The sequence below is a fragment of the Mchenga conophoros genome, linkage group LG4 (assembly GCF_057382185.1).
Source record: "Mchenga conophoros isolate Kocher_MC1m ecotype Shallow Benthic linkage group LG4, M_conophoros_male_GT1.1, whole genome shotgun sequence".
NCBI lineage: Eukaryota > Metazoa > Chordata > Actinopteri > Cichliformes > Cichlidae > Mchenga > Mchenga conophoros.
In genome coordinates this window covers 39109143-39247015 of record NC_140529.1, presented here as the reverse complement: position 1 = coordinate 39247015, position 137873 = coordinate 39109143, and the positions used below count along the sequence as shown (strand labels likewise).

Genomic DNA, 137873 nt, shown 5'->3' with positions numbered 1-137873 from the left:
TCAGAGTGACGTCGTTACAGTGAAGTAATCAGCTGATTTCCAGCTGTTTGGGTCAGCAGGATTCCTGCATCAGAGATGCTGAGATGAGAAACTCGCTCTGCCTGCTGATCCAGGTTAGAGCAGCTGCAGTGACACCTGGTGGTGGTGGGAGGTCATGACCTCTGTGTCTTGACATGACTCTTATGTCAACCTGAGCTGTGCTTGCAGAGGTGCTATGAACCAAAGACATACAAATTTTTTACTAATGAAGCAGACCCACAGACCTGCAAATCATTTACAGCTGTTCCAAAATAATAAATGATACAATAATAAAAAGGAGCCAGCTGAGGTGGTTCGGGCATCTGACAAGGATGCCCCCTGGGCGCCTCCTGGGTGAGGTGTTCGGGGCATATCCCACCAGGAGGAGGCCCCGGGGCAGACCCAGGACACGCTGGAGAGATTATATCTCTCGGCTGGCCTGGGAACGCCTTGGTGTTCCCCCGATAAGCTGGAGGAGGTGGCTGGGGAGAGGGAGGTCTGGGCTCTTCTGCTTAGGCTGCTGCCCCCGCGACCCGGCCCCGGATAAAGCAGATGAAGAAGATGGATGGATGGAATATAATAATAAAAATGAATAAATACAAAGGTCAGGCTTGAGGGCGACGTCTCACCTTTTTTTATTGCTCCTCATAAAACAGGACATGGAGACGATAGCTGATTGCTTCATGTTTTTTAAAACCTTTTAAAAACAGAAATGAAAAGAAAGAATAAAGATGTAATTCAGTTTTATTTATACAGCATCAAATCACAACAACAGTTGCCTCAAAGTGCTTTATACTATGAGGTAGATCCTACAATAATACATACAGAGAAAAATCCAACAATCATATGACCCCCTATGAGCAGCACTTTGGCGACAGCAGGAAGGAAAAACTCCCTTTTAACAGGAAGAAACCTCCGGCAGAACCAGGCTCAGGGAGGGGCGGGGCCATCTGCTGAGCCAGTGGTTGTTGTAAACAAACTTATAGCAGCATCTGTACATCATGTTTTTAAATCCATAACAGAAGTCTGTATTTCTCACAGCCAAAGCAGAAAACAAAGAACCACATGAAACAGAAATAAGATGGAGCAAACAGGTGTGGGTTCATCAGAACGGTGTGGGCCCAAGGTTGGAGCCACTGACACCTGTGGCTGTGGGAGGGGCTATTAAATGATGGGCAGATGTAACCCATAAGGTCACGTTGGTGTAGAGGCCCGACTTCGTGTTCATGAATGTGACGGCAGCTCTGAGGTCCTGCTGATCTCATCGTGTTAAAACTCTGAGTCATGTTTTTACTTTTGGTATCACATTTGGGGATTCCCCACTCAGTTTTTACTTTCATTTGGTACCTGTCCAGGTACTTTACCATACTTCAGCCAATCAGAGACCTGCAGCATAGTGGCGTGCCTTGACCAAAGGTCTATTCTATTCTATTCTATTCTATTCTATTCTACAGACTGCACAGGGTCAGAGCAGACGTTTTGGAGCAGGTAAGCAGATATTTTGTCTTTCTGAAAAGTTCCTTTGTTAGTTTGTCCACATGATGAGCAGGCTGGTCCATCACTGGACATTCATACATTATGGTGTAAATGTCATCAACATTTTTACCAGCCGTTGAGAGCAGGTGATGCACATGAAGTATGAATACAAACAGCAGCTAGTTGTTGTTGGGATTTTATTGAGGTTTGAATCAGACAAACAAACGACGTCTATGACGCAGCAACGTTCTTCGGTCAGTTTGAGGACACCGGTGTGCAAAGAGTGTTTGTTGCCTAGCAACGAAATTATCTTTAACTGAACTCTGATCATTTTCACTGCAAACTTTTTAAAATACTGAAGATAAACCAAGAGTCTATATTTATTTAGCTGAGATCTGACCAACATGATGTCGATTTTTAACCACAGCAAGCGCCTGAAGGACAACGCTAAAGACAGTCAAGCTTCTGAGGAGATGGACAGAGACGAGGAACTGGAGTAAGTCTGGAAGCAAAGAGTGAAATGAAACGAGGAGATTTTGGCTTTATTTTGTTTCAGGATCCATCTGTGGACAGATTAAATGTTTGTTGTGCTTAAAATGTTTTTTCCATAATTCCTGTTTCAGAAGATTGTTTCAGAGGTTACGCGTATTTAAACACTACAGAGCAGACAGACTGAGCAGCTGTGATGAAAGGCAAAGGCTGACAAAGCTGGCAATGAGAAGCTGCACAGATGAAGTCGTCCTGCAGTGGCTGAGAAAAAACTCAGAGTCTGACGCCTTCAGCAAACTCACAGACGTGTTTGACTTCCTGAAGAAACGCATTGATGAGGAGGAGAAGAAGAACCACAGCGATGATGTTCACATCACCTTTATGGCTCATGGATCAATCGGAGACTTCATGATCCCAGCCAGCTGTTACCTGCCTCTGCCCACCATCACTGACGTGCTCCTGTATTCTCCCTGGAACTGCGTCACTTCTGGTTTAGCGTACGGTATCGCTACAGGAAAACTGAGGCCTCAGCACAGAGTTTTTTACTGTAACGATAAAGAAAGCTGTACAGTTTCTGATGACAAACATCGACCTGTGAACCTGCCAGATCACTGGAACTCACTGAAGAAAGCTGGAGCACAGATGGTCCCAAACATCACGGTTAGCCCTCTTCGAGATGATGATGGAGTGTGGAAACGCTTTGAGTCTCTCTCAGCTAAACACGGCCCACCAGGAAGGAACCGCATCGTCATCCCGTTCATCCTCCCAGGACGGGAATATGAAAGCGTCCCGTTCTCTGTGGTGACCTTGGCTCTGTCCCTGGTGCTCCTCTCCTCCAGGTTTAAAGCCACTCTTCACTTCTCTGGTTGTCTCAGTGATCGCTCTACTGGAGCGAAATTTGACAGGAAGTATCTTCAGGAGCAGTACGCCTGCACCATCGACAACAGCTGGATGAAATGTTCAGCTGAAGCTTTCAGATGATGATACGTGCTGCTTGTGTTAGACATGTTTGTGGACATTTTAGTGTAAAGATGAAGATGAAATGATAAAAGTAATTTTTCTATATTTGAGGCTCAGCTTCATGATGAAGGGACTTGAATCATCATTTAGAAATGTTCCAGCACCAGGTTTAAACTGACGTCTTCATTCAGTGTATCAGAAGCATATTTGGGTTTAAAGTGGTTCAGACACCTGTTCATAATCTGCTAACTTCTGTGGAGGTTATTAATATAAACAGACTCACCTGTTCTCGCTGCTCACAGGTGACGTGATACTGATTTATGTACATCAGGTTACATTGCACTGCGTGTTATACTTGTATAACTATGCATGTGACGAATAGAGAATCTTGAATCTTGTATTATGTAATATTTGGGTCTTTTATTGCTTCATGTGAGGGTTTAAATTCTGTACCAGAACAAAAAGTTCTGAGCCACAGCTTTCTAACTCTGAACCGTCTGTCACGTACCAAACATAGAAGTAACACAAGTCTACAAGTTGTACGTCTGTATTTTCATGCCTGCAGACTTGGTAATTATTTCTGATCTTTTGTTATTGTAAACCATGAAAATGTGAAGATGATGTTGTTTAAATGAAGAAGAACAGGATGAAAACCTGAAGCTGCTCATTAAAAACAATATCGTTTATATAAAATGTGCCTCGATCACTGGAAGAACATGTTGATGGCAGATACATGGAGCTCCACATGTGGCGGCTTTAAGAAATCCCAGCAGTGTTTGAAACAAAGACTCTACAGATCAAACCCATGAAGTTTATAGTAGTTACATGTCAATAAATGCTGAGTGAACAACACACACGTGCATACACACAAAAACAGAGTTGCAATGCCACCAGGAGCAGGTTGTGCTTCAGTATCTTCCTCAAAGACATCTCCACTTGAGGAGTGATAGAGGACTGCAAACCCTACTGACGGCCCGGCCTGAGCCTCGTCTGATGCATTCAGATGTGAAGATGTGGTTACGCATCAGTAAAGAAGCATTATGTAGGAATCATTAAATCAGGTGACTTACAGGAATCGGGATCTGTGTCATGGTCCAAACAGACACGTGACATGAACGTGATAAACTCACACAGCTGCTGTTGCTGAAGGCGTTCCTGTGAATGGTTTGGAAATCACCCCTGTGACTCCAGCAGTGCATGCCGTAGTTTCTCTTTCACTTGGTGACGCTCCAGGTGTTTCCCTCGTGCTACGTCAGACTGAGCCGGCCAATCAGATGAAGGATGCAGTTCATAAAGATCCTCCAAAGCTAGTACGATGAGGTCTTCTGTTTAGTGGCCTCTCTGACTCTGCATTCTCTAAATCGTTATGATGATGATGATGTCATCATTAAGATGTAATGGCCCTTTCCCATTGGTATCTACTTGGAAAGACTCGGTGCGGTTTTCAGTGTTTTCCATTAGGTCATAGTACCGGGTACCAGGTACTTTTTAGCACCTTCTCGGCCAGGCTTCCAAGCGATCCGAGCAGGTACTAAAATGTGACGTTGTCATACTGCATGAAACCGATTGGCTGGTCAGTAGTGCCACTCGATGAGTCATGAGACCATCTCATTTACAAAAATCAAAACTATGTTCGCTTTGATGTCCACCTTTGTTATCGTTGCATAATAATCACGTCCCGGGACATGTTGCTATGACAACTAGCTCACACACTGGGTTGTAACGGAAAACTAGTCGTGGCCAGTTGATCCAAGTAGCCCCCTAAATAGAAAGGGGGCTTAGTCACTGAGCTCATTCCTGAATGATGGCCTCATCAGTGGACTGAGCTCTACTGTCAGCAGGTTATTGATGTGCTGATGTCAACTTGACGAGCCACAGAAGAGTAACGAATTACAGAATCATGTTTTCATTTCATTCCTAAATTAATTTTTCATCATTTTCACAAATATTAATTATGCACCAATTTTCTGAATGTTGTCCTTGTCAAGAGACGTGGGACAGAGAGAGATCGTCCCCCGGCCACCCCCGTCATCACATTTAGCAGGAAAAAGGTCTAAACATCCAACTTTATGCATTAAAAAGGATCAGAACCAGCAACAGAACCACATCATCCGCGAAAAGCAGAGACCACCCAACTGAAAGCCTTCCACACTTGGCTACACCTAGAAATTCTGTCCATAAAAAGTTATGAACAGAAACGGTGACAAAGGGCAGCCCTGGTAGAGCCCACCCACCGGGAACGCGTTCAACTTATTGCCGGCTGTGCGGACCAAGCTCTTGCAACGGTTGTATAAGGATTGAATGTCCTGTTGCAATGGGCCAGACAGCCCATACTCCTGAAGCACACTGTATCCGATGTTCGACTAATGGACGGACTCTCCTCTCCAGCACCCTGTCATAGACCTTCCCAGGGAGGCGGAGGAGTGTGATTCCCCTGTACTTGGAACACACCCTTCGTAAAGATGGGGACCACCACCCCGGTCTGCTAATACAGAGGTAACGCCCCTGATCTCCACGCAGCATTGTAGAGGCGTGTCAACCAAGAAAGCTCTTCAACATCCAGAGCCTTCAGAAACTCAGGGCAAACCTCATCCACCCCAGGGGCTCTGCCACCAAGGCCTCGTTTAACTGCCTCAGTGACAACAATGTATCAATGAAATCTAATTAAAGTAAAGTTGCATAAACTGAATGAAACATGAGGTTGAGTATGTGACTGAATGCCATGGTCCAGGGTGTTTCCCAGTGTTTTGTGTTTGACTTATGTTTTCTGATTATTGGTACCCCTCAACAAATATAAATACAGATACAAATACCGGCTGCTTTGCACATCTCTACCTTCAACTGATTCGATTTTACATTATTGATCTTGACGTATTGTGACAGCTTGTGTACACTGCATGAGGAGGGTGTTAAAGTGTCTTGTGCTGTAGCGAGGCCAGAAGGATCAGGACATGAGAATGTGCTAACGAGTCCTGTCTCAGTCACTTAACGACAGTGTTGGTCAAGTTACTAGAAAAAAGTAATCAGTAACTAATTACTGATTACTTCCCCAAAAAAGTAATCCCTTTACTTTACTGATTACTTATTTTCAAAAGTAATTAATTACTTAGTTACTTAGTCACTTAGTTACTTTTAAAAACACGATTTACAACCTGAGTAGGTGATAAAGTGATAGATCTTTCAGCCCAATTCTACTTTTTCTGCATAATCCATCATACAAAATGTAATCAAATGGAAAAGTCTCTTTTTAAAACTTGTTTTATTAGTTTTAATCTTTTAACTTTATGCATCAAACAAAAATGTAATTATCTGCAACATTCTCTGACTGGAAGAAATTAGTTTAATATTTAAACCTATTTTCTGCACATTCCAGCACATAAAATAAAATATTTTTTGTGTTTACACTCAGTCTTTCAAATAGATGCAAGTAAAACACAGCAGAAAATAAATAAAGTCAAAGACTCAGCGGTCCTGTTGCTCTATTTTCACCTGTAAAGCAGGAGTGGGGTAGGCGGAGGTTTACCCTGGTGCAGGTGTGCCGCGGTCAGTGGAAGAATCCGTGAGTTTCTCTGTGAGTTTCCCATTACGTCGTAGCTACTCGGTGCTTGTTGGAAGTTTAGGGGTTTTTTTCGCTGTAAAAAGAAGTTTTCTTCCCACGCACAGCGGACACTAATGTTTTTGTCACTTTTTATGGAATCAAACTCAAAGTAAGGTCAGTACTTCCACGCTTTAAACGCTGCACGCTCATACTCTCTCTGCACTCGATATATGATCCATTGTTGATCTGCACACAGCTGTTGTCACAAACGTCGCACTCGCTTACGTCACTGTCGTGAGACATTCTCGCAAAAAATCACTGTTTTAGTAACGCAGTAATGCAGCGTTCCTACGGGAAAGTAACGGTAATCTAATGACCGTTTTTGCAATAGTAATCCCTTACTGTACTCGTTACTTGAAAAAAGTAATCAGATTACAGTAACGCGTAATCGGATTACAGTAACGCTACTGCCCATCTCTGCTTAACGATGATGGGGGGGGGGGCTGATTCAACACACGAATGGCCCGAGGATAAAAACTCCTCTTGAGCCTCTCTGTTCTTGTTCGGATGGTGTGGAACCTTCTGCCTGATCTCAGAAGCTGGAACAGCGCGTTGCTGGGATGGGACGGGTCCTTCAAAATCGGAGTGCTCTAGTCCAGCATCTCCTGACGTAAATGTCCTGTAGGGACGGGAGAGCAGTCCTGCGGCAGCGTTTTGCCGTACGGATCACTCTCTGAAGAGCTTTTTTATTCTTGACACAGCTGTTCCCATACCAGGATGTGATGTTCTGTGTGAGGATGCTCTCCACAGCGCCTGCATAGAAAGTCCTGAGGATCACTGGAGAGACCCTGAACTTCCTATATAGCATGATCAATTGTATCAAACGCCTTTTTACAGTCTATAAAAACTAGAGATGGACCGATCCGATATTACGTATCGGTATCGGTCCGATACTGACCTAAATTACTGGATCGGATATCGGAGAAAAATAAAAAATGTAATCCGATCCATTAAATATCACGAAAGCACCTCACAAAACTTGCAACACGCTGTAACTCACCTCAGAACGTTAGCACGTCGGAGCAGTATGCATCACGTGATAGAGCGGCTGTGGCATGCGGGACCTGTCGGTGGTCTGGATAGCATGTGGAGCTTCGCTAGCAACCCGGCATTTCATCTCCGACAAAGTTATCCCCGAGAGAAGTAAAGCAAGTGTGTAAGTCCATCTCTGAATGTTTGTAAAGCATTCCTGCGTTAAGCTTAACATGCGACTGCCTCTCGCTCTCCGGCTGCTACTTCAATCATGAAACTGCTTAACGATCAGCTGATCGGCTTTTCTGTGCGAGTCCGTGTCTCTTGTTTGTTTTTGGCCCACTTTGCACCAGAAAGAGGAAACCAGCGGCTGAACAACAGCAGCACGTTTAAGCTTGATCAGCTGTTGTTAGAATGTATTTAATATTACTTTCTACTCGAGGATCTTTTTCTACGTAGCTGACGCTGGTAACTGTGCAGGGGCGGATCTAGCAAAGTTTAGCCAGGGGGGCCGATAAGGCATGAACAGGGAAAAGGGGGCACAAAGACATACTTTTCTTTCTTATTCTCATTTAAAATGTCGAGCTTTTAATAAATAATTATCTGACACCCAAAGTTTTAATTTGATGTAAAATGAATAGAAGTCAATTACTGTATATAGTGACTATTAAGTCTAATATATATACCCTAGTAAGCTATAGTACTTTTTCCTTTGGGAAGGTACCATCTGTGCAGTCTGCAATTCTGTTGAAGAAAGATGTTGAATCTATTTAATATTTCTTGAAAAATAATTGATTTCTGTGCATTTTTTTCACACTGCATCAAATTAAGGTTGATTACGTCGATTAAGCATCATGAGGTGGAGCGTGAGGGGTGGTTCCCTATTTTTTATTTATTTATTTTTGTTGTTGCTGGGAGTTGGAACCCTATTAGTTAGGTTGCTTAATATTTATGCTAAGTACTCTTTAAAATACCAGAATAGGGAGGATGGTGTAGGTTTAAGTTTATTAGATTGATCAGTATTGCTGAACTATGAAATATTTTTTTGCATACAGGTATAACAGAATAGCTTTAGTGTAGTTGTTGTTTTAAACTTGAGTATGAACTTATACAAAATGCAGCAAGATATTTAAAAAACAGTTTTGTTGATTAAAAAACACTATATCGGATTCATATCGGTATCGGCAGATATCCAAATTTATGATATCGGTATCGGTATCGGACATAAAAAAGTGGTATCGTGCCATCTCTAATAAAAACACCAACAGTACATTCCTTGTTATCTATTGCAGTAGATATCCCTTCTAGATATCCCATCACTGCCATCAACGTGGGCCTTTTCGCTCTAAAGCCATATTGGTTATCACATAGGAGATTATGCTTCTCAATATATTTATCAAGTCTATTAACAAATAACTTCTCTAAAATGCGAAAGGTTGCGCTATATATTCTATAGCATTTTTAACTAATATCATGTCAATGCCCAAACAGTCAGTGGACTTTTTATTTTTAAATGTTTTAACAATGTTAATTATTTCTCTATGGCTCACAGCACCAGTAAACGTGGAGGACACTTTCTGATGTTTATTTACATCGTTTTTATTTCTTGACTCTGGAATTTAATTGCTAAATTAAAGCCAACATGTACAAAGAAATCATTAAATTCATTCATGGCATGCTTTAAGCTTTAAGCTGTAATGAAAGAAAGTACTGAAACCATTTTACAAAAAGCCTCCTTGCTCATAAAACACACCTTTGTAATTGGGCGACCGTGGCTCAGGGGGTTGGGAATCGCATCTGTAACTGGAAGGTCACCGGTTCGATCCCTGGGCTCTCTGTCCTGGTCGTTGTGTCCTTGGGCAAGACACTTTACCCTACTTGCCTACTGGTGCTGGCCAAAGGGGCCGATGGCGCGATATGGCAGCCTCGCCTCTGTCAGTCTGCCCCAGGACAGCTGTGGCTACAACTGTAGCTGCCTCCACCAGTGTGTGAATGTGAGAGTGAATGAATAGTGGCATTGTAAAGCGCTTTGGGTGCCTTGAAAAGCGCTATATAAATCCAATCCATCCATTATTACAGTACTGGGTGAGTTACACCAATTAAAGTCCTACTTACTGTGTTTTCAAGTTAAATCTATATTTGAATAAGCTGCTGAACAACATTGTATCCATCCATCCACCTTCTTCCGCTTATCCAGGGCCGTATTGTGTTAATACAGTATGTCAAAATAAAAAAAACCCTGTAAATTCAGGCAGGTGAGGTTGTGCTGAAAAGAATGACACAAACAAGGCAAAGATAAACAGTTTTTAAAGGTGAAACATAGAGTAAAATTAAAAGTAGTCGAAAACGGCCAATCATTCCCCAGACGGTTAAATCCTATGGATTCAGAATGGGATGTGATATCTGTGTGAAGGCAGATGAACAAATGTACTTTACTGAAGGACATATCCAGGTGAAAAAAGACCCCTCTCAGTGTTCCTGGACACCAACATAACACCATCCACAGTGAGCATCGTCTTCAGCTCTCCAGACTGACCTTGCTGTGGGTGGAATAATTTTAGCAGCACAGAATACAAGCACAGAAAAACTCAACGTCAGCAGTTTTACTTCTGCTGGACTTGTGAGGCTCTCTAAAGAAAGCAGAAGTCATACTGCAGAGACACGGCACACAGAGCAGCACTGAAACAACAGAAATCAGTTTCTATGACCAAAGAAAGTTTTTGATGTGAAATCTTTGTTGCCTTTGCTGTGAGTTTAATTGTGAGTCACCCTGCACCGTGTCGCGGAGGTGGCTGCTCCTCCCTGATCCTGATTCTGATGAGGTCCTTAAAAGTAAACTGGAACAAGTGTGGACCCAGCAGGACCTTCAGTGGAGAACCTGGGCAACCAACCAAGATCCTTACCAAGGACCAGACTGTCAGCTGCTAGCACCAATAATAGAGCACACTCATAATCTCACATATTTGTGGTACATTAGTGATCTGATGGCTGTGTATAGAACAAAGCAGCATCTACAGGTTTGGGCATCATGAACATTGATTCAAATACTTTTCTTGTGGAGTGCCGATGCTTTCCTGGTGTCTGCCCCTCTCTCTGGGTGAGTGTGGGAAAATGATTTGTTATTTCTGGTTTGAATTTGAACGTTAGCTTTCTTCACTCCCTCTGGTTTTATGAATGAAACCCAGTCAGTGAGAAACGTCTGCAGCCAGCGAGGCAGCACTGAACTGCTCGCTACGACGTCACACACACTCCTGCAGGTGTGTGTGGAAGCAGGAAGGCTCGGTGTTTAAAAGGACAAAACGGTGAATGTCTGTATAACTGTTGGGTTATTTTGACACGAAGCACTCACACAGCAGCTCATGATGCTGAATAATTGCAGCTGCTTCTCAGAAACAACCACAGCAGCACGATCAGTGTCCTAATAACTGATCATTGAATGCAGTATAAACAAACTCAGCATCTTTGGAATCAGAAAGGATTCATCCAGGAGTGAGCAGCAAAATTTAAAGACACCAAGAAGGTTCCAAAAGAAACGCAAGAGAAAGGACGACGTGGAGGGAAGGTGTAAGGCTTACCGCATTCATTACAGTGTTGGAGTTACTGCACGTGTTTCTGGTGCTTTAGTTTTATCTGAGAAAATGAAAGTTTTCACAGGAATTAAAGAAAACTTAAATTGACTTTCAGTGAAGTTTTAATATGAAGCAGTTTGCGTGTCTACAACTTTTTATCAAAGTGTAACGGAGCGGAAAGGCTGATTTTTATTTCCACAGTATCGTTTGTTTAAAGGAAGGAAACCTTCCTCCAAACGGACAGAGCAGTGGAGCCGCCAAGGGAAAGCACACGATTAAAAAACTGTATATAATTAAAATATAATTTATTATATTTAAATAGTTAAAAATGCAAAATGAATTAAAACAACCTTGGCCAAGGGGTAACACAATAAAAAGCAATAAAACACAACATTAAAAGTCCAGTGGCATCCGCCACGATATAAAAGTCCAAACGGTGCAGAAACCAACAGGATTGTCGCCGTCCTGTCGGCCTCTTCATTCTGATGCCAACTAGAAAAAGGAGAGAGGGCCAGCGGCAGTCACCATTCTTAAATTCCACTGGAGGTTCGTCTTAGACGGGATGAATCGGGACTTACCCCAGATGGGCAGAGCTCCTAACTCCGCCCACCACTGTGTTGTGCTTCACACGCGTAGCCATAGACTCGCCGTCCCGGGGACATAAGGCGCCATCCCGCTGCCTCTCTATCCCCTGCCGTGGGCCTCTCTCGGCGAGGAGCTACCTCCCGTCAACACCAGCACAGACCTCTCCGCTCAGCTCCGATCACTCCCTCCAGTGCGCGGTCGTCCGCGATCTCTGGTCTCGTTCTCCTTTGCCGCACGCCTTGGCCAGCTGCCTATAGCCGGGCCTCTGTGCCGCTCTGCGCGGCCGTCGCCCACACCGGTTACCATGCCATGTCTCTCCTCCTCTCAAGCCTTCTCTCAAGCTTTTTCTCCCCCTCTGCTCTATGGTCTGCCAGGCCCTCTTATTGGCCTCTCTGGGATCTCTCGCAGGTGTGATCAGTTTACTATCAGGTAGGGGCGGAGTCTTTACAGGACAGGTGTTCAATTTAAATAAGATAAAAACATGCAATAAAGCTCATACAAACAAACCCAATATACAATATTAAAATATTAAAACAGATAAAACATTGCAAAACATGCACAATAAAACTCTAAATAACTTGTCCCGTTTCACCCCGTGACAAAAGTATAAAAAAGATGATCGATGATTTCAAATCTTCTGCTGTTTGCAGACAAAGTTGATAAATCAAGTCTAACACATCGACTGTGCAGCGAGTGGATCAGGACCACGAGGGGAACCTCACCCTCTGCATCCAGGCTGTGTACCTGCAGAACCTGTGTTGCCCCAGCACAAACTGGCTTTGGGTGTAAAAGAAAAAGTACTGTTGGTATTTAGAAAGTGCACATTGGTAAGATTGCATGTGGGAGGTGGGAACTTCTGTGACTCTCTGAGGATCTCTTCTCCAGGCTTCTTGAAGGACGTTCAGAGCTCTTCTTTGGATGTTTCTGCCTCAGGATGTCCCTACCAATGTTCCCTCTAATGTTTCATGTGTCTGAACACACAAACTCCCTGAGCGGACACTTGGACCACAGTGAGCAACAGCAGACGTGAGCACACGGTCACGCCAGCATCGAATCCATGCATGGTTCATTAAAGTAATCAAATTACAGCATTTACATTTATGTTAGACTACTTTTAGTTAACTGCTTTAGCCCACTTACAATGAAAATGTAAAACGTCTTGCTTATGACCTGTGCAGCATGTTAACAATATTGGAAGTAAAAGTAACTTGAACTCCAATTTTGAAAACACAACTTTCTTTTTTTTTTTCATATAAAGCTCTGACTTCTGAGTCTGTGGTCTGTTAGAGAGTCTGTAACTCTGCAAAATACAGTAAATAATGACCAATGTTGGGCAGGTAATGATATAGTTACTTCTTCAAAAAAGTAACTGAGTAATGCAAACAACAAGGTTTTTTGCAGCTGTTTACCTAAAAATACAGCCAAGGCGTTTTTTAAACAAACATTTCAAACTATTTACAGAACAATCAGCTGTTCTGCATCAAATCTGATGCCACGCAAATTATTTGTGCCGCTCCAAAAAATAATTTCTGTCCACTATGAGATGAAGGAGAACAACAGCCTGATACCTGCAGGCCTGACAGCAGCAGATGTGTCACTGCTGTAACACCTGTAACACTCAGCAGGCGCCTCATTGTTCTGACACACAACAAAACTACACTACACACTAACTACACACTAACTACACACTAACTACACACTAACTACACACTAACTACACACTCACTACACACTAACTACACACTAACTACACACTAACTACACACTAACTACACAAGATTTGTGCTAAACGTCGCAGATCTCTCACATCTCAAACACGCCGTCACTCCTAAAACTTCCCCCGTCCTAAACAACTAAATGTCATGTTGCCATATCATTTTTTGATTCGTCCACATGGTACATTTTTCCACCAATAGGAAAGGCTGGGGGTGTTTTTGGTGTTTTTGCTCACAGGCTTTCGAGCGTTTTCCTTATAAAACGCCGTTTTTACCGTTTCTTCCCGCAGTAAATATAAACAACGACAGTATTCAGGAAGAAAAACAAACATTGCATATTTTTATCATAACTCTGGTTTTACGCGGCCGATCAACACAATTTAAAAACTGGTATAAAGTCCACACTTTTTTTCGCAGAGGCCGTGCCAGCAGTGCGCAATCATGCACGCGCGCAGCTTAGAGGGAACATTGGTGGTGAATGTTTTAGGGACGGATGGGTTTGGTTTCACATGGTTCACTTCTCTGCTACAAAAGCAACCAATAAAAACTCCAGTTACTGACAATACTGTCAAATTCACCTCAATGTCTTCAAAATGACCGTTTCCAGGGGTATGCACAGTTTTTTAAAAGTCAAATGATCATTTATACTTAATGTAATAACACTTTGGTTAAAATGCTTAGAGTTGTATTTTATAATCAGCATTGGAAACATTCTGTAGAACTTTATTCTCATATTCAGATGAGATTGTAGGAGATTCAGCAGGCACCAATGTTTCAGATGTGGAAATCTTCTCTTCTCTCCAGTAAACACAAGTTGCTGCAATGATGTAACTTGAAGGATCCTGAGAAATGGAAGATCTGTCAGAATGATTAGTCTGGTTTGGTGTTTACAGCCTTTTAAAGCCGACTGCACAAACTACATTTAGCTTCTTACATTTCGATATTTAATATAATACTGAGGTGCAGGTGATAGAGGACGTATTACTTGGACATGGGCTGAACCTCTGACACTGATCTCTGCTGCCATCTGCTGTTTCCGCAGCAGATGGCAGTATATACATACATACATACATACATACATACATATATATATATATATATATATATATATATATATATTTATTAGGGGTGCAACGATACTCGTATCGATATTGAACCGTTCGATACAGTGCTTTCGGTTCGGTACGCATATGTATGGAACAATACAAAATTTTTAATTTGTTTTATCAACTTTCCTTCTGACGATGCTGTCTGTGTTGAGAGCTCAGTGGATCTGCGCTCGACTACTCCGCCCGCCTAGGCTGCACTGTCGAGCGCAGATCCACTGAGCGCAGTGCAAGCTAGCAAGACAGAAGCTAAGCTCGTTGCAACATGGCAAATTGAACCTCCCCCACCCTCATTCAGATCTGGCGTTTGGAATTATTTTGGTTTTCATGTGACGTATGACCCTGAAGGTAAGCGAGTCATGGACTAAAGTAAAACAGTATGTTGGATGTGCCATGCAATGCTCAATTACATGGGTGGGAACTAGTGCGTTAGCGCAGTTAGCTCGTTAACGTGTTGACGCCGTCCAGCCCCACGCACGGGGCGATCCGCGGTAGCTCGTTAACGGAGATTTGCCCTGTTGTGGCGTTAACGTCATTTCAGATTAACGCTGATAGCACTAGTGGGAACACAACGAATATGACTGCACATTTACACCGACATCATCCTCGTGCAAAGACAAGTGGAAGCAGACAAGCAAGCATGCTACAAACTTTACCCGAGTCATTTAGACCAGCGGTCCCCAACCCCCGGGCCTCGGACTCGTACCGGTCCGTGAGTCGTTTGGTACCGGGCCGCGAGAGTTGAGGCTCAGGTGTGAAATGTTTGGTTTTCAGGGTTTTTATCGGTTTTCAGCTTGTTGTATTTATCCGCGACACCTTAAAGGCCGGTCTTTGAAAATATTGTCGGGCATAAACCGGTCCGTGGCGCAAAAAAGGTTGGAGACCGCTGATTTAGACAGCCGTTAGCACAGGATTCTCCTTATGGGGACCTGATATGTTTAATATGCTGCTGAGAATATAGCCCAGAAGAAGCGTATAGTATAGCTTTTATTTCGAAAGAGCCATTTCTCTGTAATAAACTCTGTTTTCCAAAGATGAGGGATTTCTCCATCAGGTAGATTTATTATTAAATGGTAAATGGTAAATGGCCTGCATTTGTATAGCGCTTTTCTAGTCCATAGGACCCCAAAGCGCTTCACACTACATTCAGTCATCCACCCATTCACACACACATTCACACACTGGCGATGGCAAGCTACATTGTAGCCACAGCTGCCCTGGGGCGCACTGACAGAGGCGAGGCTGCCGGACACAGGCGCCACCGGGCCCTCTGACCACCACCAGTAGGCAAACATGGGGTTAGTATCTTGCCCAAGGATATTTGACATGCAGCCCGGAGGCAGCCTGGGATCGAACCACCGACCTTCTGATTAGTGGCTGACCTGCTCTGCCACCTGAGCTACAGCCACCCTGTTATTATTATTATTTCTTTGTTATTTCAGCAACTTAAAAACTGTACTTTTGCGTTAAAATATATATTTATAATTTTCCATAAATGACAAATTAAAAAAGCATGAACATTTTTTTTGTATCGAAAAAATATCGAACCATGTATATATGTATATTAGGGGTGCAACGATATTTGTATCGATATTGAACCGTTCGATACAGTGCTCTCGGTTCGGTACGCATATGTATCGAACAATACAACATTTGTAATTTATTTTATCAATTTTCCTTCTGACGATGCTGTCTGTGTGGAGCGCTCAGTGAATCTGTGTTCGACTACTCCGCCTAGGGTCGACAGTGCAGCCTAGGCGGAGTAGTCGAACACAGATTCACTGAGCGCTCAACACAGACAGCATCGTCAGAAGGAAGAGCGCAGGGCAAGCTAGCGAGACAGAAGTTAAGCTCTCCTTACAACATGGACCTCCCCCACCCTCATTCAGATCTGGCGTTTGGAATTATTTTGGTTTTCATGTGACGTATGACCCTGAAGGTAAGCGAGTCATGGACTAAAGTAAAACAGTATGTTGGATGTGCCATGCAATGCTCAATTACATGGGTGGGAACTAGTGTGTTAGCGCAGTTAGCTCGTTAACGTGTTGGCCGTCTAGCCCCATGCACGGGGCGATCGGCGGTAGCTCGTTAACGGAGATTTGCCGTGTTGTGGCGTTAAGGTCATTTCAACGAGATTAACTTGAAAGCACTAGTGGGAACACAACGAATATGACTGCACATTTACGCCGACATCATCCTAGTGCAAAGACAAATACAACAAGCATGCTACTAACTTTAGCCGAGTCATTTAGACAGCTGTTTAATATGCTGCTGAGAATATAGCCCAGAAGAAGCGGATAGTATAGCTTTTATTTTGGAAAGAGACATTTCTCTGTAATAAACTCTCTTTTCCAAAGATGAGTGATTCCTCAATCAGATACAGGGCTCGCAATATCGCTAGCCCGACGTCCTGGTGCTAGCGATTTTTTTCAGTCGGGCTACAAAATCTATCTCTGCCCTGCCCGTCGGGCTATTGTAGGAAAAATATATGTCAATGCTTTTGCATTCTTTCAGAAATGTAGCTGGGTAATTATGTCATTGGCATCGGTGAGCCACTGTCAATATGTGACATATTGAAGTCGCGTTTGAATTTGCGCTTGTTTTTTTGCTTTCACTTTATAATCGTGCGAACTGTGTATAGAGAGCGACAGTACTAATCTGTGAGTGATGATAATTTGTGCACCAATTCCTCTGACATCGTCTTATTAATCGTTAGCTTACTATGCAAACATGACAAGTGAAATCTCCCGCAGCTTAAACATGTGAGAGGTTGATCGCAGAGAATCGTTGAGCTTATGTGAGTCCGTGTGTAAAAGTAGCAGGATTTATATTTGACTACGATGACCTGGATGACTGAGAACCTTCACAGACAGATATATATTTTAGTTCTGCTGAGCCAAATAAGACAGGTCAGGGTGAAGAAGTGACAGCCAAAGAAAAGCTTACCACAAAACGGAGAAGTTATGACAAATCAGACTATAAGGCAAAAAGAAAGTGCAGCTTTATGGTTTCATGGACAAAATAATTTCTGTGGCTGCAATATGATGAGCTAAATAACCAGGGCTGCACATAAGTGGTCCGCAGGTGCGCATTCGCTGTCAAAATAAAAAACACGCACAAGGGTTAGGGTTAAATTTAAAAACTGTACTTTTGAGTTAAAATATATATTTATAATTTTAATAAATGACAAATTAAAAAGGCATGAACATTTTTTTGTATCGAAAAAATATCGAACCGTGACACCAAAGTACCGAACCGAACCGTGAATTTTGTGTATCGTTGCACCCCTAATGTATATATATATATATGATTAATAAGGGTATGGTTTAACCAAGCACAGGTGGATCTTGAAAAAGTTACAAAAAAGTCTGATCTAAACACTTTGCATGAAGGCTAAAGACACACAACCTTTAACAAATGTCAGAATAAGAAACATTAAAGATGATTAATGAAGGCCGATGACCTTTTTATTTTATTCTTTTTGACACGACACGGTTTGCTTTCAGCTGTTCGGCTCTGCTGATATATCGTGGCAGCACAGTTTCACACCGATCAAAGATCAAACAGTGAGCTTCTGTATAGAAATAAAGGTTAAAACTCAGAAGTGGTTCTGTCTGATTTCAGGCCTTTCAATCTTGAGAGCCTAAAGAATGATTAGCAGGTATGGAAACCTTGAGCACCCTCCTCAGGTGGACTCTCCATGGATTGATCTTTGTTCTCTGCAGATGTGAAGATGTCAGCAGCACAACCTCCATAGCCTGAGCTGCGCTTCCCATTGGCTGCGTGTTAACTGTTGTCAGAGGTAGATGTGCATTAATATTATGATATATGTTTGAATTAATTTGCAGTGAAAAACACAAAATGGCAAAATCCCATGCAGCACTTTGGTGCAAAGTGGTAAACAGACTGGTTCTTCTATAACGCTTTTCTACTCTCAACACTCAAAGCACTTTACACAACTTGTACATTCACCCATTCACACACGCACTTCCATCAATGCTGTTTCTAGATGGTTCCAATCCAACATTCACACACGTTCACACGCCGATGGATGCGTCACAGAGCAACATGGGGTTCATATCTTGGATATGTGGCATGCAGACTGGAGCAGACTGGGATCGAATCGCCAACCCTTCGGTTAGTAGGTACCTGCTGTCTGTGCAGTCAAAGATTTATTAATGTTCATTTTTATTATCTATAATAAAAATTCCCACGATGACACAGGCTGCAGTTTAAGCTGCAGTAAGAGGATGTGGTTACACCAAACCACTTCATCTGTTAACTTCCTGAAACTAAGTACCCCTCACAGAGCAGCGAGCATCAGTCCAGACTTCCAGCGAATAAACAGGTAAAGTCTTTTTCACATTTCTTTTAACAATAAAACTGGAGCTACAGATGTTTCTAAACCTGAATCCAACTGAAGTGACCTTGGATTCAACATGGGTGTGAAATCTGCAGTCAGTAGGGAAACTGTTGCTGCTTCCTGGAAGTTGCGTGTTTCTTTCTTTCTTTTTTATGAAGCCGTTCAGTGTAATGAAAGTGTCAGCTGATAAAAGAATGTCTTTCTTTCTTTCTCTCACAAAATCTTCAATCACACAGTAAACTGCTGCAGTGCAGGCTCGCTGTGAAAACCACAGTGTACAGGAAACCACTCATGCAAGCTGTTGTGCGACGCGGAGTTATTTCATGTGAATGAGCAACAATTTGGGACTTCAAAGGGATCCCTGGGGTGCGCCACAGGTGTAGATGTATTATTACACTGGAGTAACATTGGAGCGAACGTTGACAAAAAATGTAACAGTTTTTATCAAATGGACAGAGACGTTCCGACTATTTTCAGGAAGTATGACTGCATGCGTTTTAAAAATAGCTTTGTGTCTGCAGTAGACCTAAAAAGGCTGAACAGGTCTGGTCAGATTCAACAGTCAAGTATTTATCAAAGCGGTTACTGATTAATGGTCTGTCAACATAAAATATATTACTGTCATCTGCAAACATAAATCATTTTTAAACATTACGACGTCTTTACATTAGAGAAACATTAATGCACATCAGGCACACTGTGTAACACGTGCACGGAGGTAAGAACACAATAAACCAGCAGCACAACAACTAATATCAATTACAACATCATATATGATGAGTATACCTGCCTGGTCGTTTCCACGTGTATCAGTGCCTGTCAGGTTTTTTGCTGCAGTGCTGTGGACACAGAGTGACTAACACTCACTGTCTAACACAGAGCTGCGTGTCATTATCTGCAGGCCAAGAGATGTTTTTGTTCTTATGTAGGTATAAAGTTGCTCTCAGTAGAATGCAACACCGGGAAGACCTCAGCACTGACATGTGAGATCCAAATAATCATACCTCCTCTTAAACACTTTTCTTTGACTTTGGTAGAAAATGTCATGAGATGAAGGAAGGGTGTGCCAGAGAGTCTGACTGTTCTGATGTTAGACTGTGTGACAGGATTGAAATTCAACAACATGGACTACAAATTCACATGTTATGTCGCCTCAGTGCAGTCTTACATTGGTGATTCGTGCATATTATATAAAGGAGTGGTGTTAAAAATCTACACAATTCAGTTTTAAATCACAACAACAGTCACCTCTGCTCACGTTTTATTGTAAAATCCTACAATAACCCCAACCAAACGCAGAGGGATGTGTAAACGCACAGTGAATGTTATTACCACTCAGTTACATGTGGCAGTTTCTGTGTAATAAGCAGGAAACAGCGCAGCAGTGCTCAGCACCAGTGCTGAGCCTCAACTCTCGCGGCCCCGTACCAAACGACTCACGGACCGGTACGAGTCCGAGGCCCGGGGCTTGGGGACCGCTGCCTTAGTTCCCTTACATTTGCAGTGTGTTCCCAGTCTCATCTCTGTGGGACGTCCTCAGCTTCTGGGCTCAGTCCTGTGTCCTGCGTTCATGTTTTGTTATCCTCTCTATCTCCCCAGCCACGCCACCATGTCTGTCTGGTTTGCCTGTCTTCTCTTGTGTATGTATTTAATACTTATTATACTTATAACAGGTGCACTTATTGTAGTTATTGTAATGACATCTTTGCCCTGTGTCTGTCACTTCTCGTAATCATCCCTGTGTCCTGTTTCATGTGTCTTAGTCTGGGTTTCGGTGTGTGCTCTATGTTGTCTCCTTGTGAATGAGCTGCCTGTGGCTGGATGCTGGCTGTGGTTCAAATCAACATTTCAATTAATTCCAACAACTGACTGATGCAGACTGAATTGTAAAGAAGCTTAGACTCCCTTTGATTTAAGATCATTTGGGTTTGGAGACCTTACAGGTTACTGTCATTTCTTACAGCGATGTTCACATTCAGTGACTCAACAACAGGTCACAGCATGAAACACAGTGTTTGTGTCCTGGTCCTGGGTTGCTTACCCAGTGCTTCTGTGTTGTTCTTTATCAGTTTTAGTCTCCTGGTTTCTGTTTTGTGCTCCTCCTTTCCTCTGTGTTTCCTGTGTTCAGTGTTTTGCTTTCCCACCATCTCATTAACCGGCTCTGATTAGTCCCAGCTGTGTTTCCAGCTGTTCCCTCTGTGCTGGATGTTCCCTCCATGCTGTCGGTCTGTTTGTTTTCTCGTCAGTTCCTAGTTTTCTAGTTTCTTTGTTTTCTAGTTTCTGTTCTCTTGAGTTCCTGGTTTCCCAGCTCTCGGTCATTATGTTTTGTTTCTTATATCCTGCATTCAAGTGTTCGCAGCAAATAAAGCTGCAGCTTTAAGAGACCTTTGCGTGCTCGAGTCCTGCATTTGGGTCCTACGTCCTGCCTGCCGCACAGCGTAACATTGTTATTGAACATTTATATGATTAACATCACTTTGTCTGTTATGTTAAAAAAAAAAATTTTGTACAAATGATGAAATATCAAATTGTGTCACAACATTGGGGCAGCAGTGTATCCTTACTAAAGGAGGTAATGAAGGAAGAACCTTTCCTGTTATTATCATGACTCCCACGCAGCTGCCTCAGGTTATTTCTCAGGTGCAATAGTCTATTTCATCATATCCTCGATATAAACCAGAAACACGGGCAGGTAATGAAAGTTCAGATTTTGCGACTGCTTCAACGAACTTATTAAACTGATGTTCAACTGGCAACAAATGAATGCAAACGATTTGATGCAATGTGGCATTGATCTGTCTGGATTACTAAGCGTCTGAAGAAGACGTCGACAGAGGTGAAACTTTTCATTTCTTCTGTGAAACTGACACTAAAACCACATGTGAGACACACGAGTGGTTTGGAAGGATTGTTCATTATTACACTGAACAGTCTAGTTTAAAAACCGTAAAGCCGTAAAGTAAAAGCCGTCTGAAGTGGGCTGTGTCTAACGCATGGGTTTATTTTATTCTCATTGATCCAAATGTACAGATGTGTTACATGTGAAGACAAACAGACATCTCCTGATTCCTGACAGGACCAAGGATGGCAACACCAACAGAGTTGGTGGAAGCGCTGGAGGAGCTGGGAGACAGCGAGCTCAAAGATTTTAAGGAGATGGAAACAAAGGATCAGGTGGAAAGTTTATCCAGCACTGACTTAGGACCTGAAGGTGAGTCATGGAAGCAGGTCAGTCAGCTGACACGGCTTCTGAAGCAGTTGAGGCAAACTGAACTCCACATTAAAATATCTCATACACTCACACACACCTACATACTTAGTCTAGAGCTATTGCAGCATAACTAAGAGAGGATTCAGGGTCACCTGATCCAGCCCCAACTATGTGCTGTGGAACCAGAAGAGGAGCTTCAGGTTTGGAAAGCTGAAGACTCTGGAACCAGAGAGACTGCAGTCTGAGGGAGAAGTGCCCTGTTGGTACAGTATAGTACTGTGAGATCTTTACAATATGAAACAACCCTCTGAACCATCAGGGGGGAGACAGCATACAGACAGCAAGCTGTGCCCTGCAGCTCTCACAGAGTCCAACCCGTCTTCAGGAGACTCGTTCTAGAGTATCTTTCAGCTCAGACTCCCATCTCACCACAGAGATGATGCTGTTACAGGGAAATATCTGAATCAGAACTCTTTAATGAGCCCAAGAGGAAATCATGGGGTCTCCGTTGCTCTGAGACAGTAAGAAGAGTAGCTATCTGAGCTAAATAAACAATACTATTTATTACAAAGTTACAAAATATAACTAAATAACGCAAACAAAGAAGTAAAAAGCTACGCTTAACAAAGTTTAAAGGATGACTGTAAACTGTAGGAGGCTGCATGCGCACAAACAGGTTGTTGTGTTGGTATTTCCCACAGCAGACTTTTCATGGGTGTGTCTTTGCTCCCCACAGATGTGAGATGCATGCCAGCAGCTCCGCCTCCACAACCTGAAACATCGTACCAAGTCGCGCTGCAGTCTGAGCTCCAGAACATCTTCAGGTGTGCTCAGGAGGCCCTCGAGAAGCAGAATGAGGAACGTTTGTATGACGTGACCCCAGAGCTGTTTATTACAGAGAGACGGACCACAGACTCACAACAAGAGGTCAGACTGGCTGACCTCGAGTCAGAGAGGGCGGTTAAACCCAGTGACCTCTTCCAACTGTTTTCTAGTGAGGGCACGGCTGTGAGGACAGTGCTGACCAGCGGGATAGCAGGAATTGGCAAATCATCCCTTGTTAAGAAGTTTTTGTTGGACTGGGCTGAAAAGAGAACCAATCAAGACTTACATCTGATCTTCCCCTTTGACTGTCAGCAGATGGGTTTATGGCAAGGAGAAACATTTAGCCTGGCAGAGCTCATCCATACATGTATCCCATATTTTTCAGCCAGTGGTATCAAAGAAGAGACTTTAAATGACATTTTCACAAGTTCACAGAACTCCAGAGACACAAGTGAGTTCAGACTTCTGTTTGTGTTTGATGGACTGGATCAAAGCCGCCTTCAGCTCGACTTCACAGGAAAAACAGAGAAGTCTACTGACGTGACAAAGTCAGCCGGAGTAGAAGTGCTTCTGACCAACCTCATCAGGGGCAAACTGCTTCCCTCTGCTCGCCTCTGGATAACCACACGACCTGCAGCAGCCAATCGAATTCCCCCTCAGTACGTTCACAGAGTGACGGAGGTCAGAGGGTTCACTGACCCTCAGAAGGAGGACTACTTCAGAAAGAGATTCCAAGATGCGGAGCAGGCCAACAGGATGGTGGCCCACATCAACACATCCCAAGGACTACACATCATGTGCCACATCCCAGTCTTCTGCTGGATCACAGCTGCAGTTCTGGAGGATGTGCTGAAAACCAGCGAGGGACGAGAGCTGCCCAACACCCTGACTGAGATGTACATCCACTTCCTGATGGTTGAGATTAACCACACAAAGCAGAAGCATGTCCCAGAAAAGTGCATTCGGTACATTATGTCATTGGCTGAACTGGCTTTTCACCAGCTGCTGAGAGGAAACGCCATCTTTACTGAGGAGGAGCTGCGCTGCAGTGGCATTCATGTCAGAGCAGCGTCAAAGTACGCAGGACTGTTCACAAAGATCTTCAAGCAGGTTTGTGGACAAAGGAAGGAACAGGCCCAGAAGAATATCTTCAGCTTTACTCACCAAAGCATTCATCAGTTTCTAGCTGCAGTTTACGTGACCATATCACTGTTCAGCCACAACAGAAATGTGATGCCTGTCCCCCGACTCACCGTGCAAAGTCTGTTCACGTGTTTCAGTAAATCAAACTCTTCTACGGCTCTGAATATCCAAAAAAATGCAGTCAAGACAGCGTTAAAGAGCCCAAACGGTCACCTGGATTTGTTTGCTCGCTTTCTCCTCGGTCTGTCACTGCAGACCAATCAGACTCTCCTACAAGACCTGCTGACACAAACTAGAAGTAGCTCACATAACAATCAAAAAGCAATCCTGTATGTGAAGAAGAGGATCAGGAAGAATCCTGGTCCAGAACAATGCATCCTCCTGTTCCACTGCCTGAATGAACTGAACGATCGTTCTCTGGTGGAGGAGATCCAACGATACCTGAGCTCAGGAAGTCTCTGCAAAGATAAACTGTCTCCCACTCAGTGGTCGACACTTCTCTTCATCTTACTGTCCTCAGAAAAAGATCTGGATGTGTTTGACCTGCAGAAATACTGTGCTTCGGAGGAGGCTCTTCTGAGGCTGCTGCCAGTGATCAGAACCTCTAGAAAACTTCTGTAAGTTCATGGATAAGTGAGTCACCCACGAAACCAAATATAATGTTACTTCTCCCAAACAAATCAGCTTACAGGCCTTACAGAGTTGACATTATAAGTCACAGCAAGCAAGATGATGTTATTTACTAGTCCAATAACAAAAAGGCCTACAGATATGTTTCTGCCTCTCTATCATCATGCTTTTGGTATCTTTGCGCTGCTGTAAATACAGAATATGTCAGTTTTATAGCTTGCTGAAAACCTACAGTGGGTGTTCGCTCACATAAAGTAAGATGATGAACACATGCTGTGGAAGAGAGCCAGAGATTAATAACAAGTACGATTCAGTGCAGAGAGTAAATGGCCTGTATTTGTATAGCGCTTTACACATCCAGTCATCCACCCTCACGTGATGGCACAGCCACCCTGGGGCGCACTGACAAAGGCGAGGCTGACGGACACTCTGACCACCACCAGTAGGCAACGGATGAAGTGTCTTGCCCAAGGACACAACGACGAGACTGTCCAAGCCGGGGCTCGAACCGGCAACCTTCCAATTACAAGGCGAACTCCCAACTCTGAGCCACGATCCCCAGAGGTCTATTAACACATAGTGAGTCAAGAAGAAACACTCACTGAATCATGGGAATCTTTAACATTTTAAAGATTTTGAATTCAGTTCTGGATTTAACAGGAAGCCAAAACAGGAGAAATCTGCTCTCTCTTTCTAGTCCCTGTCAGGACTCTTGCTGCAGCATTTTGGATCAGCTGAAGGCTTTTCAGGGAGTTTTTAGGACTTCCTGATAATAATGAATTACAGTCGTCCAGCCTGGAAGTAATAAATGCATGAACTAGTTTTTCAGCGTCACTCTGAGACAGGATATTTCTAACTTTAGAGATGTTGCACAAATGGAAGAAAGCAGTCTTACATATTTGTTTAATATGTGCGTTGAAGGACATGTCCTGGTCAAACATGACTCCAAGGTTCCTCACAGCGTTACTGGAGGCCAAGGTAATGCCATCCAGAGTAAGAATCTGGTTAGATACCATATTTCTAAGATTTTCAGGGCCGAGTACAATAACCTCAGTTTGATCTGAATTAAGAAGCAGAAAGTTAGCAGCCATCCAGGTCTCTAAATGTATGCTATGTCTTCTAATGATGCTGCCTAAGGGAAGCATGTATAATGTAAACAGAATTGGTCCTAGCACTGAACCCTGTGGAACTCCATAATTAACCTCAGTGTGTGAAGAGGACTCTCCATTTACATGCACAAACTGGAGTCTATTAGATAGCTATGATACAAACCACTGCAGTGCAGTACCTGTAATACCTACAGCATGTTCTAATCGCTCTAATAGGATATTATGGTCGACAGTATCGAACGCTGCACTGAGGTCTAGCAGGACAAGCACAGAGATGAGTCCACTGTCAGAGGCCATAAGAAGATCATTTGTAACCTTCACTAAAGCTGTTTCTGTGCTGTGATGAGCTCTGAAACCTGACTGAAACTCTTCAAATAAACCTCTGCAGATGATCTGTTCGCTGTTTGACAACTACTCTTTCAAGGATGTTTGATATAAAGGAAGGTTGGAGATATGTGGGTCAGACCTACATGTTTGATTTGGCACAGATTTTATATTGAAGGTTCTTCCAGATTGAACGTTCCCATTTGGGAACAGAGTAACACTATGAGTGTGCGAGCTTGTGACCCAGTGAGGCTGGATTTGTGTATTGAACCATCAACAGTGCAGATATCCATTTCTTAAAAATGCATATGCAGCTACTCCTAGTCGGACTATTTTAAAATGAAGCAGTGTGACTTGTGGTCACAAAAGCAGAAATTCTTTGCATGTTTTAAGTGTTTAAGTTTTGTCTGTTTGTCATCAGGCTGAGTGGCTGCAAGCTGTCATGGAGAAGCTGTGAAGCTTTGTCTTCAGCTCTCAGCTGCCAGTCCTCTAGTTTGAGAGAGCTGGATATGAGTAACAACGATCTTCAGGATTCAGGAGTGACATTACTGTCCACTGGACTGCGGAGTCCACACTGTGTACTTGAGATTCTCAAGTTAGTCATTATCATTAAAAAACAAAACATAGTATTCTTTGCAGATTTTTGATAATACATTTGTTTTAATTCTTCAGCTTAAAAATGAAATGTTATTCATGATTTTCAGGCTGTCAGGCTGCATGGTCACAGAGGAAGGCTGTGCTTCTCTGGCCTCGGCTCTGAGCACCAACCCTTCACATATGAGAGAGCTGGACCTGAGCTACAATCATCCAGGTGACACGGCAGCAGATGTGCTGTCTGCTCGACTGAATGATCCAAACTGGAGACTGGACACTCTCAGGTATGCTCGGAAAGAACGAGAAGCAGACGTGTCCTGATGTAATCTTTACATACGTTGGATGCCAAAGGTCCCTAGTATAACAAATGTCAGTGACAAAGCTGCTATTAATGAATTCATGTTACTGTGTTAGATTTAATATTGCAATATGCAAGTCCTGGCCAAGTCCGAACAGCAATCTGCGCATTTACAATTGTGGTACCATAACAGTAACGGGACTGCAGTCTTTTCTTCTTCTGCACATCATGCAGGTCAGCTGTTTGACACAGAGTTTGCACTAATGCAGCTCTCCTCTGAATAATCTCTGAGCTCCACCTGAGTCTCAGTCCTCAGGACCCTCTGCACATGCCCGGAGAGTTCTGCCAGAAGAACTTGCTTAAAAGCGTGCTGACTCTCCTTCGGCTTCCTCTCATTTATCTAAATTGCTGCACTGTTTTTGAGAGAAACACATGTGTACAACCTGAGTTATTCTTTTGATTAATGGGCCCAACACTCTCCCTGTTCTGGTTTGTGGATTTATGAGCCATTAAATTGCGGAGAAATTCAGGAGAAAGTTAGTAGATCACCTGTGGCATCACAATAATTTGCCCTGCTTAATAAATCTGCCGCAGCCAATAAAATTAAATGCGTCTTGTTTTCTTATAATTAGCTGCTGTCATCCCGTAGAACGATTCCTGTGACTGCAGTGAAATTTGCTCTATTCCACGTTTATCCCAGCCAACCCGAAGTAAACATGAATCCGTGATAATCTTAAAGGCTGCAATACTGCAAAAGACATTAACAATGCAAACTGACCCCACAGAAGCGTAAACGTTTATCAGTTAATATAATCTGGAGAACTTTGTTCTTCATGCAGCAACAGCTCAAAGAAAAGTAATTTTTATTCCAGCAGTGTGATGTTCAGCTGTGAGTTTAACAAAATTCAAAATTTTTCATCAAGTTATGGCATGGACATCCAACTACAGTTAATATACATACGAGCTGCGCCACTCTTTTAAATTGTTTCTTTCATGAATGGTCAGATGGCCCATTGCAAAGGATGGACCAGCGTATCCTCTGCTAAAGGAAGCAAGTAAGGTAGCATTGAAACTCCTTTCCTTAGTGCTTGGAGAACTGGAAACACTGATTTTTACTTTCATCTAGTAAAAGTAAAAATGTACTCAGACTGAGAAATGAAGAGTAGTGTCTTTAGAGGACATTTCTGTTTTCTTGTGCAAAGCTCACTGAACCCTGTGTAGTGTTAACATAAAGATAAAGTAATATTAGTTGAGGGGAATACAAACTTTAGTCTGACTTTAGTTTAAAGAAGGAAAAACAATCTTTATTTTATATATTGACAGGAAAATGCGCACAGTCAGGGGTCAAAGTGGATTCAGCAGGAACCTAAAATCAGCTGCAAGGTTCAGCGAAAATAGAGCTGGAGTAGATTTTCTTACTGTACAGGCTGTGATCACATGACCTGCTTCTGACCTCCAGTTTGTTTAGCAGCAGGTTTATGAACAAACAAGTAAAGAACAGATAGCTGAAAATTGTACTTGGGTACAATAAATTACTTGTACTTCGTGCCTGTCTCGTTTGGCAGCAATCAGAATTATTATTGCCCAGCGGATTTATGTTTCCAAGTGGATCATTGCAGCTTCGCCATACTGGTCTACGTGATTGATCTTTATTATTATTGGTTAATTATATTATTATTTTTTTAGTTCGTTGTTTAGTTATTTAGTTATTACAATCGGAACAGACATGATGGGGGATAATAGGAAAAGGAAAGATGCAAGGCAAGTTCGAGAAAAGGCGAGAGGAAGAGGGGCAGAGAGAAAAGACTAAAAATCAGCTGGAAGAAAAAAAGAAAACAAGCAAGAAGAGAACAACACAACAGGGAGACCACAGCAACATCTAGATAAGTATAAGTAACAATAACTAATAACTATTGAATGTTACTGACCAGCACACAAGACCAACCACGCATGGTATGCTTAGAGGCAGCAGCCAAGGAAGATAGTGTGTCTGAACACCTGTGTGCACACCTGTGTGCGTCATTGCGCTTGCATTCAAAAGGTTTCTCCATTTAACAGTCTGGTGGTGGGTGTGGAGAGTTTACTTCTCCCCTTTGAAACCCAGAGACAGTCTTTAGAGAGAAAGAAAGAGGAAAAAGGTTCCCAAGAACAGCAGCCTGCCCACATGTTACCCAGCATGCACTAAAAACCCGGTGATGAGATAATGTTACATTTGGCTTTTAATTAGATTTGTGCTGAACGTTTGATGGTGCTGTTTTATGTATATCTGTTTTTATATCACTGTGAAGCACTTTGTGGTTTCTATCCTGTGAAGAGTGATATATAAATAACTTGAAATTGAAACCAAGAGTTCTGATATGTTATCATCAAGTAGACAATGCAGTCAATGAATCTGACAAACATGGAACATTACACTGCATAATGATGCGTTTTGCATTTGATGGTAAATTTTCATTTTCAGTTACACGATTGCATGTTGTGATAGCATTATTTTGTGAGCTATTCTATGATTCCCAGCCTGAATCATTTCAAATGATTAAAGTGTGAAGCAGTTCATAACTGCATCCGTAAATGGCTGTTTTGTTATGCAGATTGGACCATGGTGGAGAGCAGAGGCTGAAACCGGGCTTAAAGAAGTGTAAGTGATTTTACTCAGCTTATTCTGACATGTCACAGAAAAAATATAAAAAACAATTGAATTCAATTTTATTTATCTACCAGGAAATGCCCAAGGTGCTTTATACTGTAATGTTAAAAAAAACCCTACAATAATACAAAGAAAACAGAGAAAACCCAACTATCACAGAGTGCCCTGTGAGCAGCACTTTGGCAACAGTGGGAAGGAAAAACTCCCTTTTAACAGGAAGAAACCTCCGGCAGAACCAGGCTCAGGGAGGGGCGGGGCCATCTGCTGTGATTGGTTGGTGTGAGAGAAGGAAGACAGGATAAAGACATGCTGTGGAAGAGAGACAGAGGTTAATAACAGATATGATTCAGTGCAGAGAGGTCTGTTAACACATAGTGGTCGTGTCCAGATTCATGGGCTCCATCCTCCTGAGGACCCGGCCTTCGCGGTCTACGTGGGCCGGGTCCTCAGGAGGTCGGGTAGGCCGGAAGTAAACAGCTGTGAAATGTGACGGTCTAGCCTTCAGATTAGCGTCACCGCTGTCTGGGTGGAGTTAATAAACTCGGCCGTCTGCTCCTTGCTAGCTAAAATATAACAGGACACTGGAGGAAACTCTCGACCATCTCACACGTCTGTTTAATCAGTTTTCTGTTTGATGTTCAGCTGTGTGGAAACCATAACTTTGATCTCAGCCAAACCGATTTACTCACAAACAAAAGAAACACTGAAAAAAGCCAAACAATAACATGTTTAAGTTATCTAAGTGACTCATATATCATGCTTAACCTGAGTAGCCAAAGACCGCGGTGATCTGAAAATGATGTGCCGGGGGTTTGCCATTCTCGGCGGCTCTAGTGACCATTGACCATCCCAGCTAGCTATCGAGCTGGTGGGTAACAGACGTCTCCGAAAACCTCGGAGCACTTTTGCAAATATGCGACATCTTGATAAACAGAACAGATATTTGATGTTTACACAGCTACTTTCTGCCTGAAAATATGTTAAACGTTTATTTTGTGACCCAGAAAGAATAATAAGAGTAATTTTAAAACTTAGTAGCGGCCGCCATTGTCGGAAACTTGAATCGGCTGGGCCACGCTATGGATTCTGGGATATGGTGGGCCACGAAGGACACACCCGACCCATCCTTCAAATTCGGGGAAAAGGAGGACGCATTTGTTGGCTGCATTCGGAAGAGTCCAACAATTTGGACAGCCTTCGTCACGTTGCTGTGACGCAATCGGCCCACAAATGCGGCCTCAGGAGGATGCAGCCCGTGAATCTGGACACCCCCAGTGAGTGAAGATGAAACACCCAGTGCATCATGGGAATCCCCCAGCAGCCTACACCTGTTACAGGAAAAGGATCCATTCATATGAATCTGCACTTGTGGGTGTGTTTGAGAACTCCCTAATAACACTGCAATGACGTTTTGATTCAACGGTACTTTGTTCCTGGCACACCAGTTTTTTTGATGCACATTTCTGAAGCCACCGTCTCCAGCAGCTCCATTAGGTTTTTATTTGTGCCATCTGCAAATAAAACTAATTTTGATATATCGATACCTAATGAGTAGTTTTGGACCCAGTACAGAACCTGGTGGAATACCTGATGTCCAAGCATAATGAGGAACATTCTCCTAACCTCACAAACCGTTTGCTGTCACTTGAATACTTGAATTTTTACCCGGTGCGGTACAACCTCCGTGGGATCCCGTGCCACTCAGGTTCATGAATTAACAGTTCATGATCAACTGTATGTTTTTTAAAGATCTTGGAATATTTGCCCGCACACTGTTAACAGAAACGAAACCAGTTAATGTGATTTGCTGTGTTCTTTGTCTCCATCAGATGCCTGCGAGCTGCAGATAGACCCAAACACAGTAAGCCGAGCCCTCAGATTGTCCCACAACAACATGACGGTGACAGCGTCAGACTTTCAGTTATATCCGAATCATCCAGACAGGTTCGACAGTTGGCCCCAGCTTCTGTGTGAAAATGAACTGAGCGGTCGCTGTTACTGGGAGGTGGAGTGGAGGGGACTAGTGGACATATGTGTGAGTTACAGAGGAATCAAAAGAAAAGGCAACAGCCCTCGAAGCAGGTTTGGAGGAAATGATCAGTCTTGGAGTCTGAGCTGCTTTCTTGACCGCTACGCTGTCTGCCACAACAACCAAGGCAAAGAGATGTACTTCCCTTCCTCATCCTCATCCTCATCTTCTTTCTCTAAGAGAATAGCAGTGTATGTAGACTATCCTGCCGGCATTGTGTCCTTCTACAGAGTCTCCTGTGACAGTCTGATCCACCTTCACACCTTCAACACCACCTTCACCGAGCCTTTGTATGCAGGCTTTGGCTGTGACTCCAGGCTGGGCTTTAACCTGATGTTTAACATCCAGTCCTCAGTGTCTCTGTGCAAGCTGTAGGAGGATGAGTGTAAATGATGAGTGTGAATCAGTCAAGTTCGTGCACTTTAAACACAACAAATAACACCTTATCATAGTAATGCATTTTTGTTTTTTTACTGATTAACAAGAGTTGGAAAAACTGCCAGTTCTTCTCAGAGTAATGCACAATATTGGGAATAGAGAGTATACAGCTGTGTTATAAGCCCTTTGCCCATCCTTGACCAAGGGCTTATAACACAGCTGTATAAAGCCAAGGAAACATCCTAAGAACACAGGAAACAGCAAAATCCATTAAAATCTGTGGAAACAAACTGAAGACTGAATGTGGGGAAAAGGGTTTGTTTGTATGGTAATAAAACGTAGAGGTCCATCACGCATAGAAATAATCATCCTGCAGTCCTCACAGCATTGATCACGTGTTGTTACCTCTCCTGCGAAGTACACACAAGCATGCAAGCAGGTGTCATGGACTTCATATTTTTGTGTATTGACTGTAAAAACTGTATTTCAGCTTCTGTTGTGTTTCATAATCTTCAGTAAGTATGGATCCATGACTACGCTCCGCCCAGGAAACTTTCAGACCAGGTCACAACCTATGCATGTATGGTTTTTTTTTTAAATGTAGTTATATATACACATATATATATATATATATATATATATATATATATATATATATATATATATATATATATATATATATATATATATGAAACCAAGAGTGAGAAGGGGTTGCCTCGCTAGCAGAACAAGAAAGCTTTGGGGTGAGATCTTGGCCTTGATTTCTTTGACCTTATCAACAAAAAATTCTTAATTCATTATGCCTCTGTGAGATTTAATATGAAGAGTATTTATTTAGAGCTAGACTTAAGTACAGGTACGTCCTCGACAAACACAAGGTCCAAGGTACGGCCTTTCAGATGTTTTGGTCCAGAAACACGTTCAACAAAGTAAAAGGAATCAGATACAGATCAAAGTTCAGCTGTTGAGTTTGATGCTTCCCTCATCAACATGTTAAAAATCCCCAAGAATCAGAACGTTCTCAAAATAATAATAGAAGATAAAAAATCTGTAAAATCCTTTAAGAAGACAGCAGCAGGGCCAGCAGGGGGAGAAACACAATAAAACATGTTCACAGAGCCAATCTTAATCGTTCGCACACTGCCAGATTCTCCCAGGTGTGCAGTCGGCCTTGGCAAGTGATGAAAGTAATATGTGGAGCGCAGACAAAAATGGTGTGCTAAGAAAACAATCATTCAAACCACCACTGCCCAGCATGCTTCTGATCATCCCACAGGTCTGGCTACATCGTTTTATCCTGATGCTACAGTGTAGCTAGTGGGCCCCACAACTCCCCGCCATGATTGAAATGAAGACTTGGGTTGGAGCAGGTGGGGTGGACTGTGTATCGATATTCACAACAACTGGTGCGAATATAGATAATATAGATATAGGTAATAGTAAGACCGCAGACAATTTTCCATCAGAGGAAACACACTGGATGGAGTCTATTCCTACTTGAGTCCCCCTCCCACAGCCGGGAACATCTGACCACCACTTATCCTCATCCCAGCCTATACTCCCCTGAGAAGAAGAATCAACCTAATCAGGTCAAATAGACCCAGTTTAAAAACTGGAGAGATAAAGGAATTACATCGATGTGTGGTATTGTAAAGGAAGATGAAATTATGAGTTTCCAAACTTCAAAGCAAACGTTTCATTTAGAAAACCGAGACCACGATAGATACTTGCAGTTAAGAAACTTCTATACTCGAAGCATTAAAAACCAAACAGCCACTACAGCGAGGCCACTTATCCAACTCTTTGTAAATGCTTATAAGAAAGGTGTAATCTCATAAATATACAATCGTCTTCATGATCTCAGCGATTATTCAACAAAGTATATAAAAGAACGATGGAAGAAAGAGGAATGGCAGAACATTTGTTCTTTTCATTGGAAAAGTACAAAATCACACATATGGAAGCTCTGCTGGAAAAGTTTTTCATCAGCCCAGCTATAAAGGCACATTATGATGATGGAAGTTGTGAATGTTGGAGGAACTGTGGCTACGAAACAGCACACCACTACCACATATTTTGTAAGAATATTAAGAACTACTGGAGAGGAGTCCACAAAGTGATGCAAAACATATTTGGTACATATTTTGATTTCAAACCCATATTTTTAGGATACAAACCCTCAGGCATGAAGTATAGATAAATACTTACTTGGTGTGCAGCTGGCTGCAAGTAAAAAGGCACTGACCAAAAGATGGCCAACACAGGATCCACCAACATTAAACAGCTGGATTGATGTAACGTTTGAGATTTATAAGAAAAGAAAAAAAACTTTTTTTGTGAACTTTGAGTGTGAGAAATTTGTAAAACACTGGGGAAACTGCTCTGTGAGTCCTGTAAGGCCTGATATCGCTGATATTCATCATCGAAGGAACGGTTGTTTCAGTTTTTGTTTGCTTTTTATAATAACATGTACTAATGCTCTGTCACCATCTGCTACTGAGTGTGTTGGCTTTTCAGCTGCCCTCTCTCTGCATGGATATAGTTACAAACTGTATCTGTCTCTACATGTGTTTGTTTTGTTGTTTGTTTTGTTTTTTCCTTCTCTTTCTCTTTTTTTTCATACCTGCGTGAAGGAAAAGCACTTGAAGTGATCCAGACTACTGTACATATGAGTCTTAGAACAAAGGAAGCCGTCAAATACTGTACGTTTTATTTTATGCATAACTTCAATAAACACTTAAATTTAAAAAACAAAAACTAATCAGATCAAACTCAAGAGCGTTGAAGCCTGCACAGAAAGATCAGTCACTCGTTTGCAGGACTGCTTCAGTGCCACAGAGTACAGAATACCTAAGAATCCAGGACCTGCAGTTATGTATGGACAACGTCACAGCTGATAAACACATCTATGTTTTATCCAAACAAGAAACCATGGATGATATGTGAAGTTCAGCCAGCAACTCTGCCTTCAGGGCAGAAGACGAAACACACATTCCTTGTGACTTTGATCCCATCAGTTTGCACAGATCCACTCACGGTGCCATTTCATTCAAGTAGTGTGACTGTTAGTTTGTCTTTATACACACAAGCTCAGCAGTTCTTCCAGTTTCATTATGTGTTTGGTATGATTACAATAACAGAGCTTATGTTATTTTATCATATTTTTATGTTTAAGTTGTTTGTTGCTGGTTTTTAGTTTGTTTTTGTCTGTTTGGGAGCTGACACAGTCTCTATGGAGATGGGTTTTTGGGGGGTAGCAGGAGGAGAGAAGCTGCAGAGAGGCGTGTAAGACTGCAGCTCTGCTTCCTGGTCCCAACTCTGGATACTCATATTTTGGGAGGTGGTGAAAATTTGAAAATGTTTGTTTTCAGTATAAATAAAGCTGGTTTAATCATTTTTGTATACACACTGCAAATGTGCTCATACGAGCTGGCACTCCTTTGAAGGTCGAAAGCTTCGTTCGGCGTGACGGTCCAGATTGATATATTGTAGGAGTGACACAGAGTGCAGGCGGTTGGTGGCAAACACGCTGACACACGGATAATGGTTAGAATGAGTCTTTGGGTTAGAGAGTCCGAGCAAGATATTCTGAACCAGAACGTAGAATCAGTACAAGAACAATGGAGAATAAAATGAGATTATCAAGGCTAGGCGGGAGGTGTTTTCCTCTTCTACCTCTTGCAGAGGAGCGAGCAGATACCGGACGAGGTCAGACGTGGACGGGGAGGGAGACAGCCGGACTGCCATATCCGTGCAGGAGCCAGAAAGCCATGATAATCTTTGTTTTTGTTTCACTATATAAAGTTATACGGCCCGTTTGAGGGTCATCCTTTTTGTGAACCAAATGCCTGATTTCACACAGACGTCCAGAGCTGTGGAAACTTGTAATTTCAACTGCCAACGCAAATTAAATCTTTTTAACAGACAGAACTTTCTCCTGTAATTCCTTCTGAAAATATTGAACACGACAGAGGTTTGATACATTTGTCCATATTTCTAGAAATGAGAGCTGCTCCATCCAAAGAGGGATGGATGCCGTCTCTCCTAACAAGACCAGATTTCCTCCAGAAGCTTTCCAAATTTTCTATGAAGCCCACATTGTTTCTGGGACACCACTCAGACAGCCAGCAATTTAAGGAGAACATGCGGCTAAACATGTCACTCCTGGTCTGATTGGGGAGGGGACCAGAGAAAACTACAGAGTCCCACATTGTTTTGGCAAAGTTGCACACCGATTCAATATTGATCACCTGTTGAGAGAAAAAGAAGAGAAAACAAGCAAAAAAAACAGAGCAACATACTAAACACAACACCATCACGTTAATCTAGCTAAGTGTAAACTGCAGTAAATACTAAATATTGAATGTTGTTGTGCAGCAAGCAGGACCGACAGCGCACAATGTGCTTTGAGGTAGCAGCCAAGAAAGGTGTAGTTTATGTCTATGAACAGTGAACACCTGTGTGGATCAGCGCGCTTGTATTCAAAAGGTTTCCCCATGTAATGGTCTGCTAGAGGATGCAGAGAGCCATAGCCCCGCCCCCAGGGCATGAAGCTGGCATGGAGGAGATCCAGACATGTAGAGGCCCCAGAGTGCGAGAGCCCAAGGAGGAGCACCAGGGGGGCATCCGTGCCACCCTCCTGGGAAGAGCTGAGGAGAGCCCCAGACAAGGGGTCACCCAGTAGCCACGGAGCAGAAGCCAGAGAGGGCTGCACTGGCGTGCCCGCCAGCTGTGCCAGAGTGAGCCGAGCCGCAGGCCCAGAGGCCGGAGGCCCGAGGGCCCCCTACGCCCCGGAATAGGCACCAGGACCCGCCAAGTAGCCATCGGGAGTGAGCTGGTACATACCTGAGCGCCCAGCCCTGGACACCAAGAACCACCAACGCACCGACCCCTGAGGGCATCAGTCACCAGCAGGGAGTGTGGAGAGATAGGCCTCCACACTTTGGAGGGCCTGGGAGTTCCCAGAGAGGTGGAGTCTAAGACCCGACCTGACATATAGACAGACACAAAAATGCATTCCCACCCTCATGCACACATATACAAATACTCAACACTCACCCAACATAAAGATAGACACAAATGTTCACACAATCACACTCCCCAAACACACTCTATACCCCGGGTCCAGGTACCCTCACCCCCAGAGGGGGAAACGGCACCTAGACCCAGGAGATGTTACCCTTTCCCCCGGGGTGGAGGCAAGCAGTCTGCCCCGACTCCGCAGCAGCAGAGAGGCCCGCATCCCAGATCCCAATCGGATGGCCAACACCTCCTCTGAGCCCCCCCGCCCCGATGGCCAGCAGAGAACGGGGGTGTGTGAAGACCCCATACCTCCCTACAGGCTACATTTATTAAAAGAACCATTAATGCTAAAAGAAGCATAGGCCATGTTGCTTGGTTAGAGATATTAGCTGCTATGTAAAAGTTTGTAATCAATTAAGCGCTACACAAACCCCACTGTGTGTAACAGGAAGTGGCACAATGAGATAAAGAAGTGAAACAGCAGTAATGACAGCGCACACAGAAGCCTTTAAAGAGTCCTCTTTCTGCTCATGACGAAAGTGAAACCGCTCGACTGCTGATAAATGAACCCTTGGTGTGCGGGCATGACGAAACAGAAGGACAGAAGAAAACGGAAATGGACATTTAAAAAAATATGGAAGCATTTCACAGAAAACCAAGTTAAATGAAAACTCTGCAACGCACAACAGCACTGCTGCTGTGCACGAGCATTTACAAGAGAAAGAAGTCCAGGTCAGGCACAGTCTCAAACTCACAGGTTCAGGTTCAGGGGAACTGACGCTGATGGCTCGACGATCCAGCGAAGGATGACACGGGTCCGCCGTCATAAATAGTGCTTTCAGTGCACGCTCTGAACACTTAGATGGCACACTTGTTCTTGGAGGCGACCTCAGCCTTGGATTAAATGAAGACATGGATACAGCATACAGTTCAGCAGGAACTCAGCGTAACTGGCAGTCCACAAATATAATCAAACAGTATATGAGCGACTTTGGTCTTTGCGATGCATGGCGCTCCCTTCACCCCACCAGTAAGGAATATACTTTTTTCTCACATGTCCATCACTCTTACTCTCGTCTGGATTATTTTCTGGTCAGCAGCTCACTGCTGAACGACATTTCAGACACTGAGATTCATCCTATAGCTGTCAGCGATCATGGTCCTGTATCTTTAACACTAATGCACAAGAATAATACTACGCCAAGAAAAAACTGGAGATTTAATATATCACTACTTAAAGATGAAGACTTTATTAAATATTTTAAAAAGGAATGGACTTCATATTTGGACTATAATGACACTCCCGAAACATCAGCTTCTGTTCTATGGGAAGCAGGGAAAGCTGTGATGAGAGGTAAAATAATTTCTTTCTCATCACATAAAAAGAAAAAAGAAAACAAAAATATTCAGGAATTAGAAAAAAACATCAAATCACTAGAAGAAGCCTACGCATCACACCAAGATCAGGAAACATTGAACAAAATACGCAAAACAAAACTAGAATTAAATGAGATAATTGATAAAAAACAAAATTCTTAGTACAAAGACTACGCCTACAAAATTATGAACATGGTAATAAATCCGGTCAATTTCTAGCAAACCAGCTAAAAATAAATAAAGAAAAAACAACTATATGTGCTGTTCAAGATTCATCTGGGAACACAATATATGAACCGATACAAATAAACAACATTTTCAGGGATTTCTATAAAACGTTGTATTCACCACAAATAAACCATCTAAAAAAGAAATTGATCAGTTTTTGGACAACATAACTCTTCCAAAATTATTGGACACTCAAGCAATGGCACTGGATTCACCACTGACACCAGGTGAACTCCAGGAAGCCCTGATAAGTATGCCCAATAATAAGGCTCCAGGTCCAGACGGCTTTCCTGCAGAATTCTACAAAGAATTCTGGTCGATTCTGGCACCAGTTTTCTACAGAACGTTGTTGGAAATTAAAGAATAAGAAAACAGAAGCTACCAAAGACTTCTGGACAAATGGTTTAAATAACCTGGAGTAAATTGCGCTTAAGTTTGCTCACACACTTAAACTAAGTTGAGAGGGATCACGAGTAGATCCTTATTTTATTGTCATTGCTGGCACACACTGAGCTGAGGGGAAATCCCCTTCACTGCACCATTTCTTTTGAAACTTTGGGAATTATAACACTCCAAAAGGATTGCATATCTTTGAACTGAAGTATTTCTGTCTCTGAAAGAACTTATTTCAACCTTAATTACTTTAGTAAGCCCCAGACTAATCTAATCTAATGCAGACTGTCTGAGAAAGGAGTGAACCGCCTAAAAAAAGAACACATATAGCTCATATCCCCAAAGATGACAAGTCTGTAATGCATCAACTGTATTTAATAACTGCATGACTAATCACCCACTGCAACAAAGGAAAGAAAGTCCTGCTGAATCTTGCCGCATGCCAGGAGAACTTCCCACCTGGGAATCATTCAGAGATCACGGAAATACAGCTCATCCTTGACTGAGCATATTCTTACACTTACGTCTCTCATTTCCATCAAATAGCAATGAGCGCAATGAGTAAAATCTTTTGTCTTTGATTTATGTGTCAACGAGCTGACCACAGAGTCAGCACTCGGGCTGTTCAATGAAACATTGAAATTGTTGAGATGACATCATACAAACTAGTAAGACTGGCTGGATCCAGGCAACTAACCGCTCTTACTAGTTTGTATGATGTCATCTCAACAAGAACAAATTAAGTTGCTGAATTTCATGCAGATGCTACATGATTTAATTACTTTTAGAGAGTCTCAGCTCACACGTGTGTTTGTTTCATATTTTCAGTTGTTTCCCTCCACGGCTAAACAAACTCTCATCCGGTTTCAGTAAAGTACTGATGAACACAACACTGGACATAAGGAGCTTCTTTCAAAGAAGAAACTCAGGTAGATGTTATTTTATATATTATGCTTTGTATGTTGTTCAGTATATTTCTCTGCAAAACAAGAGGAACTTCAATACACAGCAGGATATTCACAGATACATATATATTCATATTAAACCAGATATTTACACTTTAGGGAAAACATAAAAACATTTTACTGTTAAACCTAAATTTAGTGTAAACTTGTTTTGTTTTAGATAAATAAATATTGAAATATATTTTGAATTAGTTAAACGTCAGAATAAAGAGAGAGAGGGCAGGGGCGATTTCAGCCCATTTGAATCAAAGCACCCCAAAGAGTTCTTACTTTGACAATATTTGCTGTTTGTGGGACACACTACTAAAAATACAAAAAGCATACAGTACTTAATTGAGATGGACAACAAAAGTATAGATACCCCCCCTCCCAAAATGGTTTGTTCCAGCTCTCCCCTGCTCTGGCTCTGGCGCCGTTGCTGCTAGAGCGATGGCGGCTGAGACGCAGCAGAGGGAGGTGGAAGAGCCTGGCTTAAAACAGGACATATTAGCTGCCTTTAACCTTGCGTTACTCTTTGTACAGTTGGTAGGAGTCAGACCATGTTTCTTTTAGCTGAAAAACATGACACCAGGTAACCTGCAGTGTGGGAAACGTGTTTCCCCACGATGTTTGCTGCCCTACAATCAGTCCTGCTCTGTAGTGAAATCAGTGATATTTGACCGCCCTGTTGCTCCCATTGAAATGTATACAGCCTATTTAAAATCTAAAACGTAACATTGTCTGTAGCCTGCTGTTGTTACCACTGTCCTGTTTGAAAAGGAATGAGAGAAGCTGCTTATTTTGTCATATGTGCCGATATTAAACCCAAGGTACTAACTAGCTAACTGACTGGATTCCCATTAACCTTATAACTGCTGTTGTTTGTGTCTGTGTGTGTGTGTGTACAGAGACAGCCAGGTTCATAATGGATATGAGGAAGTTTTTTCAAAAAAAGGAGCCACGTCAGGTAAAAGTGTAAAAACAAATCATCCGTCAATAAAGATTAATGTTGGATCAGTTTCAATATTTATATCTTTTATTAGATGTTCATGTGGTTTGGTTATTTGCCTTTTGGTTGAAAGTACACTGAGAGGACTCTTTGTTGGTGATCTTAATAGTATTTTTTAATCTAATTGAATCCAATCTATTTGTGTATGATTGTCAGTCCAAAGAGGGAACGTGAGGAGAAAGTACAAGGTCAGGAAGAACCAGGTGAGGACACAGACAGGGAGCAGTGACAGGCAGAAACTGTTAAACTGCTTGAGAGAGTTGATCACCAACAAGTGAGAGACAGATTTGCCAACCTCAAGGTGAGGCCACATAGGTTAAAATAAAAGGAAAAGTCTATAGAGCCATAGTAGCAATAAGATCTTTTTTTGGTGTACCACAGGCAAAGTTGCCTCCATTTTTATAATTTTTCTAATCAATATTTTGTACATTTCAAGGACTCTGTTTTTGGAGTGTATTTTTATATATTTTAAAATGGTAACTGGCCTGTATCTGTATAGCGCTTTACACAACCAGTCATCCACCCATTCACACACACATTCACACACTGGTGCTGGACACTGGCGTCACCGGGCCCTCTGACCACCACATTCACAAATGTGAATCTCTGTCCAAAAAATCCACTCAGTTTACTTCTTACTCACTATGAGCATCATTCATTATTCTCCCCAGTAATTAAGGTTAGGATATGTACCAACATAAGCATCAATAACAGTAAATAATAAATATTGAATGTTTCTGAGCAGCACACAGGACTGATACTACACGGTATGCTTAGGTGCACACAGGTGTGCGTGAGCACGGTACTATTCAAAAGGTTTCTCCACCTAAGTGTGTAATAGTAGGTGTGGGGAGCCCCGCCCTCGAGGTTAGAAGCAGGTATGGAGGCGATCCAGGGCCCAGGCATCTAGAGGCCCCTCAGAGACAAGAGCCCAAAAAGGACCACCCGAGGTCCCCATGATTTCCACAACATGTATTTTTTCATGTAGTAACTTTATGTGTGTGGGCTGCAGCGCCTCACTGTGGAACGATGAAAGAACTGCAGTTACTGTTTCACAGCACTGTAGAAGTCGACTGTATTTTAACGTCAGTTATTCAGCCTTTCATCTGAGTGACAAAAAGAAAGTTAAATGATCCCATCTGACTGTTTTCAAAGAGCAATAACACCGACGATGAACAAAGTACTTCATCGGCACCACTAATGTTTCTGGTGCTTGCTCTCATTTCAAATGTCAGTTTCTTTGTTGCAGATGTTTGTTGGATGAAATCAGCTCAGATCTGCTGCGCTGCTCTGGCTGAGTGTGAACCACTGCTTTCACACAGGGAGTCGGTCCTCCCCTCACGACCTCTGACCCGGCTGGTGTTTACATCAAAGACACACATTTGTGTGTCTGTGTGCTGCAGTCGTGGACATTTGAAATACATTTGATATACTATAAAATTCTATAGATCACTTTTATCTACATTTTTATACATAAATTTGGCTTCACTGAACAGGTTTGAAAGGTCTGTTGAGGGTTTTAGGTTTTCAGTGACCAACACCAACATGGGTGGGGGTGGGTGGTGTGGGTGGTGTCATCAGATAAGCAGTTGCCTCATGTCAAGTTTCTTTTTTAGGTTGGTGAAGAGAAAATCTGTATTTACTCACGCACACATGCACACACGCACACGTTTTTGTCCTTTGCGAGGACGTTACACTGACTTTTGACTGACATCTTGAAGACCCTGAAACACTTGAGTACCCATTAACCAGCGCTGATGTCACCGCCTGCAGCTGTGACGGTTCATCGTACGGCGCCCTGCAGTTCCAGTCAGAGGAGGGTCAGAGGGAGGACCCGAGCTGGAAGCAGTCACATGGGCACAGTTAGAGTTAAGTGTCACTTCTGTGCTGCAGAAGAAGGACGATGGAGGGTCTGAGGGGTCTGCTGGTTCTGGTTCTGGTGCTGCTCTCTGTGCCGCGTTCAGGTGAGTCCAGATGTGGAGCTTTCCCTTTAAACCTGCTCAGCAGATGTGAGTCTGCGTCACTCTGTGATGCTTTTGTATCATTTTAACTGACAGTGAATCATATTTGACAACATGGAGGTGATAATGGTAATAATATTAATACATTTTATTTAGAAATACCTTTAAAGATCCTCAAGGTTTCCTCACATTAGTGTAACAAAATAAAAACAACTATGGAATCACGATGAAGGGCATGAAATTCTAGATGGTTTTAAGATGTGATTTAAAATTTATTGAGAGAGCTGGTGGTCTGGAGATCTGGTGGAGGTGCATCCAAAGTATGGGCTCTGAGTTTCGTGGTAGTCAGGGGAGCAGGTGGAGCAGACAGAAGGGAAGCTGAAGAAGAGCGGAGCGTACGATGGAGTGAGTATGTATGAAGATCAGGTAAATATGGAGGAACGAGGTTATGAAGCGCTTTGAAAGTGAGAAGCAGGATCTTGAAATTGACACGGAGGTGAACTGGGAGCCAGTGGAGCTGTTTAAGAACTGGTGTTATATGTTCAGTGGATCTAGTTCTGGAAATAAAGCAGCTGTGTTTTGAACCAACTGCAGTTTATGGAGGGATTTATGAGGCAGAGCACAGAGAAGAGAATTACAGTAATCTAAACGAGATGTGACGAGCGTGGCGGTACTGTTTGAGGTGAGTGAGGGACGAAGGCGGTTAATATTAGTGATATTATTTATCTGTGCTGTGAAGGACAGAGGGCTGTCGAGGATGACACCAAGACTCTTAACCTGCGCCATCACCTCACAGTAACGGGGTCCTGGGTTCATGTGCACCTGCAGGTCAAGTGATGATTCGGATTTAGGCGTCTACCTGGGAACTGGATAGACTCCCAATCCTGTGGTGCCAAAGCAGATGATGGACGAGCTACATGCACTGAATAAATCTGTTTAAGCTCACATAGCCTAGGTGGCTACTGTGGCACATCATGGGTTCCACTTTGTTATAGTCTGTGTGAACGTGGTTAATACAGACAGTAACGATATCATAGATCAGTATCGTCCCTTCTGTGTTAAGATAGAACTTTATTAATCCCTCGGGTGGGTTCCTCTGGGAAATTCGATACAATTAACGCGACTGTTGCTTACGCCTTCGTTACGTGTCAGCCAGTGTAGCGTAACCCCCCCCCTCCACACACACACACACACACAGTGGACGCAGCTCCTCCACAGAAGGTAGAAGAAATGAAACTGTCAGACCTGAACTCTGCCCCCTCACAAAGATTTGCGCTGCAAACAGACATGAATGACGAGTAAAGACGTTAAAGTGAGCAGCACGTGAATCGCACAACGCTGTGAGGTGCTCGTAGAGAAGCTGCGGGACTAAAAACCTGAAAGCTGTAATAACAGAATCACGTTCTTAACATTGTGTTTTATACCTTTCATCCCACATTTTTATTTTATCATAAAAACTTGAAACAATCACGACCGTGAAGCCCGTGTTCATTCACAGCAGAGTCATGGTAAAAGTTGGTGTGACAATTTCAGTGTTGTACTACAACACACGTGTGACGTTTGTTCCAGCCTGGCCACAGGACGTTCTCCTGGGTCTGGAAGCTGTCGAGAGGACTTCTTGGATCTGCTGAAAACAGAACAGGCCTGAGATGGTTTTAAGTGAAATAAACAGAAAAAACATTCAACTTTCACCAAAAACGGCCTTCAGTGCTCAGTGACTGCTCTTACTGCTTCACACTTCTACTGAATCAAGTTTTTAAGTGCAGAACTTTACTCTGTAGTGAAGTACTTTTACTCCACTACAGAGTAAAAGTACTTTAAGTGGAAGTACTTCACAAAAGGACCACAGCGGCTTGTAGCGTGACGGGTTCGGGTGTTTTCTGTGGAAAACACTCAAAGTGTAGAGTTGTTGGTTCAGGAGATCAGATCTAAATCTGTAAATAATCAACCTGAACAAACACACACACACACACACACACACACACACACACACACACACACACACACACACACACTGTGTTTTAATTGTCACTTTGTCGGATTTTCACTCAGCAACAATCCTCCAGGTTAGCAGTTAGACGGACATCAATGATTCTGACTGTGAGACGAACATTAAACTGTCTTTGTGCTTCGTTTGCTTCTGTTTTTGGAAGTGAGCCTGAAAATTGTGCAACTTTCACTAGAAGCAAAAACGAACTTTCCCCTATGTCGACATCCCCCCCCCCCCCCACACACACACACACACACACACACACACACACAAAGACAAACAAAGACTGATTAATCAAATAAAGCATGAAATGAAGCAGACGGCTCGAGCGGAGATGCTGCCTGCACGTGTGCACAGCAGCATGTGCAGCAGTCTCCCAGGCTTTCCTTACTAATGTTGTCTAACATTGCACTCTTCTACATCACAGGTTGGTTATTAGGAGAAAATGTATCTGATGATAAACACTGATGCTGGATTGTTTTTTTGTTATTATTATTAGTCCTTTATTTATCCAGGTAAAAGTCTCATTTCCATGAGAGCATGTACCACATAAGTATATAACATTTAAAACAAATACAGTATCCCGTACAAACATGTGAGAAATATACAATAACAGATCAGTTAATTAATCAGATTATAACTGATCTCAGAGCAGTGAAAGCAGAGCAGAAGTTAATCACGTATGTTTAAACGATCAGAAAAAGCTGCTCAGCTTGACCAGCTGCAGACACCGTTTACACCAGCACGCCAGTGAAATCATCAACCAGTCAAGCAGAGTCGTGCCTGTTTCCAACTGACGCCACAAGAGGGCAGTAAGCTAAAGGATGGCTGCAAACAGGCAGTGAGAGAAGCTTTAAGGGCCTGAGGTCGCGTTCACTTTGGCAGGGTGTGAGCACAAGCACTGCTTGCATTGCTTTCAATCTCCCTTAACCTTGATTCCAAAATGAAGCCAAAAATGTGATCTGAATAAATCACAAAACCCTTTGTTGAAGGGTTGAGGACAAAATGTCCCCGTAAACCATAAAGACCATCCATCCATCCATCCATCCATCCATCTTCACCCGCTTTATCCGAGGCTGGGTTGCGGGGGCAGCAGCCTAAGCAGAGAGGCCCAGACCTCCCTCTCCCCAGCCACCTCCTCCAGCTTATCCGGGGGAACACCAAGGCGTTCCCAGGCCAGCCGAGAGATATAATCTCTCCAGCGTGTCCTGGGTCTGCCCCGGGGCCTCCTCCCGGTGGGACATGCCCGGAACACCTCACCCAGGAGGCGGCCAGGGGGTGTCAGATGCCCGAACCACCTCAGCTGGCTCCTTTCGATGTGGAGCAGCAGCTGCTCTACTCTGAGCCCCTCCCGGATGGCCGAACTTCTCACCCTATCTCTAAGGGAGAGGCCAGCCACCCTTCGGAGGAAGCTCATTTCTGCCGCTTGTATCCGCGATCTCTTCTTTCGGTCACTACCCACAGCTCGTGGCCATAGGTGAGGGTAGGGACGTAGATCGACCGGTAAATTGAGAGCTTCGCTTTTACACTCAGCTCCCTCTTCACCACGACGGACCGGTGCAGCGTCCGCATTACTGCAGCTGCAGCCCCAATCCGTCTGTCGATCTCCGGCTCCCTTCTCCCATCACTCGCGAACAAGACCCCAAGATACTTGAACTCCTCCACTTGGGGCAGGAACTCGTCTCTGACCCGGAGTGGGCACTCCACCCTTTTCCGGCTGAGAACCATGGCCTCAGATTTGGAGGTGCTGATCCTCATTCCCGCTGCTTCACACTCGGCTGCGAACCGTTCCAGTGCGAGCTGGAGGCCCTCACCCGATGAAGCCAACAGAACCACAACATCCGCAAAAAGCAGAGATGAGATTCTGAGGCCACCAAAGTGAAAGCCCTCCGCCACTTGGCTGCACCTAGAAATCCTGTCCATAAAAATTTTGAACAGAACCGGAGACAAAGGGCAGCTACAAAGGTAGCGATTCCTCTCCATGAATCGCTACCTTATCGTCGTGGAGGGGTTTGTGTGTCCCTGAGATCCCAGGGGCTATGTTGTCTGGGGGCTTTTGCCCCCTGGTAGGGTCTCCCATGGCAAATTGGTCCTGGGTGAGGGACCAGACAAAGAGCGATTCAGAAGACCCTTATGAAAATACCATCGAGGGAACAGTTTACCCTGCCCGGGATAGGGTTACCGGGGCCCCGCCCTGGAGCCAGGCCCGGGGAGGATGCCCGAGGGCGAGCGTCTGGTGGCCGGGCCTTGGTCCGTGGGGCCCGGCCGGGCACAGCCCAAAGAGGAGACATGGGCCCATCCTCCCGCAGGCCCACCACCCGCAGGAGGCGCCATAGGGGTTGGGTGCATTGTGTGCCAGGTGGCGGCCAGGAGCGGAGGCCCTGGCGGACTGACCCCCGGCTGCCAAGACTGGCAATAGGGACATGAAATGTCACCTCTCTGGTGGGGAAGGAGCCTGAGTTAGTCCGTGAGATTGAGAGGTACCGGCTAGATATAGTCGGGCTCACCTCTACACATGGCTTGGGCTCTGGAACCAGCCTCCTGGAGAGGGGCTGGACTCTGTCCCAGTCTGGAGTTGCCCCTGGTGAGAGGCGGCGGGCTGGGGTGGGTATTCTAATATCCCCTCAGCTTGCTGCCGGTACGTTGGGGTTCTTCCCGGTGGATGAGAGGGTTTGTTCCCTGCGCCTTAGGGTCGGGGAACGGGTCCTGACTGTCATCTGCGCTTATGCGCCGAGTGGCAGTTCACAGTACCCAGCCTTCTTAGAGTCCCTGGGGGGGGTGCTGGAGGGTGCTCCACCTGGAGACTCTGTTGTCCTGCTGGGAGACTTCAATGCTCACGTGGGTAACGACATCAAGACCTGGAGGGGCGTGATTGGGAGGAACGGCCTCCCTGATCTGAACCCGAGCGGTGCTCTGTTATTGGACTTCTGTGCAAATCACAGTTTGGCCATAACGAACACCCTGTTCGAACATAAGAGTGTCCATAAGTGCACGTGGCACCAGGACGCTCTAGGCCGTAGGTCGATGATCGATTTTGTAATCGTATCACCAGACCTGCGACCATATGTTCTGGACACTCGGGTAAAGAGAGGGGCTGAGCTGTCAACTGATCACCACCTGGTGGTGAGTTGGATCAGGTGGTGGGGGAGGACGCTGGACAGACCTGGTGCACCTAAACGCGTAGTGAGGGTGTGCTGGGAACATCTAGCAGAGGCCCCAGTCCGTAAGATCCAAATATAACTGAGTCTGAGTGACTCTTATAAGACGTAATGCTAGTGTTGGATTGTTATGTGTTCTGAATGGACACAAAGTTTCTCCTGTTTTCTCTGATTCGTGGTTGATTTTAAAATATTTAAAAAATATATTTTCTACACAATAATAATGGAGCATGAGGCAAAAATGCTCTTATAAAGATGGCTAAGAACTCAAAGGTGTGTCCGTCATTCATCTTTCCTGTCACCCTTGTGTGTGTGTGATTCTGCAGACTGTGTGAGGTGTTTCACACGCTTCGACCTGAACACAGGTGAGTGTAATGAGGAGATCGGTGAGGTGGACGAAGACGACTGCTGTCAGAACCCAAACTATGGTTACATGGAAACAGACGGACAGTGTGAGTCCTGTGGGTGAGTACACACACACACACACACACACACACACACACACACACACACACAGTAAAAACTGCTGATAACTGCTCCTCCACCAACACTGTGTTGTGTGTCTGTTGTGTTTTCAGTCTCCTCAAGTGGTCTTCTTGGTCGTCATGGTCACTGTGCAACGTGCTGTGTGGGCAGGGAGTGAGGCAGAGAAGCAGGAAGTGTTTCGGTATCGACCAGTCAGAGTGCGAGAATGCTCCACTTTCTGAAAAACTGCAGACTGAACCCTGCAATGGCGTCTGCTGCGACGGTACACACAGAAACACACAGAGACGTACACGTTGTGTTTGAATGTGCTAATTACCTGTGTGTGTGTGTGTGTGTGTGTAGATAAGGGGTGGAGCTCGTGGCTCGGCTGGTCTCCATGCTCAGTCACCTGTGAAGGCGTCGGAGTCAGGAAGCGAAAGCGAGAATGCTCCAGTCCTCCTCAGTGTCGCATGGCTTGCAGCGGTCCTTCAGAGGAAACAGAGAGATGTGCAGCTGAAAACACCTGTCCAGGTAACATTGATGTCATTCATGCTCTCAGGGTTCACAGGCTTATTTGTGTTGAGAGTTTTGGGGGGACAGGTGTGTTTCTGATAAAGGTCAAAGGTAAGTGGTGTGTGTTACTTTTAAAGCGGTTCAGTAAAGTCTTTCCGATACTCAGTTCCCACCTGTCACCTGTCTCTCTGTCTCACCTGTGCGTTTCAGTCCACGGTGGTTGGTCCAGCTGGTTTAGCTGGTCTCATTGTTCTGCTACGTGCATCGCTAAATCAGATGGCGATGTCATCGTTCCCTCCAGGGTGCGACATCGCGCCTGCTCTAACCCCATCCCGTCAGACAACACATCGCCACCTGGCAACAGTTGCCCTGGAGACGCCTTACAGGTGCAGCACTGTAGCGAGCTTCCCAACTGTGCAGGTGAGAGAGGAACCAACTCATGATGTGATCCGAAAAAGGTCAAAATTATCAAATTATCTGAGCTCTTATTGGCTGTCTCTGCAGAGGACGGCAGCTGGGGCGCGTGGTCTCCATTCAGGCCATGCTCAGTCTCCTGTGGGGAGGGGCTGCAGCTGTCAGAAAGGAAATGTGATAGCCCCGCCCCTCGATATGGAGGCAAAGTCTGCGAAGGGCCGAGCACTCAGAGCAAGATTTGTGAGAGTCCATGTCCAGGTAACACACACACTGACAAACACCTGGAGCCTTGGACTGCAACACACTCAGTGACGTTACTGCTGAAAGCCTCCCTGCTGCGTCTCGTCCACGCTTCCTGGACGTCTGAGCAGGATCCCTGTTTGCTGATGTTGTGATGCTGTGGTTTAATGCTCCTTATCGATCTTTTAAAACACAAAAGCTGACGCTGTGTAAAATGTAAATAACAACAGAAGGATTTACAAAAATCATTAACACACATTTTATTTACAACAGAAAACATTCAAAATTAGGTCATTTTCTTTTTATTAAAGTTATTTTATTAAAGTTTTACTCCGCATGCCGCCTCTCCTGGAGTTTGTACGCATGTCAGGTGACATGACAGTTAGTGTTAGCGGGATCTCTGCGTCTCTAACAGTTGACGGGTTCTGGTCTGGTTGGTCGAGTTGGGGCGAGTGTTCAGGTTCCTGCATCCCACAAGGCAGAGCCATTAGAAGGACTCGCCAGCGCGCCTGTTCTAACCCCGCCCCTTCATCCAACCCACCTGGTCAAAATTGTCAAGGTGACAGGCACCAGACAGAGAGCTGCAACCACCTGCCCTTCTGCCCAGGTACACCTGTGTGTTTCCCTACCTGTACAAGTCCTTTATGACTCCCCAGTAAATAAAAGGAGTCAGTAGCGCCCCCTGGAGTCAACACAAAGACAATAACCGGTTTTCCCAACTTTTTTTAAAAAAAAATCTCTCCATCAGTGAATGGAAGTTGGGGGTCATGGTCGCCCTTCAGTTCCTGTCCTGTTACTTGCGGGCTGGGACTTCATGTATCAGCCAGGAGATGTGACAGCCCCTCCCCTCAACATGGTGGTAGCCCATGTCTGGGAGAAGCACGTCAAACAAAGATCTGCTCAACCAGACGCCACTGTCCAGGTTTGGTACCTCAGCGCAGGTGAAAGGAAAAGACTGCGGCACAAGCTTCTGATTCATGTCCAACTTCTGTGTTTTCAGTGGACGGCGTGTGGTCCGAGTGGTCCGAGTGGAGTGACTGTAAGTACCCGGGCGGGCGAGACATCCGCTGTAGGAAGACTTACGGCAGCCATTCACGAGTGCGCGAGTGTCTCCATCGGGCTCATAACGGGTCCCTCTGCGAAGGTGAAAACCTGACTGAGAGACGAGTGTGCTACCACATCAAAGGCTGCAACAGTGAGTCTGTCCTCAACTTTCAACACATTATGTTGACTTTCTAAAGAAAGGCTGAATGAGCTACACCTCGTGTTTGGAAAGGCGAACGGAACCTGTTAGAGTAACATGGGAGACCGGTGTGGCCTCACTGCTGGAGCCTCTGCTGGCCAGTAGAGGAACTGCAGGTCCTGGTGGCTCACCGGCTTCGTTTTCAGGAGTTTTTGGAGGTTGCCGCTTTCTCATCACATTTTTGTGTTACAGTGAACGGCCGCTGGGAGGCCTGGACACCGTGGAGTCTCTGTGATCCACCCTGTGGCGAAAACTCGGTCCGGTCCAGGAAGAGAATCTGCAAACCTGATTACACCGGCTACAAGTCAGTTTACAGACTGGAAAACAAAGACACAGCAAACCAAATCAAATCTGTTGTGCAGTTAAAAATCCAGTCGGGAGCTAAGATTCTAACATCACAGTGAGAACCTTAAAGTCTGAAGCCTTGTTTCATAGTCGCAGCCACAGTTTAACCAGCTGTGAGCTCCAGGGCATCTTGGATGTTAGGTAATAGATGCTACCTGGGCTAATATCACCTGTGCACAGGCCGCTGTTAAAACGCAGATTTTAAAAAAGAGCAATAACAAAAAGCCAAAGCGTCACGGATGGTAGCTGGCTGTGGTTGAAGTACACGTGAGCTGGTCAGACTAACTCACTTTCACCGCTTCAGTGTTCACTGGGCTCTGTTAAAAACAGGTGAGGGCAGAAGAAGCAGGTTTACACACTTTGGTCATCTTTTGATTCCAACCGCGGTTCGACTTCACTGTGTGAAGGAAGAACATGAGATCCAAACCCAAACAATGCTCACGGCAGAACACAAAACTTACCACAAACCTTTTAAAATTTCATGACAAATATTAATGTCAGCAAAATATCCCAGAAAAAAGTTTCTGCAAAAAACTGAATGTCTCGTCTGCAGTACATTTCTGCAAACTCCGCTAATCTGGAGGAATAACCTGTGATCTGCAGGCCGTCAGGCAGCAGCGCATTAAAATAGGATGATTCGAACATTTGACATGTTTTCTGCACGTTACTGTGAATAAAATACAGGTTTGCCCCTGCAGCCGTGGTCTCCGGCTTATCCGGGTTCAGGTCGTCAGTTGCTTTGAAAGTGAAATAAATCCAAGTACGACGGTTTTTTAGTGAAACTAGTGTCAAACTGCCGTTCTGCGAATACTACAACGTGTGTTTGTGTGTTTGCAGCCTTTTCCCTCCTCGTTCGTCGGAGAAAGCTTCATTTTATGGGACACCAAATGTCAACTGCGGCCCGTTGCCCGACGGCGAGCAGCAGGACCAGAGCGAGTCCTGCATCAACATCCCCGCCTGTGCCTAACCTCGTACATTACCAACAGTCCAGACGTCTGACTGCAGGCGGAGCTTGTGCTGCTGTTATTAGAATGATGTCGTAGATTACATTTGACCTGTGAAGTCAAAACTTCAGCGGCGTGTTTGTAATGATGATAGTTATTGTAATGGTTTCCAGCCTGGGGCCCAGGTGGCTGATGGGAGCAAAGACGCACACATCCAGCCACACAAATCTAACTTTTGTTGTGAAATGTTGGCTCATTCTACCTGTGCTGAAAGTTTTGGTTCATTAAATGATTTCAAGTCTATTTTGGTCATTTTGAGTCATGACGGAGGATCGAATCCTCTGATGAGCTGCAAATGGATCCAGCTCATTGATACTGTAACCACGACAACAGAGAAGGGCACTTTCATCACAGCAGACTCGAAAACACCAATAACTGCACGATCACTGATGGCAACACAGATTAATTTACTCAAACTGTTGATTCTGTTCATCTGGTGACTCCTTCAGTCTCAGCTGACTGCAGGTTTCCAACCTTATAAGCAGTAGTGACTGAAACCCGCCCACTGAATGAAGCTGGGAGGTCCGTTTATGATCAATATCCAAATTGTCATCACCTCTGATCATTTTGGGATTTCCTTACCTGGATGCCTGAGCATGCATCAGCACATCAATTCACTTTGTTTGCATCAAGGTAATAATAGGTAAGACCTCGGGGGAGGAAGCAAACACTGAAGCTGGTTCAGAGGAAGAGTCGAATGAACAGCAGCTGTTGGTGAAGCTGCTCTGCTTCTCAGATCTGTGCGAAGCAGCACTGTCAGCCTGGAGCTGAAACACAGCTGGAAGTTCTTGCTGTGATCTCGGACTTCTTTGTGCAGGAGGAGCGTTTTCAGGGCCGGACGAAGGTCCTTTAAAATATGCTTTTATAAATCCATCAGCTCTCTGCCAGAGCTTGTTTTCTCTCATCCTCCCTCTCTGAGCCCGTTTCTGTTAAAAGGGAGTTTTTCCTTCCTACTTTCACCGAGTGCTGCAATCATCCGACCGCTCGGTCTCCTAACGCTGTATCATCTCTCAGTTCTATATAAAGCACCTCGAGGGGCTGTTATGAATTAATAAAACACCGAACACACACATGTACTTTTACTTCCGTCACTTCCACAGACTTTTTACTGTGCAAAAGTCTCGAGCCTCCCTCACTTTTTCATATTTTGCAGTGATTTTGTGAACCGTGTTCATGAAATACAGAATATCAGTGAGGAAGAGTTTGAATCACACGAACGAGCTGGTGTGAGCACAGTCTCAACTCCGCTTTCTCATAGCTCATCAGTTTATCAAAGAACAGCACTGACGTGCAGCTGAAACCATGACCCCGCCTCCACCATGCGTCACAGACGGCTGCAGACTCACTGTTGGACCTCCTCGGAGCCTCATGACGCTTGAAAGGTTCAAAGGTCAGAGTTCAGCGTAACAAAAACATTGGTCTGAAAACAGTCAGGGCCAAGGACTGGACTGAAAGCCTTCAGCAGCTAAAGAAGTATTGGTCAACTTAAACAATCACCGAGTCGGCTCTTTGCAAACAGAAAGACATGAGCTGAGGCTCAAGACTTTTGCACAGCAGATTCTGGTTTTCAGGATTGCCTTTGGAATTAATAACAATAACAATAATAATAATAACAATAATAATAATAATAATAATAATAATGACGATGATGGATTGGATTTATAAAGCGCTTTACAATGCCACTATTCATTCACACACTGAGCCACAGCTGCAGCCACAGCTGCAGCCACAGCTGCCCTGGGGCAGACTGACAGAAGCCAGGCTGCCGTATCATGTCATTCCTGGAAGCATGTGTACAGATCAAAGAAGGAGAGCGCCTTGGTCCCGCCCACACTGTTTTATTAACAGGTGACAAGCACAGATTACTGCCCCCCACACCACAGACAAGCACACCTGCAGGTGCAGGTTCACCCCCACGTTCACCGTTTGACATCATGGAAGTGCCCGCAGGGCACTCACATCCCAGCTCCAGCGTTCCAGTCTTCCCAGTGTCTGAATGCACTCAAGTCCAGTTCATCTGAACGCCAGCTTGTTCCAGTGCAGCTTGGGGAAGCTGTAGTTCAGTAGTCGTCACAGTAGTCGTCCTGTTTCTTCTTCTTTTCTTATTTTTTGGTAATGACGCCCCGACAGGCGGAGCGGTGGTCGCCTCCAGGATCCCGGCCGCCGTACTGAGCGCGCCGCCTCACACACCGACGCGTTACAGGCCAGATGCATGAAGGAAACACTCGCTTTGTGCTGTTCGTATTCAACTCCGATATTCAAACTGAGCTTCAAACACCGCCCGACCCCTCCACCTCACACCACACTTTTAATGGAGTCGGGTCGTTTCTGTCCGTTTCTCTGTAACTTTGAACGATTCTGTTTTGTGCGGTGGTTGGTCAGGTGTGCAAAGGTGTGCGAGTGGGCGGGGTTTGATCTCATTGGGACGTGTTATAGGTGAATGAATCACTTTCAGAGTTTCTGCCTTCAACGTCCAAGTCTGCTCATATCTGAGCGAGCTGAAGGAAGAAAACGAGCGTCCACGATCACCTGTCGCTCTCTGAAGGGTCAGCTGACTCCCCGCGGCTCGAGACCGTGGAGAAAACGCCGCTGCGGGAACTAAAGGACGGCCAAGTACCACTAGCTCAATGATAAAACCCCGAAGCTGACCTAGGCTCATACTCAGGAAATATTTCAGTGACATTCACAGCGCGCTCCTCTTCCTGGAGCTCCACACCTACATTCAGACTCCGCCTTTCCTCACCTGCAGTGCAAAAATCGTACCAAAGGTTTCAGCGTACACGAGATCGACGAACGGGGAGCGGTTTGCGAGGACTCATCTTCAGGATCGGGCCAAACTCACAAAAGTCGCTCAGTGCAAATATGAAAGTAAACAACTTTACACGACGGCGCAGCAGACGGCGGACGTCTCCGAGCCAATCAGACGAGAGCTGCTCACGCTTCAGCGGCAGCGCGAACATCACAAGGACGTCATCCTCAACCCAGAAAGGTCTCCCACATTCTTACAGATGGCAGACGTTTGAGGATCTATGGATCAGACTCCCAGCTCACAGCTGACCGCTCTGCATGTTAGAGCCGATCAAATCTTAATGATCAATCAAGCTACGAATCAGCTGATCCGACGAATCAAAGCTGCTTAAATTTAGCTTTAAAAGGTTCAATCATACGGAGCCCCGCAGGGGACATGGGAGAAAAAAAATTAAGACGTGCTTTTGTGAGATCGCGCAAAAGTTGAATTCCAACAATGGCAGCAGCTGCTTAGTTGTAATATTCCTCTTTCTGGGTCACAAAATACACTTAAGATATTTTGAGGCATGAATGTAGTTGTGTAAACGTCAGATACCTGCTCGGTTTACAAGACATCACATATTTGCAAAAGTGCTCCGACGTTTTCGGAGATCTGACACCCGCCATCTCGAAGCTGACGGGAGGTCGAGACCTACTACGGCCGGGAGGAACACCGCTTTCCCGGCACATCGTGCCTCGACCTCCTGGTCGGCTTCGAGCCGGCGGCCTCCGAAGAATGCGGCTAAAACTTTTGCGAGGTCCCGCAAAAGTCCGTCTTAATTTTTTTCTTCCTCCATGTCCCCTGCGGGGCTCCGTACAATCATTCGTTTATTTCTGTGATGTTTTATTCATTTAAAGACCTTTTGGTGCATTCAGGGGACGCTCTCACACTTTGTGCTGCGCCGAGCTCTGAGCTGGGATAAATCTGTACCGCCTTCTGCTCTCGGGATCAGAGACCCTCTCGTATCGTCAGAGGACCCCAGAGGCGACCGACACTTTCTCAGCTCCTTTCTCTTTTACTGATTTTAGCTAACATCGCCGTCTGGCTGCTCAGCGATGACATCAAAAGAGAGGCGGAGTCTCCACATCCCCGGCCCCTCCCCTGTCGACTCCCCGTGAGCCGATCAGAGAGCTCAAAGGAGGGTGGATCATCTGAAACCCGCCCGGATGCGGGACTGAGCGGAGGGAGCCGATTGGCTGAAGTCTGAGAGTTCAGCTTGATTTTTGAACATCCTTCAGTGTTCGAGTCCGAGAAACAAAGAAAAGGAAAGAACTGCAGAGAGAGAAGAAGAGGAGACGCCGTCATCACTACAGTGCACACTTATCTGTGTTAGCTTAGCATCAACAGTCTAACACAAAAACCTAATCATGAATGTAATCTCATTACTTCTGTCTGTAAGGAAATCAGTTGTTTAAGGTGAAAAAATAATAAAATTCTGTGACAAACTAAAAGAAACAAACCGTCATGCTAACAGAGCATCTGCGTCCTGTTAGCAGTTATTAATAAAGCACAGTGATCATCACTGGGAACTGACACTTTCAAGTTGCTCTGAAACAGCTAAAAAATAAATAAAAATAAAAGCTTTGATCTGAGCGCGTGTCTGAAACGTGAAGATGACTCACGCCGGCTCCGGGCTCCGGTGCTACGTTTGTGACTCGACCCCCGGCTGGCCGCCGCCCTCCGTCCCCCGCTCCTTCTGCTCCTTGTCCTCCTTCAGCGTGGGGCTGATCTCCTCTTCGGGGTCGTAGTAATAAAACTTCCTCAGGTAGGCGATCAGAGGCCTGAGGGGAGCCAGGACAGATGTTAGCGGCTCGCTTACACTCTCCGACATTCAGGCGCGTTTTTACAACATGGACCTCGACGCAGACACGCACCGACTGATTTTTTTAGTAACAGCAATTCAGCAGATCACAGGACGCCGCTCTGGATCGTCTCCATCACAGCGACGGCGTTAGATCACCTTCGATCCGTTACTCATACCGAGGCTCTCAGCTAGCTTTAGCTTTTTGTCATGTTCTGGTGTGCTCGCTAACAGCAGGTCACCGTGAGAGCGCATGAAACGGGCTGTAATGAGTCACAGGTGAGACTCTACCTGCAGTTACATCACATGATCAAACCAAACATGTGAAACTGACATGAAGGATCAAATAAACAAAAGCTGCACAAGGAAACTAAACCAAATGATGCTTTAAAGAGAAACCCGCCACTGGTCTCAGTCACGCTGCAGCCCTTCATGCGTTTTGTTTTGGGTCAATATGATTATTTTCAACATTGTTTTAAATCCTCGCCCGGCGTCCTTCGAGGACCGCGGGATCTCGTGTCATGAAAAAGATCCACGGGACAGATAAACGTCAGCTTTGCGTCTCTAAGGTCAGGAGGACCGTGTCTGACGTGGGAGCGCTCAGGCGGGTACGTACGTGGGCAGCGGCAGCTCCTGGATGTGGTCGATCCGGACCAGCTGTCTGATGCAGAAGCGACAGAGATGCTGCAGAGACTTAACACTGCTGAACCTGGAGACCGGGTACAGGAGCTGGACTGGGGTCGGCGGCAGACCTGAACACACAAGGACACGAAACTCAAAATATATTAAATAAAGATTTTATATCAAGGAAAGTGAACCGGACAAAAGGCGAATCAATTCAAAGTCCAGTAATTATTATAGGAACATATTTGTGGACAGCCAGCCTTTGTAACTAACGCTGATGTGTCCAGATACTTACTGAGTGTACTTGTAAAATGTCCTGTCTGTGAAGGTAATGTAGATGAACTAATGTCTTCATTGGATCCTATAAACCTATCAACCCCCCCCCCCATATATAATATAATACACGGAGCATCACTGACAGCACGAAACATGGACGCAGCTTCAGGGTTGGACAAACATCGAGGTCACACTGGCTGCGTAGTTGAGTAGTGTGGCTGTGACCCACGAGGCTCCCTGTTAGAATCTAATGACGAGCGGCTGCAGCCAAATCAAATCAAAATCAAATCACTTTTTATTGTCACATCACATGTGCAGGCACACTGGCACAGCACATGCGAGTGAAATTCTTGTGTGCGAGCCCCACAAGCAACAGAGATGTGCAAACACAACAACACAAACGAGCAAAATACAAGAATGGCCAACCTGAAACTAATAAATATATGTACAATATATAATAGAGTATGCATTTCTGGATGTGTATACTAAATATTTTCCTACGTGTGTGTGTGTGTGTGTGTGTGTGTGTGTGTGTGTATACACATTTTTACAAATTAAATAGTAAAAAAATAAAATAAAATAAAATAATAATAATAAAATATATAAAATATACAGAGTTGAATATGTGCAAAACAAGTGGCATTTATATGCCACTTGTTTGTGGTGTTTGTGGTGCGTCCGAGGCTATGTCACGCGCTTGTGCAGCCACAGATATCCTGGAGCTGATTGGATGCTGGTACCTGGGACTCGCGAGCGCAGGAAGTACAGGAACTTTCCGTTCTTGGAGTGCATGATGGCTCGCTCGATGAACTCCACCACCGAGTGACAGCGGTCCTCAAACTTTGGGTGACACCACAGGCTGAACGTCCCTGCAGGACGAGAAACCGTGAGACGGGGACGCAGGCTCACAGGCGAGGCGTGGCGCTGCACAGGTGTGTGTGCGTTACCTCTGTAGTGCTCCATGCGTGTGTGGTGTGTGATTCCCTGCGACCTGAAGCTCAGACTCAGGATGTAGCGCGGGTCTGAGCTGTCCCGCACCAGAAACGAGCCGTCCGGTTTCCCCTTCAGCTTCATCTCAGCGTCCTCCCAGTTCATCGGCCCCCAGTACCAGCCGCACTGAAAGCAGATGCACAGGTTAGCTCCGCCCACTCGCACAGCAGGCTACAAAAGCAGGCGATAGTAGCTCCACCTTCTCCAGCTCCCTGAGGCTGGTGGCGAAGTTGCCGGCATCGGGTCGACTGAGCGGGCAGCGAGGGGCGAGCCGGGGGGGCGGGTGCTGCCCGTCGGGCCGCAGGGGGACGGGTCGAGGTAAACCTCGCAGGAAGGTGTCTGAAGGAGATGGGGGGGGCATGAGTTTACATAAACAAATACAGCTACAGAACAAAGATAAAAACGAAAATCAGGACGTAAAAACAAACTGTCACAACTGATGTTTGAAGTTTAATTATTGAAAAGCAAAACAATGACAAATGTGCTCATGAGTCAAAGCTAAAAATCAACACAGTAAAAAACAGAAAATAAACCTGAACAGGAAACGCATCAGCAAATAAACACACATGCCATTAATGACGTGTGTGTGTGTGTGTGTGTGTGTGCGCGCGCGCTACCGTTGAGGCTCAGGCTGTGCTGGATGGTGTTGAGGGAGGGGGGCAGGGCCATCGGTCGGGGGGGCAGCGACTGCATGGAGGCCCCGGCGCTGCGCTCCATGAAGGGGCCGTGCTGCTGAGGAGGACCCCCAAAATCATCTGCAAAAAAACATTTAAAATAATAAAAGAGCCAAAAAAATGCAACTTTATACGAAGTAACAATTCTAAAACAGAATAACTGCCTCTGATTGGTCCTCAGAGGACTAAAATCCTTCAATGAGACGATTAAAACAATTCCACGAAAACCCGTGAGAGCAGAAACTCACCTAAGAGTCACGGCGCGCACACACACACACACACACACACACACACACAGAAGGAGGAAGTGCAAACAGGAAGCAGAAAGAAGGAGGAAGTACCAAGCAGACTGAGGCTCCGTCTGGGAGGGGGAGGAGGAGTGGGGGGGTGGAGAGAGTTCCCCCCCCTCCGAGAAATATCCACATCGACCAGAGAGACCGTCTCACCTGGACACAGGTGAAAGCAGAGAGAGGGAGGGGTTAGAGGAGAGAGGGAAAGATTAGTGAGCAGAGTGATCAGCTGACCTGATGAGTCATGTGATCAGACAGAAGCAGAGCTGAGAGGAGAGGGGGGCGTGTCAGGAGCAAAACAGGAAAAAAGTTTCGTTTTTCGGAATAAAACATAAATAATAATCGATGAAGAGCCGATTGGTCCCCGGGCCGCATGTTTGACACCGCGAAGCAGAGGAGTCTCTGACCCGGCCCGACTGTGACCGCGGGCAGGTCTGCACAGACCCACACCGCCCCGCCCCCAGCACCTGGCTCCACCCACACACACACAAGTTTGGGAGGACCACAACTGTCAAATTCAGAAATAAATTAAATATTAAAAATATTTTTTAAAAACATACTTGATGTATTTAATGTGACATTTTTGGGTTGCTGATCAGAGGCAGGTCACATGAGTTTCACCTGCCCTCTGCTCACCTGGTCTCGCACATTAAAGAGCGTTTAACGTTCTCGCGGCTGCAGAGCACGCGTGAACGAGCTTATAGAGGAGTTCCTAATAAACTGGCCACTCAGAGCTGCTGAAAACACTCAGTCACACAAACTCAGGTAAAAACATCTCACCTGTTCACCTCTCACACACTCACAGCTGTGTGGACTCACCGGTGAAAGCCGGAGTGAAGGGCACCGGAGAGAAGGCACTGTGAGGTCTGGATACCTGCAGCCTGAAGACACAAACAACACCATCAGCACCATCACCTTCATCCTGACTGCAGAGCGAGGCACAAAGGTTTTAACGCTGCAACTCGTCAACATGTTCGTATCCACGGGAGCGATCTTGAGTGAGAATCAGCAACCACCCGACTCCACTCAGAATAAACATTTCAGCTCAAAGAAAAGCTTCAGGACACTTTGATGCTTTAAAGCAGGGGTGTCGAACTCCAGGCCTCGAGGGCCGGCGTCCTGCAGGTTTAGGATCTCACCTTGGGTCAACACACCTGAATCACATGATTAGTTCATTACCAGGCCTCTGGAGAACTTTACGGCATGCTGAGGAGGTCATTTAAAGCAGCTGTGTTGGCTCAAGAACACATCTAAAACCTGCAGGACACCGGCCCTCGACGCCTGGAGTTCGTTCAGATCCAAAGTGACCCCTTCAAACACCAGCATGACACAAAAACACGCCCTACACCTGCCGACAGAGGCACAGCCGCTCGCTGTGGTCTGAGTCTGGTGGACAGCGACTGCTTTGTTTCACACTACAGTCAGTGTGACTGTGGGGGTGAAATGTCACGTGTACACCGTCACACTGACTGCAGGTGAGCAGGTTAGTTGTGTCAACACAAACTAACCTGCTGCTCGAGGAAGCATCCTGAGGAGAGGGCAGTTTCACTTCCTGTGTGCCGACAGGTAAAGTCAGTGTTTATCTGGCAATAAAAACTGATCCAATCTAACACCTGGTGTCACCTGCCCAGGTGCTTTCAGTATCCATGGTTACAACAATACACCCCACTAATCAGTGTCACATGATCAGAGACACTTTCACTGTGAGCTGCACAGGAATACGAAACATGAAGTCTACTCGATCAGCCGCAAGAAAAATGAGACTGTCAGGAAATCCCCCGCTTCGAGGAAACAGGAAGTGAGTCGCCCCTGAACAAAAACAAGGTCACCGATTCGCTCTGATCCGTTCTGTGATGTCAGAGAAACTAAGCAGCTGATTAATCAATACTACCTGATCAGTTTGGGACCTCACCTGCCATCCTGGTCTGGGTTGCTGCAGGTGGACCCCCACACGTCCAACAGGCTGCCCCCCGACGACGTGGACGACGCTAGGGACGGCCTCTTGTCCAGCAGCCCCCCCGAGCCGCCACTCGAGCTCTTGGTTCTGAATAGCTTGCTGAGCCGGACCTTCAGTGACCCCCCCTTCCTCGACTTCCCCCGGGGCATCTTCTCCCCCTCCCTTCCTCCTGCACCCCCTTCCCCCTCCAGGACCACCAGAGGGGAGGCTGACCGACCCGCTGCCCCAGAAGCCACACCCAGTTTGGGGGTAGCGGCACGGCTCTGGGGCTGGGAGCGCGACTGGTGCTGATGCTGTGGGCGAGAGCGAGGGTCAGAGGATGGGAGGGGGTCGGGGAGCACCGCAGCAGCCTGGGACAGTGGCGGGCGGACAGGCAGGTACGGGCAGGGGGTGGCGGTGCTGCCGATGAGGGGCTGGGGGTCCACGCAGGAGGGGAGGGACACGGTGGCGCCGAGAACGGCGAGTGAGGACCGGCAGCTCTGATCTGTGCACACTCCCGCCTCCTCTGCCAGTCTGTGCACCTGCCGCATCAGCCCGCTGAGAGTCCCACTGGAGAACACAGTCCCCGCCCCCCCAGGCATCCCTGCACCCACCACCCGCTCTGTTTTCTCTGTGTCCTCCGCATCCCTGGACTCTGCCGCGAGTCCCCCCACCTCCTCTGACCCCAGACCCTCCAGGACCAGCAGGGCGTCGCTCGTCTCGCTGGGGTCCTCGCCAGGCCCGATGCCCCCGGACCCCGAGGCCAGGACGCCATGGCAGGAACAGCGAGGAAGCGAGAGCACCAGTTCCTGCCCGCCACTTCCTTCCCTCACCTCGCCCAGGTGTACTGGCCTCTGGGCCGGAGCCAGGACCGGGTCTTGACACCTGGGGGGGCAGGTCTTCCTGGGCTCCAGCAGCCCCGCCCGCAGGGCTTGGTCCAGCAGGCCCGGGGGCCACTTAGCCAGCCGGTCTGTCAGCAGGTGGTGTGTGTGGCACAGGACTGACCCGGACTCCGAGTCCAGAGCCGGGACGCCCCGCTGGGGGGCCTGGGAGCCCAGCCTCAGGACCGGGTGCCATTGCAACAGCTGCTGCGGCTGCAGGTTTTCCTGTGCAGGGGGGTTCTGGTCCTTTCCTCCCCCAGGACCAGCTGTCGCGCTGCCAGGACCCGTGCCCGGCACCGGGTCCAGCTGCTGTCTCTGTCGCTCTGCCTCCTCCTGCAGGAAGCCAGGGGGCGGCTGCTCCAGCCCGCACTCCAGGATCCGGTCTCCGGACCGCAGCAAGTTCTGGAGCACCATTAGCTGCGCTCCGTGCCCCGCAGAGCCGTGCCCACGCGGCACCGGGAAGTCCACAAAGTCTTCGGACGGAGGGGGCGACAACGGCGCCTCGGAGCCCGACGGGGCGTGCGTCAGCCCCAGCCCGCCGCTCAGCTCTCCTTTCCCGGGCAGCGGGGAGCTGTAATGCGGGGAAGCCGAGCCGAGGCCTGCCGAAGGGCCGCCAGAGTCCACATCGAACCCGCCGCCGCGGCGGCCCAGCACGGCTTTGACGGGGCCGAACCCGCCGCCCCCGGACATCAGCTCGTCGGGGTCGTCCAGCCGGTCGTACTCCGCGGCGGACACGAGCCGCATGAGCACGAAGTCCGGAGACATTTCTTGCTGCGCGTCATTCATGGCGGCGGCTAACGTTAGCTGCGCGGCTAGTCGCTCCGCTCTTACATAACAGCTGCGGGGCTAACGGCTAGCTGCTGCCGCATCTCCCGGCAGAGCTACCCGGGCCGCCGGCAGCGCACAGCCGCGGACATGTGAAGTCCGGTCCGGTTCGTGACGGCGAAGGCTCCGCTGGACGACGTCAGAACATGAAGGAACGAGAGAAACGATCCCGGTGCCGCCGCTCCGTGACGTTAGCTGTTAGCCTCCTAAAGACTCCTCATCCTCCGGTCAGACAACACGGCGGGAGGCGGGGCTGCGCACGCAGGATCGATCGCCGATCATAGCTAAACGATTAACGGAGGGAACCGAACACCTGCCGGGATCTGACAGCCTCATGATGATGATGACGATTGTTGTCGTTTATTGAGGGAAAATGAAGATTTATGGAAAAAAAATAATTCGCTTTTAGTGGATCACTTTAAAATTTTAATGTTACGAACAGTAGTAAAGTTTTATTTCATTTAATTATTATGCAGTAATATACAGGTATTATTTTTAATTATTGTTTTTCAGTTGGTTGGATTTTTTTTAATGATTTCTTTTATTGTTTCTGTTTTTTATATTTCTTCTTTGAGTTTACAAAACATTATTAATATACTTATTTTACTTATCGGTGTTGTGTGTTTTAATCAATGACTGGTTTCTACAGTCATTGGTTTTAATTCATCCTCATACAGTTCCTTTTTTATTTTGGTGTGACGCGTACTCTCTGGGCTGTTTCCGGCTCGTGCAGCTTTTTCAGGGGAGTGTTTGAACTTTATTAAAAAGTCGCTGCGAGCAGGGTTCGAACCTGCGCGGGGAGACCCCATTGGATTTCAAGTCCAACGCCTTAACCTCTCGGCCATCGCAGCAGCCGGAGAGCAAGTGAGTTGACCGGGAAACTGAAGCTAAGAGTGACGTCAGAGGCCTCTCCAATAGTCAGTAACTTGTATGTGAAACGCAGACTGAGAGGCTGACGAGTCGACAACTGATGTCCGATGACCACGTAAAGAAAAACAAAAAGTGAATCATTGATTCTCGAGGTCTCAAAGGTGGTTCATCAGGAACAACCTATGGGCCAATCAGATCAATGGAAAACATCATCATTCCCGAAAATCCCTCTGAGGTCTGAAGGAGAAAGTCAGGTTCTCAAAGTAAGGCCCGTGGGTGGTCATCATTGTATTATTAGTGTATGGCTCATCGACAGGAGGTGGCCCTGCTGCTCTCACCTGTGCTCGTAGCAGGAACACCTGACCTGAGCTACAGCGGAGAGCAGGGAAACTCAAAGCTCAACAGGTGAGCCTCTAGAGCCCACAGGTGCTGCTTTGGCGAGCGAAACAGAAAACCTTTCCATTATTGTGCATTTCTCATTTTTCAGCTGTTTCCACAGCAACAGAGAGCTGGTTTATCATTTCCATTGTGTGTATATGCAGGACAGGGTGTCCAACATGTGGCCCGGGGTCCAGTCCGGTGCTCTGTGACAGCCAAAACCAGTTTTTTTTTTTTTTTTAACCCTGCAGTGCAAGGACGCGCTGCAGGAAACACTGAACCATCCAGAACACATTTAGAAAGATTTAAAGGATATTCCGTAATGCTGAGCGCATAACGAGCTGCTCAGAAACCGTGGAGGCGACACGTGACGCATGCTGAGCCAGCCCGTCACCCCTTACCTGCAGATTCTTATGAATAACCCGTTTCCACACACACAGGCCCGACGAGCTTTACAATACTCTAGCTTTTCATGTCGATTTTATAGCGGTGCTGCAGAGCTTGCGCCAGCCTTTAGCAGCACGTCTGAGCACCGCTGGGACCTGAATCCTCAGTGTTGTACTTTAATGTTTTAAACTGAAGTCCCAACTGTCGCAGCTCACCTGTACTCAGGTAAAATCAGGAGTTTTGTGAATGCAGTCTGGTGCAGAGGAAGAGCGTTTGTTTTGAGGCAAAGCAGATAAAATAAAACACTCATGAGGTCACGTGACACCACACACTGCTTCACCCATCGCATCAGGATTTGACTGAGCCCCGATGTAGAGCAGTGAGAGGCTTTTATTTTGTCAGACTCCAGCAGGAAGCAGTAGCGTTGTGAAGAAGCAGCAGACGGTCAGTACAATATAGACTTTATTAGTTCACTAAAGTTGAATATGAAAGAAAAAGCAGATCGGCTTCAAATGATTCACAATTCAGAAATAAAACTTTCAGGTTCATGTCAACACAGGAAGTGCTTCCTCCCTACAGCTGCCGCGCCTCTACAAAATAAAAGCCTCCGAGGCCAGAGCCACTTGGCTTTCAGTGACCATCATATTTACCAACTGAAAGCAAAGCTCTCCGGCCGTAGAGGCGGCAATGAGCGCGCTCTGCAGCGTTTAAGCTTCGTGTCAGTGTTGGGGTTTTTTGTTGTTTTTCTTGAAACCGTCCCAACAGGAAGTCACCCAGTAGCGAGGAGCGACCGCCTTACTGCTAGTGAGTTCCAAAAAACAAAAATCATGGTTCTTTGTAGCGTCGAATAAACAAGCCAACAGTGGGAGACAGCCAGAGCTCAGCGTCCAATCAGCAGAGTCCAAAACGTTTGAGTCCAGGAGTCCGAGAAGAAGAAGAGCGAAAGCACAGAAGAGCTCGGGGAATGTTTTGTATCACTTTAACTTTATTTTCATCATAGCAATGGAAAAATAGAACCTCATACAAACGTCTTCAATCATCTGAAATCTTAACAAGCAAAAAGGTGAGTGACCCGTTCCCAAAGCAGGCGCGGCGGCGAGGAAACCCGAGGCAGCTCGCAGCACTCGCTCACGCCCGGGCTAAACTATTCCCATTTGGCACTCGCTCCTCTCAGCATCGTTTCGGCTTTTATTTTGAAGGAATTTAGTGCTGCCGTTGTTTGGAGGAGACCGAGCGGGCGGAGGCATCCGTCCCTCACAGCTCCGCCGCCATGTTTAGTGCTCAGAAGAAGAAACGTAAGAGCAACAAAAATCCAGTTTTCCACAGAAGAAGTAGTCCACGCAGTCACTCGATCAGCTGATTCCACACAGTTCCCCTCCTCCTCCCCCTCCCCCTGAGCAGGGGGGGTGGCGGCGGCAGGTCGGTGACATCATCACGATGTCATAGGAGAGCCCAGCTACAGCGAAAGAGGCGGATCGCGGGCAGAGGCGGGGGAGGAGTGGAAGGAGAGGGGGTTTCTTTAAGGGGGAGGAGTCACAGTCCAGTCCACAGGCCATCCAAGAGGGGAGGGGGAGGGGGCGGGGTCATCGCCTGCAGGAACTGAAGGTGGTGTGATGTCATCATCTCTCGCTCGCTCACACGTCTCTCTCTCGCGCTCACACACAGACACTCATCTCTTCTTCTGCTGCTTCGAGCGAAACGCCGACAAACACAGAAGATTTAATCCAGCGGCCGATTTGTCCTCAGTGATGTCATCCGAAGTCTCATCTCGCCCTGACACGACACCCGCCATCTGCAGGAGACACAGAGAGAGAGGAGGGGTTAGAGAGGAAGTGACGCAGAAAAGCCACGAGAAGCATGCCTCCACCCTCACCAGGCCTGGCTCTTCAGCTTGCGGAGCTCCTTGGTGGCCCAGGTGGCGAGCGTCTTGGTCTTGGTGGTTTTGGAGCGCCGGCCTTCCGTCAGCAGGTCGTTGATGAGCGGGCGAACCTCCACCAGCTTCATCACATCTTTCCCAAATGCTGTGCACAGGTCACTACGGAACACACACGTCAAACAAACTGAGGCTTTTAATGTGAAAAGAATCTGAGCTCTCAAGCTGGACACTGGAGCATCGCCAGGGTAACCGTGCTGGTCTCAGAGGATGCGGTTTGTTTTCCATCACGCCATCAGCGTGGTGCATGATTTCTCTTCACCGACCACAACGCCTTAGACTTTGAACCATGTGACCCTCGCTGATCAGCTGTGGTGCAGACCACAGGAAGTTTAGCTCCTTCAAAATAAAACCATAAAAGCTGCTCTGTGATATCTGATCTGAGCATGAAGTGTTCTGGGGTAAAGGAACCCTCTGATTGGCTGTGACCTCCTGATAAGATCTCCATGTTGGACCAACATGGTCGAGCTTCAGCTCCACCCCCTGCTTACCCGATGAGTCCGGCAGCGTTGGCCACCACGCCGTCAGAGTGGTCCTCGTCTTCGGCGATGTGGTGGATGAAGGAGAGGATGAACTCCACCCGAGGCTGCACCAGCATCACGTCGGCTGCAGGGGTGGAGAGGAGATGAGGGTGAGAGAGCAAGTAAAGCAAACAGGAGGTTTTTTTTATTTGTTGGGTCCCGCAAAACCAGGAAGCTGTGAGTTCGGCGGCAGCCTAAAGCTTCCCGGGTGAAAAGGACCCACGTCTGTCTGCGACATCACTAAAGCCTCCTGCTGACTGCAAGCAGGAAGAGGAACTGACGTCGCTGGAGCTGTGGTCATGCGATCACAGCGATAACCGTTAGCACTTAGACAACCAGGTAGCCCCAGACACCTGAGGACAGACGCTGCCAGAGAGACCGTCTGTCCGTGTGTGTGTGTGTCCTTACGGTGGACGTTCTCCTGGTCTCCCTTCAGGCCCTGGATGATGCCGGTGTAAGCCTCCAGGCAGCCCTCCCTCAGCTCGTTCAGGTAGTCCACCATGTCGTAGTCCGTCTGAAACACAGGTTCAGATGTGTCAGGTGAACTCGGACAGACAGGAAGTAAATCTGTGAGGTCAGAGGTCTCAGATACACGTGGTTGGTTTTACATCACGGTCAGCGTGGTGCATGAGTTTTCATCACAGACGTCCGAATCTAAGCTGAGCATTTCTACACTCGAAGCCCAAGTTCAAGATTCAGTGTGTGTTCAGACATCTGAAGGGGCGGGGCTTTACCTTGTCCACCTGAGCCTGCGATGCCTGCTGCAGGGTGTCCAGGACGATGTCCAGGTACTTCTTGAACTCGCCCCCGATGGCCAAAGCGATGTCGCCAAACGCAGAGAGGATCTGAGGCTTCACCGACCGGTGCACATTCTCGTTCTGTAAACAGACCAACGTTTAACATCTGCACACCTGTGAGAGGGTCAGACAGGTGAGCGGCACAAAGACTGCTTTGGAACACGGCAGCTGTTAAATGTCCATCAGGTGATCAAACAGCACCAGAGGAAGGCGAAGTCTGGGATCAATAATCCACACCTGTGAACAGGTGGCTGCTCGCTACACCTGGATCATCATGTGACTGTGGGTCGGAATATCTGGACCGACCCTGTGAGGGGCAGACGGGAGCTAATGTGGAAACTGAACCAGCTGACTGTGTGGGGGTCAAAGGTTGACTGGAATGGAACTGAATTTCTACAGCTTCACTGATGTCAGAGCAGCCAGCTAACGGCGCTGTGGCCCAAATCTGTGCCACACAGGAAGTGCTCCTGCCACTGAGCATGTGCAGAAAAACTCGAGGAAGTGATGAGAGAGGAAGTCTCAGATAAACGTGGTTTTCACATCACGGTCAGTGTGGTGCATGTCAATAAAGACGAAGGAGCTCCTCCCCCTCCTCACCCCGAGGTTCTCCAGCAGCAGCTGCATGATCTCGTCACAGTACGGCAGGATGTTGGACATCAGCGCTCTGCACAGGTCGCACACGAGACCCACGGCCGCCAGACACACCTGCAGCAACACGTCAATGACATCATCAACACTGTGACGTCTGAGTCAGTGATGACATCAGAGCTCCTCCTCCATAAACAGCAAACTTGCCTCTCAGCTCCGAGGTCAGACCGCGACTGTGAAACAGGAAGTGGTGATCAGCTGTGCGAGTCCTACCTGATACTCTGCGTAGTTCTTCAGTCCGATGGCAAGGAACGGCTTAAAGGCCTCCATGTATTTCTGGAAGTCGCTGCCCAGAACTGCAAGAGAAATGTGCAGAGTGAGACACGTGGAGAGCCGCGCCCTCTGAACACAACACGTCACTGCCCTCGCCGTGTAGTCACTCAAGTAACTGTGGCGTACCTTCGACGAGCGTGGACACGGCCATCAGCGCGTCCTCCTGCACGCCTCCGGAGCCGGCAGTGCTCTGAAACATCCTCAGCAGGGACGCCATCACCACGTCTGAGATCTGCAGGGCATCCTGATGCTGCACTTTACGCAGGACGTTCTGCACACACACAGGAAACACTCAGAACCGCCATAATAAGAGCATGAGCACAGAAAGGCTCAGGTGTCCCGTCTCACCTGCAGAGTGGCGCACAGCAGCGACTGCAGGTCGTTGAACTGGATCCGATCTGAGGTGCTCTGGATGTGAGACTGGAAGACAGGAAGTTAAGAGACGTGAAGCCAGTGCCTTTTCAAATTAAAAGCTGCCTGGTCTGCTCAAACCAGTTTATTTCAGCTCTATGTTTTTTCTCTTGAATGACTTTGAGATCCAAGCGATGCTCACAACGGCATCGATGTCGCTCTGCCCCTAAGACGGCGCCCTCACCTCCATTTGCAGGACCTGCTGCAGCCGCTCCATGATGACCAGCGTGGTTTTCTGCACGGCGGGGTAGCAGTCCTTGGCGCTGTTCTTCACGATCTCCATCAGAGCCTCGTACGCCGCAGAGCGCAGGTTGTTCTGGTGACCATCGGGCCTGAGAGACAGGAACAGACCAATCAAAGACGAGTACGCAGAGCGCTGTCAAGGAGGCACGACGGCTGCCCGATGACTGAGCGCATTCAGCTGTCGAGCCCCGCCCACAAACGTCGACACGATCACAGAAACCTCTGTGATGACATCATCATTTAAGCGGTTAACTCGAAGTGTTAAAGTGAAGGAAACAGCAGCTGTGACACGATCGGCGAGCCGACAGGAAGCCGTCTGCCAGCTCTTTATGCAGTTCACTCTGCGCTCTGAAACCAGGAAGTGGTCACACCGCCATCAGGCTGCGGTCGTCAGAGGCACAGACGCATGTGTGAGCATCGTCATACCTGTCTGTGGTCTCCAGAAGCTTCTGCACGATGATCTCGAAGGACGAGGACAGGCAGTAGGTGTTCGGCTCCTCCTGGTCCTCGGCGGCATCCGTGGCTTCGTACGCCGCCTCTGCGAGAGACGAAAAGGCCTGAGGGAGGAGACGACAGGTTAAGGTTTCCACCGAAGAAGAACGAAATCTGAGGTCGGGTTCGTTTTGACAGAGCTCTCTCAAAGGCCACATGACGCCCAGCGCGGACCGGCGACTCACCCAGCAGACGTTGGAGGCCACTCTGGGCTCCGCCCCCAGGCCCTCGATCAGGCACTGCAGCAGGGGAGCCAGGTAGACCTCGTTGATGGCAGCTTCGGGCAGCAGCTCGCAGATCCTGCCCACCGTCCACGCCGTGGTGTCCCTCACCACCACGCTGGGGTCCTTCATCAGCTCGATCAGGGTGGGCATCGCCTGCAGGAGGAGGGGGCGGAGTTTAGTACACAGAGGGATTTGTGTGACAGACAGAAGACTGGGCGAGCTGGGCGAGCTGCTCGAGCGTCTCACCTGTATGACGAGCGGCTTGAGCTGGTTTAGCTCGGGTCCCTCCAAGATGGAGCCGAAGGCCATGACGGAGGCGTCGCGGTAACGCCAGTCGGGATGTTTGATGTTCTCTTTGATGAAGGGCAGCACGTGGGGAACCACGTCGTCCTCGCAACAGGTGGCGAGCAGCATCAGGCACACGCCGGCCGCCTTACACGGGTTCCAGTCGTCGTCGTCATCATTCTCGTCCTGCAGGAAGAGGAGAAGGCGGAGCTAAACAGGTAGACTCAAAGCCACAGACAGGTAAACGGGATGAGGCTCCGACAGCTGAGCTACCTGTTTGGTGAGGGTCTGGGTGAGGATGGGGACCAGGTACTGCAGCGCACCTTTGGCATAGAACTTACTGGTGTGCTCGGGGGGGCGTCCCTGCTCCGAGGCCTGCGATTGGACGAGACAGAAAGAGCGAACCGTGAACAAACAGGAAGTAAAAAACAACTTCCTGTTGGTTAAAGGAAGCGTCACACTGACCTCTGAGGCCTCGATGGCCAGATCCATCTCCTCATCACAGACGTTGGACCAGAACTCGATGCCCTGCAGCGCCACCTCATCAATGTCGCTCTTCATCGCCTCGATGGTGATCTGAAACAGGAAGTGACAAGAGTAGCGGCGCTGCTGAGACGACTCCGACTGACTCTCGGGTTTAAATAAAGGTTTGTGGTGTCTTACCGCGAACAGGGCGGGGCCCATGTACGTCTCCATGTACTGATAATACAGAGACATGATCTTCACCAGGTTCTGCAGGGCCGCCACGCGCACCTGAAAGAGCAGTAGGTGAGTGCATTTGAGGGGTCAAAGGTCACGGGCATTACGCTGGCGTTACTCACTCTGGTGTCGGGACACTGCGTGGCTTCACAGACGACCTGCATGATGAAGTGTCGCTCCGTCTGAAACAGGAAGTACACATTTGTCAGCGTGATTCCCTGCAAATAAAGTTACATTAAAAGGGGGAGGAGTTAGGAGAAAGCAACGTACGTCCTTGTCGAAATTGGCTTTAGTGAACTCGAGCGAGTTGAGCAGCGCATTGGTGGCGGCCAGCTTCACGTTGTTGCTGGGCTCCTCCTTCCTCATGCCCTGGATGATGGCCGTCAGGATCTGGTTGGCGTTCTCCTGCAGCTGCTCCGGATCCTGCGGAAAACAGCTGGGTGAGCGAACACTTGGGTAACAACAGGCGGCGTGCTTTAACGTGCTCGCCGTGACTCACGATGTCCTGGCAGATGTAGCCGATGGCCTCCAGCGTGGACTCCTTCATGTGTTCCGTGCTCGACGGATCGGTGACGTTGGCGACGAGCTGCGGGATCAGCTCGGGCCACTGGTTCACGGGAATCTCGGCGCAGGCGATGCCGGCGACGCACTGCGAGGCCGAGCTGGGCCGGTACGTCTCCGTGCCCAGAGTCTGTAGAACCTGCCGGAGACACGGGAACCGTTAGACAGGTGGAGGCGGTGGCGGACGGTGAGCGGGGTTTGCTCGGCCCTTACGTAGTTCTTGATCTCGCGGCGAGCGTTGATGTCGATGGCCAGCCATCTCTGCTGGTACTGCGCCTTGACATCGGGGTCTTTGGATGTCAGCGAGTTCTTCACCTGCAGACCGGCAGCAACTCGAGCCACCTGAGTGTTCCCCGGGTTCGCCAACACTTTGGACAACTCCACCAGGAATGTGGGCTGAAGGAGGAGGAGCAAAGGTCACATGATGAGCGTCACTGATTACGTCAAACATCTGGTTTGAGTTACGGTGAAACAGTGAGAGTGAAGGAAGCTTTGTGCAGAAGCGACGACGCTGGGATTTTTACTGGAGCTGAAACACAGCTTCTCGTTACAACAGCTGCTCTGCGTCTCTGGTTTCAGGTGTAAACGTGTGAACAAGAAGGCAGCAGGTACGATCACAGACAGGAAGCACTAACAGGAACCAGAGATCGGTCGCCGACCTGGAACCAAGTCTTACTTTAGCTTGTCAACATTAAGTCGCTGTCAGTTTGCTGGGCGGAGCATTAAACAGACTTAGTGATTTGATTGCTCGCTCTGCTTCCATTCATTCTGTCTGCACAGGTGAGGCACACCTGACCCCGTCGCTCTGCTTCAGGCTGAAGGACGGCGAGCTACAACTGACGTCAGACCAGAGAAGAAAGCTGACCGAAGATATTTTTGGACTGAAATACTTTTCCCCTCACACCTGACAAGACGCAGCGTGCTCCTCCTGCCAGAAGGTGGCAGTAGCACACGCAGACAGAGGCAAACAGCAAAGAACTGCCAACTACGTTTCTTCTGTTTGCAGGACGCCATCAGCATCACGCCTCCTGCAGGTGTCCAGGTGCTCTCAATCAGCTCCAACCAGAACTTTTATTTTTCTCTGGACAGACAACTAACTGTTTCTCTGCAGTGAGCAGACGACCACAGCAGCACTGTGTGTGTGTGTGTGTGTGTGTGTGTGTGTGTGTGTGCAGATATTCTTTAGCATGCAGAAACCACAATCCAGCAGAAACATCTGGATTTGAACAGTCAGTTTTAAATATCAGATCAGTGGACTTTCTGGCCACGATGGCGGCGTCTGGCAGGAGTTATTGACTCGGTCGGGTTACACTCTGCCGAGTTTACAGTTTTATTGTCAACACACTGTAAAGCGAAGGGGTGGGGCTTAATTTATAACTGCGAGATAAACGGTAACTGTTCTTACCTTTGTCTCTAACACAGAGACCATTTGACCACAGAGTCTGATATTTATCTTCCTGACACAGCAAAAACTACAAAATAAGAAACTACAGAAAGTCATCTTTGATTTTATTGGTTCCCGCCGACGATGACATCACCTCACACAGCTGACGATCGTATGGAGTGTCTGTGTGTATAAACAGGAAGAAACATTTCCTCAGGTGAACCTGCTGCTCAGGATGGCTCACCTGGTCTCCCAGTGACGCGTGACAACAGCGCCCACATGGTCACAAACTACACCGCCACAGCCCCATGGCGGCTTTACTGCAAACCCCACCGGCCCTACCCCGACTCCCCCACCACCTGCACCTTTTAGTTGGAGTTCTACATGCCAGTCACCACATCTGACAACACATTTAAACATTTCCCTGAGTAACAAGTAAGCCACGTAACCGCAACACCCTGACTCATCAAGCCCCACCCTCACTACAGAATATCAGTCAAACCTGACCACACAGTCAAGAAGGGCGACCCGTGGAGACGGCATCCAACCCTCACAGAAACCCTGGAACAGCTGTGACCCTCACACTGATGTTTCACAGAGACCCACCTGCTCGCACTTGCCGGTCACACCTGGTCACAGAAAGCTGCAGTCATGTGACCAGCAGAGACAGCCCGTTTACAGAGATATACTCGCTCAACATACATATTTATACTCGCTATGAACCTTCACAGACACTCGCTATGAACCACTTCCTGTTCTGGTTGAAGTTAGCATGTGTACTTAAATAGTATATGAGGGCAAGGTCAAAGGTCAGGACCACACAAAGGGTATGTAGAAATGTGGGAGCATCAGCTTCGCCCTCTGATGAAGACCTTGAAGTGGCTGAAGCATGCAGACCCTGGCACGGTCATATCAGGAGCCAATGGAGGCTTTCACTGTGACACATATGTGAAGAGTGTGCGTGCGTGTGTGCCAATGCAGAGGGAGGAAGGGGAGGAGGAAGGAGGAAAAGCCGGCGGGATCCAGCAGTCCTCGGTCCCTGTCCGCTCCTCTCCTGCAGCAGCCTGAGTTCCAGCTGCTCTCCCTCCATACTCACCAGGTTCTCTATGGCCGCCTGCTCCAGAAACTTCTGCGCCGCCTCCAGCTCATTCCGGTCTGCGGACAGAGGAGAGAGGAGGGGGCTGGTTAGCGGACGGGCTAACGCACGGTGGTTAAACGTGTTCACCAGACGTTCACACACAAGCACCCGGCCCCGGGGTGGATGTCCCGCACTAATGATTCACCTCAGACTCAGAAAGTTTAACTCCCGCCCCGGTGAGAGCCATCGGTGGTACCGAGAAGCACACCGACCCTACAACATGCGCGCTAGCCACCTGCACTGTGCTAGCAGGCTAACGCTAGCCGACACGTTTCCAGAGACGCGCATGAAGTTTTATGTGCAAACAGCGGAGCCGCTAAAACTGCGCCAACTCCGCTTAAAGCAGCGGAGCAGAGGTCAACTCACAACCAGGGCGCTCGCCTGTGCCCGCAGCGACTCTAAAGCGGCGTTACCCAGGAGAACACGCCGAGAAAGCGGCCGACAGTTTGAATGGCCCGAGCTAGCGAAGAAGCTAACGGCTAACCCGGGCATGGGCAGGGTCGCGGCTTCTGATCGGGGACACACAGCCGGCATTACGGCCTATGTGGGCCCGAATCCGCGTGATGGCGATATGACAACGTCTTCTGGTTTCCCGTCGACAGGCTAAAGGGTTACCAATGCCATTAAAGTGTGCTTAAACGCCCGGTAGAGTGCTAAGTCACCAGCGGCGTCAGGCCGTAACGCTAACGGGTTAGCACAGTGAGCTAGCATGGTTTCCCTCCTCCCTGCTTCCAACTTTCCCCGGTGCTCCGGGCAGCCCGCCGTCTCGCAAACACCGCACCCCCCGGCCGGGCATCGGGCCCGGGCCGCCGGCTGTGTGCGCTGCGTGATGCAGGGACTCACCCGGAGAGACGGTTTTTTCGAGAATCGTGATGAGCTCCATTCCTTCCCCCGGCTGCCTCTCTTCAGTCCGACACTTTCGGTTGCCGCGCAGCGCCCACAGCGGATTATATTTCTTCCACGGAGCTCGGTCGTTGTCAGGCACAGGACGGGTTCAGTCGGTGATACGGGTGGCGGAGGTTCCCCGGTCTTCGTTCGGCGTATTTTCACTCGGATGTTGCGGGAAATGTTGACAGCGTCGGCGCAGAGTCACGTCTCGTCGCTTCACCGCCGCCCGTTCGCATCCTGTGCTACAGGGAGGGAAAGGGCTGCGCGCTTCTCTCCCGCGGAGGGATATCACGCAGTGACGCCAAAAAACGTGCTGCCTTCAGGGACCGCCGGACACCATATCATCCTGTCTCAGTACACTGAGATTTCATTTCATGTAATTTTTCACACATGGTGCAACAGTAATTAATTTCCTACACACAAACCTTCCTTTGAATTAAAACAACACTGCATCCATGCATGAAAAGGAGCAGGAGCTGATGACTGAAAATATAGATATCATTACATCACTTTTAAACTACACAAATACATAATATCTTATTCTACTTAGTTTTTAATGTTCGTTATTAAAAACACTAAAAGAATGATTACATTTTTGCTGCAGTTTGAATCACACAGTTTATTTTTTTTATGTATTTATTCATGTAGTTGAAAATATTTTCTTTTAAAATGCAGCTTAACAGCTGTTAGTGTTATAAATACCTTTCCATTAAATTGAATTGGTAGCTGGGATATGCTCCAGCCTTCCCCCCAATAGAACCCATCCATCCACTCTTTTCCGTTTATCCAGAGCGGGGTTGCAGCCTAAGCAGAGAGGCCCAGACTTCCGTCTCGCAGTTTATCCGGAGGAACACCAAGGCGTTCTCAGGCCAGCATATAATCTCTGCAGTGTCCTGGGTCTGCCCCGGGGCCTCCTTCCGATGGGAGGTGGATGGAGCCCAAAGCTGACAAAATGAGACGTTTGGAGGAAAAAGTACACTGAGCGCAGTCATTGTGTTAAAGTTTGCTCAGCTGAAAACGTTTTCTTTCTTAAAAGAAAGGGATCATTCTTCAAAGATCCCTTTTAATGTAAGCCTGAACAACACGAACTGAATAAAAGCTCTAGGCGCTGTGGATTCCGAGCTACACAGGAACGCAGCAGCAGCACGCGCCTCTTGGATCTTTTCGGCGTACGGAGTCTCTCGTGAAAGTAACTAAGTACTTGTACTTGTAGCTGCTCTGCGCTCCAGCTGCTGGTTGGTGCTGGATTCACGTGTCTGTGAGTGTGTCGGTGAACCTGCTGCAGGACTATGTCATGTTTTCTGTCCTCAGACTGAGTGAAACAGGAAGAAGACACCAAACACAAAAACATAAACAATGACGTCACATGAAAGCGCTGTATAAAAGCAATTACAGGAAGTCAGCAGTTCTGTCAGCAGCTTCTCCTCAGGTCGTCAAAGCCTTTCGATCTTCAAGCTCCTCCTCCGTCCTCCTGCCTGTGGCCTCCATTAAAGGAGAGCTCACTTTATTTTCTGTTGCCTAGACTCCCCGCTCCTCATCTCTGGTGGGAGGCCGAGCTGTGAGGAGGTGGTGAGGCCTGAACCAGAAAGTGATCGTTCAGGTCAAACACGCAGAGGGCAGCAGGAAGTGCTGCTGAAGGAAAGGACTTCCTGAAGGAGAGATCGGACTCTTGTCGTTAGTCGGTCCTGTCTGGAAGCCTCGAGCATCTCCATCATCATCTCAGAGTTCTGAAACCAGGCGCGATTAAAAGGTCTCAGGACACCGCCGTGATGACTCGGAGCGACATGAATAAAACTGAACTGTGACAGCGCTCTGTGGCCCTGGTGGAGCTATCACCTCACTGCATGGACACATCATCAGGCCGACCTGCAGCTGCCAGTATAAGTTGGACTCGCACTGATGGGTGATGGACAGCTGTAGACATGGCTCTGGTGAGGAGGGTTACAGATCACACCCGAGTCACACATTCTGCCACGATGTTGGAGAACTCGAGCATGAGCCGGAAACCCAGAAAACCTGCGTTCATCCCAATCTGCTCCAGTCAGTGACAGGATATTTAGAATGTTCTGCGCTTAAATTATATATATATATATATATATATATATATATATATAAATAAGAGAGAGAGAGAGAGGCTGGGTGTCACTCCTCGACTTTGATTCAGAGGTTTTTACTAAAAACAGCTGCAGACATTCATATTGACACATTTATGATTGTGTGTCTGACTCCGTGTTGATCTGTTTTAGGACTTTGAGAAAAGTGCTTCATAATTAGATGTTTTAAATATATAATTAGAGGAGAGAGGCCACGCAGGGTTAGGGTTAGGGTAGACGCAGGTCTGTCTGAATGAAACACGTCGAGCTGAATAAAGACACGCAGCTGAAAAACAAACCCATTGCTTCTTTATTAGTCATTTTACAGTAGTCACTCATACGTAGCTGCCTGGAGTTGGTCTTTTTGTGTCTATTTACCGTTTGTTCCAACATCTTCCTCTTTTTTTTTTCTTTTTTTAAAACATCAACACAATGGAAGAGTCATGGACAAAGTATAAAAAGAACCCAACAGAGGGAAAACAGGATAAAATGCCCCTTTTCACAACAAAAACTACATTTGGCAAAAGGTGAGGATGAAGATGATGATCCAGTGCATCTTTAAAAAAACAAAACAAAAACAAAAAAAAGACATCAAACACCACATGATTCAGTTTTTACTAAGATCCCGAGGAGAGCGCAGGTGTCCGACTGGAAAACAGTTTCCATTACTTAGCAATTATCGTCCAATCACATTTGACCTCCTCATTTGTTGCTAGCTGAAGCGGCAGAGAGCACACCACCCCCACGGAAAAAACAAACAAAAGAAAACAACTCAACAAATAGAAAAAAAATAAAAGATTAAAAAAACAAAATGACCCATTCACATGTTGATCTGATGCGTTTATGGCACAACAAGGCGTCACAGGCGATTTCAAATATACCCATAATACTTTTATTTCACAGCTGGTAGCAGCCCAAAGTCAACGCACTGCTGCAGGAAACACTGCGATACCTCGGCTGCAGCGCTGCAATATTCACTCATACCAACTAACAGAAGGTGCTGACGCTGCATTTTTTTCCTAAGAATTGAACACGGGTAACGGTTAACATATTTAAAACAAACAGCAGAAAATGACTAATAGCAGACAGTAAACAGTTATGATCATGTCCCCAGAAATATGTGAACACTTTATTCTAAACCAACAAGCTAACACCAATTAGCTTGAAAATGTAATCATGTAAAAAAAACAAAAAAACAACAAACAAACAAACTTGTAGACCTGTTTAATTTTTTCCTCCATGTTTATTTTTCTGACCAAGTTCTGAATCAATGTTAGCTAAACCTCTGGGTATTTTAGGTCGTCTGAGCTAGCCTAAAGAACGTAGCCATTTTCCCGCTCATTTTCTTTTTTTAAACTTTAACAGTATCGGGTCTTCTTAGCCAGCCAACCCTGAACCTCTACAGCCTTTGCAGTTACCTTCAGCTAGCCTGATAAATCAGACCCTTTTCCTGCTTGTTTTGGAATTTTCCTGACAAGTTTCAAAGCTAAAATTAAACAGAATTAGCTTGTTAGCTTATTGATAAATAAAAATCTCCCTTAAAAAGTATGTTTGTATTTTTTAGTTTATACTGTAATAATTTAGCTAGCTAAAACTAATTCTGTTATCTTTAGCGGTTATAAATTAACTTGACAAATTATTTCCTGCCCTGTTTTTAATATTCCGGTCTAGATTCTCATGTAAGTTCCAACGTTATATTATTAGCTATTTTGCTCCATGCACTTTACTCAATTATTCTTTAGTTTTTTTAATCATTAAAGAGCTAGTGTTAGCGTGTTAGCTGACTACCAACAATAAATCCCTAAATTAAAAAGGGTATTGTCGCTAATGTGGGCTAGCTAGAGGACGTTTTCACTAATTTGACATTGTTGTCCACTAGTTTTAATAGTTTGAGTGATATTTGAGCAGCGGAGGTAAAGCAGCACTGACTGCAGCTAACCAACTTGCCAGCTGGTTCAAGGCAATCCATTTACTCTAGTCTACCCTGAAAAGTAAGTTTTAGTCATTAAAACCGCTGTGATTTGATCGACCATTTGATGTGTCGCAGACGTGTACATCTTAAAATACAAACATTATAATAAAATAAAATAAAAAACAAACATTTTTAACACCACCCTCCACCCAAAGGAAACTCAGGCAGTTCACATACATTAAGAAAAATAAACCCAACATTTACAGCTGAGTATCTGGACGTGATTTATGAAACATCTGTGCGACTTTATAATTGAAATTCCCTGCTTTTATCCATGGAAACACGGGGGGAAAAAAACAAACAAACAAACAAACAAAAACCTTTGCTCAAATACAACTGAATGCTTTTTCATAACTGACGCCCACAAGAAACAACCGAAGCCCATTTAAGCCAAGAAAACAAACGCTTCATGAATGAAACAACTTAAGACCCAAAGTCATCATCTTGATTTTCTCAGTCGCAACTACAGAGTGACTAAAATTAAGAAATAACCTGAGACAAGTCAAGAACACAACAAGAAACAAGATCAACTGATGGCAAATCACAAGAAAAATTAGGGATATGATAAAATAAGTCTATGCTAAATTAAGATTCTTAAAACAAAAGCAAGATCTCACACGCACACACACGATTTATAAAACAAGTCCAGACGTACTTCCGCAAACTCGATTTTGGACTGTTCATCCATGTTTTTCTTTTCCTGGCAGAAATAGGTTTCTTCAGCAAACAGATTCGTATTTCTCAAAGTAATCTGAACGATGCAACGACAGAAGCTGATCAAATGGAGCGCGAGCAGCCAAAAACAGGAATGTCTCCGATCGGAGCAGATGGAAGCGCTGCTGTGGCACAAAATAAATAGAAAACAGAAAATCAAAGACAACAAATACTCCTGAGAAAACTGATGATTGACCAGAGGAAGCTGATCGAAGGTGATGGACACAGGGTATAAAATCAAAGGGGGATGATTGAGGCTCAGTTTCAAACGGCGTGATCAGTCGGATCACGCACACGCTCAGAGGGAGGAGGAACACCTGAACACACCCCACACATGGCCAAAGGTCACCTGCGATACAGGAAACAAAGACTGCGATGCTTTAATAGTACCGCATGTGAAGTTTGCAGCCTAGCTCGGCACGAGCACCGGAAGCGTGGGGAGACCACTAGCCTTGCTCCGCCTCCCACCAGTCTCAACGGCATGCGACTGATTGAGCGGGCGGAGCTACAGAGAGGTTTTTAAATCAGCACTGATCCCTGCTTCACCTTCACGTTCTTCCACAGCTGTTGTTTGCGGGGCGACCTAAGATGAGGTCTCGGAGCGGACCATCAAATATTAGGAGCTGAAGGACGGCCCCTTGTGGACCGCGTCGGTACATTTAAAGCAGCTAAGACACGGCTGTCCTTATGTCGTCAGCTGACGGAGGTCGCCTGCGCGCTAAGGGAAGCCACGCCTCCGTTTTGACTGCAGAAGATTTCGTCACGGTTTAGGAACTTGGAGGACCTGCCGGGGAGTAACAGGAAGTTGGCGCCAATGTTTCGGCCGGTGATGGGACTCTGACAGCACGATTTGAGTCTGAAATCGAGTCCCCTCGGGTGGTGCGGCGGTCTTTTGGTCTGTCACTTGTGTTTTATGAACACGCTTCCACAGCCTGCTCAGACTGCAGGTTAAACTGAGCCCAGCGAACACGGACCTCTGCTCCATCGTGGTGTTTGTAGTACATTCATCATGGTCTCGTTAAAAGAAATGGGCTCCACAATAGAAAACGTGCCTGTGCTGCCTGAAGCAAGCTGCAGAGCAGCAGCAGAAGAAATCAGTGTTACGAAAACGACACTCGAGGTTCGCCTACGTGAACGACCCAATACGAGCGACCCGTCAGCAGAAATCCATCCCTCGCCATTTTCCCTCTGGTTCCTTCCCGATGTCGGTCGGTCACGGTGACGTCTGAGTCGTGGACGGCGTGCTGGACCAAACCAAACTAAAGTTTTTCCAGTGACTCTTTCTAATCTTTTGGGCAATTAATCGATTCATACGCACTCAGCTGTTTGTATTTACAGGGGAGTCATCGGTGAGGTCAGAGGTCAAACAGAGAAAACGAAACTAAATCAGCGATGACCTGCTGTGAGCATGTTTAAGTCTTTACTCAAATCACGGCAAACTTTTGGAGAGAGAAACCACAAGAGGTGCCAGAAACAGTCGATTGATGGTTTCTGCCTGAATTTGAGTCACTTGGCAGCGCGAGCGTCTGAGATGTGACGAGTTCGTCACGTTAAATAAACCAAGTTCAGTAAAGGTCAGTCTGAACGAACTTTGACGGTCGATGCATTTGTGGTCTGTGCAGAGGAGGACATGGAAAGTGTAGTGTGAGGTCAGTGACGCTTCAGGTGAGAAACGAGAAAAAGGCGGACGATGCTGTGAGACAGGAAGCAGAGGGAAAGCTTGACCTGCACAGACGGAGCGCGGCGCGTTCGCTCGACGAGTTCGCTCGACGAGTTCGCTCGACGAGCAGCTGACCGGCGTGATGATTGGTCGCAGGGTGGAAGGACGGAAAGGAAGGAGATGGGGGAGTTTAAGGAGGTGTGGGATGATGGTTCAAAGGTCAGGGGTCATTTACAGTAACCTACAGATATATACACACACCCAAATTATACAGAGAACAAATATATACATGCTCAGGGTTTCTATTTTTAACTATAACCAACAACTTTTTCCCAAAATACGTCCCTCCTCCTCTTCCAGCGTCAGGAGCAGTGCTGCACAACTCCTCCTCCTCCTCCTCCTCACCTGTCTGTAGTGTAATGAGGAGCGAGGCCGGGCTCACAGGCCACCTGGACTTGAGTGTCACATAACATGAAGGCGGACTTTAGCTGTTCTTTAGCAGCGTTCTGTCTTCAGGAGGACAGGAGGAGGAGGCGGCAGGCGTGGAGGAGGATGTAGCGGCGACACTGGTGGTGGTGGTAGCAGAGGAAGAAGATGAGGAGGAGGAGGTGGTGGCATTGGAGGGGAAGGAGAGCAGCTGTCCGGTCTCAGAGGAGAGGAGCGAGCAGGAGCGCAGGTCGACCGTCTGCAAGGAGGTGCAGCGGCGCAGCAGCGGGATGGACTGCTCCGTCACCTTAACACAACCTAGAAAACACACAGACGGGTGAGGCGGAGCAGCGGCACAGGTGGAGCAGGACAACGGTGAGGCTCAGGCGTCGCTTACCTGCCAGGTTGATGTGGGTGAGGCTCTCTCTCAGGGGGGAGATGTGGGAGGTGAGCGTGTGCACCGTCTGGTCGGTGATGTTCCCGCAGTGGCTCAGGTCCAACTTGGCCAGGTGAGGAACGTAACGCATCAGTAGGCGGGACGACGCGTCCGTCAGATCCAAACCCGCCAAACGCAGCTCTGTCACATTCTGGAAACGCCCCGCTCTGGTTTCCCCGTGGGCTGCAGGCCCAATCAGAGCAGAGAATCAAACACGTGATAACCTCAGAGCCTTTGTGCAGGCGGAGGTGTTCCGATGTGGGTGTCTCACCTGTCCTGGTATCAGGTGGGGGCGCCAGCAGCTCTCTCAGGTGAGAGTCTTTGAGGTCCTCAACTCTGCTGAGGTCCAGCAGCTTCAGGCAGGGGCACACGGCCTGACACAGAGCGGAGACCGCCGCCCACGGGCAGCCCGACACATTCAGCTCCAGCAGACCTGAGCGGGACAGAAGACACAGGTGAGACTCGCAGGTGAGAGGTGGAGCCACTCGCTGCCTCACAGGAAGGAGGGAAACGGCTCCAGTGGGAGGTTTCAAGAGTATCATGTGACCTGGTTTGGCCAATAAGCCTTACACCATCAGGTGAAAAAATGAAAACCACGGCAACTTATAGCAGGGTGTGGGCAGGCGAGCTACACCTGTGCGAGGCCTTGAAAACAAGCCTTCAGATTCGGCTCCATCTGCCGCCCCACAGCGTGAGCACATGAATACGAAGTTGATTCGGTCAGACGGGGATCCACAGCAGTTATCAGAATCAAAGCGTTTTTATAATTCAAGTTCCCCTCGCGCTTCAGTCTTCGTGTTGCGAGTGGGGGTAATGTGTGTGTGTGTGTGCAGCGGGTGGAGGTGGCGGCACCGTCACCTTGCAGGCGGTTGATGAGCCACATCAGCTGTTTCTTGGAGATGTTGGTGTAGCCCAGGTTGAGGGAGACGGGCTGCCGGCGGATGATGCCGCTCAGCATGGGGGGGGTGATGGAGCGCTGCCGGCTCAGGTCGATCTGAGTCCACAGCCTCTTATCGCAGCACCTGGGGGAGGGAGAGACCACAGCTTTAGTCCGCAGGGCTGACGACCGTGGGGGTTACACTGAGGTCAGCAAACTCCTTTAGTCCCCGCACCGCAGCCTTCCACGCCACTAGAGATACGGCGGTATATGTCGACCCAACGTGTAGTTACCCGCGAGGCTCACGTCAGGTTAGGTGGAAGGTTGCAGCGTGGGATTCAAACGGGGCTCCGTTTATGGCGTAAGCTACGATGCAGAAGCACAGGTCACGTGTACAGCGAGACGCATCGACTTGGAAATCCAAACCAGACAGGATGAACTCGGACCTACCGCTGTTCTCCAGCTCTGATCGAAGCGAGTCCACTTTTGTCTCGTAAAAGTGCAACTGTAGCCCCCCTACTGGAGTACTAGGGCTGGGTATCGTCACCGATTTCTAGAATCGATTCGATTCAATTCGATTTAAATCTGGGAAATTTTGCCTCAGACAGTCAGAAATATAATTCAGATCAGTACATTTACATATTTTTGTATCTGTGAGCGTCACAGCAGCTGAAGATAAAACAGAAAAACATGAAGCAGATTTTCCTGTTCTGGGATTTTATAAAAATATTCTGCAGTCGATCAAAAACGAAGTGAATCCATGACGATGTTTATGTGAAGCGTAGTTTGGATCAATGTTGTTTGGAGAGAGATCAAACCTTCAGCTTCAGAATCAGCACAAAAAGGGCGTGAACACAAAGCTCGACCCGCCGACAGAGTCAGCGAGCTGTCGGCTTTCAGCCCCGACCGTGTCCGTGCCGTCGCTGAGAAAGTCACAGCTCGCTGATCCTGATGCGTCGGCGGGTCGAGCTTTGTGTTCACGTCTCTGTGCAGAAGCCTGTTCCTGCTCTCAGTTACTGTTTTCATCTTTGGTGGTTGTTGAAGTTTTGTGAGGTTTAACCTGAGATTCTGGCGTTTCGGGCAAAATAAATTTATATTTAAAAATCGATTCAGGATTTTAATGAATCGATATCACGTTATCCAGAATCATTTTAATCGATGAATCGATGATTAAAACCCTCCCTACCACCTAATGTGTGTGGCTGTCGTCATAGCAACACGGCCGAGGGTCCCATGACATAGTGAGTATGCGACACGAATGCTGCAACAAAGGCGGAGGTCGAGGCGCCGACATACCTCCTGCTGGGTCGGCTAACACGCTGTCGTCTTGACGGTTTGCCCGACTCGTCGGACGCTTCTTATTCTTACAGCGTTTATTTTATTGTTATTAGTTTTTTAACCCTTTGAGGACCTGCAGAAGCCTCATAATTATTAAAACCAGCCAATAACAAAGTTTTAAACCCAATCAGCAGAAGGGGCGTGCTCGGCTCTTCAGCCAAAGCTACAGCGACTCTGATAGGCCATCGTACGAGACCCCGCCCCCTCGCACCCGTGACCTCACAGCGACTGACCAGCGGCTCCAGGTGCGGCAGACCCTCATGCAGACGCAGAGCTCTCTGTGACTCAGGAAGGTGAAGACTCGCAGCCACACGTCCCGTGTCATGATGTGGGCGGTGCCAGAGTCCAGCGGCAGGCAGCTGGGCTCGGGGCACGCCGGCGGGGGACGCACCAGGTGCCTCTCCATCTGCACGGGGCGGGGAGGCGAGGGTACGGCCGGCGGGCTGCGCTTCATCATCTGAGAGCGAGGGCCGAGGCGGGACGGCTGCGAGCAAGGCGACGCCGCCATGGCTGACATCATGAGTCCGCTGGCCCCGCCCCCCCCGCCGTTGGAGGTGGGGATTGAGGAGGAGGAGGAGGTGCTGTTTCTAGACGTCTGGTTCTTGTTGTTTCGGATCTTGTTGCCACGGTTGCCGCTACCTTTGGTCCCACCCGCTCCGCCCCCGCCGTGTCTGTGATTGGTCAGAGCTCCGCTCGCATTCTCCTTCTCCCCGCCCCCTCCTCCCCCCGTGCCTCCACGTGTCCGGCCGTTGCGCGCCTCCTGCCCGTTGCTGCGCTGCTTCCCGGTGAAGCTGTCATGCTGCGAGGACGGAGCCATCTGACTGGAGGACAACGGTGAGGGCGGGGGCAGGGAGGCGGAGTTTTTCCTGGTCCTGTCCAAAGTGGGCGTGTCGTCATCCTCTACATCCATCAGCCCACCTTTGCGTCCCCTCTGGGACAGCCCCGCCTCCCCTCTCCGACGGGACTTGTCTCCCCCGGCCTGCTCGTCCTCCCGCTCGTCCTCCTCGCCCCTCCCTCCCTCCCCCTCCGACTCCTCGCTGGCACTGAAGCCGAGCTCGGCCAGACGCCGCTCCCTCTCCCTTCTCTCCCGCTCCGCACGACTGCCGCTGCTGTTGCTGTAGACGACGGGAGGGGGTGGGGCTGGCGAGGACGATGACGGGGAAGACACTCTCCCCTGCTCCCCCCTCAGGGAGTCGTCGGAGTCAGACTCCGAGTCAGACTCTGAGCTGGAGGACGAGGACGAGGACGAGGAGGGCCGGCGCTCCAGCATGCACATCCTCTTGAATCGTTCCAGTTTCTCTCTGTGATGGGAACGCTGGTCGGCGCTCGACGTCCCGCCCACACCACCGCCTCCTCCGGGCTGCGAGGAAGATGACGTGGAGGAACCCTGCACCCCTGAGGCTCCGCCCCCAGAGGAGGAGGGGCCATTGGACTCCGCCGCCTCCTGTTTGGGTTTCTGACGAGAGAAAAGACGACATGTCAGAGAAAGCGGGCGGTAACCGAGCTCGAGGACATCACGTGGGTTAGCGGTGGACGTCTTACCTTTTTCAGGCGTTTTTCGTGGCCTCCTTTCATCTGAGGAACAAACAGGAAGCAGATCAATAACATCATTAGTGTCATTAACAGCGGTTTGGAGAGGGAGCTGTGAACTGGCTCCTCCTCCAGTCTTAAATCTGAGCACATTAAACACCGATCAATAATCTATAATCAACTCTGTGACTCGTTCAATCTGACTTTAAGGTCACCTTCTTCTTGGGCCCGCTGTCCGCAGGCAGCTCCTTCTCCTTTTTCCTCTTGTGCCCGCCCTCCTCTGAGGTGGGTGGGGCTTTCTTTTTAGGAGGCGGGTCATCGGTGAGCTTCCACCGGCCCACCTCACCATTATCCAGCCTGCGTTTGCCCGAGCCGTCCGCCTGGTCCTGCACACAAACAGAAGCAGGGTTCAGTCTATCCGAGCGCACCACTGCCCCGAACCGGTCCCCTGTACTGGTCCCACTCTCACCTTACTGGTTTTGCCCTCCTTGTGGCACTTCGGACACTCCCAGCAGTTCGGGATCTCGTCGTTGATGATTCCTTCAGCTTTGCCCATCTGAGGACAAAAGGCAGCACACATCAGCACATCTGGAAACATCAGGAAGAGCAGCGAGTGACTGCAGAGGAGGAGATGCTAGCAGCTCGACACGACTGCGGGTCATGTGATGGAGCCGCTGCGAGGAAATATTCTCAGTTTGAAGTTACAGCAACTAATTTTTCACCACGTCAGCCGACTCAGAGAGCTGAGGTCTGTTTTCCTTCTCCCAATTCCAGCGTAACCAGAGCTACGGTGGCTGCTGCTGGACAAACTTGGTCGGCCAAATACAAATTCAGACCGTACCCCGTGTGGACCAGATCCGCCCGGAGCGTTTCCCTGTCTGTGGCCGTCAGACACCGTCATGTGACATTTAAGATGTCGGTGGCTCTGACAGATTATTGATCATTCATTTAATGAGTTTTTGGAATTACACTGTTATAGGCACATTTATGAGCGCCACGTGTTACTCACGTCCTGGTCGAGCCAAGGAACGTTAGCTTGCTATTTGAATGTATTTAACCTGATCATGTGACCAGTGTGCAGCTGCTGAAAACTTACAAGGTTACACAGATTAAACTTTGCTGAGTCACTGCTGCTTTCAGTGGACTCGCTCTGAGTCAGGAAGTGTGTGATAGCAGCTCCCTGAAACCAAGGAGGAGCACCTCTGTTTGGTTTTTAGTATGGATTAATGCTGCCGCGCACACAGATGAAAGGCCATCAATCTCAGGCCCGCACAGCAGCCACAGAGGGCGAGCAGAGTGAAACCAAAAGATAAAATGAGGAGCGATCGTTTCCAGGTTTTTGTTTTCAGGACAGTAAGAAGCCAGAATGAAGCCCCGTGTCTGCACTCCAGCAGCATGCTGCGTGTTTGCACGCTGATGATGTGCAGCCTGAGTGCCAAACATCTGGATCCGAGTCCGTCTCTGTGTTGAGCACAGATCTCCGTCCTCGTTCACAGCTCTGAGAGCTCTGCTGCATCGACCCACTTTTTCCTCAGCATCATTAAACTTTCATTCACAGGAAACAAACCGGCATTTCAAAATAAAAGCCCTTTCCAGGCAAACTGACCTTGAGGCAGCTGGGGTGGATGATCTCGTTGCAGATGGTGCACTCCATCAGCGAGAGGCTGAACTTCTCGTCCTCTGAGTCCACCGTGTCCTCCTTCCCCGCCTCTCCACACGCAAAGCACACGGCTGTGTGAGGCAACACCGGCTACAAACAGGTGAGACAGACAGGTGAGACAGACAGGTGAGACGTGTACAGGGGGGTAAAAACGGAAACGTGCTGACAGTTAAAGACGTGGATGCAGATGTTGTGGGAGGAGAGTACCTGAATGAACCACACAAAGCTGAAACCTTTAGAGCGCTAATGTCTACTCCTGCTTCCTAATCAAACAGTAGGACTGAACATCTCTCAGAGAAACATCTGGATCTCAGAGCAGGTCGATCAGGCCCACAGGTGAGGGGCGGACTCCTTCCTGTGACTTTAGGACCCTCCCGACCTGCTCAGGGCTCAGTCGGGATCTGATCGATCGATCAAGACTTCTTCTCCTGCACATCCTGCAGGTGGGCCGTTCCCCTCGGCGTTCACCTGGCTGCTCTGGCATCCAACACTGTGCGGTTATTGATCCGAGCGCAGAATCGTGGAGCTCTGCTGTGTTTGGGTCTGTAACCTGTGCTGTTGTCATCCAAATAGAAGCCGAGTGTGTTTCTACAATCTCGCCTCGTTAGTCGAGCAGTGACGCTTGGCTGCATTTTGCGTTTTTAAAAACATGATCATGCACCCATCAACCTTTTAAAAGTCGAGCAGGTCACCAAAAGGTCAACAGCACAGACGCATGATCCGGTTTTATTTTCGTGTTTCATGTACTCAGAAACACCAGATTCACACATCGAACCCACTGAGGGTGGTCGACCCCCCAACACCCGCGCAGACCCAAACCTGCGGTCTGAGGCCTCAAACGGCTCGCAATGACTTAAAGAGGCGATGAGCTGCAGGTCGCCAGGTCACTGCTCGACCTCAGTGAGGCAGCAGCACTCAGAACACCTGCAGCTGGTGCTCCTCATCCTCTCAGCAGACACCAGGGGGCGTCTCTGCTCCTGCTGAGGGAGCAAAGCAAGGAGCATCATCCTAACCTGCACCACCCTCCTCCTCCACACAAAGCTCCAACAACAGATAAATAAATCTCCATCATGTGAGCCGTAGACCATCTCACTGTGTGTGTGTTTTAAGCAGCTCTGTGAAATGGCAATGGATCAAAGCCAACTCGCTCTCGCTCACAGTGCCAGCAACCATCACTGGTTGCCACGGAAACCCAGCATCGTCGCCCGCTGGGCTCTTGGTTGATGCCATTTGAAGAATCGACACACAGAAAGAAGAATACAGCACATCTTCAGCACGCACACACCTGTGCATGGGTCGCGTTCCTGCCGTCAGGGACAGCAGCAGGTGTAATGGAGGACCGTGTTGACATGGAAACCTGTTTCACTCAGACTGCAGATCTGAGCATAAATAAGTGCAGTGTGATTTTTGAGCTGAATGTTTGTGGATGATGGAGCGCTGCATGTACGCTGCAGCTAACACGCCTCCGTGATCTGCTCAGTCACATGCTTCTGACACTTTGTCCTGAAAGCAAACCGCTGAGCTGGGTTTGACTCCAGCTGAAGGCTTCAGAGGTCAAAGGGCATAATATTCATCAATCATTGCTTCTTATCAGTTGAAGCCACAGAGATACCTGAGTGTACAGAGCCTGAGGTCCGACCGCGGAGGCGTACCTGCAGACGAACTGAACCTGATCTGACAGTCTGTGGGAGGGGCTTTCTCGCTGGCCGGTGTGCCAGCAGTGGTGAGGACCGCTGAGCGAGCCCTGCGAGATTTGACGTGTCTCCTGCTGGTTTGCGTAGGTCACGCGTTACTGACATGTTTGGGCTGGATGATCCAAAGCTAAAAGCACAGGTCACCCTTCAGTCTGCGAGCCACACACATTCCTGCTTTCTCGGCAGGTTTTTGCTGGACGGCACGCAGCAAACATCAGCCAACGGCGACCGTGTGACAGAAGCATGTCCACTTCGCTGTGAATATTACACAAACACTGTCAGGGTTAAACAAGAGCTCTGTGTAAGAGCTTTCCGAGGGATGTAGGTCAGACAAAGAAGACTGATTCTGAACCGAATCATGCAAAGCTGCTGTGTAGAGTCTAACAATGAGGATCTGTAATGTATTTTTAACCTCAGTTCATTTTAAGGCCAGTGTGGTTCATGTTCAGGTTACAGTCTCGGCGTCTGCTGTCGTGTCGTGTGTGCGTCTCACCGCCGTGCACTGTCTCAGGAGGCAGGACTGCTTCATGCGGCCGGGTCCGCCAAACTTCTTCATGTCCTTGCAGAAGTGACACTCGCCGCACTCCGTCCTCATGCAGGCCTGGCAGCGCCGGCACCGCGTCCGCCTGCGCCTCGCCCCACCGCCGGCCCCCCCGCCCAGCGCCTTACTGCCCGACATCACCGAACAAGTCAGCTGGAACCAGAGAGAGCGAGAGGACAGAGATATGAGCATGTGGGACAGCAGCAGACGATCCCTGTGGAGGTAAAGACGTTTACAGCATGTAGATAAACCCCTCACAACACCTGTTTCAGTCGTATTAAGGCTGAAAGTTTGCATTATTAGGGGCGTGGTCTCTTTGACTGACAGGCTGTCTGCTAGCTTCACCTGAACTGGACCTCTGAACTATGTTTGTGCTGTCCGAGCCTTTTAATGACATCATCACACCAATAATGTGCTGATCAAACATCTGGACTCATCACGACGCTTTTTTAAATCCAACAAACACTTAGTTTTATTCCTGAAACGTTACAGGTGGACTGAAGTCGTCGTACGTGTTGTTGAAGACGTTTAAACGGCTGGAGCAGAATGTGCGTCTCACAAAATGAAAATTCAATCAGCAGAAACTCGTCTGAGGTTCAACAAAAGGAAAAACATTTTTCATATCATAAGGACCCAGAAAGTCATGTAATTAACTGGTGATTTGAATACGACTGGTTTAAAACACCCTCTGAGTTTTCAGTATTTGAATGTTTATTAGTTTTTGGATGTTTCTGCCTGTGTTCTGTCAGGATGACCTCACACTGCAGGTCCGGGCTCTGACGAGGCCCATCCAGGTGTGCTCTCCCTGGACTGGCAGCGTCTCACGCTGGAAATGAGCTCAACCCATGACAGAACTTCCACCGTGCTTCACAGGAAACGGTCAGGTACGAGGACTGGAGTGAAAAAGCAGTCAGTGTCCACAGAACAACTTCAGAAACTGGGCGACTAATGCTCAAGAGCACTTTAGAAGGAACAACAAGGTCTGGCTGCCCGGAAGCAGATTAATGAGGGGTGACTCAAGACTTTCGCACAGCACGGGGTAAAGCTCACACCCAGTGTTGAATCTGCGGCGCAGCCTGCGCAGCCGCCCACCACAGCCACCATTTATGCATGTGCGTGCTCCGCCCGCACCGCCCTGCAGTTTCACCACCCAAACACGAGTTGGCCCTCCAGCTGACTCGAAACATGGCAGCAGAAGCAGCCAGATGGGAAGTGGCAGACCTCAACGGCCAATCACAGTCGCTCTGTAAGAAGGCGCCCGTCAGGTTACGGAGCCAATTCAACGCAGTTTAAACCTGAAGAACACGCCTCCCTCTCCTCCTGACTGATACTGACTACTGATCAGGTTCAGCTGATCGATAACCAGAAGGAGCCGTTGGCTGTTGTTGGGTTTTTTCCTTTTCTCACGTGGCACAAAAAACATTTTGTAAGAATAAAACCAAAACACCAACATGCAGCTGACATGCTGTTCGCAGCAGCCTCGCGGCGCTGCTCGATTAACTAATCATCACTTATGTGGTCGATGTTAACAACGGTTCACTGTGTGGACAGACGCGACTGATCTCTGTACCTTTTATTTTTAAAACAACTTTTCAGCTTTACACTTTGTTAAAGTGACATTAATTTGATATTTTATTGTATAAACCCATTCATACAAAAAGTGGCTGCAGAGCATTAAAACACACATTTGCTCTAACTGATAATTACTTTCAAAAAGCTTCCTCTGTGTAAACGATGATCAGTTCAGGGTCTGCTGCACGCACTTGTGTCAGCAGTGCCGAGGCCACTTCCTGTGGACTGGAGTGTGTGTTAAGCTGTAAACATCTGGAAGTCTCAGGCTATGTTCTCTTCATCCTCGACTTCAAACTGTTCAGTTTGTTGGTAAAAACTATAAAACTTTCTAGAGTCAGAGTTCAAAGTTCACTGCGGCGAGACCAAGAACACGCTCCTCACAACAACTCTAATCAGACACTAGAGTCCCCCTCAAAGCTGATGGTGAGCGGCCTCGGTATGAGCAGTGAAAGGACTCGACAAAACCGGTTTTATATAAATCTGCTGCACCTGCTTTCCCATCAGGCAAAGGCGAGTGCACAGCAGCTCACCTGCAGACACTTTATTTTGTTCCAGTGAGACAAGAACTTCCTGGAGTTTGAGGGGGAGAGTGTAAAGCCGTATCAGTGCATCTTTGCAGGTTTACAGTTGCATAAATCCAACAGGGACACAGTGTTATTCCAAAAAAGATGCAAAGTCAAAGAACCAAAAACAGCAAGCAGTCCTCTGCAGAGCAGCCACATGCTTAAAGATTCTACATTATTATTTAAACCTGTTAGGTGGACCTCGACATACTGAAATCACTAACAGACCGGATCTGCTTCATTATCTGGTCCAAATCCAGGTGTTTTCAAATCCAGGTGTTTTGGTTGTACGGGCTGCTGAGCATGCTCTGAAGCTTCACTCTGTTTCTTTCACGTTACTTATAATATTTATTGTATTTTCTGGGTATTCTTGCGGCTGCTGTAGTCTCACAGTGCCTGTCAGTAATCAAGGGAATAATATTCCTGACATTAAAGAATGAAAACGGAGAGGGTGAAGCAATCCTGCTTCCTGTGTGAAGCTAACATCCCAGGATCGTTTTCACCAGCTTCCTCCTTCCAGGCCAGCACGAGCCCACAGAAACACCTGTATGAGAACATCACCTGAAACGCGATTTTCTCATTAAACATGTGACGGAAACAGAGGCTGGCTGTAGCTAACAGCAGCTAACAGCAATAATAATGAAGATGCGCATCTGGCACCGTTTGGAGACTAACCGCTAACAGCTAGCAGCTATCCCGTCACAGTCACCTACAGCCAGCCTGGGCATACCTGCCCGGACAACACACCTGTACACACCGTCTGCCCTGTTAATTACCTAATATCACATGTAGGAGGGCAGCCCCCCTTCCCTTCCCCAGCCTCTCCTAAAACATTAACGTTAGGCGTGCTAACAGGCTAGCACGCTAGCAGCCCGTCCGCCCCCTGCAGCAGCTTCCTCTTTCACGCTGTCCCCGCTCCGCAGCTAGCTGCCGGGCAGGTGTAGGTGAACAAACCCGACCCTCACGAACCCTTCCCCGCTCACCTCTCTGAATCAGCTCGCATGCTCCTGGGTCGCTCATTAGAATCGGTATCCGCCAACAATCAGCCCACGTTAGCCCGTGCTGAGCGCAGCTAGCCGTCCGCTTCCTTGTTTCTTCGCCCGCCGCTGCTTCATGCGCATGCCATCCCGCTGGCTGCCGCTGGCTCCGGTTCTCCAGGCTGGCCTGCCTGAAGGACCGCGGTGGTCTAACTGTGTCGGTAGAGAACGGATGGATATCGGTGAGGCGGAGGGCGCAGTCGTGCCCATTCACTCCCCTCTCTGTCCGCCTCTCTCTCTGCACTCGATCCGCCTCGCTCTCCCCCCGCAGCGCGTTCCGCGTGCTCCGCGGCTCTTCCTCCCGAGGGGCTCCAAAATACACACAACGGCCCGTTCTCGCCGCAGCGCGGCGCTTTCAACGCGTTCCCGGTGATACTCCTCCGCACGAACTAGGCCCGTTCGCCGTCGTAGGCTGGAAAAGCAGCGCCGCGCGCGGCTATTGTTCTGCGACTCTATTGTGTGGCGCGAGGCTGCGGTGCTGCGCGTGATTCGGTTCAGTGTCGCGAATCGGCCGGTGGCTCGCGGCACGTTTAACCCCGCATTGATGACATCATGCAGGTGACCGCAGAGCTCGCGCTGCTTCAGCCTCGGACAGCGACGGAAAATAAAATAAATAAATAAATAAATAAACCGCTAAATAAAATATAGGCACAAACGATATGCACGCTCCTCCTCTCCGTGTCACGTCACAGTGCGGAGGGCATTGTGGGACTTGTAGTTGTCCCGCTTCTCCACAAAAAAGCGTTGAGCTAAAATGTTTTTTAGCCCACACAAGACATTTGAAATATAATAGAATATAGAGATCAGTAGAATCCGGATAAAAATGAAATTCAAGGTAAGAAAAAAAAAGATTTAAAAAATGCAGCAAACACATGCAAATACATGTTGGTGCAATAAAAATGAAATCAATCAACGACTAAAACATGCTGGTGAATAACTTTACAGCTCATAAAAACCGAGATTTTTATTTTTATAAAGAAACACAGCAGTGCTGACTCCTGAGTTCACCGCAGGGTTTATTCACAATATATCTTATAAATATTTTATTCCATAAAACACGTTTTTTGTTTCGTTCCAGCTTTACATTGATTTGATTTACTGTGTCATTTCTCCCAGTGCATGTTTTCTGTTTTTATTATTTACTGATGTAATTTTACATTTGACTTTGGTCGCTGTCTGCTGTATGAACAAAGTCATGTGATGTGTGGAGTACTGTTCTCCTCTGTAAACGTGAGTGACTTTCCTCTGTGGGTTCAGACACTTGGGTATAAGCATTTCCTCAGAGGGCACAGTGGCTCTGCTGAAAGTGGATCTTTGATCTGAGCTCCAGCTCAAACCTGAAGGTTCACGTCTGTGACGACGAGCTCTGCTGACGGTGTTCTGACTGAGTGACGGCCAGCTGGACGTTTCCTGCCATAAAAATAGGATTTATGCTGATGTTTGCTGAAGCTGACCAGACTGCGTTTATTTGGTCTCGAGTTTGTAGAAGTCTGGGATGGATAATAGTAAAGCATAACTCACGGATGCTGAGACTCCTCGCTGTGATAACTGCAGACTACACTGAATCAGTACACTGCTGTTTTTTTATTTGCAGTGTTTTTAGTCTACCTGCGCTTTCTTGGTCACATCCACCTGGATCCAAACTGTCAGCAAAAACCAGTCTTCACAGCAGAAGGTTAAAGGTCAATGTTTTAAATTCCACCTTCAGCGCCCTGTGCTGCCATATAGACCCCACCTGTACTTACAGGCAGACAGTTATGGGACTCTGATTTAATACGAGAAGACTGCACGAAAAACAAGTTTTATTTTTGTAAAGCTGAATTCCTGTCTGCCTTGAACAGCTTCAGCTTTGGGTCATGACCCCTACAGCTTCTGAAGGAAAAGGGTAACTGCATGGAGCACCTGTCCTGAGACAGGAAGCCTACACTCCACATCTGCATCGGGCTGAACTGGAACACCAGCACGGAGGCCGGAGGTGCTGAGCACACTCTCCTCCCTCACTGAAGAGACAGCTGTTCATCACAAACACCTTCAAACTCACGTTCAGGTGCTTTTCATCACTTTTCTTGAACCCAGAGTTTTTAAAGCTGGGTTTACCTGCCTGTGGCCCCCTCACTCTTTCCAGCAGCCCCCAGACCATCTCGCGATTGTTTTCTTCTGGCACCAGTGGACTTTCACGTGTTTCAGACCAACACACACGCGCGCGCGCTCAACCCCCCTCCTCTCCTCCCCTCCCCTCTCTCCCGCTAGCCAGCTCGCTGCTAGCTCCGCTGCTAGCTCCTCCTGCCTCCGTGATCAGACGCACCGGCTCCATTCACATCACGGTGCTGTTGGGAAACCACCCCGCTCTCAGACCCTCTCAGACCCGCTGACGGCTCACAGAAGGGACGCCTCGTGTGTCAAATAACTGAAGATGATTAAGCTCTTTTCCCTGAAGCAGCAGAAGAAAGACGAGGAATCTGCTGGAGGAAACAGAACCGGAGCCGGGGGCAAGAAAGCCAGCGCGGCCCAGCTCCGAATACAGAAAGGTAGGCTCTGTTAGCCGAGAGTTACCCACCGGCCGACACCGAACCCACGGGACCCAGGGCTCTCAAACCCAGACCCGGTGTTGCTGTAGCTCACTCGGGCTAACGGCTGGCCGACTAACTGCGGCTGAAGCTGGTGTTAGCTAGGGCTGCTAGCCCGGCTGTGCTACATGAAAACAAAACGCAGGCTAAAGGTGTTAGCACGCAGTTAGCAGCAGCTAGCAGCTAACAACACTAACCCGGAACACAGCTGCTAACAGCTAACGCCGGATAGCCGTAAACACTGACGGCTAACGGCAGCTAGCCTCTAACTGCTGTGTCAGTTCCGCGGGGTCCACTTCTACCTAACACCAGGTGAGTTAGGAACACAGGGACTCAGTGGAACACCTGAGCACAGCGCCCACCTTCCTGACCCTCTATCCTCCTCAGGTGCAGGTCGACCCGAGGGGCTGCAGGGCGACAGGTGAACGCAGATCAGAGCCCGGCTTAGACTGCAGGGTTAGAACCAGGCTGAACCTGTGTGGTGGATCACAGTAGACTCTGAGGGTCCTGCCTGCCTGTCAGACGCCTTGTGAGTCACCTGGTGTGGGTGACCAATAGGAGAACAGCCTCAGGTCCCTATTCTCAGAGTCCAGCTCACCTGTCCGAATTATCAGCTCTATCTGTCTACTTTGCAGCATCTGACCTGGACAGGTCTGAAACCCTTCTCAACTTCTAAGTGATCTGCTGGAATGGGCTCTGTGGTTTCCATGGATCTGATTGGCTGGTTGTCGGTGGTTTCATACCTTTTGGTCTCTTATCTGGAGCATAACCCGAGCAGGAGTGACACAGGCCAAAAGGCTGGGCGGTGATGCCCCAGCAAGTGTCCAAGAAAAAGCACGTGTTCCTGACACCAACCACCTACTTCTTCTTGCCTCCACCCACCTGATGAATGACAATTTGAATCTCAGCGATTCATGGGGTTGCAGAGGTTTGGGGTCCTCAGGGGATCTGTAGGCCCGTGGGTCTGGGTTCCAACCTGTGTTTAGCAGACCTGAGTGACCACCTGGGCCCGCTCTGACCCACCACACGGGATCAAAGCAATTCTGAAGATGGTCCAGATGTTTTGGTGCCTTAAACAACAAGAAGGTATCCAGTGGTTTCAGAGTCACTCCCTAAACCTGCGACAAGATCAGGGTTTTTTACATTTGGAAGTTGTTCTTCCACATTTTGGCAAAAACGTTTTGACACATAAAAGTTGATTAGATTTGTTTCATAATGGTCCTTTTATTTCTTTACCTCGTGGGTCTAGGCCGTCATTTCTCATTGATGCTCATCTAAGTTGATTAAGGAGGTTTGTGTTCTTCTCTGGAGGTTATTGAGATTTTGGAGATGATGACATAACATTTTTGAAGTCCTAAAGAACACAATATGTGGAGATTTTTAAGAATATTTAAAGAGGTCCAGAGGTTTTAGAAGTCCTTAAATACCAAGGTGAGATTGAGAAATGCTGAAGGTGGTCTTGGAGAAGGTTCCAGTTCTAGCTGAAAGTGTTCCAGATGTTGTTCTGGATTTTTAAGTCTTTTGGGACAGTTCAGAGACCTTCGTGTCAGCACTGCTTTTCACAGGTCCTAGCATACAGACAAGGTATTTAGAGCTCCAGATGTTTTCATGAGCCTCTGAAAGGTGAAAGAAGAAGAGATGAAGGACGTCTTTGATTCCCGAGGACGAATCAGAATCAGTAACACCTGCCTGTGTTTGTTTTTCAGACATCAATGAGTTGAACTTACCAAAGACGTGTGAGATCAACTTCCCCGATGATGACGACCTCCTCAACTTCAGACTCATCATTTCACCGGACGAGGTGCGTGTGTGCGTTTCATTCAGAGACGTGATTGCATAAAAACTTTATTCCTCTCTGACTTTGAGGACAAACACCTGTGAGAGCTGCAGGTGTGCGTCAGTAACACGAGCAGTGCTGTCTGTAAAAGCAGTGAAACACCTCCACCTGTGAGCGCAGGACCAGTTTCAGACACTGCTGCACCAGAGCCGATTGTTCCCACTCATGTGGCACACAGGTGTATGAAACCTCAGGATGTACAGAGTGAGGATGAGGGGCTGAATCGGGAGATGAAGATGATGCTGAGCTAACGAGTCTGCCTCTGTTTGTCTTTTTGTCTCTCAGGGTTTTTACAAAGGAGGAAAGTTTGTCTTCAGCTTTAAGGTGAGAAACAGCCGTCTCTCTCTCTGCTCCACCCTCGGCTCCACCCTCGGCTCTTCATGCTGAAATAATCCTGAAACAGTCTGACCCTCAGCAGCCTCCACTGGTCTAACAACAGGTCTCACCTGTGTAAAGTCCGGCCCACAGCGCCCTGAGAACATCAATAAGAGGCTCACTAATGTAGCTCCATTATTTAATTATCACTTTATTTATGAATTTGGCTTGCAGCGATGATAAAAATCACTTTTTTCTTCCGTTTTCTCCACGAGGCTCTCATTTTCTCTGGTGTTATAAATCAGGTGCTGCCTTTCACGCAGTGTTTAGATGTCCTCATGGTTGAGCTGTAAGAAGTCCTGAGGTTTCTGCAGGTGAGCCCGTAAAGGACTAGCAGGTGGATTCATCATAATCGCTGACAGACTTGTGTGACGTTCCACGGTCCTACAGGTCTCCTGAGTCCACCTGGTCTTCCTGCTGGCCCGCCTGCAGACTTCCTGCGGTGGCTGCTGCAGGCCGGTAGGAACGCCGGTGGGGGTCAGGAGAGGAGGCTCGTCGCTGATGATTTACAGGAAGGCAAAGAGACGTTTTGATAAGTGCGTGGCTCATTTTAATGCGTTTAAATGATAGTTTTTATATTTCAGGATCGGGGTGGACCGTCACCATTGGCGACTGGTAGCTGTGGTCAGTCGTCATGGGCCTGGATGTTCTTGTTCCAGGCTGAAGTGACTGTACAGCAAACTCTAAAAAAACAGGTTTGAATTAGTGTTGGCGTTTCCCTGCTCCACACGGGGCCAATAAATGAACACACCACCACTAACCTTTGGCCACACAGCTCAGTCTTTGTCTCTGACCATCAGACTCTTCTCCTGGAGGCATTTGGTTCATCCATGTGGGCAGGTACACGTTTTTAAAGGTTTTGATTTTGGAGCAGGTGCTTCTTTCTTGGTTGGGACCCTCTCGGTCCGTGGCGATGTGAAACTGGCTTCGCTGTGGGTCATGGCAGGCTTGAGTCTCGGTGGTTCCTGAACATCCCAACCAATGTGGTGTCATCTGAAGGGGGGCAGTTTGGGCCTTCTTCCAGGCCAAAGTGGTGACACATCTGAATAACCTGACTGTGTCAAAATAAAACTCGCTTAATAAAAGATGTCTGTGTATCTGGGCCTGTGTGGATCAGAGAAAAGCAAATGCAAACTTGTTCTTTAGAGTCATTGAAGGAGTTTGCTGTACATCATTCAGCTCAGGGAAGTCCGAGGAGCTCGGGAAGAAAGCCAGCAGACGTGTTTGGTTGTTGAAGACGTTTCGTCTCATCCAACAAGCTTCTTCAGCTCTAAAAGCAAAACACTCATCTGCATCTAAAGGTCAAAGGTCACTCTATCCAGGATGCCAGTGTTCACATTCGCCACCTACACTGGTCTGAGATCCTTCCCAGACCCCTGACGCCCACTCACAACCTGCATCAGGTGACCTCAGTGGGTCACATGATGGGGTGGGGCAAAGTCTCACAATGGTTCCAAGACATCTGCTGATAATCACATGAGTCACATGATGAATACTCTTAGGGCCACTCCCACTAAAGTCTGTGACGGAGAAGCTTCTGGGATGAAACGTCTTCACAGACCTGTTCTTCCAACTCCTTTGATGTTTGCTGTACAGTCGTTCCATCCTGACATCCACGCCTGTGATTGGCGGAGACTTCTGACCTCACCTGTAGAGGCTGCTAATCTCAGCTCAGAGGGTCCGGCGACATTTCGAGGGTCATCGCCGGGGGCTCGTTAAGAAGCAGGTGATCTGACAGTGTGTGTGTGTTTCAGGTAGGACAGGGTTACCCCCACGACCCCCCAAAGGTAAAATGTGAGACGATGGTGTATCACCCCAACATCGACCTGGAGGGCAACGTCTGCCTAAACATCCTAAGGTGTGTGCGTTCTTAAAATCAAACTTGAGGTCACACTGAGGTCAGACAGGTGAGCGTTTCCAGGTGAGGTCTTCTGCTGCTCACCTGTTCCTTCTTCTCCACAGAGAGGACTGGAAGCCCGTGCTGACAATAAACTCCATCATCTACGGCCTACAGTATCTATTTCTAGTGAGTGCGCATGTTTTCTCTTCTGCGGCTCAGTGCTGCCCTCAGCTGGTGAACGTTTTGTAACGAGACATTTAACGACCGTTGTCGCCTTTTGCTTCCCCGTCTCCCCCCGCAGGAGCCAAACCCAGAGGATCCGCTGAACAAGGAGGCGGCGGAGGTCCTGCAGACGAACCGGCGGCTCTTCGAGCAGAATGTCCATCGCTCCCTGAGGGGCGGCTACGTGGGCGCCACCTACTTTGAGAGATGTCTTAAATAACTTAGCGTCCCATCATCCTCTGAGCTCCCTCCCATCCCACCTCCCCCCTCCCACCACCTTCACTACTTCTCCTCCCCCTCCTCCCCGGTCCTGCTCGTTGGCTGAAGCAGGAGCTGCAGCGACAGGAAGCAGCACACCAGAAGACGCTTTTCTGTTTCAAAACAAAAGAAGAAGAACCTCATCCTCCCCCTCTGCCCTCCTCCCTCCCCTCCTGTTTGTCTCTGTTTAACTTCTGAGACGCAGCATTGAACCGTCGACATGCCGCCGCGGGACGCCGACACACAACACACACCTGAATGGACTCAAAAAGATGGCTGCCAGCAGACGGCCGCCGATGATGATGATGATGATGGACGGGGGAGGGGGAGGGCAGGGTGGTCAGTGATGGCCATGATGCTGGTGATGATGATACTCATGTGATTTTGTTTTTTTCTTTTTGTTAGTTTTCGAGTTTTTGGCGAGGGAGCCTGACATTAGACGGGCGGTTAGAATGGACCCGCCCCCTTGTTGGTTACATGCAAGTCCACTAGCAGCAAACTCCAAACCCTAGCAGCTTCAGTGTTGTATGGACACTTGTGGGTGGCGCTTGTGACCACCTGTAGGTGGAGCCTTAAAGCCATCTGCTGCACCTGCAGGTGTAATGATAATGTCAGCACAAGGGGAGGGGCTTGTAGGAGAGGGGCCTTAAGCACATGCTCCATTTTTAATTTTTTTTCTTCTCCAGCAAAGGGGGAGTGGCTTGTGGGAGTGGGCGGAGTCTGTTAGCAATGCTAGGAGATGCTACATGTTTTTGATTTTTGTGTGTGCCTACACTGGAGGGAGGGGCTTGTTACTCTGCGGGTGGTGTGGAGGTGGAGCTTGATTTTATGTGAGGGGCTTGTTAGTGCCATTGTGCTTAAGGTGGTCACATGACGCTCTGCAGGTGTGGCGGATGGAGAAGTTTGGAGTTCGCTGCTAGATGGAAACATGAAGACAGGGTTGGTGGGCGGAGCTGTGTGAGATGGGTGGGGCTGTTATAGGGTGGGAGGGTTATGTTTAAAGGCTTGTAGGTCTGGGGGCGGGGTTACAGGGGGAGGGGGGGTCGATTTTCATTTGGGGGGGTTGTGGGTGGGGTTAAGGGGGAGGGGGTTAAAATGTTACGATTCTATTGTGTATATTGAAACCCCGGCTGTTCACACTGACTGCAGTATGATTTATGTTAAATAAAATATGAAGTTGAATGAGTAGAGCTGTGCTGATGTCACTTCCGTCCTCGATCGCCACAGATGATATCACCAGTGTGGGGGGAGGAGCTTAAAGATGGTCGGGTAAGGCTCTGCGGCGGGCTCTACGCATCGGTGCTCGGTGGTGTAAGGATAACATGAAGCATGAAGCTCGTGGTGCATATTTTCTGTGCTGATGTTAATACCTGAGCAGACGCCTCAGCACCCTGAGACCCTGCCCTACGGTAATCAGCTGAGCGTGGAGAGACAGCGGCCCTGGCGTCCCGTTTCAGCACCACGCTCAGTTTCAGTGAGCTCGTTACGACCAGGAGCTGGAGCTGTAGTAACATGGGTGGGACAGTAGGGGGCACTGAACTAATAACCTGCTTTTAGGAAGTTGTCGGACTGCCTGGCAGGTCGGAGCACGCAGCAGACGTTTGACATGTGAAAGGTTTAAACAGGGACATAATTTCTGTTTCAGCGTCACCGATGACAACCATGGACTCGTGCAGCGAGCGTGCGTTACCTGGTTCTTTTAATCTAATAACGAGTGTCAGGAATACATTGTTTAAAAGCATGTGACTGGTCCTGAGCTCGTCCCACATCAGAGAAACAAGCTGGAGCAATGGCAGTGAGCAGCAGGAAGTAAAACCAATCAGAAGGTGAAAATGAAGAAATGAAACGAAGAGTTTCTGATCCGAGCTGTGATGTGAGGGTCGGGTCTGGACGCATGGAGGGATTTTGCGATTGTGGTGTGATCCCAGATCTGAACCTTGACCTTTGATCACAGTAAGTTTGTGTTTCAGCAACATGAATAAAAGAAGAAAAAAAACACGTCAACAACCTCAATTTTTCTTTTCTTTATTTAACAAGTTCACTTTTATTTCAAACATTATTCGACACTTCTCAGAATCTACTGGAAAAACAAGCTTTACAGTACACGGACGTCTGGCAAAAATCCGAGGTCACGCTGAAACGTTTGTTTTTCATAATTTAACTGTCAGTTATTAACTATCACCATGGCTGCAGTTCCTCTGACGTCCACTAGAAGCTGCTGCGCCCGCCCCCCGAAAAGAAGGTTGCCAATATGTTGCCAAAAAAAGGCAACACATTTAGAAAAAATATGAAAACAGAATTTAACTATTGTTCGATAAGCTGTTACATTAAACGTGACGTATTCATGAAATCAACTATTTGCTTTGAGTTTAATAATTTTATGTTTCACAAAATCTCAGTAAAGGTTTAGTGTTACTAATCTTTTAGTTTCACAGCGTTACAAAAACAAACTGGTTACACAAAGTGAAAACTTCTTTATATCATTTTAATTGTTAAAAAAAAAAAAGTTGGTTCCCTCGATTCATTTGATGTATTTTTATGACCATATTTACAAATTTAAGAAGCAGCTCTGGCTGTAAGAGCACATCGTTCTTCAGTGATCGATATTACAAAACCATCGCCTGTCAGGATCTAACGGGGACAAAACGAGACAAACATCCTTTGTTGTTTCAAGTCTCACTGCAGAGTCTGGAGATCAACGTGAGGACGATTCGACTCCACCTGCAGTTCCTCTGCTCTTAGTTCGCTCAGCATTGACCCTCCGGTTGGTCCCGGTTCTGGTCCCAGTCCCTCAGGCCGGGTGCTGCAGCGTGGTGAGGAGGATCAGGGGGACTTCTTTGTCTCCGGTCCCCAGCAGAGGAAACATCCTCTCGGTGAACTCAGTGGATGTGTGGAAGCTGTAGATCTCTGAGCCCGACTTCACATTGTAAAGGGACACCTGACCCTCCTCCATGTCCAGGAACACGCCCACCTGTCGCAGCTTGGGGTGGTGACCTTTGACCTGCAGGTGAGACGCAAACAGAATACGATTAAGACGAGTCGACAGAAGTTGCAAACTGTCAAGAAGCCTCAAGGTGTGGAAGCCCACTGGTGCCAAAAAGACACTGTGGTGTTTTTGTATTCATGAAAGGACTCAAAGTTTAACTGTTGCATTAAAAACATAAATGACATAAACATAAATAAACATAAATTTAATTTGTATTTTTTTATTGAGCTTTACAGGATGGGCTTGTTTGCATCCTTCTTGCCTTAAAATTTTGTCATTAACACACAATAGAATTAATTTCATCAGATTTTAAAGTTATTAAATGTGTGGAAATGATGGATTTTGGGTACTTTTTGCGCCAACTTATTTCAATTAAATTTAGAGATTTTCTATGTTAAAGTCACGCTGACCAAAATAATGTTTAAGTCTGAGTGGCTGCTTTCTTGCAGCACCAGTGGCCTTCCGTACATAAGTGCATGTGAAACGTGGACTGGACCTTGGTGAGCGGCGGCGTGGTGAGCGCCCTCAGCTGGCTGCTGCTCCACCAGATGGCGTAGTATCCGTGAGACGGGCACATATCGAACAGACCCTTCCTCTGAGCCGACTCGCTGACCACGCCCAGCTTCCAGTCTTTATTCTCCCCGACGCACACCTGAAAAAACACACCTGAGATCAGACTTGGATCCTGCTAGCCATTACTGAACCCAGTCCCAAGGCCGGTTGGGTCCTGACCTCCCAGTAGTGGCGCCCGGAGCTGAATCCCTCCTTGGCGAGGACGCAGGACCAGACGTCGAACCTGTGCGGGCTGTTTCTGTAGAACTGCAGCTTCTCTCCTCTCTTCACCTGCTTACGGTCCTCGGACAGGATCAGGAAGGGATACGCCGTCACCGGGTTCAGCGTCACGTCCTCTGGAAGCAACAAGCACAGGTAAACATAACAGCAAGGTCCCCTGGAGGCTGAAATAGTCATCACAATGGCTGAAGAACTCGATCCAGGACGATCCCGACACCTCACCACAGGATGAGTAAAGGTGGACTTCCCCTGTTTGAGCCTTGGAGTTTCATATCAGTGATCTCAGAGTCAGCTTCAGTAACCCTGTGAATCTAAAGGTAGCGAGGGCACATCCCCTTTACGGTCGATTCTACCACATGAGCTGAACCCATCTGACGATTATGAAGGGCAGTCAATCACAACGTTCAGAGGATGAAGAGAGGACCTGCGCTGAGGCCCAGTATCTGATACAGGAGGATTATTTTGAACTGTGAATCATGCAAAGCTCCTCTACAGTCCAGAAATCAAATATATGTAACAACGCTGAATCCAATGAAGCACTATTACGTATCTTTGCTTAGAAATATATAATGTGAAGACCTCGCATGTTCAAACTTACAGCAGAAACAAACGTTTACAGCCTGAAACTGTTTGTGTATCATTTAAAATGTGCTTTATTAGGGGGTGTGGCCTCTGTGACTGAAAGGTGGATGGTGATACAGGTGGCTAGCTTCACCTGAGCTGGACCTCTGGACCGTGTTTAGGCTGTTTAATGAGATCATGTGACCAGTAACGTGGCTGCTGTGAGGTTACTATGGTAAGAGAGCATCTGGGGGGCGGAGCCAGAGTGTTTTACTTGGATGTTGCCCAGCATTAGCTGGCAGCTGTCTGTCTGTGTGAATGCAGTTATAACCAAACCCGACCTGCATGAACAGAATCACCCAGAAACCAAAACGCTGAAAACCTCACCCATGTAGAGTCGGGCCTTCTTGTATCCTGCAACAACAAACGAACACATTTCATCAGCAATCAGAAACAAGCTCTCATCTCTTCACAAACCTCCCACCGCTACAGCTTCTCTAACAACTCAGCGTTTTTATCCTTTCACTTCATCTTTGTGTCGTTTAAAAACGACCAGCATTTAAAAAAATCTGTCATCTTTGATTTGATTCATAATTTCGTTATCGGTGTCTGAAAGGCTGACGGTGAGCATCCATGTCTGCTGCACACTCACACAGGTACATACCTGACACCTGCTTGCTCTTCTTTAGGTCTGAAAGTAGACAGGAAAACACTCAGTTATTCTTTCACAATAAAAGTCCCACAACTTGTAACTCATTTACTCAACATAAGAAATTGTGGGATGAGCAGCACTTCCCTAAACAAGTCAACCTGTCGAGGTAAGCAACATGTTCCCACAGCAGAGACAGAGACACTGTGGACATTCACAGGGCACAGGAAGAAAAGTGAAGTACAAAAAGAGCCAAAATACTGCGCATGCACATCTGCTGATCTGAAGGTTTGTGGTTCAATCGTGCCAAATATCACTGGGCATGATACTGACCCCATCAGAGTGTCCATGTGTGGACTCATGTGCACGTGCGAGGACATGTGTGCACGTACGAGGACGGGAAGCTCTGAGTGCTCAGAGTAGACCAGGGCTATATAAGAACCGCTCCATAGTTTCCTTTTTCATATGTACACAGAGTGCAGTGAGGTGATGATAATGTACATTTATAATCAGCGTGTGTTTTCGTGGGTGGTGTCTTGAGTGTCTGCAACAGCGCTCCATCCAACACCGTGGCCGTAACTGCCTCTGACGGAGCTCGCTTCTCTGGCTTATTCTGACTGGATAAATTCTTCCCTCAGTAAGGAGAATAGAGTAGAATAGAGTCACTCTTTATTGCAGGGCTCCACAGAGGAGCTTGGAATGATCGGATTGTGGCACACCTGCAGGTAGATACAGGAAGTGACCTCTGACCTCTCACCTTTCAGGGACCACTGGCTCTTCCTGAGACTGGCCGTGCTGGCTCTCAGACTGAGCATGCTCTCGGCCGCCATCATGTCACCGGCTGAAACTGAAACAGGTGAAAGAAACGACTCAGAGGAAACATCTGGAACCCAACATCTGCAGACTGTGCTGTAACATCTGGAACTCACAGGAGTCCGCTCGGGATCCTCGGGGTCCTCGCAGTCCTCGCGAGCGGATCTCCCCGGTCCGGATCTCCTCCATCTTTTCCTTGACCTCGGACAAAGCGAGCTTCACCTCGCCCAGATGGAAGTGGAGCACCAGCTGCGAGTCGTCATCCGCCTGGGCCTGCAGATCCTCGGCCAGAGGAGCCGTGGTCGCCTCGTATGTCTGAGGGAGGAAGAGGGGTGATGAAGAGGGGTGATGAAGCAGGCCTCTGTTGTGATTCTGGGATCGGTGACTGCAGGCGTCCTCACCTTCAGGAAGGCGATGTGATCTTGACTGGTAGCCTGCGCCTCCAGCGCGGCTCTCCTCTCTGTCAGCTGGCTAAGCTCCTCCTCCAGGCGGTTCACCATCCCGTCCCCCTTTGTCATCACAGCATCCAGCTGGGTCACGATCCCGCCCACCACATGAGACCGGATCTGGTCCAACGAGCCGGACAGGTCGTTCAGCAGGTGTTCAACCTCGCCGCGCTCTCTGTCAGCATGGCTCTGAAACACAGACGGGTTCAGATGTTTGGTGAGAAGAGAGCGACAACGCCATCGTCTTCCACAGGCTCCACCCGCCCCGCCAGGTTTTTACATAAGGAGCAAACAGGTGAGTCACCTGCAGGCTGTCCAGCTTCTTCTTCAGCTCCGTCACACGGATCTCCTTCTCCTTGATCCGGTTCAGGATCTCCTGCTCCGTCCTGGACACCTGTTTCTGAAGAGGCAGGCGGACACGGTCGAGTCAAAGAGCCGCAACAAAAATCACTTTGGACCAAACGATGAATTTACTTTTTGTATCCATCTCCAAGGATTTATTTTCATTCCAGAATGTTTTTTCATCATTTTAAAATCTTTGTTTTTCATCAAAAAGGAAACAAAAAAAAAATTTGCAAAAATTGCAAAAATTCATTAATTTCAAATAAAATTTACAAATTTACAACAAATAATAAATGTAATAATAAATTAAATGATGAATTGTAATGAAATGTAATGAGCAGCATTAACAAACATAACAGTCAACCAAAATGAGATGAAATAAAAAACAGAATCAAATTACTTTAATAAATGGCGTTCCCGGGAAGAATCTGGGATATTTGTACCTGCTTGCTGAGCCTCTCAGTTTGCACGGAGACAGTTTTATGCATCCGATGTTCCTCCAGCACACAGATGGCACAGATGCAGCTCTCACACGTCCTGCAGTACACCTGCACAGGTGAGCCGCTCATCAATGCAGAACATGAACTGATATGAAAAAGTTTTACTTACATGATAAAATAAAACCAGTTATTAAAATAAAACTAATTATTTTTGAATTTGTTCAAAATATAAAAAATTATTGTAACATCTGAAACTGACCATTTTAAAATAAAAAAACATTCAAATATTTAAATGTTACATAAACATCAAATCAAGCAATCATAGAGAAAAATAAATACCTCCATCAGGCGCCGGTGGACGGAGCAGGTGCGGCCCCTCAGGGCCTCCTGGGGGTCCATCAGGGGGTGTTTGGCGTAGAATGGCGTGGTGTGATGTGGCTGCACGTGCTCAGTGCAGTAGGAGGCGGTGCAGGTGAGACAGGAGCTGACGGCGGGCTGTTTGATTCCCGTACAAACGTCGCACCACACTACGTCCCCGTTCGCCTGAGCTACTGATGGCTCAGGCGTCAGGAAGGGGTTGGTGTTCATGGCGCCTGCCATCGCGGCGCCGGGCGCCCCATTACCGAAGGGCGACGGTAACGGTGCATAGTGAGTCTGTTTGTACTTTTCTGCGATCTGAGCGAAGACTTTGTTGATGCTGAGCTGAGGACGTCCTTCAAACTGATGTTTGCACAGTGGACAGGTGGACACGGCACTGGACGCCCAGTAACCACCGATACACGCCTGCGGGCACAGGACGCACCAGTAACCCACTGCACCTGAACGCACCCCCAGGTAGTTTTCTGTTTGCATTACTAACACTGCTGCAGACCCTGTGATTGGTTAGTTCTTAAAAGGCTGTAAAGCAGGACGAATACCTGACCTGCCAAAAACAGCAGCTAATCAACACCATCGTCGTCATAGTAACAACAACAACAACACTCAGAATCGAGAGCAGCTTGTACAAATGAAGCATTTCAGGACGTGCCGAGCAGCAGAAACACGTCAATGATCACAGATTTGTTTACGTTTCCTGATCATTACAGCTGGGTGAACCTTCAGCAGCAGCTTCCACGCACAGCGCCCCCTGTGCTCACACCTGCAGGTGGACTCACCTGGCAGAAGTTATGTCCGCAGGGGGTGGAGACGGGGTCGGTGAACAGGTCGAGGCAGATGGAGCAGGTGAGCTCCTGCTCTGTGAACAGCTCCGTCGACTCCGCCATCGTGCTGCTCCTGGAGGAGGACACAGAGGAGGCGGGGTTTAGGATCAGGCGCTTTAACATCTGTAACCTTTCAGAGCGTCACCGCCCGGCGACCCAGATGTTCTGACTTCAGTCAGAACATCTGGGTTTGCTTCACCATCGCTTCACCGTGACGATGCTTCATGGCCACCAACCAGACCTGTGGGCGCAGCAGCAGACCCGAGTCTGTGGGCGTCTCCCACAGCTGTGACACGGAGCAGGTGGTGTCAGGCTGCTGGTGTTCGACGCTCTTCAATCATCAAATCCACCCACAGATGCTGCTGCATATCAATAACCCGGCTTTCCAGCGGTGTCAGGTTGGTGGCCATGAAGCAGCTTTGCGGTGAAGCGATGGTGGAGCAGGCGGAGGATGAGGAGGCGATGTTTATCTGCTCAGACCTGCAGGATGCCCACGCCAAACCGCACTGAACTCTGACCCAGAAAAAAAACAGCAATAAGTCAGAGCCCGGGGACAGACATGGCACACCTGCTCAGGCCTGGACAGGTGGAGAGGGCGGGGCCAGCTGTTTAAAGGGACCTGCTCCTTTGTGTTCCCGTGAGGTCACAGGTGAAGCTTCCAGGCCTTAAAAGATTAAAACTGTGTTTTTAAGCCGACACGTGAAACTGCAGTTCAGAGTGAAGCAGAGGCGTGTCTGCGAGGAGAGGCATTGCCTCGGCGCCCTGCAGCATCACGCTGCGTGAGCTCCCACTGAACTGGACGCTCTGGATGCTGATGGAGAGGCAGCCGAGCGAGTCGGGTGGGCTGCTGCGCCTCGGCCCGTTTCCTCCGTGACGTCTGAGTTTGGATTGGTCACAGGAGATCGGCAGCAGGTTTATTCAGCGTCACTGCGCTGGAGGAACTGGTTCTGATAGCAGCACGAGCGCCTCAGCTGCAGCGTCACCGCGATCCTCCAGTTTGTGTTCATGCTCAGTCATCCAGGTAAGGAAATCCCGAAAGGTTGATGCTGCTCGTCTGGATGTGCCCTTTTCCAGACGAACAGCATCAACCGTTCGGGTCCTCCGGCTTGTTCGAGCAGCTCCACCCTAGAGGCAGAAGTTGGTGGGGCTTCAGCCAGAGGATGACCTCTCACCTTCATCACTCTCAAAGCAAGGACGCACCACTCCTCTTCATCAGAGGCCGAGCAGCGAGCCTGAGGCGATTCATCTGTGATGAGATCATTTCAAACAAACTCATCTCATCTTCACTCTGAGCTTCAGCTGATTTCATTCCCGTCAGGATCAAAGCGTCGCTCCGCCAACATCTGGAAACATCTGCACATCTACACTGTAAAACATTCAGAGAGCAGCTGATCCAAAAGTCCAGTCTCTGTCTGAAAGAACGCTTCCAAAAATTCCCTGATCCAGAGCCAGACAAAGTTCATCGTCTCCGGAACATGTAAAACAAATCCATCGGCAAGTTTCGGAGGAATCCTGATAAAAACCGAATCGTCCGCATGACGTCTGTGAAGTATAAAGCCCACACCTGCTCACCTCAGAGAAACAAACGGCTGATGATGAAGCAGCACCAGGATGGACTTAAACGGCCCACCTGTTCTTAGCCACACCTGCACAGGTCACCAGCCAATCACAGGGCTGTTTACCACAGCTGACCCTCGAGGCCAGGGCTGGGTATCGATTCACTTTGATTCGATTCAGTTTTCACTCAGTCAGTCAGAAATATTCTAATTCTGATCAGTTATCAGTTCATCTCCATATTTTGTGTCTGTGTATAAAACCAAGCTGACACTGTGAGACTTGATCAGAGGTGTGAGCATCACAGCAGAGGCCTTTGTGTCAAAGTCACTGAGGCTAAAGCAGAAACACATGAAGCAGAGTTTCCTGGCCTGGCTTTTTAAAGCAGATAACCTTAAACCTGGGGCGATCGTGGCTCAAGAGGTGAGAGTTCGCCTTGTATTCGGAAGGTTGCCGGTTCGAGGCCCGAAGACACTTCACCCGTTGCCTACTGGTGGTGCCTACAGGCGCCAGTGCAGCCTCGCCTCTGTCAGTGCGCCCCAGGGTGGCTGTGGATTTCCATCACCAGTGTGTGAATGTGTGGATGACTGGATGTGGTGTAAAGTGCTATACAAACACAGGCCATTTACCATTTAAAATAAAACCATGAATCAACATGTGAAGATGAGCTGATGCTGCTGAAGTGAAGAAGAGTCACAGACACAGCTGAGCAATCGTTGAAGTTCACATTTGTTCAGTGTGAACAGCAGAGATGAGGCTTTGCTGTCAGAGGCCGACAGCACTGAACACAGCAGCAGAGAATAATGCAGATCTGATGGTCTCTGAGTGCAGAGAGAGAGAGCCGTGCAGGACGCAACAGCCAGAGGGAAGTGATGATGATGATGTTTATCAAACATGAAGCGTAGTTTGATCTTCTGCTGCTGGTTCAGTCAGTGTTGGTCAGAGTGATGAAACCTGCAGCTCAGAAACTGCGTCTGTGGACGATCCACGCTCTGTGTTTACATGTTTGTGCCGAATCGACTTAATAACCCCCCACTCGAGACCATGTAATTTCCTCCATTATTTCCAGAACAGGAAGTGAGAGCCGAGTAAAAACATGTGGGAGCGTGGACGCGACCGATAAAAGGCTGCGCGTGCCCCGAGTGCTGCACGCACATCGGAGAATTCAGACGCATCAACACCTGTTACGTGTTTCACCACGAGCAGCTCTGCGTCGCAGTGAGTCAGAGCTGAGATAAGATCAGCACATGGAAACAAGTCAGAGTCATTTTAAATGACTGTAACCGGACAGAACGCCAGAGAAATGAAAACAGTGTAAAAATGTGATCAGTTCGGTTTGTTTGTTTCAAAGCGTCAAAACGAGCAGAGAGTGAAAAATGCTTCATGTAACTGAATCCTGAGACAGCCGTCAGAGCATCTCTGCACATCTCGGTCGGTTTGGGCTAAATCTGAACCCGAGTCCATCCTCGGGGCGTCTGTGCGGGTCAGCCACCCAGCCTGACACCGCCTCCACTGGGGCGGGGGACGTCGTCAGGTGTCTGCACGCCACCGGTGGGTTAGGACCAACGCGTCCCACTCAGTCAGGACAAACCGGCAGCTGTTGGTTTCGGTGTAAAGGCGCCGCTCTTCCACCAGCACACAGACTAACTGTGTGGATTTAACCCGGCAGCACCACAGCTTCACTTCTGCCTCCCACAGCTGCTCGTGTCCAGTGAGCGACGAGGTGGAACAGGAAGCAGAGAAACACCTCGTCACAGCAGCCAATCAGATCCTCTCCATGACCCAGAAACTTCAAACTTTCAGACATCAGCGTGTCTGCAGCCCAGTGTTAGTCCAGACCAGGGCTGCCCAATCCCGGTCCTCGAGAGCTACCGTCCTGCAGCTTTTAGATGCATCCTTGTTCCCACACACCTGAATCAAATGAATGGCTTGTTATCAGGCCTTTGCCAAACATGATGGCATGCTGAAGAGGTAATCACACCATTTGATTCAGCTGTGTTGGAGTAGGGATGCATCTAAAAGCTGCAGGACGGTAGCTCTCGAGGACCGGGATTGGGCAGCCCTGGTCCAGACTGAAAGTAAAAGCTGGCGCTCAGGTGTGAGCCTCTCCACAGGTGCTCAGACGCCACACGATTACAAACAGGTTGAGACTTTGGTTGTAAAGATTTTGTTGTCTCACGTCAGGTTAGACGTCTGGAATCAAACCTACAGCAGGCTCCACCTGCAGCTCGGACTCAGGAGGCCAAACTCACAGGAACACCTGCACAGGTGTGCTCACCTGACCAATCAGAGACACCGCCAAACCCGCACGTTTTTGTTCCTGTGATTTAAGATCAGTCTGTGAGTCCAGATCATTCTACGTGAAACAGGGAAAAGCTCTTACCTTCCTCTCTGTCAGGTCAGGCGTTTCTGGATCCTGAAACTCTGGTTAGTGCTCCTCTGTGATGTCAGCGTGGGCGGGGCCAACAGGTGCAGAAAGCGGTCAGGTTAGTTTGGTGGGTGGATGTTTATGCAGCTGGGGGGTGAGATTGTTGCTCCTCCCACTTTCAGACGCATTTTAACATCCGATCGATCAGATCGAATCCTTTTATTGGTTTTTAAAAATGTTTCAGTCCCGAAGTTTAAAAACAAAGAAACATTAAAATGATCTTCTCATAACTTCAATCATGTCATCAGACTTCAAACAAACCCAAACTAAATGAAATGACAACAAAAATGTATCTAAATTATAGCTGATGAAACAAATATTAGTAAAGAATCGTATTTAATAAATGTTATAAAATAAACATGAAATGAAAACATCATTATTAGATTTATTTATTCATTTAATAAAAGCTTAAATAAAACAGGAAAAAATCTTTCAAACTTTATTTTCGACAAGAATTTGACCTTTGACCTCTGGAACTGTGATGGCAGCAGGTTGGGTGATGCCTGGCTCGAGGGCCAAGTTAACGTGACGGTTGGAAGCGAGCGCTGACGAGTTTTTGGGAGGGACGCGAGCTTTTCATGCTTCAGCCTGAAGGAGGCGGACGGACAGGACCGAGGACATTCCTGCAGCAGCGCGAGCGAGCTGGCAAATCCAGTCTGACGGTTATCTTCCTGTCATCTGATTGGTCACCTCTGCAACTTCCTCAATGCTGACTGATCATGAGACAGCTGTTTGCTGTACCGAAGCTCAATGATGCCAAACAGCTCAAAAATCACTAAATTCACTTGATGTAATCAAATCAAACCAACCAGTCGATCAGTGGAGACGTCACCTGTGCGAGGAATTATGAGACAGACTGTAGAATATTATTATCGACCTGTATGTGTCATAATGACCCATTATACAGTGTGTGTGTGTTTATTACACGATGAGAGCTAATCAGTGATTTCTGTGATGAGATTCTACAAAAGACTTTTATTTACAATCATTACGAACCTGCAGCTTAAATTCTTCCTCTTTAATTAAAGCTCACTGCGATGTTATTTATCAATAAAATATTTTATCTGAACTCAAAATGAAACTTTTTAAGACAAACAAAAACATTTCTACGATGACAGTTCGTCAAATCCACACAAAACGTTTTTTCTTTGACATTTTTGTATTTTGATGATTTTTAGTGAGTTTCATTTGAAACTGTTCAGAACGACGTCAGCGTTTCATAAAACTGGTTTGGAACAAACGGAGGAAACTGCAGGGATCCTCTTTGAGTCTTTATGAAATCACATCATACAAACAATAAAACAAACTCCGCCTCCTGCAGCTGATTGGTCCTCTGCAGGTTTCAGTATTTACAGAAACAGTCTGATTCCTGCTCGAAGCTCCGCCCCTCAGAACTCTTTGTAATGCAGCAACCTGGAGACAGAGAGCAGGGTCAACGTTAGCATGTACGGGAACGTGACGCGAGCCGCACGCGCACACACGTAATCATCTCACAGAAGCCTAAGTGTGTCCAGGTCAGTGTGTCATGGATGTAAATGTGTGTGTGAGACTCGCTCTGGCGCGCTCTCAGCTGTTCCAGCTCTTTACCACACGGGGGCGCTCTTCACCCCAAGAACTCGCTCACTTTGTGACTCTCCAAACAGGATAAACTGGATTTCAAAGTAAAAGCTGTCATGTGATTAGGGGTCAGCAGACCGCGTACATGGCATCAGAGCTCCGCCTCCAAACGTCACACTGCTGCTGAGGCGACCTGTATGTGGTGGCGGTGACTTCACCCTCAGTTTCCTGTTTGACTTTGTGTCGTATTAACAGCTGATCACACAGAAAAGTCCACACTGCCGTTTTTAAACTTTTACCTCCTGCTGTTCACGGACGGGGTCACGATCACATGATCGATTCATGACGACAAGCGCTCAAATCCAACTTTATTTATATAGCGCAAAAGCACAACAGTCGCCTCAAGGCTCTTTATGTTGTAAGGTCGACCCTACAATAACACATACAGAGAAAAACCCAACAATCATATGACCCCCTGTGAGCAGCACTGTGGTGACAGTGGGAAGGAAAAACTCCCTTTTAACAGGAAGAAACCTCCAGCAGAACCAGGCTCAGGGAGGGGCGGGGCCATCTGCTGTGATTGGTTGGGGTGAGAGAAGGAAGACAGGAGAAAGACGCTGTGGAAGAGATGAACCAATCAAAACACGATATAAAAAACCCCACGTAGCATTAGTTGGTGAGGACGTGAGAGGGCGCGTTTTGGGGGATTCGTGATTTTGCCGCCAAAAGCACATGAGATGTAAACGTTGCGTCCAGGTAGAGGACAGGAGGAGGGATACACCTTTAGGTTTCAGGGTTGTGATCTGCCCCGCTGCCTTGTGGTGGACAGGAACTACTTTTTGGAGTGACACATAATTTGCGCGGCGTCTTATAGAGATTGAAAATGTGACGTCATTCAGGGGTAAAACTGCAAAGGATTCTGGGAACTCGTGGCAAGAGGTACTAGCGCACGCAGGCTTTCAATTGAAATCAGTCACACAGCGATAAAAAGAAACACAAAAATGTCAAGAAGCTGTTGTATTATTAACTGCAATAGCCGGTCGCATGACAGCCACGGGAAGCCGACGGGTAAAGAGATCGTTTTTATCGGATTACGTCGTTGAAGAGAAATTGTTCGAGCCATGTTTCCGAAGTAACAAAGAGGCGACGGATGGCCTGGATTGCAGCCATTCAAAGACCAAATATAACGTCCCAGAACACTCCAGCTCACAGGTTAGTCTGCTCACTAATTGCCCAGTACGATTACAGCATACAGTATTATTGTCACTGCTACATTTCTGTGATGAACCAGAAATTATTTCCACTACTAATTAATTACCGTTGAGCTCAAAGGTCCTATTAATAAACGGTTAAGGAATGTGTATTTATGACGACGATTTGTGAGACTGGTAAACTTATGATACGTACGATGGTCTTTACTTTCTACACGGTGCATTTCAAGGTCCTGCACCCATCCGTCGGTAAACTGTACCTGGGCTTGTTGCAGTGACCTGAAGTTACTAAACTTCATGAGTGTATGCACTCACTCCAAGATCCGTATGATTATAAATATGAGCGTGGTGAAAGTTGGGCAGCACGCTGACGTCTTTTGTCCACTCTGTGTGCTCGTAAGGGTCTGACCCTTTCACTCCTTTGATTTTGTCCTCGTATCTTTTCTTTGTCTTTTCGTCGAGTCCGTCTTTGTACGGACCGGCATTGTTCTGCTTCGTTTTGTACAGAACTTTTTTGGGGGGCAAAGAAAAAGCAAGAATTTATTGGAACCGGAGAATGAACGTTTTGCGGTGCTGCAAGTGCTTGCGTTTGATGCGGTACTTGGATTGTTTTGCCACGAGTTCCCGGCATGCAATGCACGAAAGTCACGTGGTCTGTCGATCTCTATTGTGACCGCTTCTGTAACGGGCTTGAAGACCTGCCCGAGGCCATCACGGCGTTTTCAGGTAAACGGTTTGTAAAAATAGTTTCTAAACAGTTTTTGTTTGCAGTTATGACATCATGCTGGCGTGCGACACACTCCGGTCTGACGCTCGTGTGCATTTGAAGAAATACGTGCACATTCAGACGCACGAGGCTGAACACAAGGCGGGGCAAATACAAAGAAGAGTTAGAGGTTAAAAAATCCGGACTCCAGAGGGTCACGCCTGTGGGACCACAGACTGTCTCACCTGTAGAGGGGGGCGTGGCCTTTGTTGTTAGCCAGTGAGAAGAAGCCGCTGTGCGGGGAGAAGTCGAGGCAGCTGGCTCGATAAACGATCTTCCTCTTGGCAACGGGGAAGTTGGAGAAGACGGTGAGGCTGGGCAGGTGCACCTGAGGACAAAGGTAAACCGTTAATGCTCTTCATCATCGCCATCGTCATCATCATCACTGCCGTCTCTCACCAGCCGCACAGCCTCGTCCTCTGCGCGGGACGCAATGGCCAGGATCTCCGATGTGGGGTTAAAGGTCAGGGCGGTCGCTGAGGTCAGCAGGTTCATCACTGCCTTCAGAGGCTTCGGATTGGCTGAATTAAGACACGCCTCCTGAGAGTAGACGTTGACCACACCGGACTGAGAGCTGAAAAAAAAAAAGAGCTCAGCACTGAGCACTCCGGCGTCTTTAACCTTAAATAACACACAGCTCTCAGCCAATCAGAGAGCAGCACGGTTACGAGGGCGTGTCTTACCCACAGGCCAGGTACTGCCCGTTTTGAGACGTGGCGATGGAAGTTCCCCTCACGCAGCCGTCGTCCGTAAACCTGTTCACACACCGACTGCTGCGCATGTCCCACACATACACCTCCCCATCCTCTGCGCGCGCACACACACACACACACACACACACACACACACACACACACACAAAGATTAATCACATGACATGAGCAGGAACACACACGCCCACCTTTCCTCGACTTACCTGAGTTTGCAAAGACTTTGCTGCCATCAGGAGAGAACGCGACGCCGCTGACATCACCGTTTATCTTCATACTGCGAACCACCTCCTTTGTCTGCACACACACAGATTTTTCTAATATTAGAGTTTCATCAGTTCACCTGTCCATGCTTCTGATTGGTCACATTGCAAGCTCCGCCTCTGTCAGAGATACACTGTAGCTATGTCCCAATCCAGCGGCCACACACCTCGTAGTGCGCATTTGTAGACAGATTACGTCACAGCAACACGACGAAGGCTGTCCCAATCTAAAGTGTTCTCTTTGTGCACTTCGTGGTCCCATATATCCCACAATTCATAGCGCGGCGGTGGGTGTGGATAATTTGTTCAGAAAAAAAAAGGTGGATGGCTGAAGCGGGGCAGCCGAAAAGTTAAACTGTCAAAAGTAAGAACTGAATATTGTGTCTCTTTATGTGCGAATGTTTAATAACGAAGAACATTAAAACATTACTGTTGGCCACATGTCTGCAAAGTTATGTCAGTCATATATCCACAAACACAACAAGCTGAAAGTCAGTGATGCTGCTCGGTTTGCAGTCCTGAACATCACGGCACAAGCAGGATTCACTGCACTGTTAATGTTAGCTGTGTTATATTGCTGCCTCTGTTCGGTGGTGTCAGCCAAACGGACTTTAACGTGTGTTTGAACGAGCTGACGGTTCACTCGTTAAGCTGAAAGAAAGATGCTTTAATCACAGCAGTCACACATGTGTCCACTGCACCATCTGGGACTCTTCTTGTTTCGTAATAACACAAACACTAAATCCTGCTTCTCTGGTGCTGTTGTGTAGCAGTGTGTACACCTGAGACTGTCACCTGTCTGTCTGTCCTGCACTCTCTCTCTGTTTCTTTCTCTCTGATTGTGGAATAAAAGTATGAACATGTGTTTATAAGTTACACTTGTGTTTGAATCCTGCAGCTTATCACACATTTGATTTCCATGTGTGACGACTGCAAGTGTCCAGAGTGAGGACAGACTGAGGGACCCACTGCTGCACATCATCTGTGAGGCTTTGCAGCCCTGATGATCCACCAGGACAAACTCAGCAGTGTGTGAGGAAGAGGAGGAGGAAGAGCCAGCAGCAGCTGACAGATGGAGAGAATAGACAGACTGTTCCCTGTTTGTGAAGGACTGCTAGGAAAGTTTAACATAACTGTCTGTGCTGAATCAGTCTTATTAGGTAATGTTCAAATAATGTGATCATCCCAGTGTTTCCAGTGTGAGAGAAAGTACTCAGAGTACTCAGGGCCTTCACACTATGAAAGGCAGCAACAAGTTTAATGTTCAGAAACCTAAAGTCTGTATCAGCAGCAGAATGGAGCTAAAATAAATGTTGGTTTCAGTTCTATGAAGCTTTGAGTATTTTGGATCAGTAGCTGCTGTGTTTGTTGCATCATATTGCTGTAACTGTTTATATGCTTTATATATTCTGAGCTAAGTTGATCTATAGTGTTACATCATATTCTATAAGGATGTTATGTGTTTGTAGACTTTCTGCCCAGTTTGACCCATTTAGCAGACGTCAGCCTGTTTAAGGCTCTGATATCTATTCTGTGTGACTTACAGCAGTTATGACATGGTCTGATTTTCTCACCCAATAAAGGAACATTTCATATATCAGTCTACTCTTCATTCTATCAGACACAGTTACCACAGCTCCTACATTTGCTTTATACACATGTATGTAAGCATTGAGCCAAATTTAGTACCAACATATTAAACGAACAATATTTGTCTCTTCTATATAACACATCTATATACACACTGTCACAGATACTCGTCTTTGAGTGAAGATTTAAGGTGAGAGGAAATATAAATAACTGCAACTTGAATCTTTGACCCAGAGTTCAAGCTCTGCTGTAATAAATCATAATAATCTGACAATAACTTTAATATTGTCCATATTATATTTACATCACCACAGTGAGATGACGTTAGTCTCATGAACAACATTAACTAATTGTTATTTACTAACTAATCTTAAATGACTGTTCAGTGCAGACATGAAGCCCAACACGCATGTTTCAGTCTCGTGGTCTCAGCCTCAGATACTCAGCTGATCTCATAAATAAACAAACAAAAAAACATTTGTTCTCCTTCATTTCTGTCACTCAAAGCTGTATGAAACGTTTCCAGCTGTTAGTATCATGGTTGCTAGGCAACATGAGCAGCGCGACGAAGGCCAGACCGTCCCGTTTCACGAGCCTCGTTCTTCTGGCCTTCTCGCACTTCAGAGTACCCGCCCCACGTAGTCTGCGAAGTGCGGGTACTATGAAGTGTGCGGTTGCTGGATTGGGACACAGCTTGAGTTATCGGGAGGACTCAGGAGAGGGGAGGGGCGAGGGGGAGGAGTTACCTTGAGGGTGAGGACGTGCAGGTATCCGTTGGTGCCTGTGAGCAGCAGAGCGCCTCCTTCAGGACACACGGAGAACTCCTTCACTCGAGCTTCATTCAGACCTGATGACAAACAAACATGCTCTTAATTTGAAATCCCGGGAACCTCCTCCTCCCCTGACCTCTGACCCCGCCTCACCTCTGACGGTGTGCACAGGTGAGACGCGGCCCTCCATCATGTCGTACAGGTAGAACATCTTGTTCTTGAGGCTGGTGGCGATCACCATCTCCCCGTCCACGCTGAACTGCGCCTTGTGGACGGGGAAGCGCTCCAGGTGGATGCTCTGGATCTTCGGGTTCGTCTTCCCGTCAACCTGAAGAGGAGGAAGGTCAAAATCACGTGACCCCTCCCACCTGAGCCTAACACCTGAGCAGAGAGGCTCGACCGTACCTGGAACAGGGAGACGGACTGGTCGAGGCCGGCCGTCATGACGACTTGAGCGCTGGGGTGGAACTGGACAGTGGTCAGCCTGTCCTCAGACGGACGGGTGCTGTTGGCGTGGAGACACTTCTTCACCTGATTACGAACGCAGAGACGACAGGAAGTCAGACCCGATGTTTTAACGAGTGCTCGTCTGTGTGTGTTTATAACAAATGACAGCATCAAACTACTTCACCTGTGAGCTACAGAACAGAAATCAGCTGTTTTTCTAATGGAGTCTGGCAGGAAGCACGCCACAGGTTTTACATGAACCCTTCAGCTTCAGTCTGAGGACGGGGTTTTGCATCGACAGCCAGAAAGCCACATGAACTCACTCATGAACAGCAGAACAGAAAATTAGCAGATTTTGAATGGAGTCTGGTAGAAAATGACCTGAACCAAGTTTGCAAGCTGAGCCTGAAACTGCTGTGCAAGAGAATCTAAAATTCAGAGGATTTTAAATGAAGTTTGGTGGCAAAACTGTCAGTAAACAGCCGTCCGACCTCACTTTATTAATCTGTAAAAACAAACAAAATTCAAGTGAAGAGCTCAGAATTCACTCGAAGCGCCGTGAGGCATCAAACATGTTTTTAACAAAGCCCATGTTAGCATGTTGCTCTTGACGAAGGCTTTCGCACTTTTCTCCTCCTCCTTTCCCTTAGCTTCCCTGCCTAGCCTCTTGTGTCCTTGTCTCGTCTCGTGTTTTTTGTATTACTTTCCCTGGAACTCTCTCACAGTCTGTTCTCTAAAACCTAAAAGAGAATTATGGATTTGATCAACTGATCAACTGGTGCGTTCGACACCCTTTCTCAACGAGAAGTCTGGGCTCAGGTGAACCTGACTGCTGAAGATATCTACCTATGAACCATGGTAACAGGATCGGAGCTGGCTTGGCCCTGACTTATCGGAGAATTAAGGAAGCGGAACCGGCTGTTCAAACCCCCACAAGGCTGCCCGCTGGGATTGGAACGATGGGACGAGGCGTGAGTTTCTCAAAATGGACTCATTGAGTCAGCACGGAGAAGATCTTGGAGAACGCACGGCTGCCGTGAACACTCAGAACAAGAGCTCTGAGTGAAAAACTGGATTACATCTGGAGGGGCTCGCTCGAACAACACCCCTGAGCGCAAATTCGATCACATCTTGGGGAAGTGCACTGCGGTCGTGAGTGTAACAACCTGCTCTTTGAGCAAAAAGAACGACAACATCACGGAACGTAAGTTTGGAAAACATCATAGAAAGCTCGCAGCTCTCCAACGGGAGAGTGAGAGACCAGTGTTGGACTGTAGAACAGCTTTGAAATTCATATGAGCTGTTCGCACTAAAGTAAAAAGCACCATCACTTCATGAGGAGACCCCTTTGGCACCAGCTGCGGTTGCAAGGCTGGAGCTGAACAACAACACCCTGATAACGACTGTGTTGAGTCTGTTCTTCCTGTTCCATGCAAGGCCACCTGGGTTGGCTGGAAGACTGTTTACTTAGCCTGGCAGGGTGAAGGACACTGTCTCAGCTGAACTCTGGACACACACACACACACACACACACACACACACACACACACACACACCCCCTCCCTTTCCAAACGCCTTCGATGCTTATTCCCTTCCGATGCTGACGGTGGATCATGGAGACCAGCGCACGCAGGCCCGGATGTGCTGTCTACATCGGCGGTCTCTCACCTTTATCCCCCTGCTGCTTGTCATGTGTTTCTTTGGTGTATTACGAGTGTTTTCATGTGCAGAGGTGTTTTTTCTGTGCTCAAACTGATCTCCCTGTTGGAGTTCAGTCTGGGGGGAGTTATTTTTCTCCTCATCTTTCCTCATGTGGTGCATTCTCCATGTTATACCTCTCTGACCTGTCTTCCCCATGTGATGTTTGTGTCATGTATGTATGGTCGGGGGGTAAGATGGCGCCACCATTGCGTGCAATATGTCGGCAGCCTTATGAAATTTCCCCTTGTGGGACTAATAAAGGTATATCAAATCACACAGTCACTGCTGCTAAAATGATCCATATTCTGAATGGAGTCTGGCAACCACGTCACACCAGATTCAGCAGATGTTACAAAGCCTCACATCCTGTTCTCAGACACAAACTTATCCCAGCACCGGTGTAACACTCATCGCTCTGTAACATTACCTACAGCAAACACGTAAAATGAGCAATATTTTGAATGGAGTCTGGTGGAACAGCCTGACAGACAAACAGAAGCCTGCTGGACTCACTGACCCTCAGGATGCCGCTGGGCAGGCTGTCCGAGGACGCCACAAAGTTTCCCGTCCTCCTCAGTAGGTCATCCTCCTCATCTTCATCCTCCTCATCTTCATCCTCCTCAGCTTCAGGAACACAGAGACGCAGAGTCTGAGTTTCTGTCGACTGAAAACACTCTTAAAATAATAAAAACATTTTAGATTCTACCTCTCCTCCTCCTCCTCCTCTTCTGGTCGCTGCTCTCCGCCCATGATGGCGTTCCTCCCATCGCCTTCTGGAACCTGAAACACACGCAGCACACGTCCAGGTGTGTTTATAGGTGTGTGTGTGCATCTGTGTGCGTGCATACTCACTGCTCCCTCATCCTCTGCTGCAGTTTCTGTTTGGTCATGGTGGACTCTGCCTCGCCTTTCATCAGGTTTCTACGGAAACGGTGCTTCATGTCCACCCTGAAACACACCAACACCTCAGCATCATCACGCGAGTCTTCACTCACCACAATCATCTTTGATTTCCCGCTTTCAGCCTAAAACACGTCTTATTGTGAAACACTCACTCTTCCTCCAGCTCGTCATCCTCGTCCACCCACGCCGCTTTCTTCTCGGCCTGCGGCTCCTGCCGCATTCTGCCCTCATCCTCAGACTCCTTTGCCTCCTCTTCATCTTTGTCCTCCAGCAGCAGGAGTCCGGTTTGGTCCTCGTCCTCCTGCTCAGGGAACAGGAAGCATCAGTGAAAAACCAAAACCTGACCTGAACCCAGCACGATTCATCACCAAGCTCCACAAACCAGACTCCATTCAAAAATTCACCCAGTTTTACAGCATCGTTCAAACGGGAGGTGACCTGACATTAAAGTGTTTCACCACTAAAACTCTTCTTCACCTGGTGCTCAGTTATTCAGCGGGTCTAAGCCAAAGTCCTACACAGTCGTCTTCGTCTTATATATACAAAAGTTTCAGCTTCTGAGCAGGGAAAGAAAAACAAGACTTTTTTTAAATGGAGTCTGGTGGTAGATAACTGTCAGCCTGGTTCACACACAAACAGAGGCAATCTAAATTAGAAGACTTTTAAATGGAGTCTGGCGGTAAACCCAAAGGTTTAATGGTTTGTTGGAAAACTTCGTAACCTTAGTTTTCAGAGTAATATCTGCTCATGCGCACGAGAACAAAAGTCAGGGATATTTTGAACGGAGTTTGGTTGATACAAGTTAAGCTTGAACAGATTACAGACATCGTGGCTGTTAATTAGCCAGCCGAGTTTACCAGAAACACCCCGCAAACTTTTGTAAATGTCAAACTTTGTCTTTACGTAAACAGTTTTGCGCCTGTGCAAGAACATTTGAAGCCGATCGCAGGAAACGGAGAGTTTTTCAGGTAACAAAGATTTTCGTGACTTTTCTTTCAGGTCAGTTAAACCGAATTTACCACAAATAACTGCGTTTCATGAGAGTTACGGCAGCTCGGTCTCAGAGGCAGAGGTTTCCAGTTAGTGTCCAAAAAAGTTTAAATGAGCTGTTTTTTTAAACGGTCTCTGGTGAGAACGTCACCTCCACGAGTCTCTCCAGCAGCTCCTCCTCGGCCCCGAACACCAGCTCCTCCAGCAGCTTCACCGAGCTGTTCTTCTCCCCCAGCACCGCCAGGTTCTTTACGTTCCTCTGCCGCTCCTCCTCTTCTTCCACCAGGCTAGACTGCGGGAGTTTCGCCCTCTTCTTGGCCGGCTGTTTGCCCTCATCGGCCGGCAGCTTAATGAAGCTCATGTCCTCCATGTTTGTTCCGTCCTCTGCACCAAACTCCAATCAGAAAACTGCGACTTTAAGCCAGCCTCACAACACTTGTAATCCTTTTCTTAGCATGAAGCAGACTGTGTTGCACATGTGGAGACCAGTGCGTGTTTTTTCCCCTCACTCGCAGTGCAATCACGTGCTTCCGGTGAGATGACCTCCGAACCCGGAAAAACAAAGTCCGCCCCCTAGTGATTGAAAGCAGAAATGCCAAAAAGAAAATAGATTTTTAGTTTTTAAACTAACTGTAAACTCAGTCTCCACATAAATATCAAATAATATAATTACTGAATTAATGTTCTGTTTTTTCTAAATGATATTTATTTCCTCAAACCCTATTTCATGTTTAGACTGCTGCTAAAAAATGTGATTTTTGAGCTAACTTTCATGTAATTTCTACACACCATCAGATTTTATAACAGAGCCATAGAAATATTTTGTGAGGAGATGAGACAGGACACAGAGAGTCGCTGAGGAGTTTATTGAGAGCAGAGGAGCATGCTGTTAAACTGGGACTGAAGGTTCAGCCTCAGTGAAGCTGCAGGACAGCCCGACACTATCGTCACTACGGTTACCATCACTACCACCACCCTGCAGCACACGGGTCGCTTTGTTACAGCTTTTAGTAGTTTCTTTACAGAGTCTAACTGTGTGTAAGGCAGAACACAGCAGGCATGGGGCAGGAGGCTCTGCTGCAGTTCAAAATGCATCATCAAAGAACACAAAATCAGACAGTTTGCTATAAAATGGAACGAAGGGTGCAGACTGAGCCGCATTCTGCTGCTGCAGGACCGCAAGCGAAGATCCAGAGAAGAAGAAGAGCCGAAATCTGCTCTGACTGCAAACACCTCAAACCTGAGCACCACATCAGATTCAGTCTCAAACCGCTCATGGGTCACGTGACCAGGATTCAGGACGCGACGGGAAAAAGGCTTCATGTGACAAACAAAACGAGTCATCGAACATGAACGTACGTTTAAAAACATTGAAACAGTCACAAGAAACTGGAAACATGAGTGTGACACGGACACGTTAGAGAAAACGAGGTAAATGAAAACATCCTGATTTTACACATTAGTTTCTCTTTTTCAGCTTTATCAAAGAAATGTAATCGGACTTCATTTCCAGAAATCTCCTCATTTTCTCTAAATGTCATTATTTTAATCAACTCGAGCATTAAATCAAAATTATTTTCAGAGCTTTTTTGAATTAAATGTTTTATCCCATCAAACATTAAAGCATTTCTACTGACAAATTATTCCAACAACTTTCATTAGTATCATTTTTACTTGTGTGAATCTTCATCGCGACTTCTCGACTTCGTCGCTCTCAGATTATTTTACATCGTCAGCTTCCTGATTTGAACCTCAAACAAAACTCAAGATTCAGCCCCTGAAATCAGAGCGAGTGTCGACCTGCTGCTCACACCTGCGCACTCTGCATCATGGGTAATTATTTAACACTGCATGTTAAAAAAAGAAATGTGCTCTCTCACGCACACACAGCTCAGATAAAGACAACATGCACCAGGTTTAGTCTGTAGTTAGAGGGAAGAAAAAAGGAAGGAAGTCCTCGCTGCAGGTGGGAGACTTCCAGTCTGTCTGTGATGGTTTGTTCCATCACCCCCCCACACAGTCCACAACATGGTATAAGCTGCTGATGACCTGCAGCAGGAGTCAGCTGATCCCAGATGAGTTACTCCCACTTGGCACTTAAAGACCCGCCTGCTCACGGACCAGCTCCAGTCTCAGTAAGAGGTCAATGACATCACCACGGCAGGTGATGATGACGAAGCAGTTACGCTGCCATCGTGTCTCCTCACACAGGAAGTGAGTTCCGTTCAGGTCCCGATCCAGCTTCCTACAGGAAACATGAGTTGAAGCCTCGTTAAAGGAGCGACTCAACGTTTCGTCATGGTCTCAGGGACACGACGAGTCTCCTGTCAATCAGCTCCTTGTAGAAGGTTTCCTAAAACGCCGAGCGGCTCCTTTCAGCTCATTCACTGAGTGACTTTGTTCTTGTGTCCTGCGTCCGTGCAGACGTCTGTGAAAACAAAAAGTGCCGGTGCAAAACTAAAAACATGAAAACGGTGCAGAGAGGAGGCTCAGCGCCTCCCAAGCTTCACATTTATCTCGGAGGACTCGTGCACGGACATACTGGCCCTTTAAATCAGGCTCCTCAGTGCTTCCTCCCACCATCTCTCTGAGACTCGTCAGTCTGTCAGACCTCTCTCAGCCAATCAGCTGTGAGCATAGATGAGGCAGCGATGGAGAAGGCGAGGATGACGAAGCCGGAACGCCGCAGACTTCAGACAGGATGATGGATGTAAGGTGTGTGTGTCTGTGTGTGTCTGCGTCTCTGCGTGTGTGTGTCTGCGTGTTTGTCCGTCCGCGTGTGTCCGTGTGTCTCTGCGTGTGTGTGTGTCTCTCTCTGTGTGTGTGTGTGTCTCTCTGTGTGTGTGTGTGTGTGTCTGTCTCTGTGTGTGTGTGTGTGTGTGTGTCTGTCTCTGTGTGTGTGTGTGTGTGTGTGTCTGTCTCTGTGTGTGTGTGTGTGTGTGTGTGTCTGTCTCTGTGTGTGTGTGTGTGTGTGTGTGTGTGTGGGGTCCAGGGTGTGATCTTCCTGGTTCACCTCCCGACCGGAGGAAGGGGAGGAGCTCCTCGCATCACTGAAACAAACAAAAATGTTTGTTAAACTTCTGAGCTCCCCCTGTGTCTGCTCGGATTCTGTTTGTAATAATAAATAAATAATAAAACGTGACGGATCCACTGAACCTCTTTCTGTTTCAGCAGAACTTGTCGTTCTAACGTCACTTTCTGTTCTGTGTTATTTTCGTGAATAAACGGACGAATGAAAACAAAGACGTGCACGAGGTCGTACCTCTGTTGGCCTTGCTCGGGTAGATCTTGGTGAAGTGTCTGTACTCGTCCGGAGGAGGGAAGTCGTCCAGAGGATGGAACGAGTACTTGGACTCAAAATCATCTGCAGGAGGACGACACAGAGTCAGGACACGGAAACAGCTCAGAGTGATACAAACAGCTGCGTGTGCGTTTACACGGCTTTACAAATAAAAGGAGAAGAGGGGAGAGACAGGAGGAGGACACAGCAGCGGGGAGACGAATTCAGCTCTAATCAGATCATCAGAGGAAATCAGCAGCAGCTTCATCGACCGCCTGCTGGAGACGGACTCACCCGCAAACGAGCGAGGGACGGAGGAGGAGTGCCCGTTTCGGAGAGGAGGGGGAGGCGGGGGAGGAGCGGCTGGGGTGCGGGTGGGCGGGGGAGGAGGTTTTCCTCGGGTCGGGGGATCGGAAGAGAGGGAGGGGCTACCATGTGTCCTGTAAGGAGGGGGAGGCGGGGCTTCTCTGCCACCAGCCCTCAAGGACGTCTGGACCGGAACCGGAGGAGCTGAGGAGAGATCGACACAGGTGATCGACACAGGTGACTGTACTTCTGAAAATTGTCTAACAATCAAAAATAATTTGTTAAATTTTTATGAAGTTACAACAATTTCATAATAATTTTTAAAAGAAAAAACGAAACCAAAGGTAAAAAATCTGAATATTTTCAGAACAAGTACGATTAAATAAATTCCATCACATGACGTCCAGAGTTGAACATGATTTGAACTCCCCTGAGGGTGAAAACCTCAGAATCTCTTCTTTTATTCCAGTATTTCCACCTTAAACCCGTCTCTGCATCTAATTTAAACCCTGAGTGTCCACAGCTCGTGTGCTCAGATCACAGCAGCTGGTCTACCTGCTCCATGACTGAAGAGCAGACACACCCACTTCATCACACACTCACTGTTGTAATTACACGTCAGCGAGGAGCTCACAGCCGGAGCGAGCAAGCACACTTTTACTAAGTAAAGCAGCTGAACGGTGTAGTACATGACTTAATAATCGATCAACAAATCGATTTACTCTGCCTTACAGAAACCTGGTTGCAGCAGGATGATTATGTTAGTTTAAATGAATCAACACCCCCGAGTCATTCTAACTACCAGAAACCTCGAAGCACAGGCCGAGGGGGAGGTGTGGCAGCAATTTTTCACACCAGCCTATTAATCAACCAAAGACCCAGACAGACTTTTAATTCATTTGAAAGCCTGATGCTCAGCCTCGTCCACCCCAGCTGTGAAACTCAGAAACCAGTCTTACTTGTTATCATCTATCGTCCACCTGGGCCTTACACAGAGTTTCTGTCTGATTTCTCAGACTTTTTATCTGGTTTAGTTCTGAGCTCAGATAAAATAATTATTGTAGGTGATTTTAACATCCATGTAGATGCTAAAATGACAGCCTCAACATGGCATTTAATCTGTTATTAGACTCAATTGGCTTCTCTCAAAATGTAAAAGAACCCACCCACCACTTTAATCACACTCTAGATCTTGTTTTAACATATGGCATAGAAACTGAACATTTAACAGTGTTTCCTGAAAACCCTCTCCTGTCTGATCATTTCCTGATAACATTTACATTTACAATAATCGATTACACAGCGGTGGAGAGTAGACTTTATCACAGTAGATGTCTTTCTGAAAGCACTGTAACTAAGTTTAAGAATATAATCCACCCACTGTTATCATCTTCAATGCCCTGTACCAACACAGCAGAGCAGCTATCTGAACGCTGCTCCAACAGAGGTCGATTATCTTGTTAATAATTTCACCTCCTCACTACGTACGACTCTGGATACTGTAGCTCCTTGAAAACTAAGGCCTCAAATCAGAAGTACCTGACTCCGTGGTATAATTCTCAAACACGTAGCCTAAAGCAGATGACTCGTAATCTGGAGAGGAAATGGCGTGTCACAAATTTAGAGGATCATCATTTAGCCTGGAGAAATAAAAAAATAAAACTAGACCTGTCTTAGCTAATTATAGGCCAGATAACACCAATGAGTTAAACTGCAGGAATGTCTACAGAACGCAAAACATTATTATTTTAAATAATTTTTTTTATTAAAATGTGTTATATTTGTTAAAGCGTTCATGAAAATAAAATGAACATTTGCTCTTAAATTTCCCATAATGCACCCGGAGCACTATATCTTACTGCCTGTGTAACTTAAGGACATCACCTCTCACCTGCTCCTCTACCTGGCGGCTCTCTAACAGGGGGCGGTGGCCTGTTGGCACCCTGCTGGGAGGGTGTAGGTGACGCTGGAGGAGGTGGAGGGGCAGGGCCTCTGGAAGGGGTGTGGCCCCCTGGTGAGGGGGCGGGCCTCTTGTTGCTGAGTGAGTTGTGGCGCTGTGGCAGCTCGGGTGCTGCCTCTCCACCTGGGCCGTTAGTGATGCGGTATGGTGGAGGGGGCGGGGCCAGAGAGGAAGAGGACACGGGGTTTCCTCCCGAGGTAGGAGGGCGCCTGCTGTTGCTAGGAGATGGTGGGGGTTTGGAGGGCAGTGGAGGGGTGTTGTTGGGGGTGGGGGGAAGGGGCTTCTCTCTGTTGTAAGCGGAGGTGGGAGGGGAGGGGGCGTTACCTCTGCGACATAAGGGAGGGGGTGGAGGAGGGGCAGAGGAAGAGTGTTTCATGCCGGTGGAGGGGGATGAGGCTGTAGAGGAGGGGGAAGAGGGAGAAGGGGATGAAGACAGGTTGGGGAGGGAAGGACGCGGCATGCGAGATGTCTCCATGGGTGATGATGCCTGAGGGGAGGGGCTCTCTGCATCATCATGGCGATGGCTGGGAGGGCGGGGCGCAGCAGCCCGAGTGGAGGGAGAGCGACCGACGGCGCCATCTATGGAAAATATGGAAAGGTAACTTTACAAACATCTAAAACTTTATTAACACCCGTTTATTTTTATTTGTAAATTAAATAAAAATATCATTAAAATTTGACAAGATTTTTTATAAAAACAAACAAAAAAAATATGAAAACAAATAAAAACCAATCTGAAATTGAAAAAATACAAAGTGACAAAGTAGCAAATGACCTCTCACCTCCGACTGGCCTCAGTTTGGGAACTCCGCCTGTGAACAGGCCTCCGATTGGTGCAGCACAACCAGATGGACTGCCTGCTCCGCTTCCATTGGCTCCTGCAGCTGCTGCTCCACCTCCTTTCGGCTCTGAGAACCACAACCATCGGACAGATGAGTGAGGGCTCCGCCTCCTGAGGGTGGGACATCACTGCTTTACACCGACACCACAGCTACGACACTAACGTGACGATGGGATGGATTAGTGCGCGAGGTAGGATGCAGGTGAGGTCAGGAGACTGCCACAGGTGAGATGAGGTGAGATGAAGTGAGACTTTAAGTTTAAGTGTTTTACGCTCCCACGCAGCTCCGATGACATCATCGCCAGCACAACAAACAGTCGAAAACACATCGATTATAACCTATTACATCACAGTGACATCATCAGGGCTGCATCAGTCAGGAACAAACGGGAGACATTGTATCCGTCAGGTAGGGCGAAAGAGGAAGGAGTCACGTCACCACCATCAGACCAGACGTCATGATGACTGAAAACATGCTACAGGAAGTAGATGTAAAGTTGGTCTGAAGTGTGGCCACGCCCACCCGTGAGATAAAATGTCTTTATTTCACCTTTACCTGAAGGCTCATTCTGCTTCTAAAGTTAGCACCGCCCCTTTTCCATGCTCATGAAGCCAGTGGGTTAACGAGGCGATGTTAGAACAAATAAATTCACCTCCAATCCTGCAGTTCCTCTACCATCCAGTAGAGGCAGCAGTGAGTCAGAGTTTGCATTGTTAGGGGCGGGGCCTGAGTGTAAACCTCTCAGACACTGAAAGGAAAGCCTACTGACTTCAAAGCGAGGAAACAGGAAGTGGAAATGCTAACTCGAGTTGTAGCTGGTCTGAGCACACGGGTACAGGAAGCAGAGCAACCCTTCAGCAGTGAAAGCAGCAGGATGACCGAGCTGTGCAGCCCTCGGCAGGCTTCATGCTGTAGAGGAAGGTCAGAGGTGTCTGCCGCCCACTTGTCCCGCTGCAGGTTAACAAGGTGTGTCTGCGTACGAGCTAAAAGCTAACTGATCCCGCTGCACGCTCTCAGTTTCACTCCTGAAACATCCACCCGCTGTGGACACGTTCTGGGTTTCTACTTTACAGTCGAGACAAAATTTCTTTGCACACAGCTGTCGTTATAAAAATGTTCTGGAGAGGTTTCAGTCTGGTTTTAAAGCTCTGTCCAAGGGTTTTCCCTCATAGTGGTTCAGGACTTTCTCTGCGAGCTTTGGCTATTTCACGTCTTCTTCAGTTCCCCTTACTTGTGGTGTTCCTCAGGGTTCCATATTGGGCCCAATTTACTCTATTTATATGCTGCCTCTAGCTAACTTTCACATAACGAATATAACACTTGATTGATACGCTGATGACACTCAGACTGATGAGAAGCTGCTCTGCTCCAGTAAAAGCCTTCAGTGTCTGGATGGCCTCTAACTTCCTAAACGTTTCGTAGCAATCGCAGCACTTTAACTCTCGCCTGCAGTCTTCAGCCTTTTATTAAGTCGCACGTTAAAAATTTGGCGGTTATATTTGACAATAACTTCACCTTTAAAATACAGATTAGCTCAGTTGTACAAACTGAGGCTTTTATCCAAGGTGGGATCATTTTTATCTTTTGGACAGTTGTAACTTCTCATACGTTGCAGTTAGTCGGACCTGCCTTGTAAGACTGCAGTCGGTCCAGATTGCTGCAGCTCGTCTTCTGACACAAACTAAAAGACGTGAACATTTTCCCCGATGCTCGCCGTCTTCACTGGCTCCCTGTTCACATCAGAATTGATTTTAAAATTGTACTGTAGACTTAAAGCCCTGAACGGACAGGCTCCTGGGTGTTTAATCGGACCTCTTGCAGCCTTCTGCACCCTCTGGATCTCTTAGATCAAAGGATCTTTTGCTTTTAGCCGTACCCAGTTCGAGGCTGGTTCACGGAGGCGATCGAACGTTTGTGGTCGTGGTGCCTTAACTGTGGAATAATCTCCCCCCACACATCAGACAGGCTCCGACTGTCAATCTATGGTATTCACTGCCTTTTAATACACTTTGAGAGTTATTTGGTATTTCTGTTCAGCACTTTGGTCAACGTTGCTGTTGGAGTTAAATGTGCTACATAAATAACAACGACAATGATCCTGCTGATCGGTGTGTGATAGGGCGGCTTTCAGTCGCCCGACAGAGTCTACGCAGGAAACGGCGAGCACGGCTTTCAATGACACGTTATAGAGTTTTAGAAACATTCCTGTTCTGCAAACCAGCATCAGGCCAGGACATCAGCTCCACTGACAGGTGAGCGCTCAGCCGTGTCGCGTACGTGCGGTCGCGAGTGCGTCGATGGTTTGGGATGAAACTGTGGGTGGCGTGGACGGCAGACATTTACAGAGCAGGAACACACACAGCAAAGCAGAAAGCATCATCAGGTCATCAGCAGCTGTGCAGGAAGCTGCAGCATCTGTTTCAACAGCCGCTCCGTCACCTGCCCACCGAGCCCGCACGCCACCGCCGTGGTGCAACTTTAACCTGAAGTCTGAACTCGGCGGAGAAAGGAAGAGAAGTTAGAGCACAGACATGACGGAGGTTCAGGGTGAAGCCGACACAGACAGAACGGATCAGATGAGGAGAAACAGGAAAAGGTGGAACAGAAACAAACAGGAAGTCAGAGCCGGAGGGGACACGGCGTGTGTGTGTGGAGGTCAACTGTGAGCCCGATGACGGGCAGGAGTCACGGCCACTTTCAGAGCCGCCCGTCAAACAGACGACGAGCCGTCTACAGACGGAGGAGCAGCAGCAGAGCGATCGCTCCTCCAGTCTTTCAGCTCATGCAGTCCGTTTCAGCCTGCTTCTACAAACTGACCGAGCGCGCGTCAGAGGCTGCTGCCGGCCGTCTCTGCCTGTACAGCTGAAGCTGTTCACACCTCGCCGCCACCGAGGGTGCGCAGAAGAAGAGTCGAAGCTCTGACGCTCTCTCCAATCCCAACACTGATACCAGATTAATCACCTGCGTCCTCGCTGTGACGTCACACTGACGACGAGCGTGTTTGTGGACCAGTGTGTGACAGCTCCAGGAGGAACGGGGTTTCCTGCACAGGCTGGATCTTCAGGGGTGACCGCATATAAGCCCGAAGGACCCGGGTCACATTTAAACGCCGTCTGTGCGGCTGCTCCTGCTGGCCAGCAGCAGAAACACAAGCAGGTTCGATGAATTACCTGCGTGTTACCTGCCTGCGCTCACTTCCTCTTTCAACTCTGCTGAGCGTTTGTCCTGAAACATGTTTAAACTTTATTTTGGCAACTTTGGAAAACAGATCCCAGAACAGGAGTCTGTGGTGTTAATGCGCAGGGTCTGAACTAAAGCGCTAGCACTAACAAGTCACACACGCGTGGCCCACGCCATGTTTACACACATCACAGGCTGAAGCGTGAGCTCATGACCGGGGCCGTATCAGGACCCCGTGCCCCCCCACAGGTTTAGTTATTCATCAGGATGAGTGTGAGGCGTGCTCCGCTGTGCAGGCAAGTTTAGGTCAGCTCTGATCTGACTGCGTCTGCTGGTCACATGGTTATGAGCGATCAGCTGATTTTAGACGCAGGAATCTAAAGGAAGCGCTCCGTAGCTGAGCTTAGCACCCCCAGGACCCCGTCGGGGGGTAAACCTTCAGCTGATCTGCTGACCATCAGGTCAGCTGACCTCAGCGGGTCTGGCCCCGTCTGCCCCTCTCCCTCGGTGGACAGGAAACACGGCGGCTGTTTCAGGCTGCGCTCGGCCTCCTGCACGCTGACTCCAGTACCAGAGAAGATGGCGTTCTTACTCTCCAGCGACAGCGTGGGGCTCTTATCTCCGACTGTCTTCTTCTGCTCCTCAGACGGCGCCCCCTGCTGTTTGGGCAGGCTCTGCTGCTGGTGTAGGTACTGGTATAAGCGAATGTATGGGTGCTCAGTGGGGGTTGTTTGGCTCTTTGGTGTCTGAGTCTTACTGTCGAGCAGCGGGGCGCTGCGGTCGTTTACCACCGCCACCTTCTTCAGCTTGGCGCCTTTGCAGATGTCCGACAGCAGCGCGCCACGACCTTTGGCCTCCTCCTTGCTCAGCTTCGGGGGGCTGGTATTAGCCTTTTGAGAGATGGAGGTGGAGTTAAATAACCAGACTGTGACATGCTGCAAGTCTTCTCAGGCTCACAGGTTATGAATGAGAGAAAGCTCACCTGGCTGAAGGTGGGGGGAGGCGGGGGTCCCCCAGGTGGAGGAGGAGGTGGAGGAGGGATGGGCATCCTGCAGCTGATACAACACACACCTGATCACCTGAAACACAGACACACAATCCGATCAATACCTTCCTGACAATGCTGTTCTTCTTTGTCTGCTCGTTCACACTACAAATAAAATGCGACAGCAAAGGCGCTCTAGTGTGAACGCTCAAAGCAGCATGCGCACAAGAAGACGTCACACACAACGCGCTCCGTTTAGACCAAACAAACAGTGTTTGACTGTTTCTGACTTTACGTTTCCCAGTTTTGCTTTAAGTTATAAAGTTATCTTGTTATTTACATTTGTCCTAATAATGATCCTTATTGCTGTTTTAGAGGAGCGCTGCTTCTAGCTGCAGATTTCTGTCAGTCTGCAGATTATACAGAACAAATAAAATGTTCACGTTTCTCCAACATTGTCTTCCCAACAGTTTCACTGGATGGATTCAGCACCACATACGAAAGTGACCCAGATCGGATTTGAAAATATCGGATTTGCGCCGTTCACACTGTCAGACCATGATCGGATAGATGGTCGCATAGGGTCAGAAACGTCAGATTTGATGCGCTTTCGCCTGCAGTGTGAACGCAGCCTATGTGTCAGAGATGAGCGGCTGCTCCTGTGATGGAGGCCTGAACCCTGAGGCTTCAACCTGGATTCACCTGGTGGCTTAAACCAGTTTTCTGTTGGTCAAACCTGAACTATTGAACAGCTTCTCTGCCTCCACTGGACCCCACCAGCCCGGGTCCGGGGGCGGGGGGGTTGGCTCCGGACTAACCGGCCCGGGTCTCTCTAGGATGCTGGGCTAACGATTCATCCTCCTCACCGCGCTCCCCTCCAGCTGTGTGCACAGTGACCAACATCTATCCGTGCAATCCTCCCCCCGCAGAGGCTGATCAGTATGCGGAGTTAGCTCCATCGCGAGCCCAATCTGCTAGCTCAGCGCTAGCATGCGCGTTAGCTTTGAGCACATTCGGACAGGTGAGGTGAATAAACGGTACCTGTGAGCGTCACCGCGTCTCTGTGGCCTAGCTCATGCTTCTCTCGGTTCGCTGGCTGCTTTCTCACTCTCGGAGTCTCCGCCGTGAGGACCGTAACTCCGCCGTTAGCCTCAGCTCTGCAGAGATTTCTTTATTTTTCTCTACAAGAACACGTGACCTGCTGCTGCACCTGCGCATGCTCACTAAAATAACGGCATTCTGCCATTCTTATTACACAATTACAAGTTTAAACCCATTTCCCTTTAATAAAGACAAATGAGCGCATTTATAAGATTATTGTTATTTTATTTTGTAGTGAAGGAGGACATGCAGAGGGTTAGAGGAGAAGGAGAAGCAGAGATTCGTTTTGATCTCTTTTAACATGAAGTTCTCGAAATCAAATGTTGTCTTGATCACGAGCGTTCAATCAGAATATTATGAGTTTATAATATCAAATAAAATGTATATCAAGTAAATTTTTAAAGAATCTCAAAAACAGCAATCATTTTCTCTATTCATAAAACACATTTAAACGTCTTTTCAAATCAAATCAAATCACTTTTTATTGTCACATCACATGTGCAGGCACACTGGCACAGCACATGCGAGTGAAATTCTTGTGTGCGAGCCCCACAAGCAACAGAGATGTGCAAACACAACCACACAAACGAGCAAAATACAAGAATGGCCAACCTGAAACTAATAAATATATGTACAATATATAATAGTGTATGCATTTCTGGATGTGTATACTAAATATTTTCCTACGTGTGTGTGTGTGTGTGTGTGTGTGTGTGTGTGTGTGTGTGTGTGTGTGTGTGTGTGTGTGTGTATACACATTTTTACAAATTAAATAGTAAAAAAATAAAATAAAATAATAATAATAAAATATATAAAATATACAGAGTTGAATAGTTTTTAAAATTCTTTCGGGTAAAGACTCTTGACCCTTTGTAAAAATGCAAAAGTTTAAATGTAATACACCAGTTTGTACACTCTGTTCTCACTCGACTCCATGTTTTAGCTGAATGACCTGACGTGGCTCCTCCCCCTCTGCGTCAGGATTAGTTAAACCTGAAAAAATACGTTTTTATTGTTTAGTATTTTGTTTCTTTCGAAGGCAAAAAAAAGAAGATGTTTACTTTATAATAAACTTGTTAGTTATCGTAGCTAAATTTTATTTTCACAAATGCAAATACAGTAACAAAAAGCCTAATTTTAAACATTACTATAATGATGTTTTATGTTACATAAAATTGATTCGTGGATCACTTAACAAAAAGGCTGTGAAAACTATTACTATTTGTAGTAATTACAAATTATTTGAATGTATGTAATTCTTTGTATTACACCCCCTGGCATATGTTCATTTTGTTCTTGTTGTATAGTCAAAGGAGCTTGCAGAGAAAAGCGTCTGGACTTCTTTAAGTTGCTTGAAGACGTTTCACCTCTCATCCGAGAAGCTTCTTCAGTTCTAAGGTCAAATGGTGGAGAGTCCCAGATATAAACCTAGTGGGAGTTTCCCCCCACAGAGGGACAAAAGGACCCCCTGATGATCCTCTAATCGCCTGAGCCAAGGTGGGAAACTGGGTGTGGGTCCCAATCAGCCAGAGTTTCGGGTGTGTTCATTGTGAAACCTGGCCCCACCTTATCATGCAAATTCCTGAGGTCAGATGGCCCAGGATGTGAGTGGGCGTTAAGGCGTCTGGGAAGGATCTCAAAACTGGATTATAGATGGCAGAGAGTTGGTGTCGTAAACCCCGCCTCTGTTCAAAGATGGTCGCTCACAGTGGACATAGATGCTTCTTTCACTCCTCTTTCAAACCATCTGTCCTCTCTGTCCAAAATGTGAACATTGGCATCCTCGAAAGAGTGACCTTTGACCTTTAGATGCAGATGGACTGCTGAGTCTTGTCCTGTGGAGGTGGCTCTTCTATGTTGTGCCATGCACTTGTGAAGTGGCTGTTTGGTCTCTCCGATGTAGAGGTCTGAGCATTCCTCGCTGCACTGTACAGCAAACACCACATTGTTAAGTTTGTGTTTTGGCGTTTTGTCTTTCAGGTGAACCAGTTTGTGTCTGAGTGTGTTGCTGGGTCTGAAATGCACCGGGATGTCATGCTTGGAGAAAACTCTCCTGAGTTTCTCTGATACACCGGCTACATAGGGGATGACAGTGTTGTTGCGTCTGTCCTTCTTATCCTCCCTCGCTGGTGTCTGGTCTTCTTTTCTGTGCCTCTTTGCTGACTTTAAGAACGCCCATTTAGGATAGCCGCACGTTTTGAGTGCTTCCTTTACATGTGTGTGTTCCTTCTTTTTCCCTTCAGGCTTAGAGGGAACATGTTCTGCCCGGTGGTGTAGGGTCCTGATTACTCCAAGTTTGTGTTCCAGAGGGTGATGGGAGTCAAAGA

General features: G+C 47.5%; 11 protein-coding genes and 2 non-coding genes across 26 annotated transcripts in view; 5 read left to right on the top strand and 8 right to left on the bottom strand.

The window, feature by feature from the left end:
- LOC146576835 (serine/threonine-protein kinase WNK4-like) overlaps positions 1 to 277 on the top strand; it is a 25401-nt gene extending 25124 nt beyond the window's left edge. For all 3 annotated transcript variants that reach the window (XM_085272373.1, XM_085272372.1, XM_085272371.1), the window contains exon 24: positions 1 to 277. This exon is cut by the window's left edge and continues 570 nt beyond it. The gene's annotated coding sequence lies outside the window, so the exon portion shown is untranslated.
- A 1130-nt stretch (positions 278 to 1407) lies between these two features.
- LOC146576834 (uncharacterized) lies at positions 1408 to 3564 on the top strand. 2 transcript variants are annotated; one of them, XM_085272725.1, is made up of 3 exons: positions 1408 to 1506; positions 1922 to 1990; positions 2118 to 3564. In XM_085272725.1, the coding sequence occupies exons 2-3, from the start codon at positions 1968 to 1970 to the stop codon at positions 2962 to 2964; spliced, it is 870 nt and encodes a 289-aa protein (XP_085128851.1). In that variant the 5' UTR covers positions 1408 to 1506; positions 1922 to 1967; the 3' UTR covers positions 2965 to 3564. The 2 variants fall into 2 exon arrangements, with proteins under 2 accessions (XP_085128851.1, XP_085128850.1); XM_085272724.1 differs by lacking the exon at positions 1408 to 1506 and having other exon boundaries at positions 1771 to 1990.
- Positions 3565 to 18789: 15225 nt separating this feature from the next.
- Positions 18790 to 32614, top strand: LOC146576833 (NLR family CARD domain-containing protein 3-like). Of its 3 annotated transcripts, none has more exons than XM_085272720.1 (7): positions 18790 to 18836; positions 21882 to 22062; positions 22799 to 24647; positions 26515 to 26688; positions 26798 to 26971; positions 29577 to 29623; positions 31462 to 32614. In XM_085272720.1, exons 2-7 carry the CDS (start codon positions 21936 to 21938, stop codon positions 32034 to 32036), a joined length of 2946 nt encoding a protein of 981 aa, XP_085128846.1. In that variant the 5' UTR covers positions 18790 to 18836; positions 21882 to 21935; the 3' UTR covers positions 32037 to 32614. The 3 variants fall into 3 exon arrangements, with proteins under 3 accessions (XP_085128846.1, XP_085128849.1, XP_085128848.1); XM_085272722.1 differs by having other exon boundaries at positions 18795 to 18836; positions 21928 to 22062; XM_085272723.1 differs by lacking the exon at positions 31462 to 32614 and having other exon boundaries at positions 29577 to 29906.
- Positions 32615 to 42817: 10203 nt separating this feature from the next.
- On the top strand, positions 42818 to 52588 carry LOC146576832 (properdin-like). The gene is made up of 11 exons (XM_085272370.1): positions 42818 to 42976; positions 48448 to 48586; positions 48700 to 48869; positions 48950 to 49117; positions 49310 to 49519; positions 49604 to 49771; positions 50169 to 50360; positions 50502 to 50675; positions 50754 to 50948; positions 51189 to 51300; positions 52179 to 52588. Exons 1-11 carry the CDS (start codon positions 42916 to 42918, stop codon positions 52306 to 52308), a joined length of 1719 nt encoding a protein of 572 aa, XP_085128496.1. The 5' UTR covers positions 42818 to 42915; the 3' UTR covers positions 52309 to 52588.
- Positions 52589 to 54167: 1579 nt separating this feature from the next.
- LOC146576831 (uncharacterized) lies at positions 54168 to 63814 on the bottom strand. 2 transcript variants are annotated; one of them, XM_085272366.1, is made up of 10 exons: positions 61701 to 63814; positions 60608 to 60669; positions 59840 to 59944; positions 59442 to 59579; positions 59024 to 59163; positions 58782 to 58950; positions 58575 to 58703; positions 57551 to 57686; positions 56756 to 56914; positions 54168 to 56405 (listed from the first exon to the last, which is right to left on the bottom strand). In XM_085272366.1, the coding sequence occupies exons 1-9, from the start codon at positions 63389 to 63391 to the stop codon at positions 56776 to 56778; spliced, it is 2709 nt and encodes a 902-aa protein (XP_085128492.1). In that variant the 5' UTR covers positions 63392 to 63814; the 3' UTR covers positions 54168 to 56405; positions 56756 to 56775. The 2 variants fall into 2 exon arrangements, with proteins under 2 accessions (XP_085128492.1, XP_085128494.1); XM_085272368.1 differs by lacking the exon at positions 59840 to 59944 and having other exon boundaries at positions 61701 to 63812.
- A 385-nt stretch (positions 63815 to 64199) lies between these two features.
- Positions 64200 to 64281, bottom strand: trnas-uga (transfer RNA serine (anticodon UGA)). Its single transcript has one exon. It is a non-coding gene; the product is annotated as a tRNA-Ser (tRNA).
- Positions 64282 to 65509: 1228 nt separating this feature from the next.
- kpnb1 (karyopherin (importin) beta 1) lies at positions 65510 to 75846 on the bottom strand. Its single transcript, XM_085272369.1, has 22 exons — positions 75518 to 75846; positions 74633 to 74691; positions 72366 to 72548; positions 72091 to 72291; positions 71862 to 72014; positions 71714 to 71773; positions 71556 to 71645; positions 71358 to 71468; positions 71166 to 71267; positions 70854 to 71078; positions 70569 to 70760; positions 70318 to 70448; positions 69833 to 69980; positions 69586 to 69657; positions 69364 to 69508; positions 69178 to 69260; positions 68914 to 69021; positions 68254 to 68397; positions 67928 to 68033; positions 67490 to 67604; positions 66939 to 67100; positions 65510 to 66857 (listed from the first exon to the last, which is right to left on the bottom strand). Coding segments are annotated over exons 1-22 (2631 nt in total). The 5' UTR covers positions 75558 to 75846; the 3' UTR covers positions 65510 to 66856.
- Positions 67667 to 67804, bottom strand: LOC146576829 (small nucleolar RNA SNORA79). Its single transcript, XR_014892368.1, has one exon. It is a non-coding gene; the product is annotated as a small nucleolar RNA SNORA79 (small nucleolar RNA).
- Positions 75847 to 77942: 2096 nt separating the features above from the next.
- fbxl19 (F-box and leucine rich repeat protein 19) lies at positions 77943 to 94487 on the bottom strand. Its single transcript, XM_085272365.1, has 11 exons — positions 93622 to 94487; positions 90456 to 90656; positions 88215 to 88358; positions 87078 to 87164; positions 86824 to 86994; positions 86621 to 86653; positions 85312 to 86534; positions 83722 to 83885; positions 83135 to 83296; positions 82825 to 83046; positions 77943 to 82745 (listed from the first exon to the last, which is right to left on the bottom strand). Exons 2-11 carry the CDS (start codon positions 90639 to 90641, stop codon positions 82486 to 82488), a joined length of 2652 nt encoding a protein of 883 aa, XP_085128491.1. The 5' UTR covers positions 90642 to 90656; positions 93622 to 94487; the 3' UTR covers positions 77943 to 82485.
- Positions 94488 to 95900: 1413 nt separating this feature from the next.
- ube2m (ubiquitin conjugating enzyme E2 M) lies at positions 95901 to 101741 on the top strand. Its single transcript, XM_085272364.1, has 6 exons — positions 95901 to 96203; positions 97949 to 98043; positions 98365 to 98403; positions 100209 to 100312; positions 100417 to 100480; positions 100596 to 101741. Exons 1-6 carry the CDS (start codon positions 96089 to 96091, stop codon positions 100734 to 100736), a joined length of 558 nt encoding a protein of 185 aa, XP_085128490.1. The 5' UTR covers positions 95901 to 96088; the 3' UTR covers positions 100737 to 101741.
- Positions 101742 to 102792: 1051 nt separating this feature from the next.
- Positions 102793 to 113076, bottom strand: btr30 (bloodthirsty-related gene family, member 30). 4 transcript variants are annotated; one of them, XM_085272360.1, is made up of 13 exons: positions 112940 to 113076; positions 108958 to 109075; positions 108143 to 108586; positions 107807 to 107911; positions 107326 to 107421; positions 106977 to 107210; positions 106692 to 106890; positions 106520 to 106609; positions 105778 to 105804; positions 105501 to 105527; positions 104493 to 104668; positions 104257 to 104412; positions 102793 to 103775 (listed from the first exon to the last, which is right to left on the bottom strand). In XM_085272360.1, exons 2-13 carry the CDS (start codon positions 109063 to 109065, stop codon positions 103566 to 103568), a joined length of 1872 nt encoding a protein of 623 aa, XP_085128486.1. In that variant the 5' UTR covers positions 109066 to 109075; positions 112940 to 113076; the 3' UTR covers positions 102793 to 103565. The 4 variants fall into 4 exon arrangements, with proteins under 4 accessions (XP_085128486.1, XP_085128487.1, XP_085128488.1 ...); XM_085272361.1 differs by lacking the exon at positions 112940 to 113076 and adding an exon at positions 112835 to 112933; XM_085272362.1 differs by lacking the exon at positions 112940 to 113076 and adding an exon at positions 112762 to 112781.
- Positions 113077 to 113349: 273 nt separating this feature from the next.
- Positions 113350 to 124442, bottom strand: utp18 (UTP18 small subunit processome component). The gene is made up of 13 exons (XM_085272359.1): positions 124044 to 124442; positions 123055 to 123203; positions 122852 to 122947; positions 122706 to 122779; positions 122517 to 122623; positions 120257 to 120382; positions 120005 to 120179; positions 119828 to 119928; positions 117435 to 117525; positions 117202 to 117325; positions 116918 to 117092; positions 116704 to 116846; positions 113350 to 114397 (listed from the first exon to the last, which is right to left on the bottom strand). Exons 1-13 carry the CDS (start codon positions 124260 to 124262, stop codon positions 114373 to 114375), a joined length of 1605 nt encoding a protein of 534 aa, XP_085128485.1. The 5' UTR covers positions 124263 to 124442; the 3' UTR covers positions 113350 to 114372.
- Positions 124443 to 124743: 301 nt separating this feature from the next.
- On the bottom strand, positions 124744 to 135644 carry wipf2b (WAS/WASL interacting protein family, member 2b). Of its 5 annotated transcripts, none has more exons than XR_014892293.1 (9): positions 135487 to 135644; positions 134443 to 134539; positions 134053 to 134350; positions 130221 to 130346; positions 129370 to 130017; positions 127467 to 127682; positions 127155 to 127256; positions 126435 to 126942; positions 124744 to 126320 (listed from the first exon to the last, which is right to left on the bottom strand). XR_014892293.1 is itself a non-coding variant. In XM_085272358.1 (9 exons), exons 2-9 carry the CDS (start codon positions 134506 to 134508, stop codon positions 126902 to 126904), a joined length of 1527 nt encoding a protein of 508 aa, XP_085128484.1. In that variant the 5' UTR covers positions 134509 to 134539; positions 135487 to 135644; the 3' UTR covers positions 124744 to 126901. The 5 variants fall into 5 exon arrangements, 4 of the variants coding, with proteins under 4 accessions (XP_085128484.1, XP_085128481.1, XP_085128482.1 ...); XM_085272358.1 differs by adding an exon at positions 130552 to 130581 and having other exon boundaries at positions 124744 to 126942; XM_085272355.1 differs by having other exon boundaries at positions 124744 to 126942.
- Between the last annotated feature and the right edge of the window lie 2229 nt (positions 135645 to 137873).

What these genes read in the sequence shown, in the direction of transcription:
- btr30 (XM_085272360.1), bottom strand. Translation starts at nt 109,065, where the DNA reads ATGGCGGAGTCGACGGAGCTGTTCACAGAGCAGGAGCTCACCTGCTCC. An exon ending in GAAGAGCAAGCAGGTGTCAG is followed by an intron (nt 105,528 to 105,777) that starts GTATGTACCTGT and finishes TTGTTGTTGCAG; the next exon opens with GATACAAGAAGGCCCGACTC. An exon ending in GAAGGCCCGACTCTACATGG is followed by an intron (nt 104,669 to 105,500) that starts GTGAGGTTTTCA and finishes TGTTGCTTCCAG; the next exon opens with AGGACGTGACGCTGAACCCG.
- LOC146576832 (XM_085272370.1), top strand. Translation starts at nt 42,916, where the DNA reads ATGGAGGGTCTGAGGGGTCTGCTGGTTCTGGTTCTGGTGCTGCTCTCT. An exon ending in AACCAGACGCCACTGTCCAG is followed by an intron (nt 50,676 to 50,753) that starts GTTTGGTACCTC and finishes CTGTGTTTTCAG; the next exon opens with TGGACGGCGTGTGGTCCGAG. An exon ending in CCTGATTACACCGGCTACAA is followed by an intron (nt 51,301 to 52,178) that starts GTCAGTTTACAG and finishes GTGTGTTTGCAG; the next exon opens with CCTTTTCCCTCCTCGTTCGT.
- ube2m (XM_085272364.1), top strand. Translation starts at nt 96,089, where the DNA reads ATGATTAAGCTCTTTTCCCTGAAGCAGCAGAAGAAAGACGAGGAATCT. An exon ending in CCAGCTCCGAATACAGAAAG is followed by an intron (nt 96,204 to 97,948) that starts GTAGGCTCTGTT and finishes TTTGTTTTTCAG; the next exon opens with ACATCAATGAGTTGAACTTA. An exon ending in TCATCATTTCACCGGACGAG is followed by an intron (nt 98,044 to 98,364) that starts GTGCGTGTGTGC and finishes TTTGTCTCTCAG; the next exon opens with GGTTTTTACAAAGGAGGAAA.
- LOC146576831 (XM_085272366.1), bottom strand. Translation starts at nt 63,391, where the DNA reads ATGAATGACGCGCAGCAAGAAATGTCTCCGGACTTCGTGCTCATGCGG. An exon ending in CTTCACTCCGGCTTTCACCG is followed by an intron (nt 59,945 to 60,607) that starts GTGAGTCCACAC and finishes ACCTGTGTCCAG; the next exon opens with GTGAGACGGTCTCTCTGGTC. An exon ending in CCTGCGCTCGCGAGTCCCAG is followed by an intron (nt 57,687 to 58,574) that starts GTACCAGCATCC and finishes TTGTGTGTTCAG; the next exon opens with GTCTGCCGCCGACCCCAGTC.
- utp18 (XM_085272359.1), bottom strand. Translation starts at nt 124,262, where the DNA reads ATGGAGGACATGAGCTTCATTAAGCTGCCGGCCGATGAGGGCAAACAG. An exon ending in CAGCAGAGGATGAGGGAGCA is followed by an intron (nt 122,780 to 122,851) that starts GTGAGTATGCAC and finishes CGTGTGTTTCAG; the next exon opens with GTTCCAGAAGGCGATGGGAG. An exon ending in CAAAGTCTTTGCAAACTCAG is followed by an intron (nt 117,326 to 117,434) that starts GTAAGTCGAGGA and finishes GTGCGCGCGCAG; the next exon opens with AGGATGGGGAGGTGTATGTG.
- fbxl19 (XM_085272365.1), bottom strand. Translation starts at nt 90,641, where the DNA reads ATGTCGGGCAGTAAGGCGCTGGGCGGGGGGGCCGGCGGTGGGGCGAGG. An exon ending in AGGAGGGCAAAACCAGTAAG is followed by an intron (nt 86,995 to 87,077) that starts GTGAGAGTGGGA and finishes GTTTGTGTGCAG; the next exon opens with GACCAGGCGGACGGCTCGGG. An exon ending in GCTCATCAACCGCCTGCAAG is followed by an intron (nt 83,297 to 83,721) that starts GTGACGGTGCCG and finishes TGTCCCGCTCAG; the next exon opens with GTCTGCTGGAGCTGAATGTG.
- LOC146576834 (XM_085272724.1), top strand. Translation starts at nt 1,899, where the DNA reads ATGATGTCGATTTTTAACCACAGCAAGCGCCTGAAGGACAACGCTAAA. An exon ending in GACAGAGACGAGGAACTGGA is followed by an intron (nt 1,991 to 2,117) that starts GTAAGTCTGGAA and finishes TTCCTGTTTCAG; the next exon opens with AAGATTGTTTCAGAGGTTAC.
- LOC146576833 (XM_085272720.1), top strand. Translation starts at nt 21,936, where the DNA reads ATGGCAACACCAACAGAGTTGGTGGAAGCGCTGGAGGAGCTGGGAGAC. An exon ending in AGAACCTCTAGAAAACTTCT is followed by an intron (nt 24,648 to 26,514) that starts GTAAGTTCATGG and finishes GTTTGTCATCAG; the next exon opens with GCTGAGTGGCTGCAAGCTGT. An exon ending in TGTGTACTTGAGATTCTCAA is followed by an intron (nt 26,689 to 26,797) that starts GTTAGTCATTAT and finishes CATGATTTTCAG; the next exon opens with GCTGTCAGGCTGCATGGTCA.
- wipf2b (XM_085272358.1), bottom strand. Translation starts at nt 134,508, where the DNA reads ATGCCCATCCCTCCTCCACCTCCTCCTCCACCTGGGGGACCCCCGCCT. An exon ending in CATCGGAGCTGCGTGGGAGC is followed by an intron (nt 130,347 to 130,551) that starts GTAAAACACTTA and finishes TGTGGTTCTCAG; the next exon opens with AGCCGAAAGGAGGTGGAGCA. An exon ending in CAAACTGAGGCCAGTCGGAG is followed by an intron (nt 130,018 to 130,220) that starts GTGAGAGGTCAT and finishes TATTTTCCATAG; the next exon opens with ATGGCGCCGTCGGTCGCTCT.
- kpnb1 (XM_085272369.1), bottom strand. Translation starts at nt 75,557, where the DNA reads ATGGAGCTCATCACGATTCTCGAAAAAACCGTCTCTCCGG. An exon ending in TGCTGTGCGCCACTCTGCAG is followed by an intron (nt 69,509 to 69,585) that starts GTGAGACGGGAC and finishes GTGTGTGTGCAG; the next exon opens with AACGTCCTGCGTAAAGTGCA. An exon ending in AGAACTACGCAGAGTATCAG is followed by an intron (nt 69,022 to 69,177) that starts GTAGGACTCGCA and finishes GTGTTGCTGCAG; the next exon opens with GTGTGTCTGGCGGCCGTGGG.